We start from the raw sequence: 117,274 nt of genomic DNA on the forward strand, positions 1-117,274 counted from the left end.
TTCTAAAGGCATCTAAGTCAGATGCCATCACCACATTCTGTGGCAAGGAGTTCCATAGATTAATTACATGCTGGGTAAGGAGATATTTCCAATTGTCTATTCTGACTCTCCTGCCAGTCAGTTTTAGTGGATGCCCCCTAGTTCTGATGTTGTGCAGGAGGAAAAAGAAATTCCCTCGACTCACTCTATCCATCCCATGAACAGCTGTGTACATCTCAGGGCCCAGCCCTAGGGGCAACTAGTGTTCCATAAGCTGAAGGCCACCAGCACTGCAGATGCAGCCACAACACTTGCAGTGGGCGCCCCAAACAGAAAAGCTGCCCATCCATGTGCACGCACCACCGGAGCATTCAGCCACCACCTGAAGAGGTATGTTGGTGGTGGGGGTGGGCAGTAGTTGTGGAGGGGAGTGACAGGAACTTTGGTGGAGGTACTGGGAGCATGCCAGGGGAGGGAGGGGTTGGATCCAGTGGCAGTTGTGCATGCCAGATCTTTTCTCCATTTTTTGACCCATCCCACCCCCAGCTCTCTTCATTCTTATGCCAGCAACGTGGCTGGCACAGGTTTGAGAAGACCCACAGGCCATCAGGGGGCCAATGCAGAGGTAGGGGAAAATATTTTCCCTTACCTCTCACAGGCTTCCTGATTGCTCCCTGCTCCCATAGCATGCAGCACACTCCTCCATGTGAATGTTTCAGTATGGAGGGGAACAGGATCAGTCAGGTGCACCAAAGAGCCCCAAACACTGCTCCTGCAGCCATTCCTTGAAAGGGAGGTGCCCCAGCCCAGTCCTCTTCCACACCTTCTCCAGTTCCACTCATTGAGATGTGGCAACCAGAACTGGAGGCAATGCTCCAGATGGCCACCTTGCTGCTTGACCCCAACTCCAGCTCATGTATGAACAGGCTGAAAAGCCCAGAGCAGGCCCTTGGGACCCTCTGCTTCTCACCTCTGTCCATGGGAAAACTGCCCACTGACATCCACCTGGATCCATCAAGGGACCTGCCTTCTCATTTCCTGACTGTGCAGTTTCCTCTGGAGCCCTTGGGGAGGGAGGGGGCAGAAAGGACCCTGCTGGGACGGCCAGGACCCTCGAGGGGGGGTCCTGCGGGGGGACGCCCGGCCGCTGACCTCGAGGCTGGGATCCGGCGCCACCAGCCCTCTGGGGTGGGGCCCGGGCCGCCAGCGTCCGGCATGCGGAGCGGGCCACGTCTCGGAGAGCAGCCCTCTGGAGCGGGATGTGCTGCGGTCAGGCCGTGAAGGCTGGAGGGGAGCGGGAGCCTGCCATGCCAGGACGCAGCCGGCCTCCTCGGGGTGCCTGGGGCTCTGCCGCGCCGGGCTGGCGCCGGGGGGGCGTCGCAGGGAGGCAGCGGCGCCGGGCCCGCCCGGCCGAGGGTCCCCCCGCCGCAGAATTTGCCGCAGTGTGCGTGGCGGAGGTGCGGGTGCGCGCGCAGCACCTCCCGCGCCCGCTGCGCAGCGCTCCGCCGCCGAGCCCCCACCCGCCGGAGAAGGGGAGCTGCTCGAGCCCCTCGCCTGCTGCCCCGCTCCACGAGGCACGTGCAGCCCCAGGCCGGACCAGTCCGGCTGCGCGCGGGGCGGGGGCTGCGTCCCTCGGGCGCCGCTCACGGGACAAAGCCGCCGCCGCCGCATCTCTCCCCCCAAAGCCCGGACGGGGGGGCGCGTAGCAGCAGCAGCCCGTGCCCAGGGCGTGGCCGAGGCCCGGGCAGACCGCGGGAGGGCAGGCAGAGACCAGGCCAGCCGACCCCCGCACGCAGGACAGCGCGGCGCCCCGGCCGCGGCGGGGTCTGCTGCCCGCAAGCCCGCTCTGCCCGCGCCAGTCCTCCATCGCCGGTGCTCGGGCAGCCCTCTCCCCATCCCGCGCACTTACCAGGGGCTCCCCGTGCCGGTGCTGCCCTCCGGTGCCCACGCAGACGATGCCGGCTGGGCCTGAGCTGCGCCAGGCAGCTGCTGTCAGTGCGGAGAGGCGGGGAGGAGCCGCCTCCCTCCCCCGCCCAGGCAGGCTTAACCCCTCGCGAGCCAGCTGCGGCCCCTCGGCCTGCGGGCCCGACGGACCCAGGAGGGTCCTCTCACGGAGCCCCCCGCCGGCAGTGTGCGAGCTCTGCAGTGGGATCGGGAGGGGGGCACGGAAAGGGGAGAAGAGGGCGGGGCAGCTGGGGCCGGAGGCGACCCCAAAGCCCCCACCCCGCGCTGTCTGTTTTGGAGCGGTCTTCCCTGCACTTCGCCTCCCTTTGCTAGGCCGGAAGGGCGCGCGGGACACTGCGGGCACCCGCGGGGCTGGGTGCTCAACGATCCGAGGGCCCAGTCCCGTCATCGGGTCGCCCAGCCGGAGCGCCTCTCCCAGCCGCGACCTTCGACGCCCGGCGCCTGGCCTGGCTGCGCAGACGCGGCCCTCCTGGATCCTGCCTGGTGCCGGGGACAGGGCACCTCTGAGAGGCTCGGCGTTTCTTTTGGGCCCCTTCCCAAAGGGGGAGAGGCGGAAGGGCAGGAGAGGGGATGGGCAGGAGGCAGAACAGGGTGGCAACAGCCAGAACAGTCTTTGGAGCCCAGGTCTACTGGGCCTTCTGATGGGGAGCCAGATCCACTTGCCTGCTACCACAACCACAGGCAAACTCTGCAGCAGCTGTAGCTGCACAGCTGTGTCCCTGAGCTCCTTCCTCTCCTTCACAGGTAGCAGATCACAAGCCAGAGCTACTGGCGCAGGCCACTTTCCTCCCAGATGTGACACTTGTGAAGAAGTGTCATGCATGCAATCCTGGCCCGGTGCTCCCACCACCTTGGTAGTGCCTCCAGCATCCCAGGCAGGCTGCGAGTCCAAGTGAGATCAGAAAATAACTGATCCCAGGACATTTCTGAGCCACCTCCTTTGGTTCCTGGACCTCCTTTTGACTCTGGTACAAATGACCCCTCTCATGGGTCTGAAGAGGAGAAACAGAACGTTTTGAGGGAGGAACTGGGGGCAGGGAGGGCTGGATGAGGCAGCAGTTGCACACAGTTCCCTCCTTGGACATATGCCTCCAAAATGCGTGGCGTAGGACTGAGGAAACCCAGAGACAGCTGGAGGGCTTATAGCAGGGTGAGTAAACCTGCTTTTTACTTACCTCTCTTTCACTGGCTAGGGGGTACGGGCCGCACCGGGTGATGCGTGGAGGGGTGACGTGCCCTGGGGGGAGGACACGCTAACATCGCGGGGTTAGGAGCTACCACATCATGCCATACACCATTGGATGCGGAATGGCCAGTGGACTGCAGTGCAAAAAACAATTGGATGGGTTCAGATGCATCTCAGCAATCACTGCAGAAGATCAAGCAATTATTGGCCACATTCTCATCTCCAGATATTTAGCAGGAGTCAGGCTATGGCAGTGGTTTGCAAACTGGGGTGTCATGATGCCCCAACCTGAAGGCCCTGGTCTCTGCCCCCTTAAGGGGCGGGGCCAGGGAGGAGGCAGTAACGCGATCCCCAGGATTGTGTTGCTAATGGAGCTGCAGGGACTGGGATGCACTCACCAGTCCCTGCAGCAGCCGTCCTGGGGTGCGGGGAGCCCTGCATGAGCGTCGGCAGGGCTCTCCAGCTCGTCAGAAGTGAAAGTGGAGCGATCACGCTCTGCTTCCGGTTTTGTGGAAGTGGAGCATGATTTTTCATCCATTTTCACTTTTGACGAGCTGGGGAGCCCTGCAGATGCTCGTGCAGGGCTCCCCACACCCCCTACAGGCTGCTGCAGGGACTGGTGACTGCATCCCAGTCCCTGCAGCCCCCCCTTAGCGGTGCAATCCTGGGGATCATGTCCCTGCCTTCCCCCCGCCCCCACCAAGACTTACTATAGCTCAAACTCTCCCCAAGAGTTTGAATACCGTTGGGCTATGGTATTTTGCACTAACGGAAGCAAGGGAAGCCAAACACAGAACACATTACAGTAATCAAGTTTGGAAGTTCCAAGCATTGCTCAAAATGGCAGGCTCTCTGGCCTCCAAATGGGTACACAGCCAATAGAATTGGCAAAAGTGGCTCTAGAAATCACAGCAATTTGCTTTTCAAAAGGCAAGGCAGACTCCAGAATGACACCGAGTCTGTTCGACTGCATCAACAGTTGGTCTTGTTAGGGCAACCAGAGGCTGGCCAAGGGGGAGTGCTCGAAGCACCCCTTGCAGCTCGCAGTCAAATGCGGGGAGGACATGGAGTAGACTTTTCCATTATCACTGCTGCCCTTGAAACCACAAAGGCAGGCTGAGGAAAGGGGCCATCTGAGGGGCAAGCACCCCTCCCAGGAGAGCACAGAACCCCATGGCTCTTGTTCAAAGTCAATCTGTAGCAGTGAGCCCAGGTGTTCTTGAGCCAGAACAACCCACTGAACATGGACTAGGCAGGTAAGGAGTCAAAAATATAACCCGTTTATTAGAAGCTCAGGGGAAAAAAAGAATTAAACAGAATGGGTAAAGGGGTGGAGAGAAGTACAGCAAGCAGGCTGGTGAAAAAATCTTGTGTTTGGCTACAAAGAAATGTACAGTATCTTGATAAAACTGGGTACAGTAACTAGTGATGCCCAGCCCCGGGGGGGGGGCAAGAAGCTACTTAAGAGCAAAGAATACAAAACCCAGTCCTCGATACACCAAAGGAGCAAGCACAACAAAATTAGTTCCCTAACTGCATCTAACTAGGAATAATATCCCTTCCTTGCCAGCTACTTCTGTTGTCTACTTCCTTGCCAGCCTTCTGCACTGACTGGAAAAGAAGCGAACATACCTTTGGTAAACCAACTGCTGGTTCCAGTGGAAGGCTTGGTAAAACACATCCCAGCATTCCTGTGCTGGAACGCAAGTAGCCTAGAGGTGATGAGGCCATCATGTTCCCCAGCCAGGTGAGCTCACTTGGTCTCTCTAGTCTACCTTTTTACAGGTACTGAAAAGGGGCAAGACCTACCAGCCAGCAGGGCCAGAGGCCACTGCAGGAGGCACAGCACCAGCATGGAAGCCTCTGGAACACTGATTCTCAAACTGTAATTGCCTCAAGCCCTGAAGCAATTCAAAAATCAAATACTGTAGCTGCTAATTACCCTGCAAAGAGCTCAGCTCCTGCAGTTTGCAAGCATGTGTAAATATATTATAGGGAGATAAATGTTTGAGCGTCTTTTTTCTGGTGAATATTTTATTTTATAAGAAATATATCCTTATAGATCTTCTTTTTAAAAGTCTGATAATCCTAGGTAGGTGCTGATACAGTGTCATTTAAGAAAGTGGGTCCCAGTGCTAAAAAGTTTGGGAACCACTTCTCTGGAGGATTAGAAGGGTGCAAACATAAAAACAGGGGAAAAACAGGGCACTTGGCATGGACATGGTTAACCCTTCCAGAGCACCAATTTTACCACCAGCATCGCTTCTGACTTGTCTTGATTTGGTCTGTTCAGAGGAGACTAGAGATGGCAGCTCCTCCCTGCTTCTTGAATGAGCTGGACCTCGTCAGCAGCATGTTGATTGCTCTTGCCTCCAAAGTTCCAGTTAAGACTAAGAGCTTATGCTTATAAAAGTGGTGATGACAGAGGGCCATGTGTGCTTGCATGAACCCTGATGTGTGTGCTGATAAGATGGTGCCTCCTGTGGAGAAAGAGCAGCTAGAAGCTCTTCTCCCTCTCCTCCCAACACTAAAGCCAGGCAGGGTCATCCAATGAAATTGATTGGTAGGAAATTTGGGAAAGACAAAAGGAGCCACACAGCACCTAATTAGCCTGTGGAATTTACTGCCAAAAGATTTGGTGATGGCCACTTGTTTGAATGGGAACTAGTCAGGCCCATAGTTATGCTAGTGACATCCAGGCTCAGCAGCAGCTCGCTACAAATGCCTGCGGCAGGGAGCCATGGTGAGAAAGTGCCACTCACCTCGCTTGCTTGCTTGCTTGCTTGGGGGCTTCCCATTGGAGCAGTTGGTGGGCACTGTGGGGAAAAAGAATGCTGGTCGAGATGGACTCCCTTGGGCCTGATCTAGCTGCAGTGCTCTCTTGTTGCTTTTATATCTGAGCAGGCTGAGACAGTGGTTCCAAGCTGTGGAGGGCTTTCACATTTAACACACTACCAGCCCAATTCTGTGTTGCCTCAGCCCCAGCAATGAGTATTGCAAAAGTGCCATACGACATGTTTGCGCCACCCAACAAGTAAGCAGCACCAGTGGGGAAGCTTGTGCTGCCTCATCGATGCTGCTGCAGAAACTCTGGTCACCAGCAGTGAGGAGGTAAAACGCTGAGTGGTGTGGGGGGCTTGGGGAGGGTGGAAGGAGGGCATGGGGGAGGTGTCCCGGGGTGGTGGGAGGGCAGAGAGAGGGCGGATTGGGGGAGGGACAGCCTAGGAGAGGGTAGAACTGGCAGAGGCTTCCTCCACCTCTTCCTATAACCCCTCCTGGGCTTGGAAGTCCAACAGGGGGCTTGTTGAGTCTTGCACCTGCTAAACAGCAGGCACAGACCCAAGAAGCCCCATTGAGCAGGGTCGGAATTTACTCTGGGCAAGGAGACTGATGTCCCCTTCCCCCAAGGAGACCTTCAGCCTGCTTGTATCCCACACAGGATACAGGGGCAGATATTTAGTGCCTGCTGCTCCAAAGTGGACAGGATTGGACTCCAAATGTTTTGCATGGTGCTTGGAAACGAGCTGGGAGCCAATGGAGCTGTTTCAGCACCTGCATGATTCTGGCCCAGTGCCTGGTCCCAGTAGGTAGCCTAGTAACAGAATTCTGGGCAAGCTGCAGTTTCCAAACTGCCTGTGGGGATCCAGATATCCACCTTGCCCAGATATGCCTGGTGCTGGCTGCCCACTGGAGTCCCTGTCTGGAAAGGGAATATTTGCAGTCAACTGCTCAGAGTTTGGGCAATCCTCTTGACTGCATTTTAATGCTTCTCGGAAGTGAAAGTTTCATTTTTTCCATCATGGAATTTCCTTGGGCTCTGAACTGACAACTGGCAGCTCCATTTCACTGGAATCTCTGAGGAAGCTTCAGTGGATACACTGTGGGTTTCAAGATCCTTAAAGCTTTCTTCACAGAGACTACTTTTACTTCCGTCTCATAAAGCAAGCTGCTCTGATTAGTCCCTCCATGCTTGTTATCCCGTTGTTTGTCATCCTAGTTTGTCCAGTGGTTCAAGAAACAATGGTTATCTCCATATTGCCTCAAGGTGGGGCAGGGATGAAGCCAGAGAGGCTTACACCAATCCTGAAATATCATTTCCCTGTACATCTATGCATCCCAGAGGCAAGCTGTTGAGAGCAGGCAGGCTGGGTCTGGCTATCTTTTCCCATTGACCAACATTCAAACACAGCAGCACTCCAGACCCGCAGTCTTGCCCCCTCGCCCCCGCAGGTGCTGTCCCTCCACAACTGCCAATCTTTTCTGTCTGGCAGCAGCCATTGTTCTTGGTTAAAGAGGCTCCACCTCGGAAACTGCAGACCTGCAATGAGCACCGGCAAAATAACTTTGCCTTACTTCAAATATATCAATGGGACCCTGACAACTTTGCAAATACACATGAACCTGAGACCCTGGCAAGATCCTTGAATTTTTGACAGAATCTGAACTGGCAGAAGGACAACTGAAGGTATGTTTTAGGTGGCTGTGCTGGTCCAGCCATCCAGTGGCTCCACCTCCTATGCAGCTCCTTCTATGTGCAGTAAGGTGAAGTAAAGTAAGGGGTGGAGCCAGGCAAAAGAAGTGGGCTGCTGATGCACGTGCAGTTGTTTCAGGCTCAGGCAACTGCAGTTGGCTTCCTTGCCCATTCATCCTGTGCCTTCCTTGCACTGTCCCTTCTAGTTTAATCTGCTGCTCCCCCCAGCTCTGCCAATCTCCTAACTCCCATTTTGTCCCCGACACACTGCTCCTTTGCTCTACTGGAACTTGCATCAGCTAAATAGCTGGCACAGGTTCAAGTAGACCCAATGGAGACCATGTGGGAGCAGAGGAGAGTAAACCATTCTTTTTCTTTTCTCTCTGCTCCTGCATGGTCTCTGGCTGCCAGCAGGGTGCAAAAGAGAGCGACTAAGATGATTAGTGGGCTGGGGCACCTTCCTTATGAGGAAAGGCTACGGCATTTGGGCCTCTTCAGCCTAGAAAAGAGACACCTGAGGGGGGACGCGATTGAGACATACAAAATTATGCAGGGGATGGACAGAGTGGATAGGGAGATGCTCCTTACACTCTCACACAACACCAAAACCAGGGAACATCCACTAAAATTGAGTGTTGGGAGAGTTAGGAGAGACAAAAGAAAATATTTCTTTACTCAGCGTGTGGTCAGTCTGTGGAACTTCTTGCCACAGGATGTGGTGATGGCATCTGGCCTGGATGCCTTTAAAAGGGGATTGGACAAGTTTCTGGAGGAAAAATCCATTAGGGGTTACAAGCCATGATGTGTATGTGCAACCTCCTGATTGTAGAAATGGGCTATAAGCCCATGTCAGTGCCATTGCACATAGTCAGGATTGGACTGTTGAGAAAGATGATGTCTGAAAACAAAAAAGGAACCAAACCAGGCAGTGGCAGTTCGGGCCACTGTAGCAGCCAGGGACCGGCCTGGAGGTACTGCCCCCCTTCTAAAGCCTCTGGGGAGCCTTAAAATGGCACATCCCGTTTTTGGCTGAAAACTGGAATTAATGTTTTAAAGCCTCCTGGAGGCCACGTGTGCCCTCTTCAGCCCTCATAACGCCTCCGGGGGAGGCAGCATGCACAGGTGACCCGCGAGGTGGCACAGCTAGGGTGGCGGTGTTGCCCCTGCAGCTGTGCCACCTGGGGTGACTTGCACCCATGGACCCCTCTCCTAAATACACCACTGAAGCAAGGAGACGTCCTGGTTCAGTGATGGCTTCACTTTCCAAGTGCCATCTCTCCCCATGGGTGCCCAGCAGGGCTGAGAGAGGTTGTCCTGAGCCCTATCACCATACTGGCGAGTGTCTCAGTAACTTCACAGTAATTGGAGCTCAGCAACAGGGAACCAAGTGAGGCAGGGGAAAATCACCAGCTCTGAATTATTCACCCCCAGGGAACACGGATCCAACTGCAAGTGCAACCAGCTCCACTGCTGGGAGGGAGCTTGCCAGAGACTTGTGAGGCTGGGCTCTGCTGCTGCTTTGGGCTGTCTTTAGGAGGCTGAGGGTCAGTATAGCCAAGTTCCTGATCTGGAGGCCACACAGCTTGTCGAGACTACCTGCTCACCATTCTCACCAAACAGGCACCCAGGGAAGAATGGCTGCCCCTGAGAGAGAGTCCTGGACTGGGGCTTCATGAAGTTGCTAAGAAGAGACACAAGGGAAAAGCCTCCCTCGCTGCATGTTCAGAGAGGCAACCTCCACTCAGAATGCTGTGTTGCTGACTTTGCTGCGGGCACAGCATTGTCTCCAGGGCTTTTGACTGCTGTGTTTTCAAGGGTCACATGTGCCTTCCCTTGGCCTGGGAACTTTTGGGCTGAGAAACAGGGTCTTGTGATCAACTCCCAGATCTTTAGACCTGCGGGCTTTAAGACCAGTCCCAAGTATTCCCAACCTTTCTGGCAGGCACACACCAACTTTTGCCCTCCTTGGGTGCAAGAATCCACTACGAAGGAATGAAGTTCCCTGTCCTGGACATGGGGTTTGTTGTTCTAGCAGGAGGAGCCAGAGGAGCCTGAAGGCCAAACACACTGGCAAGTGAGGAGGGAAGGCCTTTCCCCTCCCAGTGGGAGCCCCTCCAAGCCACTGTTCCACCTGCACATGTGCACCATCTTCCCAAACTTCATTGTGGACACTCAAAATTAAGACAGAGATGATGGTCACTCACCTTTGACCTCTGACGAAAAGTGTGCAAGATGGCGTGTGACAAAGAGTTTCAGCTGCAGATTCAGGTCACAAGACTGAAGGTTGATGTCCCATGAGCAAATTCCTGTGGAAAGAAAGGGTCAGGAGTGATTGTGTGGCAGTGGCAGTGAACTGGAAGAGGCCCAAGGCCGCCTTTGAGCTTTGCATGTGAGAGATCACAGAGACTTTTTGCATCAGTACTGGTAGGGAGCAGGTTTTGCCAGTCAAGAGCAGTGTGGCCCCTGCTCTGTGCCCTATTCCAGCTGCAGCTTTAATTGCCTGATCACCTTTCCAAAGCCCTTGATCTTCCTAATACCTTTGGAGTTGGCACTTTCACAGCTCATCAAGGTGCAATTTCTCCTCCAACTTTAAATTCAGCCTCAGATGGGATAGAGGTGTGGGAGGGATGTAGGCAGAATGGAGAGGAGTCAGCTTTTGCCATGCCTTAAACCCTTGCAGCTGACAGACACACATGCTGATGTCAGAACAGGCCAGGGTAAGAGCCTAGTGGAAATGATGGGGAGGAAGACAACACATCTCAACTCTGAACAAAGACCAGTGCAATTCTATATGCAAATGGAGCTGGGATCACTGCTGTACTAGTGCCACATTCAAGTCATACCCTGAGCCTGTCCACCACAAAGGGAGGGGGGAGGTCTGAGAGTGAGGATGCTGCAGACTCTGAGCCCTGGTTGGAGTCCCACCCTGAGGCCAGCTGAGGTATGAAAAGGATCAGTAGGGTCTAGTTGTGCGTGTTACTTCAGTGTCTGTCATGGAGTATGCAAAACCATGAGGGCTTTTCTGGAACTAGCAGGTCAGCAGTCACACGCTGGGCACTGCTACTAGCATCCCCTATGGTCTGCATGACTGACCATGTGGTGGGTCCCATGGCATCTTCTTTTGAACAGCAGAGAGCAAGAGAAACATGGAGAGCTTAGCAAGACAGAGACAGTAGCACATGGACTTGGCACCATGAGGGGGTGCTGCTTCCTTCCTGTGGCAAGGAGTTCCACAGACTAATTACCGCTGTGTAAAAAAATATTTTCTTTTGTCTGTCCTAATTCTCCCAACACTTAGTTTTAGTGGATAACCCCTGGTTCTGGTGTTATGTGAGAAAAAAAAGAGCATCTCTATTCACTCCATCCATTCCCTGCATAATTTATATGTCTCAATCATGTCCCCCCTCACGCACCTCTTTTCTAGACGGAAAACCCCAAAATGCTGTAGCCTTTCCTCGTAGGGAAGGTGCCCCAGCCCAGTAATCATTTTGGTTGCTCTCTTCTGCACCTTTTCCATTTCCACTATACAGGTTGAGACTCATTATTTGTGTGGGTTCCATTCCAAGCACTCATGTGGATGGCAAAAAAAGCACTATAGCAAATCAATGTAAAGAACAAAGTTTCTTTGCTCTGGTGATTTAAAAACAGCCTTGATGACCTTTGTCATGCACACAGAGGCCATCAGTCTCTCTCCAGAAACTTCTGCTTCACTAGGAGGCAGCAATCCCTCCCTTCACCTGAAGCCTCAGCCAGGGGGAAGGGAGAAGCCTGCAGAGAGAAGGACTGATGGATTGTCAGCAGGCTGCCCTCTCTGGCATTATTAAATGACGGTTTTCCTTTAATTTCTCTTCTCTTCTCATCAGCTTTGAGATAGAAAAGCCTGTGGATACTTAGGTTATACCTGTAACACTTGTATGACTGTTTCTCTGCAATAGTAAAAAGTCGTTTTTTAAACTGTGATTTTAAAGGGGTGCATTTTTCCCCTTCTCCAGGGATCAGCACGTTCCTTCTCATTTGCAAGGGCTATTCGTGTTGAGTCAAATCCATGTATAAAAAATCCATGTATAACAAGGCTGGACCTGTATTCTTTTTGAGATGTGGCGACCAGAACTGGACCCAATATTCCAGGTGTAGCCTTACCATGGATTTGTACAACGGCATTGTAATACTTTTTGTAATGATCCCAAGCATGGAATTAGCCTTCTTTACTGCCGCTGCATACTGGGTCGACACTTTCATCGACCTGTCCACCACCACCCCAAGATCTCTCTCCTGATCTGTCACAGACAGCTCAGAACCCATTAGCGTATATGTGAAGTTTTGATTTTTTGCCCCAATGTGCATGACTTTACACTTAACATTGAAACACATCTGCCATTTTGCTGCCCATTCTGCCAGTTTGAAGAGATCCTTTTGGAGCTCCTCACAATCACTTCTGGTCACCACTTGGAAAAGTTTGGCGTCGTCTACAAACTTAGCCACCTCACTGCTCAACCCTGTCTCCAGGTCATTTATGAAGAGGTTGAAGAGCACCGGTCTCAGGACAGATCCTTGGGGCACACCACTTTTCACCTCTCTCCATTGTGAAAATTGCCCATTGACACCCACTCTCTGTTTCCTGGTCTTCAACCAGTTCTCAATCCATGGGAGGACCTGTCCTCTAATTCCCTGACTGTGGAGTTTTTTCAGTTGCCTTTGGTGAGGGACCGTGTCAAACGCCTTCTGAAAGTCCAGATATATAATGTCCACGGGTTCTCCCGCATCCACATGCCTGTTGACCTTTTCAAAAAATTCTAAAAGGTTTGTGAGGCAAGACTTACCCTTTCAGAAGCCATGCTGATTCTCTCTCAGCAAGGCTTGTTCAGCTATGTGATTTGAGATTCTGATGAGGCATTCCACCATCTTACCTGGTATAGATATTGGGCTGACCGGCCTATAGTTTCCCGGGTCTCCCCCCCCCTTTTTAAAAATTGGTGTGACATTTGCTATGTTCCAATCCTCTGGCGCTGTGGCCATTTTGAGGGACAAATTGCATATTTTAGTCAAGTTGCATATTTTAGGTCCTTCTGAAGCTCTTCATAATCTCTTCTAGTCTTCACCACTTGGATAAGTTTGTCCACCTCGCTGCTTAGCCCTGTCTCCAGGTCATTTATGAATAGGTTGAAAAGCACCGGTCCCAGGACAGATCCTTGGGGCACTCTGCTTTTCACCTCTCTCAATTGTGAAAATTGCCCATTGGCACCCACTCTCAGTTTTCTGGTCCTCAACCAGTTTTGACACTGTGTCCTGGTCCTCCCAGATTTGACACTGTTAATGAGTGTCATGTATGCATTCCTAAGCCTGGTGCATAAGGCTTGTAGCAACAGTTGCCACAGCGCAACCCATAGTAGTGCCCCCAGCATGCCTTGTGGGAGGCCAGATCAGAGCTGGCACAGTGCTGGAGGCCACACAGCGAGGGCTGCAGCGATCCCACGCAGGCAGGAAATCTGGGTGAGATAGGAAAATATAAGATCCCAGGAAATTTCTGGACCCCCTCTGTTGGCTCCTGGGCCTGGATATAGCACTCCCTGCTATATCTGCTTCCTCCTCTCATGGGCCCCAGTCTTGGGGCTGCCTTGATGTGTTATCTGCAAATCTGATTTGCATCCCATCAACTTCCTCATCCAGATCATTTATAAAAATATTAAACAGCACAGGACCCAAAACAGCCCTGTGGATGCCTCTCAATACTTCCAGGTAGCCAATGAATAGCCCTCACTGGGCCTGGTCGCCCAACCTACTTTGGATTCGCCTAGCAGTAAGACCACCTAGTTCACGTTTTTCTATTTCACCTACAAGGGTCTCATGGGAGCCTTTGCAAAATCCTTTGCTATCTATGCACACTATGCCCTATGGTGCTCCCAAGGTCTGCCTGACTCATCACTCTATCAGAGGAAGTGACTTGCATCTGGTGTGACTTGTACTTGATACACCTGTGCTAGTTTCCACTACAGAAATGTTCTAACTAACACTTCAGTGAAAACTACCCTAGTAGTAAGCCAGGGAAAAAAATTAAGGAATTCTAACAACTAGGTAGTACTAGGGGCAGGGACATCAGAGAAAAGATCTCCAAAGAATATCTGGACAGGCAGGGCCCTTGGGGGAAGAGTCCTTCCTATCTCACAGTCCCAGGCTACTTAGGGATCAACAGCCCAATCCTGCCTAGCTCCCTGTGTGTCAATACCGCTGGGCCAAGAGGGTTTGCACTGCATCCTGTGGGGGAGTTTCAAGCTGCAAAGGGGTCAAGGGAACATTTTCCCCCAGAATACACACTGGCAGCCCTGCTTGGACCTGCATTAGGAGCCCAGCTGTGCTGTAGGGTGCACTGACTCTTGTGACAGCTACAAAGCAGCTGTATTGTTAGTAGGTGGGAAGCTGGAGCAGCCAACACGGTGTAGGCAGTAGCTGAGAGCCCAACTGTGACTCAGGCCTTCCCTGATCCAACCCTCATCCCTGTCTCGCGCTCAGGAAACCCAGTCTGAGCAGCATAGGTGCTCAGCATAGCAGCTGAGGCGCAGGCCTCAGGCCCAGCACAAAGACCACCTCCTGCTGCAGCCTCAGTTCCACCAATGAACAGCCACAGACGCCGATATGGAGCCCCCAGGTGCGTCTGCCGCCCTGGCTGGCGAAGACCTCCAGGGGGTGGCGATGGGGGCAGTTTTGCACGACGTTTCCTGAACCCTTTCGGACAACAGGCACCCCCAGATGCAGCTGTCCCCCAGAAAGCCTGAATGCCTAGCGCCTCCGCCAGCCCGACACAGACCGCGCTCTGCAACCAGCCCAGCATCGGAGGCTCTGCTGCGACAGGGCGGCTTGCGCCTCCGGGGCGGTCCGGCGACTGCAGGCGCCACAGTCCAGCGGAGCCTCCACTGCAGGGCGACAGCGCACCAGCCGGTGCAGACCGGCGGACAATCTGCCGCGGCCCCACTCGCTTCGCAGCAGGCGGCAACCGTTCTGGCCGCGGGCGGCTGGGGGAGCCCGCCCACCCCTCCAGGGACGAGAACCCGCGCCTTCGCAGACAGGGCACCGGGAGGGACGCGCTCCTTGGCCGAGCGAGCCCTGCCCGGCGCGCATCGCGGACAGCCGCACTGCAGAGAGCCGGCAGGCCGCTCGCCCGCCGCGGACGAAGAGGGAGTACGACCCCCGCGGGCGCCGGAGAAGCGCTCCCCGACGCTCTCCAGGGTGCTGAAGGATTCCCTCCCGACCGACGCTCACCGCGCTGGAGGGTCCCGCGCAGCGCCTGCCGCTCCGCCTCCGAGCCGACCTCGCCGACGAGGGCCAGGAGCGCGTGCCGGCGCCGACCCCGCCGCAGCTGCCAGCCTGGAGCACCCCCGGCAGGCGAACCGGGCGTCTCCATGGCGACTGACCCGGGCGGCGTCTCCATGGCGACCGCAGAGGCTGCAGCGCGGGGCCGCGGCGCGCGCCTCTTAAGGAGTCCCAGGTCGCGCGCCCATTGGCTCGCGAAGGCACGTGATCCGGGAGCCGTCAGCCAAGCCCGCCCGCCCGGGGGCCGCTAGCCGTCAGGGCGCCCTGCCGCTCCACCCCGGGACTGCGGCGCGCAGGCGCCTGCGCGGCGGGGGGCGGGGCTCTGCCGCGTCCTGCGCTGCAGTGCGGGCGGAGGCGGGGCGTCTTCCCCTCCCTCCCGCGGGCCGCAGCGGCGCCCGCGCTCTCTGGCCAGGGAGGGGCGCTCCGGAGGAAGGAAGGCCTCCCGCGCCCTAGGGCGCCACGTGGGGAGCGCCGCCGACTCCGCTCCGCCACGAGCGGTGGCGCGTGAGCCCCGCGGGCGCCCTGACGTCGCGCCAGGGGGACGAGCCCCCGGCGCGGGGCGCCGAGAATGCGGGACGCGGGAGGCAGAAGCCCGCCTCGCACGCCCCTTTCCTGGCCGGCGGGGACGCGTGTTCGCCGCCCTCGTCGAAGCCCGGGGCCCCGGCTGGAGGCGGGCGAGGCAGAGCCTCCCCTCGAAGATCCGCCTCGCCTCACGCCTGCCGGGGCCGCGCAGAAAGGACGGGGCGGGGGCGGTGCAGAGGAGCGAGTGATGCTTCCCGGGCGGGCAGCACCCTACGAGGAAGGTGCGGCGTCCAGGTCTCCAAGCCCGAAAAAGCGCGGGGGCCGCGCAGAAAGGACGGGGCGGAGACGCTGCTGTCCTAGCGCGCCGGCACCGGGGAGCCCGCGAAGGCTGACGGGCCGGAGGACGCACTCCCGAATCTGGGGAACCCCCCGCAGGCAGCGCAGAGGGCGTCTGCGGGCTGCCTCGGAGAAGTCCCTCTCGGGTGACCGCGGCCGCCCGAGTGCAGCCGCGCTGTCTGTGCGCCCGGGGCGCTGGTGAGCCACGGCCTGGCCGGCGGCTCCGCCTCCCCGCCGCACGTGCCTGTCGAACGCGCACAGCGCCTCCGTGCGGCAGGCGCGGCAGCCGTCGAATGCTGCAAGCGCGGCGGAGCGCGCTTCCAGCAAAGCCCGCCCGCCTGTTAAGTCCCGCGCGGCGGCCACGCCCCTCGGCGCCGGGCACGTCGCCCTGGCAACCGCGCCCGCCGCGAGCGTGCGACGCAGGGGCGGGGCCTGCGGCTGGGCGGGGCGTTCCGGCGCGCCTGCTCTCCTCGCGGGCCGCCGAGATGGAGCTTTGCGGGAGCCCCCCGGAGGGAGGCCTCTCGCCCCCGCGCCTCATCGTGGAGGACTCGCAGCCGCCGCCGGGCCCCAATGGTGAGTGGGCCCCGCGCCCTCCCTCGAGCGGCGGGCAGCGCCCCCGCCCCGTCCCTGACGCTCCTCTCCCGCGCCCGCAGCCGGGCCTCGGCGCCCTGGAGTTCGCGCGCGCGGAGCAGCACGGCACCGGCCGGGGGGGCGGCACCCGGAAGCGTCCCCCGCGCGGCCGGCGCACGCATGCCCCGCGGAAGGCGGCAAGTGCGGCCCCTCCCCGAAGGCCTGCTGGCGCCGGGCCCGCCCTCGGAGCGGCGCTCATCGGGCAGGACCGTTCGGAGACCCCTGCGGCGGGGGCTGGCCGGGCTCTCCTGCCCTCTCCAGGCTGCTGCAGGGGAAGCCTTTCGAGCCCGGGGCAAGCGGGAGGGCTTGGGGGCCGGCCCCAGTCGGACGCTGCTCTCCCGTCGTCTCGTCTGGCCCGCGGAGTGAGGGGCGGCCCTGCGCTCCCCGCGCACTGGCCGGGCTCTGTGGCCGGCTGGAGTCCGGCTGATCCTGCAGGGCCTGGCCTCCCTTGCGGGCAGCGTCCTCCCGTTTCCCCAGCGCGGGGCCTCTGGATGGTGGAGCTGGGAGGTGGCGCTCTTGCCCTGCACCGGGGCGCTCTCTGGGTCTTCAGAGGCTTCAGAGGCTCCTCCAAGGCCTGCGATTGGAAGCGCTTCTTGACGCTCCTGAAGCGTGGGAAACACCAGCACAGCTTTGGAGCTGCTGCTGCTCTGCTTCTGATCACCAAAGCGTTTGCTGCTGCACACTCGCCCTGCCAGAGGACAGCCTCCTGGCGGCCAGGCCCAGCCCTTCTCTCGGGGAGGACGCCTGCAGGCAGAGTCTGTCCTGGTAAAGCTTAGCAGCTGGACTGAAGTAGGGGTTGGTCGTGCAGTGCAGGGTATTCGGGCCAGCCAGCTGTGTTTTGAAGCCATTCTGGAGAAACTGACTCACAGAGCACCAGTCCCTGTTTTCTTGTTGCCTTCCGTAGATCAAGATGGAGCCACCGTCGACACGGCAGCGCAGCCTGAGAGCGAGAGTCTTGAGAGGTGAGCATCTGCTTTCAATTATCTTTGGGGCTCTTCGATCAAAGGAGAGAAATAGGGAGCTCTTCTCCACCTGACACGAGGGCGTCACTTGTCCCTTTCCTTTGCCCTTTTATGGGTTGAGACAAATGCCCATTTTTTCCTCAGGCGGCATGCATCTCTCACAGAATTTGGGGAAGGGGTGGAAGTTGGAATGGGGCTAGCAAGGCAGAGCAGACGCCAGCGCTGAGGTCTTCCCCGTTAGTAAATCTGGCGCATGGCCTGTATTCTAGCTTTGCGGTGGTTTGGGACTTTATGCTGTATTACAATAAAAGTTGATTTCATGCTCACACGTTGTGCCCAGCAGCACCGCTGGAAAGCTCCACCTTCCTAAAGAAGTTGGCAGGAGGTGCAGTCTGCCTGAGGGAGGGCCAGAAGCACAGGATGCTACTGGCTGGGACTCACGGGATACGGAGATCTCTTCTACTCAGGAGGATATGTTTGGCCAGAGCGACAAAACAGGTGAAAATGGACTGCCCGGTCTGTCTTGGCACTGGAAACCTCTCTGTCTGTAGGGTGGGGACTGAAGGAAGGGCTACACCTCCGTTGTCCAGGGGATGCTCTCCGTTCTTTGGCTTTTCGGTGGTACTGAGATACCAATCACCTGTACTGGGGATCTTGGCAGAGGAAATGGCAGGAGCATGAATAGGGCTTACAGGAACGGTTGCAACAGTAACAGAGCTGTCTCTTGGAGCACTGTGGTGCTGAGGGGTTGGGGCAGCCCGCCTGGCTGATTCCCTTGTGGCTGCCCAAGTTGGTTGGCAATGGGCTGGCACTGGCCCAGCTGCGTGCTGGTAGGAAGACCTGCCTTGTGCGCACTTGGGCATGAGCAATGGTGCTTCCCTCTCGTGCCCGTGTTCTGGACTCAAGAGCTTTTTCCCAAACATTTCTGCAGTGCTGTGGTGCGTACTGGGGGAGGTGGGATGGACTGGGCAATAGCCCCTTGGCCCAGTGTCCGCGCAGCCCTTTTGACACCCACCCACTGGGTGCTTTATTTTCAAAACGGTTTACTGTGCCAGGCAATTTGACATTCTCCTCTGAGCACAGACTGCCCAAACTTCTGGAACTGACAGGTGACGCAGGGCTCTGGGGTACTGCCTTGGGGTCCTCAGATTGTCGCTTGTCCATCTCAGTTCCAGATTGAAGGCAAATGTGCTCCTTTGCGACTGAATTAAGACAGTGGTAGGTAACGGCTGTGGCTTTGGAGCAGACCCAGTTTCTCTGCTGGGTGGTGATTGAAGCTTGCTGGGTCTCCTCTCTGAGTCTTTGGCTCGTCGCCAACCAGGCACTCAGGAGGTTTGTGCATCTGGACACCAAGAGGCACCGTCAGGAGGGCAACTGGATAGCTGTTTTTGAGTGGCGAGTGTGTGTGAGGCTGTCGAGGTTATGTAGGAGTTTCCTTATCAGCTTACTCGCAGCGGAATGTGGGTGTTCGCAAAAACAGTCCACACGCAGAGTGCATTCAATAGTAGAAAGAAACTTTAGTGCGGCCAGCAATACATGATAACAGAAAATAAGTTCAGAGTAACATCAAACAAAAATCCGATATAACTTTGCCCTATACAAATAATAAATCAGCCTTCCCTGCAGTTACATACTCTCCGTCCTTCCATCCATCCTGCCTGACCCTTGCCTGACTGGATATGAGGGCTCTTGCAGCCCTTTTAAAGTGCTAGGCGTGAATTCACTCAGGGTGGTCTCTCTCTCTCTCTCATGACTCTGACTCAGCACCTTTCTAATTAGCAAGCCTGTTCACCTGTTACTTGCACGCTCACAGAGCAGAGGGTCTGCCTTATCCAAGGACAAATTCCTGGGGTTGTGTTCCTAACCCTGACATCAACGTGTGTGATGGCCTCAGAATGATTTGGTGTTGATTTCAGTGGCTTTTTGTTCGGAATAGCTCCTGATGGCGACTGTGCCCTGCGCAGGGTGGAAGAGGTGGGTTCTCCAGCGCGCACTCCGGCAGATTCTCTGCACGTCCTCCATCTCTCTGGACAGGGGCCTCTTTCCACGTAAGCAACGAGCGAGTCCCCCTGGATTGTTTTGGCTGCTTTTGGAGTTATTGATTTGTTGATTCTTTTCCCTGTATGTGCAAATGGGGAGACAATTGTACAGCTACTCCCTCCTTGTGCTGACTGACCTTTTGATGGGGTTTGTCTGTCTTGCTTTCTTGGCTGGTTTGTTTCTTTTGGGTATTGTGTGTTCTCCTTCGGTTCTTCTCTGAGGTTTGCTTGTATGTTGATGGTGCTGCCATGCTCTGGACCACTCCCAAGGGCTCCCTTACTCTTTGGTTTTTGTAGGCTCTTCAGGGGTGGTGAACTCATTGGAGTTGGGTTCTTGGGGCTTTACCGCTTTGCTTGGGTGTCTTGGCTGGGAGCCAGAAGTGCTCTGGAGCAAGTGAGACCTTTTTTTCTGTAGTTGTGCTTCAGGTCCTGCCCTGGCATCTCCTGAGGTCTTTCAACCTGTGCCTGTCCTCCTTCCCAGAAGCCCAACTGAACAGAGAGTGGAAGGTCTGTATCCTTTCTTTTTGGGAGTTTTGATTGTCTGTTTGAGGTTAGTTAAGTTATAGTCTTTATAGCGAGAGCTCAACCACAGAGATGCCGTAGCTTGAGATTCCTTCATCTATTTGGGGATCAAGATCAGGAGGCTTACTTCTACTTTCCTGCTCTCTTGAGCCAAGAAGATGATCTTCTCTTCCATGCTCTTTAGCCGCAACAGAGTACCGGGAGAAGGACTTGATTGCAGTACCAGCGCTTCCCCAGGCCTCTACGCCCGTCTCTCACAGTGCACCGGCATTTGCTCTGGGATTGGTCCCCATCCCGTCCCAGCCAGAGTTTTCCCATGTGAGTGCTTGGATGCCCCAATGCAGAGCGTAGCCTCTTCTGAGGGTGGCAGTAAACTGTGATAGAGAGCTCCCACATGTCTTCTGCCTTGGGTCACAGAAGGATTCAAATACTCAAAGCAAGTCAGGCCAGCTGTGCGGGTGTTCAGCTAGCCATGAATTCATAAGGCTGAAGGTTTGCTGCCTTGGTTGTGAAAAGTGGGCACCCTGATTGCTGCACAGAAGACACTGCTCGCACTTCGACTTTCTGTTGAGTTGGGGTGGGGCTTGCTTACTTGAGCACCTTCTGAGCTACACGAGGAGGGTCAGGTGTGCCCGACCAGCAAATTCGACCGAGGAGGGTTGTAGGCCTGGCAGCTTGTTCTGTGAGCAGCTGCTCTGGCCGTTGTTGTTGGTTGAGCCCTCCACTGTGTCCAGTTGGTCTGAGGCGGCAGGTGGTAGCCTGGAGCTCTTGTGTGATCTTGGGCTGATTTATGTTTTCAGCAGTTTCTCCCTTTTTTGTAGGATACCTTCCTTCCAACTCAGAGCATGGAGACAGGGCCTGAGGAGCCAGCAGAGGAGGGAGGCAGCTCCAGCACCTGCTTGCCAGCAGGTGGTTCCAGAGTGGCCGAGGCATCAACAGCGACTGCATTTTCCACGGAGGTCAACCTGTTGCCCTGCTCTGGCGAGGCCTGTCCCCTGGCGCTCTCTGCCAGTGAGTGCAGCCAGTCCCTCGAGGTGCAGGAAGGCAGGGAGATGCAGGTGGAGGAGGAAGCGGCCATTGCCCCTCATGGGGCTCTGGTGGCACCACGTGGCTTGGTTGAGAGTTGCAGCAGCATGCAGAGGAGCCTTGCCAAGGACAGCCCACCCCCGCTTGCGCAGGTTGCAGGAAGCACACCTGCTGTCCCCACTGGAACTGGAGGGTGCCTGTGTGCAGGGGAGCTCTTGAGTCAAGTCTCTGTGCCACTGGAGTGTGAGTCGAGTGTTCCAGAGACGCCCCGTGAGGAGCCAGAGGAACTCCAGTCCCTGCATGAGGAAGGCTCTTCCCTCCACTTGATACTGTCTCAGGATTTTGCCCAGGAGGACCAGGGCAAGCCCCCAGCAGTGTTTGCTGCAGTCAGTGATCCTCCTCTGAATCTGCCCCAGGCACCACCAGCTCCAGGAAGCCTCCAAGGAGACGCTGCAGAGGACTCTGCTGAGGCTTTGGGAGATGTGCAGAGCACTTGCCAAGGGGCTTGTCCTGAGCTTTCTGATTTCCAGCCCCAGCCTGACAAGTCAACCCCCCAAATGATCTTGTCTGCCGGTGTCTCTGTAGGCAAAAGTGGAGAGGAGCAGTGCGCTGATAGGGAAAAGAGTTTGTTACTGATGTTGCCGCCCCTGCAGGGAGGGGTGTGCATGCCAAGGATTGGCCAGGATGAAGCGCCAGGGAGCCAGTCAGCAGCTGGGCATGAGGAACCAGCCAGCACTTCAGAGAGCCATCTGTCTGCTGGCAGGGAGGCGGCAGTGCTGAGGAGCCAACTGCTTCCTGGGGAGGGAGAACATACAGTGGCCTCGGTGCAGACACTTCGCCTAGCGGACTCGGAGGGTCCCAAGAAGCCTCCTGGGGTGCAGAGGGAGGAGCTACTGCTGCAGGGCACCCTGCCCAGCATGTCTAGTGGTACGTATGTGGGTGGTGGCTGAGACAGGCCATGCCTTGGCAGTGAAAGCAGCATGTGTCATTCTGGGGGACTCTCTGTGAATGGCAGCACACGCACGGCTCCAGGGTTGAGCCAGGAAGGGCCTTTGGGTGTCGCAGCTGCTCTTTTGTCGACAAGTGGGGGATTGATGTGGTTCTGAGTCACTTCCTTGAAGTGGCTTGGTGCTGTGCAGCAGTTGCAAGAACGTGGGGTGGGGGGAGAAGGTTGTGCAGCCAGTGCTTTTCGGCACCGCACCCTGGCTAGTCAGGGTTGCGGAGAGGGTCTTATTTTCTCCTGCAGTTCTCATTGGCTTAGTCCCATCCCCCACTTTGTAGATGTCTTCCCAAGGAAGACTGGAAACTTGCTGAGTTCGTGGACTGGGTTGGGAAGCATCCTGTGTGGCTGGCTAATGGGCATTCAACTCTTTCTTCTTGCACTGCCTTTGTGAACCTTCGTCTCTGTGGAAGTGTGCTGGGTGTTGGGCCAGTGATGGAGCTGCTGCATGAGTGGTGGGGGGAGGGGCTCCTGGATACAGGAGCCTGTGTGGTGGTGGGGTGTGTGGATGGCTTCTTGATTAGGTCTGCATGGTGGCATTTGTCAGGGCTTACTCTGTGCCTAGGACGGTGAGCACAGGGCTTGTGCTGGAATCCCCACTGTTCCTGTGTGGACAGCCTGGTCTTGAGCTGGTGGGGGAGAGATTCCTCTGAGATGTGCAGAAAGCAGCAGCTGCTCTTTCTCCTTGTGTGCTGTGTTCTAGAAGCCCCCGTGCAGGGCACCTTGTTGCAGGAGGGAGATGTCTTCGTGCCACCCCTGACGAACGTGACCCCATCTCTTATTGGCCAACTCAGGAAAGGTCCCAGGCGGCACAGCACCCCTATTGGTGAGTGAGAGAAGTGACTGTGCAGTAGCGCCCCCCCCCCCCCCGGCTTTTCCTGGGCAGGGATCAGAGGGTGAATGTGTCCTCCTGGAGTGGTGCAGGTAGTAGCCTGATGGGCTCAGCCTTTTTTCTCTTATCTCTTTTTGCAGAAAGGGGGGGGATCTGCTTGAGTGTGTTCCCTTTCACCGTGTAGCAAAAATCTGACTGGGAAAATGGCAGTGTGTGGGGAGGGGATTTTTGAGACCTGGCTCAGGCCTGGTGCAGTTCCACTCTTCGGTCCCTGCTTCCTCACACAGTTGCCTTGGGAAGGGCCTGGGTTGTGGGGAGGCAACTTCTTGCCTCAAAGGAATGCTGGTCTTTGGGCAGTTGTGGGGCAGAAGTGGACTTGGACCTTGGATTTGGGCTCTGAAGGGATGGGAGAGAGAAACTGTTGTGGAAAACAGTTGCCATGTTGCATTTTTCCAGGGGTGGGGAGCTGCCCAGAACGCCCCCTTGTGAGCAGCGATGGTGCAGCTGAGGGAACCAGTGAGGTTGCGGCAGAGAGTGCCAAGGAGCTGAATGAGGGTCGCGGAGGAGGCGTGGAAGGGGGGCTCTCATCGCAGATGGATCTGGCAACCCCCGTGATGGAGGAGGAAAGCGATGGGTCACTGCCCTTCAGCCTGGAGAGTAAGAGTGTAGGAGCAGTGGGGTGTTTGCCCTTTGCTCCGCTTGGGTATGCTGGCTTGTTCTTGGCTTGGCACTTGCTTCCATTTCTCCTGTCTGAGTTGGCAGGGGCAGCCTTGTGCTGTTGCAGGAATCACAGCCCAGATGATGATGCCGCTTCTTCTCCAGGAAGGCAGGAAGCTACCCAGGGCCTTCTGCAGTGTCTCCTCTCACCCCCCCCCCACGCACATCAGGGCTCCCTGCACACAATGCGCTGCTTGGTCACTGGGCTGCAGGCCCTTGCCTAACTGGAAGAGAGCTGGGCAGGTTGCCCCTTGCCCTGGTGCAGCAGCCTGGAGCAGGGCGGTTCTGACGCAACTACCTTGTTTCTCTACCACTTTGTTCCTCAGAGCCTGCAGCCAGTGAAAGGAGGAAGAATGGGTCTGTCGCTGCCGGTGTGGTTCCTAGGTAACCAGCGGGGTGCATTGCTATCTGGGAGGGGAGACTGAAAAGAGGGAGTGGAGCAGGGTTGGACTCCCCCACTGGGTTGGCCTCTCAGTGTCCAGAGAAAGTGGTTCTGGTTTAGGATGGGGCGAGCAGCCTTAGAGAGGTGCTCTGTGCTTGTATGCGCTCTTCTCTCCTCCCCTTTTTCTTTTCTCCTACATTTGTTATGGCCCGTTTATGTGATGCCTTGTGTAGGAACTTGTGGGGAAGAGCAGGTGCTTGGCAGCTGCCGGTTGGGGTTGGTGCAGAATTGACCTTGCACATGGCCTGAGCTCCTTTGTGTGGTCTTCTGCAGTGGGCTGTGTTCCTTGCCTTTGGGGGCAACCTCTGATACCACAGGGAGCTTGCATGTCCTGGCTAAGCCACTGGGTGACAGCAAGCTCCTGATTGCAATGGTCTCTTTGGGAGAAGCTCTTCAGCCCTCCTTCTCTCCCACCTGCCTAGTTCTCTGAAGACGCCATCGGTGTTCACTCGTGTCTGTGGTGGAGTCCAGCAAGAAGCTGAGGGGGGTGACCCCAAGCTGCTTTGCTCTCCGTTCAGGCAAGTCTGTGGAAGAATTCAGGGTGGGGGGGCTTTTGGCGGTGCAAGAGTTACCTGCAGTCCCCTGCCTGCATGAATGAGCCACCTGTCCCAACTCCTGTGGGGTGTTCTTGCTTGACTGCCTAAGGATGGATCCTGTCCCAGCGGAATTGCCTGCGGGCACTCCTGAGCGACCTTGTCTCCGACTTGCGCTGGTGCTGGGCCTTCTTCAGGTGAGACGCAGACGAGGGCGGAGGTCAGCGCACCGGAGAGCCAGGCTACATTGTGCAGCCTTACTTGTGCCTGCCTTGTGTCTGCCGTGCCCTTAAGGACATAAGAACAGCCCCACTGGATCAGGCCATAGGCCTATGTGTCCAGCTTCTTGTATCTCACAGTGGCCCACCAAATGCCCCAGGGAGCACACAAGACAACAAAAGCCCTGCATTCTGGTGCGCTTCCTTGCATCTGGCATTCTGACACAGTCCATTTCTAAAATCAGGAGGTTGCACATACACATCATATGTGCTTCTCTAATCAGTGTGCTCAGCAGGCTCCCTTTGCTCTTGAGAACCACAAGGTAGTGACAGAGTAGGAATCGGGAGTGGAAGCATTTTGGGATGTGATAGCTGTTTCAGGAGAATGAGAGGCTGCGGGGATAAAGGAGCAAATAAGCAGCCCTTCTTGGGGGACTTTGTGTACGAGTGCTTTTATGCAAGTGTCTGAAGTCTTTGAGCAAAGATGGGAGCACTGGAATACATTTGGGGGCTAAGGAAAAAATTGATGTAGTGGACATAAAGGAAACTTGGTGGAATGCGGAGAATCAGTGGGATACCACAATCTCAGGCTATAAACTCTACAGTAGGAACAGGGAGGGGCATATTGGAGGTGGGGTGGCCATATATGCTAAATCCAGCAAAGTAGAGATTGAAGGTGGGTCTGACTCCAAATGACTGGGTTGAATTACTAGACTTGAGGAGTGATGTAATATTGGGGGCTCAGTATTGTTCTCCAGACCAAAAACCTGAAAGGGACCTTGAAATAAGGAAACTGATCAGGGAGGTGTTGAGGAGAAACAGGGTTGTAATCGTGGGAGATTTCAATTATCCTCATTGGCTAGGTCAATTTGTGCTCTGATCATGAAAGAAAGACCAAATTTCTTGACATGCTAAATGACTGTGCTGTAGAGGAAGGGTCTCCAAACCCCAGTCCGGGGACCAGATGTGACCCATGGCGAGCCTCTGTCCAGCCCGCGGCCAGTCTCTGGTCCCCTGAGAGCCTCTGGCCCACTTGACTGAACACGACCAGAGTTGTGCTTTGGTTGCAACCGGAAGGTGTTCTGAGGGCAGCCTCCCCAGATCGTAGAACACCTTCTAAAAGCTAGAAACATCACTTCCTGGTTTTTCCGAAACTGGAAGTAACTTTTTTGTGCCCTCTGAAGGTCTTAGAAGGCTTTCTAAAGGTCAGGAGATCGCCATTTGGGGGCCCATTTGAGCATGTACTTTATTTTGTGGTGTGTGTTGGTGCTTGGAAAAATCCTTGAAATTTGAGCCGCTTTATTCATTCGTCTTAAGTTCCATTGCTAATGTATTTATTTAAATTTTATATTTAAATTTTTTTCCGGCCCTTGACACCATGCCAGATATTTGATGCGGCCCTCTGGCTGAAAAGTTTGGAGACTCCTACCTTAGAGCATCTAGTCATGGAGCCCACCAGAGGACAGGTGACTTTGGGTTTAATATTGTGTGGTACTCAGGACCTGGCCAGAAATGTAAATGTTACGGAGACATTGGGGTACAGTGACCATGCTGTGATCTGTTTTGCCACGCATGTCGGGGCAAGAGTGCCAAACAAATCTGACCCGAAAACCCTTGACTTCTCTGAAATGGGGTGATTCTTTAGAAAGATGTTGAAGGGGAAGGAGATTAGAGTCCAATCTCTCCAGATTGCATGGAGGTTGCTTAGAACAACAGAGGCCCAGCGGAAGTGTTTACTGCAAAGGAAGAAGGGCTCAGATAAGTCCAGGAGGGTACCCGTATGGTTAGCAAGCAAAGTTAGAGAGGCTGTACAGGGCAAGGAAGCTTCATTCCATAAATGGAAGTCTTGCCCTAATGAGAATAAAAACAAACATAAACTGTGGCAAAAAGAAATGTAAGAAGATGATTCAGGAAGCCAAGAAAGACATTGAGGAATACATGGCCAGCAACGTTAAGGGGAATAATAAAAGTTTCCTCAAATATGTTAGAAGCAGGGAACCTGCCACTGGATGGTGAGGAAGGGAAAGAGGAAATAAAAGAAGACTTGGAGATGGCTAAGAAATTAAATGAGTTTTTTGCATCTGTCTTCATGGTAGATGACTTTGGGCAGATACTGCTGCCTGAACAGGCTCTTCTGACTAAGGAGTTCAGACCCAAATCCCAATCAGTTTTCCAGCACTAGCATAGCTGTGCCATTGGGATGTATGCTGCATCCTGCAGTTGGGTGGCACTCACGGAAGCCTTCTCAAAGGAAGGGAATGTTTGTTTCCTTACCTAGGAGCTGCATTGCCCTTATGTTGGTACTGGAAAGTGGGTTTGGGTTGCGTCCCAAGTCAGAGGTTAAAACAGAAGACATTTTGGACCTAGTGAACAAATTAAAGATCAGTAAGTCACTGGGTCCAAGTGGCATCCACCCAAGAATTATTAAGGAACTGAAGAATGAAATTGCTGTTCTCTTGACTAAAATATGCAACTTGTCCCTTAAAACTGCCACAGTTCCAGAAGTTTGGAGGACAGCAAATGTCACACCAGTCTTTAAAAAAAGGAGAGGGAACACAGGAAACTATAGGCAGGTCAGCCTAATGTCTGTTCTGGGTAAGATGGTGGAGTGCCTCATCAAAGATAGATTCTTTAAAATATATAGATCTGCTGTTCATAGCTCTGTTAAAAAGATCCAGACAACCTTGCTTTACAGTGTATTTGCTGTACCACATTGTGTACCTTATGCTACCTTATGTTTAGAAGCAGGAGTTATCAGACTAGAGACAGTGGCATGGCTTCATTCTTTCAGGTTTTGGATTCGGATCTGTTATATATCAAACAACGATCCCTTTCTTAAGGGCATGTTAACAGATCGTTTTTCGCTTTTTGAATTCAAACTATTTTTACAGAAAATTAAAACCATGGGTATTGCTCTGGACTCTTTGGGAGTTCTTCAACCATCCCAGGCATTTAAGCTCCTCAAAGGAAGACTACTAGATATTGAGCAACAAATATTACATGATGCAGCACGAAAAACCTGTTCTCCTTTATACATTGGTATATTACCAACTGTGCTGAGAATGGGTAGCTATCTTTCTTTCCTTAAGAATCCACAGGATCGACGTGCCCTCACCCTAGCAAGGTGCAACACACTCCCCTCTAACATCTTAAAAGGAAGATTCAGTGCAGTCCCTTACAAAGCACGACTTTGCCCATGTAACAGCAAGATAGCAGAGTGCCTGACCCACACATTATTGTATTGCAATTTATATAAGGATATCCGTTTACTCCTTAGACCTGATTCAAAATTTCCAGGACATCCTGATAAATTTATTCTACAACATTTCTGAATGGAGTTGATGAATCGCTTATTACCCAATTAGCAACCTTTATTAAACTGGTTATACAGCACTGCAGAGCTCTCCATCCATTTAATCAGTTGGTATAAACTAATGTAAGTCCGGTGTTGTAAGAGCTGTTAACGTAGATAATACAAACTTATGATAATGCTTTTGTCAACTATAAAAATTTTATTCTTTGACTTTCTGACCTCCAATGTTAAAGTGGGCATAATGCTCATGTAACTTTTTGTACTATTTATTGCTACTTTTTGTATGTTTCTTATGCCTATAAAAGTAAATGAATGAACGAATGAGAATACATAGATGAACAAGCCTTGCTGAGGGAGAATCAGCATGGCTTCTGTCAGGATAAGTCTTGCCTCACAAACCTTTTGGAATTTTTTGAAAAGGTCAACAGGCACGTGGTTGTGGGAGAACCTGTAGATATTATTTAACTGGATTTTCAGAAGGCATTTCATGTGGTCTCTCACCAAAGGCTGCTGAGGAAACTCCACAGCCAGGGAATTAGAGGGCAGGTCCTCATTGATTGGGAAACTGGGCGAGGACCGGGAAACAGAGTGGGATGTCAATGGGCAACTTTCACAATGGAGAGAAGTGAAAAGCTGTGTGCCTCAAGGATCTGTCCTGCGACAGGTGTTTTTCAACCTGTTCGTAAATGATCTGGAGAAAGGGTTAAAAAGTGAGGTGGCCTAGTTTGCAGATGACACTAAACTTTTCCAAGTGGTGAAAACCAGATTGTAAAGAGCTCCAGAAGGATCTCTCCAAACTGGGAGACTGGGCATCAAAATGGCAGATGCGTTTTTGTGTAAGTAAGTGTAAAGTAAGGCACTTTGGGGCAAAAAAAATCAAAACTTCACATACAGGCTAATGGGTGCTGAGCTGTTTGTGACAGATCACGAGAGAGATCTTAGGGTGCCAGTGGACAGCTAAATGAGAGTGTCAACCTAATTTGTGGCGGCAGTGAAGAAGACGAATTCTATGCTTGAGATCATTAGAAAAGGTATTGAGAATAAAACGGGTAATATTATAATGTTGTTGTACAAATTGATGGTAAGGCCACACCTGAAGTATTGTGTCCAGTTCTGGTTGTCACATCTCAAAAAGGACACGGTGGAAATGGAAAAGGTGCAAAAGAGAGCGACTAAGATGATTACTGGGCTGGGGCACCTTCCTTATGAGGAAAGGCTACGGCATTTGGGCTTCTTCAGCCTAGAAAAGAGACGCCTGAGGGGGGACATGATTGAGACATACAAAATTATGCATGGGAAGGATAGAGTGGATAGAGAGATGCTCTGTTCCGTCTCACACAACACCAGAACCAGGGGGCATCCACTAAAATTGAGTGTTGGGAGGGTTAGGACAGACAAAAGAAAATATTTCTTTACTCAGTGTGTGATTTTTCTGTGAAACTCCTTGCCACAGGACCTGGATGCCTTTAAGAGGGGATTGGGCATATTTCTGGAGGAAAAGTTCATCACCGGTTACAGGCCATGATGTGTATGTGCAACCTCCTGATTTTAGAAGTAGGCTACCTCAGAATGCGAGATGCAAGGGAGTGCATCAGGATGCAAGTCCCTTGTCTTGTGTGCTCCCTGAATCACCTGGTGGGCTGGTGTGAGATACAGGAAGCTGGACTATCTGGGTCTTTGGCCTGATCCAGCAGAGCTGTGATGTTTGTGGGGGCTGGTCCCACAGGGTTACTTTGCAAAACGAATAGGCCATGTTGGAAGTTGACTCCTGCTCATGCAACTGGTGGGTGGCACAAATGAATGCAGCACCACAAAGTCATTTGGTGTTTGTGGGGCTCGCTGTGTGTGGGCACTGGCTTATGGAATGAGACCCTGTGTGCAAGTGCTAGGAGGTTTTCCTACAAACAGGACAGAGTAAGATGGCACAACCCTGTCGCCTGTCTGTCAGCCTGCAGAACCCGAAGCAAACAGCATGGAAAGAGGCTGGCACCTCTTCACTCATGCAGGATCACATGGAAATAAGTGGTTATGTGCAAAACTGAAATTTAACAGGAAGCCGATGGATTCATTTCCAGTTAAACAAGTTCCTTGTTGAAGAACAAGAAGAATTTTGGGGTTCTTCCAAATATGGGCTCTGCTGAGCAGAAAGGTGACAGTTTTGAAATGAGTCCTTTCTGAGAGGATATCTAAAACCCCAATGTGAGTGACCAAAAATTGGGGCCCAAGACATTGCACAGATTTCTCTGCAGAGTAACCAGGGGACTGGTCCTTGTGCTTTGGACCTGGTATCCTTGGTCTGGGTCCCTGATGGAGATGCAGAAACGAGGACAGTGGTTAGTTGAGAGGCACAGGAACCTCTGTCTTTGAGAGGTTGATGCTGCTGTTCCTGGCAGGACTGGAGCTGTTCTTGGCTGCTCCCGTTCTGGGGAGGGTGTAGCATCAAGGCCACTTTGGTGGGGGGAGGTAATTGTGGCTTGCCTGTGGCCTTGGATTTCTTGAGGCAATTGTGGGAATGTGATGATTTTCAGAGGAGGCAAGGCAGATGCTTGACTCAGGACCTGTGACAGTTGTCTTCCTCTCCTTGCTAGGTGGGGGAGGGGCAGGGCAGGCCTGTCTGTAGCCCTCGTTCTGCTGGGGACATCTTGGCCGCTGTGGGAAATGGAATATTTGACCAGGTGGACTTTGGCCTAACTCACCAGCACTGCTCCAGTGTTCTTGCACTTGGTTTTCAGGGGAGACCTCTTCAATTTTCCAAGTAAGGAGGAGGAGGAGCTGCTGCCTGAAGGTAATCGGAGCCAGCGGAGGTGGGCACCTCTTGGTTGTGGCCGAGTCCAGGATTCTGGACCGAGTGCTAAACTGTCAGCAGGCTCTCTGGAGGAGGGCGAAGCCATGGAGGTTGATATGCCAGGCACTCGGGAGGAGGAAGGAAGGCAGGTCCCAAAGATGCCTGCTTTGGCTCTGCCTGCAGAAGGGGAGGGTCTTGGTTGGGTGCCACGGCCTGGCACCAGCAGCCAAGGTGTCCAAACGCCAGGGAAATTCGTCCGAGGCTCCGTGGATGTCACGTCTGCAGCCACACAGACGACAGCGTGCAGCCGGGTGGACGCAGGCACCAGCATGGCCGACCTGCGCCCTGAGCTCCAGGATGCGAATGTGCAGACGGACAGGGCGGCCTGTGGGTGGGGGCCTGGGCGTAGTCCCGGGAGTGAGCCAGAGCCACCCGCACCGCACCAGGTGAGAGGGGCAGGGTCCCAGGTTGCTCGATAGCAAAAGGCGGTGGGGGGGGCTTGTTCTTTCTCAGTGTGGCTTGAGCACTGCTTTGCTAAGGCAGATCTGGAGAACACCCCGGGCTTCCTCCCTCTCAGGTCGCCTATACCTTGGTGGTCCAGAAGCTGGGGTGGGTTCCCCTCCCCTGCTTACTTACTCTCACTGTCTGCTGAGAAGATTGATCCTGACTCTGATCCAAACAGGGTGGGTACTTGTTCTTCAGTCTGGCTCTGTATAGTTGCAAGTCCAGCTGTACAAGAAATGCATGCGCAGTGATTCTTATGTAGGCTTGCACAGGAGAATGCCTTGCCTTGGAGAATGCCTTGGCTTGCATGCACAGAAAATGAATGCACAAAATCTGTTTGTGTTTAAAGTAACAGTTGCAAGGGCAGGGGAAGAGCAGAGCCTCATGGTCGCTACATATAGTCGGATGTGGTGTCTAGAGCATCAGGGAGCATAAGGAAAGTCCTGCTGGATCAGGCCCCATGCCGCCACAGATTCTGGCATCATTCTGGCATCCTAACTCTTAAGGCTCCCAGTATTCAATGGAAGATCCCAAAGTGGGGGAGAAACCTCCTTTCCTCTTGTGACTAGGCTTCAGAGGCAGCAAGTGGCCATCCCTGGCTTCCATTGCATTGTCCAGATGCTTTCACAAGCTGTGAAGCTTGGGGGCCTGTGACTGTTTCCACATCTTGTGGCAACAAGTTTCACAGGATAATAGTAGGCTGTGTAAAGAAGCCTTCCTTTTTGCCCCCCCCCCCCAAATTTGCTGCTGATGAGTTTCAGGTGTCAGAGAACAATCTCTCGCCCTGCCCAGCACTTTGTAGGCTTCTGCTATGCCCCTCTGCAGTCACCACTTTTCAAAACAACAGCGCCCCAAGTACTGGAGCTTTGACTGGGAAGGAGGATGCTCTGAGGCCTTTCTGCTTCCTTTGGTTGCTCTTCCACCTTTTCTGACTATTGCAGGGGTGCCCAAACACCGGCCCGGGGGCCACGTGTGGCCCTCAGGGACTCTCAATCCGGCCTGCAGGGAGCCCCCAGTCTCCATTGAGCCTCTGGCCCTCCGGAGACTTGCTGAAGCCCATGCTGGCCCAATGCAACTGCTCTCAACATGAGGACAACTGTTTGACCTCTTGCATGAGCTGTGGGACGAGAGCTCCCTCCACTGCTTGCTGTTCCACATCTGTGATGCAGCAGCAGCAGCAAAGGAAAGGCTGGTCTTACTTTTTGCAAGGCCTTTTATAGGCCTTGAGCTATTGCAAAACCTTCATTCATTCATATAAGCTCCATCTCTAATATATTCATTTATGTAAATTTATTCAAATTTGAAATGTAAATTCTTTTTTTCCTGGCCCCCGACACAGTGTCAAAGAGATGATGTGGCCCTCCTGCCAAAAAGTTTGGACACCCCTGGACTATTGAATCCTCCTTGGAATGTGGAAACTGGTGCTAGGTGGCTATGTTTCCATTAGTGTGGGGGGGGGCAGGGTCCTACCAGGGGGTGTCTGAGTGGCTTCTTGTCCATGTGCCATGCCAGTCAGCATACTGCAAGGGCAGAGAGCAAGACCAGCGAGGTGCATTTTGTCTGCTTGTAGTGCATAGCTTGTGTCTAGAAGGTACCTGCACTTTTGTAAACTGCCTTGAGTCGCAGTGGGAAGGCGGGGCAAAAATCCCTTAAGTACATAAATAAATATTCTGTATATCTTCTAATGGCATTTGCTGAAAACCAACTCATTCAGCCTGGGTGTTGGTTTTGAGAGGAGCAGACAGTGCCCCTGCTGGCCTCAGCCCCCACTGGTGCTTCCTGAGCAGCAGCTGGGAAATTCTCCTTTCTGTCCAGAGAAGAGGGCTAGTGAGGAAGAAGAACAACTCTGTGCTTGCCTGAGAGAGGATGTTCTGGGCTCTGTGTTTTCTCTAGAGTGAGGAGGAGTTTGACTTGCCTCGCCCGCTCCCGGGCAGAGTCCTGCAGCGCCACGTCCGAACGGTCCGTGAAGTGCGCACTGTGGTCACAAGGCTCATCACGGACGTCTACTACAAGGATGGGGCTGAAGTGGACCGCAGTGTGGTCGAGGTGAGATTCAGGCGAGCAACCCCTTTCACTTTGGCTAGGGTTTTGCCCCCGTCGCCCCTCCTAGACTGTTCCAGTGGAACATGCTGCTGCCACCACAAGCTCAATTTGACTGTCTGGGGCTGATCTTGGTGGTCTGAGTGTGAAGTGACACTTTGGCCTTTCAGCTGGGTGTGTGAGCCGTGCCTGGTCTTTCCTGTCTTGGTCAGGGGTGGCCAAAGTTGCCTCCCGTGCCTCACCTCTCACTTTAGGCTGTTGAAACATACCCTTCATTGGGCTGCCTTTCAAGGCTTCAGCTGGCACAGCTGCAAGCGTTTTGACCAGGTGAGGCTTTAGGATTCTGCTGTGCCCCTATGCTGGCTGCCCTACTTGCCCATTGCTTTTGGGCACAGTTCAAAATGCCTTGAGAGCTCTGGACATCTTGGGACTGACCAGAATATGTTAAATGACCACATGAATCCCTGTTCTCTGAACTCTTCTCTCCAGCGAGCACCTGCTCCTGAGAAGAGGGCCTTCTTGATGGTGGGCCCTAGACTGTGGAGCTGTCTGCACTTGGAAGTGTGGCTGGAGCCTTTCTTAGTGAATCTTTTTGTTGCCAGTTGAGGTCTGACTTCTTCGTCAGGTCTTCACAGACTTTCTCTCTGTGTTTTTCTGTGGTGCTTTGTTTTTCCCTGCACAGGAACACAGGTGCAGCCATTGTTGGGTTTTTGTCTTACCCCTCTCCCAGCAAGAAATTTGGAGCCATCTGATCCAGGCTGGCTTGTATTCTGGAAAAGGGCTTGTGTGCACCCTCTTCCACAAGGGGGCTCTGGAAGAGGGGGCCTCTCAGGGGAAACCGCCTCCATCCTCCAGGGATGGATCACCATCAATCTGTTTCTGCAGGTGGTCCTGCATGGGTAGTCCAGAGTGTTGTGGTGATCTTTGTTTGAACTTGGCAGATGGAGGAGTGCAAGGCAACAGGAGTCTTTCGGGGAGTTGGTTGGTTTGCTGGGCTCAGGTCTCAGTCGGGAAGATGGCAGCAACCCATAAGATCATAAGACCAGCCCCACTGGATCAGGCCATAGGCCCATCTAGTCCAGCTTCCTGTATCTCACAGCGGCCCACCAAATGCCCCAGGGAGCACACCAGATAACAGGAGACCTGCATCCTGGTGCCCTCCCTTGCATCTGGCATTCTGATGTAGCCCATTTCTAAATGGTTTCTGGGTCAGGGAGGTGTGTTGACCCTTTGTGAGGTTAGATAGGCCATAGGCCCATCTAGTCCAGCTTCCCGTATCTCAAAGCGGCCCACCAAATGCCCCAGGGAGCACACCAGATAACAGGAGACCTGCATCCTGGTGCCCTCCCTTGCATCTGACATAGCCCATTTCTAAAATCAGGAGGTTGCACATACACATCATGGCTTGTAACTCATAATGGATTTTTCCTCCAGAAACTTGTCCAATCCCCTTTTAAAGGCGTCCAGGCCAGATGCCATCACCACATCCTGTGGCAAGGAGTTCCACAGACCAACCACATGCTGAGTAAAGAAATATTTTCTTTTGTCTGTTCTAACTCTCCCAACACTCAATTTTAGTGGATGTCCCCTGGTTCTGGTGTTATCTGAGAGTGTAAAGAGCATTACTCTATCCACTCTGTCCATTCCCTGCATAATTTTGTATGTCTCAATCATGTCCCCCCTGAAGCGCCTCTTTTCTAGGCTGAAGAAGCCCAAATGCCGTAGCCTTTCCTCATAAGGAAGGTGTCCCAGCCCAGTAATCATCTTAGTCACTCTCTTTTGCACCTTTTCCGTTTCCACTATGTTTTTTTTGAGATGCGGCAACCAGAACTGGACACAATACTCCAGGTATGGCCTTAGCATCGATTTGTACAATGGCATTATAATATTAGCCAACTGGAGTGTCAGCCAGTTGCTTGGCTTCGGGAGCACTCAGGGCTCCATCCACCTGCAGTACCTCTCTAGGGGTGTGGTGACGTACCTGGATGGACATGTGGGGTGACGATGCCATCCTGGGAGTTATTTGAGAATGTTGGTTCCACGTGCCTCTCCCCTTGGGTTCTACTGGCAGTGCCTGGGAGGCCTGCCCTCCTTCTGCGCCCCCCACCCCCGTCTTGACCTGCCCTTTTCTTCCAGGAAACTGAGGAGCCTGTGGTGGAGTGGCAGGAGAACGAGACGGCTGTGTCCCCCTCCTCCCATGCAGGGGGCTCTTCACTGGCCTCCGGGGACCTTGGCGACATCAGCTCCTTTTCGTCAAGGGCCTCTGGCCTCCAGCACACGTCAAGCGGGGGAAGCAGTGCCTTGTCGATTACACAGAGTGGGCGAGGGCCTGCACCTCTCCGAGGGGGGGCCTGCCGAGGGGCAGAGCCTGGAGCCTCGTCTGGGACCAGGAAGCTGAGGTGTGTACAGGGATGCTGGGTGGGCAGGGAGGGAAACAGAGTCTTGAGCTCCCACCCTGCAGGCCAGTGAGTGCCCGCATTCCACTCCTGGGGCATTCCATGCATGTTTGCAGGAGGTGCTGCTCTGTCTGCTTCATGGCTTGTGCCTGGCTGAACATAAGAACAGCCCCACTGGATCAGGCCATAGGCCCATCTAGTCTAGCTTCCTGTATCTCACAGTGGCCCACCAAATGCCTCAGGGAGCACACAAGACAACGAGAGACCTGCATCCTGGTGCCCTCCCTTGCATCTAGCATTCTGACGTAGCCCATTTCTAAATGGTTTCTGGGTCAGGGAGGTGTGTGGACCCTTTTTGAGGTTATCTGCTTTGAAGGTCTCCCACTCATCTGGCACTTAAAGGGCCCATGCTTTCAAATCCTGAAGAGAACATGAAGTGGGATTTTTCCATCCGTGGGGCAGGTCAGTGTTTTTTCACAGCAGGAGAAGGCAGTGTGGCTGTTCGTGTTTGCTTTGCCATAGAACTTCCTGATGCTTGCTTCAGCTTCCTTGACCGTTATTGTCCACACAGCTCTGTGGGTCTGCTTCAAATGTTGGGTTGATGTTAATGGCTGTATGCACAGAACAAAGGGACTGGACAGAAGCTAAGAAGCTTTTCTTTTCCTAGCCCTAAAAAGGGGGGCAGTCAGACCCGCTCTCCAGCCCAGCTTGATCACGTCACTGCCTTGGTGTGTGGGGAGGAGGAGGAAGAGGAATTGTGTCTTCAAAACCAGCAGAGTGCGGTAGTGTACCCCATTCCCCGTGGGCGAGGAAGAAGGGGCCGGACCACTGCACGATCGCCAGGAAGCAGGTAGCGTAGTGAGGCTCAGTGGCAAGAGGATTAGGGGCTGGGAGGCCAAGTCTGGGGGAAAGGCTCTTTTCTTGGGTGCTGCCCAGCAGTTGCTGTCTGTCTTCCATGATCCTGCAGGGGGGGACTGCGTGGGGCAGAGGACCTTCCAGCCACAGCCTTGCCTGAGGAGCGGCAGCACCCTTCACGTGTCGTGGCCCGCCCTCTGGAGGAGCAGCAGGCAGGGGCCCCCCTGCGCAGGAGCAACTCTCCGGAGATCCCTTTGCAGGCGCAGCTGGGCCTGTCTGGGCATGACCTGGCAGGGCTTTCGCCCTTCCCCTCCCCCTTGATGGGGAGCAGCTTTGTGGGCCTCCGTGTGGTTGCCAAGTGGTCTTCCAATGGCTACTTCTATTCTGGGACGATCACGCAGGATGTGGGGGGGGCCAAGTACAAGCTGCTGTTTGACGACGGCTATGAGTGCGATGTACCTGGCAGGGACATCCTCCTGTGTGACCCCCTCCCGCTGGAGACAGAGGTGACAGCCCTCTCAGAAGATGAGTACTTCAGCGCAGGTAATGGAGGAGAGAAGGCGGCCTGGAGGAGGAAGGGGAGCCCCTTTCTGGCCTCCCCCCCTGAGGCTTCTGGCTTCTGCTGCAGGGGTGGTGAAGGGCCACCGGCAGGAGTCTGGAGAACTGTTCTACTGCATCGAGAAGGACGGGCAGAGGAAATGGTATCGGCGGACGGCTGTTATCCTCTCCCTGGAACAGGGAAAGCGGCTCCGGGAGCAGTTTGGGCTAAGCCCCTATGAGCCCGCCATGCCGCTCACGAAGGCAGCTGATATCAGCCTCGGTAAGGAGCAAGGGGGAGGGCGGGGTGACTCGGGTGCCCTTGGAGCTCTGGGACTGTGCGGAGGTGGCTAGGGTGGCTGGCTCGTTAAGAACAGTCCAATAACAGCTGCCTTCAACAGAGCCAGCCCTCTGTGTCCACATAGGTCAGTATTTTCTGCAAAGGCCTGTGGTGGCTTGTTAGGATCTTGCTAGGCCTGTCTGGAGATGCTGAGCAGAGATAGTTGACATCCCTACCCGAGGCGGACCAGTTGGTGGGGAGTACGGGTGGTCCCTTGTGAAGAATTGGTGGGGAGTACGGGTGGTCCCTTGTGCGGGTGGGGCCTGACCAATCTGTGATGCATCCAGATAACCTCGTGGAGGGGAAGCGGAAGAGGCGTGGCCACCCTGGCTCCCCCAGCACCAACACGCCCACCCGCAAGGGCCCTGAGAGTCCCCACAGGCTGCTGTCTGGAAAGAGGAAACTGATGGCTGCTGAGGAGGAGCGATCCCCGGCCAAGCGAGGGCGCCGCTGCTCCGCTCTGAAAGCAGGTATGTGGTACTCAGAGCAGGGGCCTGGCGGTGGCGCCTCCCAGGCCCCAAGCTCACCCCTGGTCTCTCTAATTTTTCTGTTGGTCTGCTGGAGGCACTGCACGGACGACTCCCAAGGTGCCTGTTGAGCTTCGATGACCCTGCCGGGGGGGGGGGGGCCTGCTGGTGCCTGTGAATGGCCACTCCCCTTGGGAGCAGCACATCACCAGAAGGCACTCCCTCCCTATTGTAAGCACCTTTCCCTACCCTAGACCCAGACTGCCTGCCCACTGAAGGAGGTGGGTAGGGAGATGGAGGGCAGGCGAGAAGGCGTCTTCCCACAGCTCATAAGTGGTCTGTGGAATGGGGTGCCACAAGGTGTGGGGATGGACTGTGCACATTTGTGAAGGGCCAGGGGTCTCTTGCTGGTGGTGGGTTGCAGGGACCTTGTGTGGCTGCCATCAGCTGCCAGTGGCATGCTGGATCAGGCCCAGGGCCCATCTAGTCCATCTTCCTGTATCTCACAGCGGCCCACCAGATGCCTCCAGGCGCATAAAACCACAAGTTACTTGCATCTTACTGCCACTCCCTTGCATCTGGCATTCCATTTTCCCCTGCACCTCCAATGAAGACACCAGCCTGTGACTTGAGCCACTTAGTTAAACACAATTGACCAGTTTTTAAAACATGAAAACTACTGAACACACCGTCCCTCCCTTGCCAGTCTGGTGTAGGTGAAAAAGCTGCCATCCATAGCCAGTTTGGATGACAGAAAAATATTTTGACCTGGCCCTCATGATGAATGATCAGCTAATCTCAGACTGTACATACCCGTCACGGCTTGTAACCTGTGATGGAGTTTTCCTCCAGAAATCTGTCCTGTCCCCTTTCAAAGGCATCTGGGCCAGACACCCACATCCTGCTGTAAGGAGTTTCACAGACTAATTACATGCTGTTGTTTTCTTTTGTCTGTTCTAACTCTCCCGACACTCAACTTTAGAGGATGTCGCCTGGTTCTGTTGTTGTGTGAGAGGGAAAAGAACATCCTTTTATACGCTCAATCCATCCCCTGCATAATTCTGTTTATCTCAATCATGTCTGCCCTCAGGTGCCTTTTTTTCTAGACTGAAGAGCCCTAAATGCTGTAGCCTTTTCTCATAAGGGAGGTGCCTTAATCATTTTGGTCACTCTCTTCTGCACATTTTCCAGTTCCACTATGTGATGTGGAACTGAAATGTGGTAACTAGAACTGAATGCAATACTCCACGTTTTTACCAGTGTTTTGTACAGTAGCAGTATAATATTGGCCGTTCTATTTTTCAATCCCCTTTTTAATGATCCTGAGCATGGAATTGGCCTTCTTCACCACTGCTGCATGCTGGGTTGACATTTTCATCCAGCTGTCCACCAGCACCCCAAGATCTCTCTCCTGGGCTGTCACAGACAGCTCAGAACCCTTTATTAGGCTATATGTGAAGTTTTGATTTTTTGCCCCAATGTGCATTACTTTACACTTACCTGCATTGAAATGCCCCTCTCCATGGCAGGGAAGGGGGTGTCTCTTCGTCCTGCTTCATGGTGGACGTCCTCCTGGAGACCCCCATATGAAATGGGTGCTGGGCTCGGTGGGAACCCTGGGGCCTGCTCCAGCTACCTGAACCTTTGCTATGTTCTTTCTTCTTAGGGGCTGTGTGTGCTGGGGAGGAAGTGAAGCTGTCCAGAAGTGGAGGGGCCATGGGGGATCCTTTAGTGCCTGACGAACGATGGGGGCCTCTGCCTCACAACAAGTCCCTCTTTTTGGGCTATGCATTTCTCCTCACAATGGCAAACCCTGCAGATCAGCTCTCCAGGGGCCCAAAGCTTCCATCGAGCAGTGAAGAGGAGGAAGGTGAGGAGTCCATAATTTGGGGCAGGACAGAAGTGCATGGGGTGGGTGGGGCCGGTGTTCATAGAGAACTTGATGTGGCTTCTGGACCTGACTCTGGCTCAGTCTCTCTGGGTGCTGATTGATTGAGCTGGCAGTAATGGCTTAGAACCTCAAAGCATGCTTAGTGGCCAACCTTCTGCGGGAGGAGAGAGAGGTGGCATGCTTAGCATGGATTGCAGCTTCCTGCAGGCAAGTCGTGGCCTGAATGGGGTGACAGGTGAGAGAGAAGCTGATGGAGGTAGAGAACTGAGGGAAAGATGGGCTCCCTTCCTCATGCTTCCACTCAGGAACTGGGCTCTGTGGGCAGGAGGGAGGAAAGTGGGGAGGGGGATCAGCCAAAGGAAAGCCAAAGGAAGGGACAGTGTGTCCTGAGGAAACAGTGAGTGGGGGAGACTTGGAGGCAAGAAAGCACTGTGGGAACAGGCCATGACCACATGTGGACACTCTTGGCTGGTCAGGGGAGGTGGGCCCATGGCTTGGTCCTTGGCAGAAAGCCCTGCCCTCGGTGGCTTCCACCGCTGCAATGTGGGGTAACCTTGCAGCCCTGAGGTGTCTGTGAGGGCCAGTGACAGGGCCACGGACCCACTCGCGACTCCTTTGACTGCAGGCTTCCTGTGTCATCTTGTACAGTGAATCCGTCTGTTTGTTTCCTTTAGCTCAGTTGGTTGAATTGAGTCTTAAAACCTGGAATGATTGAGTTCGTCCCTTTGGGGACACAACAGGTTGTTATCCATCGAAGGTTGTTTGAATTGTGAATTGTTTTTATGAATTGTTCAGGTCTCATCACTGAAACAAAAGGAACAGCAACCAGACTTCTCACTGGGTTGTATCTGCCTCAAGCTGCCAGCGCTTAACAGTGGCATCAGGTGTTGGTTGTGCAGTTCTGGTCATGGTCTGGCTCTATCCAGGGCAATGACAACACAGGGAGCCTCCGTTGCTGACACTGATAATCTATAGATCAGTGGTTCTCAAACTTCCCGGGAGATTTACTCCCGGGGTAAGTGTTAGCAGGGGCAGGGGGGCTATTTTTTAAGTACCCATACGTGCTCCCAGGGTCCAGGGGGTACGGGGAGCCCAGTGCAGCGCTTGCAGAGCTCTCCACAGCTTTTAAACAGTGGAAGTTCCAAGTGCGACGAAACCAGAAGTTCCACTTTCTCAACGAGGCTAAGATATTCCCCCCCCCCCGCAACTCTTGCTCTCCCTGTCGACCACCAGTCCTTTGTTTGCCTGCAGGTGACTGGGATGAGCAGCCCTTCTGGCTGAAGGCTGCATGGCACATTTTGTCTGCTTACAGAATTGTCCCTGTGTATGGAACACTTTTAAGGCTAGTCATAGACACGGCCTTGGTGCATCGAAACAGAGGAGGAGACGGATGTTCAGTATTACTTGTAACGGTGACCGCTCTTCTCATATTGCTCACCAAAGGGCATCTTTCTATGCCTGAGTACCCTGCCCGGAGCTTCCACTAATCAAGGAGCCAGTTGATCCCTTGGTTCCTTATCGGACACAACCCTCAGACCCCTTTGGTCTGGGTGTTTTTGTCCGCTTCAAGGCAGCCGTATGACTCCTGCCCTCTTGTGGCTGAATGGGAACATCCTGTGGGTGAGTATCTTGCACTGCAGCCTCCGGGACAGGACAAAATGAAGACAAGGCAGATATCAGGCAGCTGGGTGGACGGGTTCAGTTGTGTATATGGAACCCTAAACATGGAGACATGCTCTCCTGCTCTCCTGATGCTTGCCTTCAAATGAAGTGTGTTGGTTTCTTTGTTCCCAGCTGAGCCAACCCCTTCCTTGATTTATCTCCTTCCTCACATAACCTTATTCTTAGGAAGACTGAAGTCTTCTCCTTGGTTCTCTTGTCATCAAGCAAATCTGACTCTTTTCTTGCTACTAATGGTTGTGAAAGTCCTGAGTAATCCACTTTATGCGTTTTTCTTAGTTTTCGGGTCCTTCTCAGTAGTTCCTCTCTAGCATGTCACTGCTTATTTTAAATATAGTTAGAGGGGGCCAGCCCAAGACCCCTTGAGGCAGCCTGCCAAGTGCTGCCCCCCCGATGACGTGCCAACCTCTTCTGTACCACCTCCACTCCACATTTCCTTTTCCAATTGAGGAAAGGGAGGAGCACTAGAGACAAATAGGCTTACAGAGATATCTGCCGGGGTGTGTGTGTGTCCGTCCTGGAATTGATCCCAGCTGATTCTAAGGGCCCTCAGTCTCTACAGTGGATATGACCAAGATAAATCTTGACCTTGACACAAAATTATTTGATGCTTCAGTGGTAATACTTTGGCAACAGGGGAAGGATAGACTCTTCGGTTTGAAAGGCCAGAAATATAGTCAATAGGACTAGAGACACGCCATTGTTTTCTTAATTCAAATTCTTTAGAAAACATAACTGCAACTTGGGAGTTTTGAAAACATTTATTACAAAGATAATGGCTTCATAGTAGGTATGTGCAAGCTCCAGGTTTTAAAGGTAGGCTGCCTTTGATTGCCAGATGCAGGGGAGGGCACCAGGATACAGGTTGTGTCTGTTGTGTGCTCCCTGAAGCATTTGGTGAGCCACTGTTAGATACAGGAAGCTGGACTAGATGGGCCTTTGGCCTGATCCAGTGGGGCTCTTCCTCTTATGTTCTTTGAGTAGGGCTGGCCCATGTATGAAGCCCTCTGAAGCAGTTATCTCAGGCAGCAGATTGGTGGAGGGGATGGGATGTGCCGGGTAACTGGAAGAGCCTTCTAGTCACATTGGGAGGCCTTCTCTAAGGCGGGAGGAGACTCCAGGGTCCCATCCTGGCTAGTCCCTGAATAGTGTGGCACTTGTGGCCTTTTCTCCCATCCTCTGCAGCACTGGAGGAAGAGGAGATGGGGGCTGGCAAAAGTGCAGATTCAGAGCAGGACACCTGGCTTCAGCCCCCTGTTCTCTTCCAGCACCCTTGGAGGCGACTCCATACAACAAGCACTACATCGAACAGCAGCTGGCAGCTGGAGGTGGCTTCATTCTGGAAGACTTCAATGAAAGCCAGGTTAGAATTTGGAGGGGAGAGCTGGGCTGTGGGTGAAGCCTATGTTAGAGGCACACATTGGCATGGCTGAGCAGATGTTGCTGTTGTCTTCATGCCGCTTTTTTTCCTGAAGTTCTAAATGTACTTGTTTGTATTTATAGGCGGTCCTCCCCCCTGACTAGATCCTGAAAGCAGCTTTCAGTTTAAAATCTAACAAAACATTCCTTAATTACAACAGAGCAAAACTAAAGTAGCCAGAGGGATGGGAGAGTGTGGCAGCCTGTTTGGCAAATGCTGAAAATTCTGTCAAAACAAAGAAGTCTTGGTGGTCCGGGGACTAAGGACTATGGAATGGAGATGGGGCAGGCCTGTTGCGAGGAGGTGCACCTCATTGCTCTTGGCATTAGTCTTGCTCTTAAAGGTGCAATTCATGTTTGGGATGCTGTACAAGAAATGGGCGAACAGGTCCCTGCCCTTAGGAGTCTAGATAAAAGCAGCAGGGGCAAAAATGTTGGCTGGATGGTTATTAGAGTGCAGGGAAAGCGTGCCAAGTCCTGGTGCCGAAGGGTTCCTGGCAAAGGAGCATTTTGAGAGCAGGTTCAAATTCTTTGAGGGAAGGGAGGAGAGAGAGAGCTGGGACTTTTGGGCGGCTGAGGGTGGGAAGGTCTTGTGCCAAAACCTGAATCCCCTGCTTCTCTCTCTGCCTTCAGTGTAGTGCAGCCTATCAGTGCCTGCTAATAGCAGACCAACACTGCCGCACCCGCAAATACTTCCTGTGCCTTGCGCGAGGAATTCCCTGTGTCTCCCACATCTGGGTCCATGACAGTTGCCATGCCAACCAGCTTCAGAACTACCGGAATTACCTGTTGCCAGCTGGTTATAGCCTGCAGGAGCAGCGGCTACTGGAATGGTGAATGCGTGGAACTGGGGGAGAGGAATGATTGTGGTCCAGGTCTGCCCAGAGGGAGGAGGGTGGGGCAAGGCCCTGGGCACATGTGCCTCAGGTGTCCTGGCTGCAGCAGAGCCTGTGACCTTTGTGTTGTCACCCCACTCCCTTCCTAGGCACCCTCGAGAGAACCCATTCCATCAGCTGAAGGTGCTTCTTGTGTCGGATGAGCAGAAGGACTTCCTGGAACTCTGGGCTGAGATTCTCATGATGGGAGGAGCAGCTTCTGTTAAGCAGCACAGATCAGCCACTTGGAGCAAAGGTAGAAGTTTCTGGAATAAGACTTCATGTAAATGTGGAACTTTCAGAATTTTCAAAGCCCTTCCTCTGTTCTACCTGGTAGGATGTGAACAAGGATTTTAGCATGATAATCCAGTTTATTAAGTCCATATTGCAAAGGGCAGGACTGAGGCCAAGAGCCTAACCAGAAGGCCCCACCTAATACTTCAGGGTAGATGTGAGATGGGAAGGCCTGCATTACAATTTGCCCTCCTGACTACTTTGCCAACTGCCTTCAGAGCTGCCCTGGGGAGGGGGCTGGATGGTAGATACATCATTGTTTGTTTGCCGAGGATTGGTGGGGTGGGGGGAAGACTTGAGACCCCTTCCTTTTTTTGCCTGGTGTCATCTTTATATCAACTAACAACAATAAAACATATATGGCAGGCCAGATGAGAAACAGGCAAAACATTTGACTGGATTTAAAACAGGCAAAGTGGAGATCTGGCAAATATTCTGTTATGGGGGGAGAGTTCTGGAGCCGCAGTGCCCCTATTCCAGCCAGGCTGCGGCAGCAAGCAGAGCTTGAGGCAGGCTGGTGGGTGAAGGCAGTTCTTCAGGGAGCAGAAACAGTGTTTTAAGGTTGGGAGGATAACTTCTGTGTTTGCATGAGTTTTGGCCTAAGGGCATGCAGGAAATGGATGGGGGCAGGTGGCCTGCTCTTATGACTGGTTTAGGACAGGTTCCTTGCCTGGAACTGCAATCTTGTTGGGAGTCAGCAGAAGGGGGTTGTTGCTGTCAGTTTTGTGCCGTTTTTGAGCCTTCCTGAGGCATCTGGCTGGGGTTAGCTCCACAAGATGGCCATTTTCTTTTGTTCTGCAGATGTCGGCTTGGGTGTATTTGATGTAGTTGTGACAGATGTGTCCTGCCCAGAGGCCATCTTGAAGTGTGCAGAAGCATTGCAGCTGCCAGTGGTCTCCCAGGAGTGGGTCATTCAAAGCCTCATTGCTGGAGAACGAGCCGGATTCAAGCACCCCAAGTATCAACCTTGCTTTGTCCCATGCTAAGAAGGCCTTTCCGTCCTAGTCCCTGATTTTAAATGGTTGTTGGCTTAACTTGTGCATGGAGTGCTGTATATAGTTTTAACTGCTGGACTTTTATGATAATAAATGTTGCTTTTCTTGTTGTGGTACCTGGGATTTCTCTTCTTGCCACCTCTTATCGAGGTGTACAGGCCTGGTTCCTTGAACTCCCTGCCAACAGGTTGGCCCCTGAGCAGGCTTCTTTACAAAGGCAAGCAGGTGTGTTTTGATGGGGGGGGCAGCATTAAAGACTTGGAACTGTTGTCATGATGGCAGATGGATGCTGACCTTTTCACCTAAAAGCAACACCCTTTGCCAGGTCTGAGGTAATTTGCCTTCCCTTGGTCTGTCCTTTTCCAATCCAGCCTGGAGAAAAGCTTATGAACGGGATGTACCATGGAGCTCTATTTGCATTGGGCCAAATGAGATCAGATTCCTTTTCATCTCTTCCCCCCCCCCATTTGAGAGAGAGCCTCAAAGGCAAGTTGGTGGGTTAAGGCCAGCCTTGGCTAGGCCCATGAGACCCTGCCCGAGTGTGTTGTCACTCACTTTATGCAGTGTATAGCGGCACTGCTGAGCTCTTACGTTCCCTAGTCTGAGAGATGCAAGGCAGCCACCTGGTATTCTCTTAGCCTTTTGTATTGCTCTGCATGCCTTTTCAGGAGCTGCACATGTACCTCCTGAGAGCCAGTGGGAGAAAGTGCCAAGGTAATAGAAGACACAGCGAGTTAAGCATCTGTGTGAGGGAGCCAGGCCCCAAACTGCCCTTCAAGAAGAGGAGGCAACACATTACTTTAAGCTTTCTTTACAAAACCAAAACACACAAAGCCATAGTCAGCAACAGTGTAGGGTTATATCCACTGCTTTGCACCAAGCCTTGGCTGTGGACCAGGAGCAGCAGTTAAGCCGAGGGGAGAACCACAGTGAGAATTCAGCCATCATCCCACCCTAAGGGACTGGAGGACATCGTTCTGGAGCAGAGGGAAACAATCTCCTAATGGGGACCCCCTTCAGGGGACATGCATGTATCCTGTTGCACTGAACAGGCAGCCAAGTTGCTGACGACTAGGGCCTGGGATTGCCACCCAGTGGAAGCAACACCTTGCTGCCCTGTGAAGGGCAAAGCAGCACCTGTTTCCCTACAAGTGGCACCAGAGGCATTTAATGTATCAACATGAGGGGGGAGAAGAGGCCTCAGCAGCTACAAATGCAAAGGCGCAAAGTGGGCCCCTTGTCTTTTTTCCACCTCCACTGGGCAGAGGACTTGCTGCTCCAAGTTGCTGGAATAGTTCCATTGAAACTTGATTCAAGTCCATGTGATGGAGACGCCTGGTCTACTCCAACCCCACGCTGCCAGGAAAGAGAACAATTACAGGAAGAACTATGGTGATGCCACAATATTGCAGAATTCAACTTCAACAGTTTCTAACCCACCATGTTGAGAGAAACCTATGGCTGGAAGTAAAGGAACAACACCTGCCAAAGTCACAAAAGACAGCTAAATGAGACTGTCGATGTCAAATTAACAAGAAGTTTTTCAGCAAAGTCTCATAGCAGCAGAAAAGGAAGCTTATTCATTTCAGCATAAAATTTCGTAAGATGCATGAACTGAAATCTTGAGACACATGCGTGGGCACAACTGTGCTGCCTCAGGCCATCCGGTTTCCCCACCAGAAATAAAGGGAAAGACAAATCTCTCTCTCCAACAATGGGTACGGACAGGTAGACTGCCACTGACCCTGGAGGCAGTACCCAGCCAAGACTAGTAGCGAAATCCTACCAGCTAGTGGGCCTCACCACATCCTGTGGTTGCAATTACTGCAAGCTAGTGGAGCACAACTTCCTTGTGTGCGATCTGAAGTGCTCGCCAATCAGTTTAGGTGCACAACCCCACAACCACTGTTGGGAGAAGGAGAAAGACGTTTCTCAACTCTGCACATTGTTATCCCATATACCCAAATTGCTATAACACCCCCCCCCACCTATAAAGCCCAGAAAACAATAGCCTTAATGCACCAGGAAGCCCCTCCAGTTGAGTTTTGACTGCTCTTTTACACGTTTTCAGCCCCACAATATCCTCCTTGCAGTGTGGTGACCAAAACCATACACTGTATTCCAAATGTGGCCATGCCACAGATGGGGAACAAAGTTAATATATACCAGAATAGATATGGAGAAATACAATGTCATCAGTCTTATTCTCAATTCCTTTCCTAATAATCCCAGCACAGTTTGCTTTCTTCACTACCACCATGCACTGGGGCAGCCTGCCCATCCAGCTCGCCACCATGAGGCAGATACTCTTGGGGCCACCTGTGTGGTCTTGCTTCCATTTTTGTGCAACCCACCCTATTTACAGAAAAACTCCATGTTATGAACCTGATGCAGCACCTGCAGTCCATGAAAACCAATGTCGAAATGGACGGGTTCACCTGGCAAGTGCTGTGGTTTGCGCCCTTCTGTTTGTTGCCATAGGCAACTAGGACTGCTGCCACTCCTCGGGCAAAGGAGGAGTGTGCCAACATAATGCAAAGACTCCACAACCCAGTTCTCCCTGTTGTATAACTCAACATAGAAAGAACCCAAGGGCTGGAACAGGCCTAAGGGGGCCCACCTCGTCCAGCATCCTGTTCCCCACAGTGCCTCCACTAGGAAGCCTGCCAGCAGGAGCAGAGGCAGCACCCTTCCTCCTTGGTCCCTGCTCCCCTGTAGCAAGAGGCACCTTGTCTTTTGGTCACTCAGCTTTGCCACCAATCCGTGGCCAATTCCTGCCATGTGGCGAGAGGTTTTAGGTACCACTGAAGCCATACCTGCCCAAGGTGCCTCCGGCCTGGGTGTAATACTTGTTGTAGTCCAGGCGTAGCAGCAGCTGTGCCAAATCGGAGTTTATCTGGTGGTTGTGCACACTGGAGAGTATCTTGAACAGAAGGGAAGACTGGCAGCTGAAGCCCTGCAAAGACACCACCATGTGAGACCCACCGCCACCATCCAGTCCACTCTCAAGGGAGGATAGGGTGGAGAGACCAGGTCTCCTGCTCTGCCCAGGAACAAGCAGCATCCTGTATTGCTGCCAAGGAGCAGACCCAAGAGAAGGTGCAATCAACTCCCACCACATCCCTGTCTCCTGTGTGCACTGTGCAATACATCCACGAAAGGACCCTTGGCTATTAGAGTGTGACCCCAGAAGGAAGGTCCCAAGAACCTGGCTGTGCCATACCACCTGCCTGGGGGGGGGGAGGGGGGCAGCTCGCAGGTAAAGAGACAGAGACACAGACACACACACCTTGGCCAAGATGCTCAGCTGTGCGGTTCCCCGCTCATCCAGGGGCCCAAAGTTCTGGCTCACCAGTGAGCAGAAGCTATGGCAAAGATCCAGAATTTCATTGAGACAATGGAAGGCCTGCAAAGCAAAGCAGAAAAGATGGACAAAGAACAGGCCAAGCATGTAGTTTTCTCACAGAAGCAGAGGGCATCCTTGGACACCCTTCGCCCCCCATTGGCTCTAGGGACAGTACCAGGCAGACAGCACACCTTCAAATTGTGGGAGGAAGGCGCAGCCCCCAGTTGTGGCCTGTATCCCTCCAAAATCCCACATATCTCTTTCTCCTGGCTCTGCTTTTTGCAGGTCTCTGTACAATCAGGGTCTTCTCTGTGATGGAAGGAGAGAGCTTCTACCAATGCCTGGACCCGTTTCCTCATGCAGTACAACCCTGCCAAGAACTAGGGCAAAAGTTTGAGTGTACTCCTGAACTGCACAGCTGTGACCTCAGTGCAGGTCCAGATGTGCTCCTCACACAGCTCTCTCCCCTTTGGCTGAAGGACTGCCTTTCTGAGACTGCCTTTCTCGGCAGGTGCCCGCACCACTGCTGAGCACCACAACTGGGCTCAGTCCTGTGCTGGTTCAGAGGTGGCTCGCTTTTGAGTGATTTTGTCTTCTGCTGGTTCTCTCATTGTTTGGACTGCTTTGAATTTTTACAAGTCTTGTGCTGTAAGATGCCCTGAGTGTCTGGACAGGAATGGGGCATTCTTCAAAGAGGCACGGCATGAAGCCAGTGAAAGCAGCAAGCGGGTCCAAAGGAGACTCTTCATGCCCACCTGCAGGTGCTTCAGGCAAGGAGGGAAACATCGCAACTCGCCCTGACCAGTGCTGAACCAGCAGCAAGGAAAAGTGGGCCCTCTATTGACTGAAGGCAAAGAGCTGGACTTGCACTGTGATGCCAGGAGCATCACCAGGGGGTCTGTGCTTGACAAAGTTCTGGCCAAGTGGGCAGGCGAGATGAAAATCCATGATTTTGGGGGGGGGGGGAGAACTGGATTTTTAATGTTAAAACGCCTTTTGCTTTAAAAAGCTCTGCACGTAGTTCCAGAAGTGTGCTAAAGCAGAACTCTCACTATGAAATAAAGATAATCCATTCCAGTGTGAAGCCGTGATATTCAGAGAGCCTTTTTAAATAGTGTTGCTGGACTGGGGCCTCAATGTGACAGACTTCGCTTCCACAGGCTTCTCCCATCTCTCCACCTGCATACTTCATCTCATACTCAGCCCAGTCCTCAAAGATACCACCAGAAAATGTGACTGCTCTCAAACTGGGTGTGTGTCTCCAGAGACCTCAGCATCTCAGTCTGAGATGAGACATAGCAGACCTGAGCAGTCCCAGTTCAGTCTGAAGTTATTCCTGGGGGCTTACCACTCCCACATGATATATGTTGGCCATTCTTGGGTTGGCTTAATTAAGACTTCCAAGACTGTGTTCAGCATTCCCCTTGAGTGAGGCATATTTCTGCGGAGTGGCAACTGTACCATTCTTCTGCAGTGTTGTCAACATTAGCGGTTCTCAACCTGTGGGTCTAGGACCCCCCAGTGGGTCATTACCCACTTTCTGGTGGTTTGTGGAACTGGCAGATTAAGGGCGCAATCCTAACCCCTTATGTCAGTGCTTTCCAGCACTGACATACATAAGGGCAATGCAGCTCCAAGATAAGGGAACAAACATTCCCTTACTTCAAGGAGGACTCTGTGAGTGACACCCAACTACAGGATGCAGCACATGTCCCATTTGCACCGCTATACCAGTGCTGGAAAGCACTGACGTAAGGGGTAAGGATTGCGCCCTAGGCTACATCAGTGTTTCTCAATGTTTGTCCTCCTCTGCACCACTTCGCATGGTCCACCTATTTGAAGTAGCACTGGAAGTAACTGGCAATTACATCATTTCCAGATACTTCTGAGTTGGGAGACCAGAGTCAATGCAACAAACACCAGAAAGCGGGTCAGGGTGGACGGGTTTTTTTGAGCATGGAAAAGCATGCTTTGGAGCTCTGCCCACTGATACGAGTCTCCTACTGCTGTTTGTTGCATCACATTCCCGGTCTCCCTGCCAGGCAGCAAGCATCCAGAGGTCCTGCAAGTACCACCAAATACCTCCTCAGGCACCACTAGTGTTACCCGTACCACTGGTTGAGAAACACTGGCTACATGCATCAAGGGTTAAACAAGGTGCTACTTCTGGGGGCACTGCTGCCCAATCACCACTATAGCCACACCCTTTAGCATTTACTGATTTTGAAACCACTAGTCTACACAAAGTCAACCTATACCTCACTTCAAAAGTGCATGTTTTCAAGAAGGCCAAGAGACAGAGGATCGGAAATGGAATCATTTTACATAAAATAATTTTAAGGATTCTGTTGTTCTAACAGAGTAAGATAAGAAAACTATGAAATATTCATGATTAACCTGTTGAACTGGAGATTGCTCACCTAAGACTTTCACAAATAACCATTTCAATCAGCTTCGGTAACTGAAAACCATTTTCTAACATACCTACACAACTAATCTGAAACCTTTTCAAAATAAATTACTAAAATGCACAGTATAGGTGATCTAAAATGAACTGTCTTATCTGGCTAGTACAGGGGTGCTCAATAGGTGGATCGCGATCTACCGGTAGATCGTGAGGCAAAATGAGTAGATTGCGGAGTGCCGACCCCCCCTTCAGGTGCCTCTGGGAGGAAATGCCGGGAGTAAGACCCATTGTACTCAATGGGGCTTACTCCCAGGTAAGTGTGGCTAGGATTGCAGCCTCACAGCCTAATCCTAGGCATGTCTACTCAGGAGTAAGTCCTGTTATACTCAGTGGGGCTCAAGGTACACCAACATACATTGTACACATAAATGTTATATGTTATGATGGCGCGAACATTGTAAAAAAAACTCTGGTAGATCTCCGGGCCTTGCTGGGTTTCAAAGTAGCTCTTGAGCCAAAAAAGTGTGAGCACCCCGGGCTAGTATAAAGAACTTTGTATTAAGACTACAGTAACTAAGTGTACAATTTTATAAAAAATCAAGTGATTAAATCAAGTAGGAGGAGTGATTTGAACAAATTCGACTGAACTCTAATCTAATGAGCAAGCAAGCCACACACAGGGCAACGCGGGGGAGGGGGGGCAACAGTGGTGTGGAATTCTGACAATTCCAGCCAGAATGAACTGCTGTTTGTTAATAGTCAGCTTCCCTTTCTTCTAACCCCTGGGCTGCTCCATTACAACCACTGCAGCAGGGCAGACAGCTGACAGCAGGGCTGACCACAAGTTCCACCTCTACAACTCCGTGGGTTGCAGAAACAGGAGGCACTTACTGGTTTCAGCAGAATGAAGGACTGGGCTAGGAGATTGCTCAAGAAGTGGTCATGTGCCAGCCGGATGCTCTCAAAGTCACGTGTGGAGTTTATCTGCTGCAGCAGCTGAGAGAACTGAGACTCCAGGACATCCACCTGAGATGGCAAGAAACTCAAAAAACTGCCTTCCAGAAGCCTGTCAGAGGCCTTTTGGCTGGAAAGGTGCAGGAATGCCCCCAGGAGCAAAGGGAAAGAGCAAATACTGCCTTGTGATTGCCCATCACTTCAATGGGCAGGTCCTGGCAGGAGATTTTTTAAGTGTACCAAGATAAGGAACAACATCTCTCCCCCTCCCCCCCATGATGACGAACAGTTTAGCCTCCAGACGGCCCCCTTCCTCAGTTCTGCTCTGCTACTCCAAACTCCATCCCAAAACAATTCTCAGCCAGGCACTCTCCCCCCCTGCAATGTACAGCGCAGTCCCCTCCCCATACCTGAAGGTAGTACTGTAAATTGTCCACCAGGAAGGTCATGTGATGCCGCAGCCGCCACTTGACAGCATCCGTCCTGCTGTACTCCAGGCGCTTGCACTGCATCTGCAGGGCCCAGCAGTGCTGCAGCTCTGCCTGGACCCGCCGGACGCTGAGAAGATACTTAAATACCACATTGTACCTGCAGCCAAGACATACGTGAGCAATAGCACGAAACCCCAGAAGGGTGTGCTGAGCCCAGGCAGCCTGCCCTAGCTTCTACCATTCCTGCCCGCTGCTGGCCTAGAACCAGCCACACTCACTTCTCCAGAACTGCTGGAGTGAAGAGGATGTGCAGTGGCCACTGGACTTTGTAGGAGAGCCCCAGAGCTGCCCAGCCCGAGGTGGGGGATTCGTGGGGAGACAGTTCTCGGGAAGGTGCTTCACGACCCTGAGCTGCATCTAGAAAGGAGAGTTCGGAGACAGGTAGGCTACATTTGCAAAGTGGCCGGGCCCTGGGAAGATGGCCGGCAGCAGCCAGAAGCAGCAATGATTGCTGGGCTATGCTGCGCACACGCGCCTCTCGCCTGCTCCACTGCCCTCTCCTGCCACTACTCAAGCAGGACACGAAGACCTGTGGCATGGAGAGAGGCACCTGGGGAGTCTGCACAGCGGAGGGAAGGTTCAGACTTCAGCCTCATCGACCAGACCCGTTGCGCTGCCCCTGAAAGTAGAGGGTTGGGCAGGAACCGAGGCAGGAGTTGACACTTCCTGCCCAACACCCAGACCCACCTCTGTGCTCTTTCCCATGGTAATGGATGCTCAGGTGGAGAAGAGGGAGAAGATTGTCATCGTCCAACAGCACTTTATGGGCCGACTGCTGGAAAGCCACGTTCACATCTGAGAATCAGAGGAGCAGGTTGAGGAGCAGGCTCTGGCCCCTCCCTGCCCTCCTCGGGCACAAGATACGGTCCCCCAGCACCAATTGACCAGTGCCCAGGGGGCAGGCTGGTCTTCCCACCCACCCCCAAGGCTCACCATGCTCAGTCACAGCAGTGGGAGGTGTCTTCAGCATCTGCTGGGCCACGTCGATAAACGCTTGGAAGAGCTCCCCTCTCCCCAAGAGATAGAAATCTTTGATGATCTGGAAGGCAGACCAGAGAACTTGCTAAAAGACATCTGGACACCCTCTGTCCAAGGGACTCCGGCCAGCTTGCTGCCTGCCTCTAAGGAGACTGAGGCCACAAGCAGCACTGCCTTTACCTTCAGCTGGCCGATTAAGTCCGATTCTTCCACCATCAACTTCCATAAATGCTGCGGAACAGTAGAAAACAGCCCATCAGCACCCAGAGCTCGGAGCTGCGGTTGCTTGCCTGGCCACCTCCACTGCCCCCTAAGAGGCAAGTCCCTCATGCACCACCTGACTGCCCTGCTGCTGCCACCGACTGTCAGACTCTCTTGCCTGCAGAGAGACTGTCACAGCAGGACTCCCAGAACTGACCTCGGCTACCGTGCTGCGGATCCAGTCCACCACCGACTCAAAGTTCACCAGACTGAAGAGGGGCTGCTGCTTGAGGCGATGCAACTCAGTAGCAAACGTGTCCTCCTGATTCTTCAGAACGGAACCTGCAAAACGAGAGAGGCAGCCTCAAGGGAGGGACACCTTGCTGGTGCGGGGCAGGGCAGGCAACCCCTACAGCAGACAAAGAAAGCCACTGGGACAGACCGCAAGCCCTCCTTCCTGGGCGTCCCTGGAACTGCAGAAAAAGGTTGTCACTCTTCCAAGCACCCTCCTTGCAGCTTTATCAGCCACAGGGCCCTTTCAGGCGCAGGTGCACTCTGGCCTCCAGGTCCTTCCTACCAGGACCTGTTTCAAAGTACCGAGAGCCATGGGTGCAGTGAGCAAGAACGCTACTTTAGACAGGAAGAGGGCAAAAAAGTTTTCTCAGACTTTAACCTTCCTACCTCCCAAAAGTATATAGAAAAAGCACTGAAACTCAAGAGTAGCTGAATACAGTAGCTGAACCTGGTCTTGTTTCAGAGCAGTGCCTCGCAAGTAGAACCCCGATAAAGAACACAGGGAGAGAACCTCCAACATTCTTTGCTCCCGCTGAGTGGGATTAGAGGGAGAGGCCATCATGGGCAGGACTGTGATTGGGCCTCCCCGGCAGGGCGCAGCTCACCAGCAGACTCGCATGCACCGCCAAACAGTGAGTCAGGCCACAAAGCTTGGCCATCGGCACCAGAATCCTCACAGCACCACTCGGACCACAACTGATGACCCCAGCGCCCTACCTTTCTTGGAAAGGCTCACGTTCTGACACTCAAACATCTGGACAGATTCGCCCACAAAGAGGATTTTCTCAGCAACGCGCACAGGGATATAGGAAGGCAACATTTCTATCCGCAGAGAGAACTGTTTTGGGGAGGGAGCCAGCATGTTCTCCTCTTCAATCAGCCTCTGAGGAAACAAGAGAGTGGGATGACTGACAAAAAGTCTGAAAGGAAAACAAAGGACTTGTGACCCCCAAGCAGACCACTTGAATCTCACCATATCCTGCAACTCTCGCAGCTGCTTCCCTGTCAGACCTCCAATGCCCAAGTCATCCTCATCCTCCTCAGGCTGGGCTGGGACCATCCCTGAAGAGGGGCCCTGCTTGATGAAGAACTCCTCATGCTGGTCCAGAAGCAGCCCGTGCAGCATCCAGGCTGAGAGCTGCTTGTACAGCACGGCATGGCACATGGCCAGAACTCTGGAGGTATGGGAAGAGAGGAGGAGTAGGGAAGAGATGAACAGCCCAAGGAGAGGCCTGCAGCCCCCTTAAGCACTGGTTTCCCAGGAGTAAGAAGGGCAGTCCTCTTGGCCACAGAGACACTACACAATGTGGGCCTGGCAGGGGGGCACTGGCTCCAATGCACGCCTCTCCCAGCCCTGAGGCTCTCCTGCCCAGGAAGCCTCATAAAATGGGCCCTTGGCAGAAACTGCTCACTTTTCCAGAGCAGCCCGCACAGGGGGCAGGCCACCTCGGCTGTGCCTGTAGACAATCTCCAGGATTTGACAGCCATGGATCTGCAAAGAAAAGAAAGAAAGACATTTCTTTACTCAGCATGCGGTTGGTCTGTGGAACTCCTTACCACAGGATGCGGTGACGGCTTCTGGCCTAGATGCCTTTAAAAGGGGATTGAACAAGTTTGGAGGAAAAATCCATCATGCGTTACAAGCCATGAAACGTATGTGCAACCTCCTGATTTTAGAGATGGGTTATATCAGAATACCAGATGCAGGGTAGGGCACCAGAATGTAGGTCTCTTGTTGTCTCACGTGCTCCCTGGGGCATTTGGTGGGCTGCTATGGGATACAGGAAGCTGGACTAGATGGACGTATTGCCTGATCCAGCCGGCTCTTATGTTCTTGTGTAAAGTAAGCGAAGCCAGAGGCATAAAAACATAAGAAGCACCCCGCTAGGTCAGGCCCAGGCCCATCTAACCCAGCTTCCAGCATGTTACACTGGCCTACTAAATGCCTCCAGGAGCATGCAAGACTACAAGATATCTGCATCCTGTTGCCATCTACTCACACCCTGCATTCAGAGATTATTTCTAAAACAAGGAAGCTACAGGCATGCACCATAAACTTGCAACCCACAAGAGAGTTTTCCTCTCTCACTCAGTAGAACCCCCATTCATAGGTACCTATACCAGCTACAATCATCTGGTAGCAAGGAGTCCAGCAGATTAATTACACGCTGGGGAAGCAAACATTTTTTTCTCTGTTCTAACCCTCCTGCTGCTCTGTTTTAGTGGATGCCCCGCTCTGGCATTGCGTGAGGAAAAAGAACCTTCTGGCACCCTCTCTCCTACGCCTTCATTGCTTTCTCCTACCTGCCCCTCCCTGACCGCCAGCAGCCCAGCTCTCCCAGGCCCTTTGGTTGCCCGTCCAGGGGCATCAAGCTTCCACAAAGCACAAGCAGGTCTGTGCTGCCTTCTGCAGCCCGGATGGGCCTGGAGAAGAGGCAGCTTCTGCCCTTGTGCCTGCGCCTGGACTGAGGCGAAAGAGCAGGAGGGGGAAAGCATGGGAAGCTGCCCTGCTGCACTGTACCTTCTGAGTCTTGATCTGCTCCACCACAACCATCAGCGAGGGAAAGAGGAGCTGGAACTGCAAGACAAGTGGGCTCAGGCACAGGATAGGCTGCGGGGCAGGGCAGAAGCAGCCTCCCCCCAGCTGGGCCCAGCAGCTCCAGAGCGAGGGCTGTGGGGCCTCGGTGCGGCTGCCCAGGAGCCCCAACTCACCTGGTCCAGGGAGTGGTTCACGTGCGAGACGGTGAGGTGCGGGTCGGCCAGGAACTGCGAGAGGAGGGAGAGCAGAGCCCTGAAGCAGGCCGCCCGTGGCGGACCCCCGCCCGCTGCCCCAGGCCTCCGAGGGCGGCAAAGGGGCACGGGGGAAAGAAGCTCACCTCCTGCTCCAGGCCCAGCAGCGCCTGGCGGTAGGGCCTCAGGACGGCGTCCAGCCCCGCGCAGAAGGCCTGCAGGTACACGCCCCCCGGCGGCGGCGGCTCCTGCGGGCAGAGCGGGTCGGTCAGCGGCCGCCGGGGCGCTCCGCTCCCCCCTCCCCACGGGCCGAGCCCGGCCCACCTGCGGGGGCTGCTGCGCGGGCGGGCCGGGGGCGGCGGGCGGCGGCACGTGCTCGGCGAACTGCTCGACGAACTCGCTGAGGCGGAGGTAGAAGCTGCCCAGGCGGCAGATGCGGGCCAGCAGGCCGGCCTCGCTCGGGTGCAGCAGCGGCGGCGGCTCCGGGCAGACCTGGGGAGGAAAGGGGAGTGAGGGGCGCCCGGACCCCGCGCCCCCCGCCCGCTCCCGCCGCCGCCGCCGCCCCCCACCTGCAGGGCGCCGCCCCCGACCACGAACATTCCCCCTGTGTAGCCGCGCAGCGCCAGCAGCAGCTCGTGGATCATCGCGCCGCAGGACTGGCGGGCAGCGAGAGGCGCGCCCAGAGCGGCCGGGCGCCCCCTGCGGAGCGGCGGCAACGGAGCCCGGCGAGTGCGGAGCGCGCCTCTCCGGTGCCGCTACGGCCAGCCGGCCGCGCCCCGTGGGCTTCCCGCCGAGCAGAACCCGGAGGGCGCGGCCTGCCCGCCGGAGGAGAGAGAGGCTGGCAGCGGAGGAAGCCCGCCCCGCCCCAGCAGGCGCTGCTCCGCCCCTGCCGCCCTCCTTCCTTCCTTCCGTCGCCGCCGCAGCCGCCGCCCAGACGAGCCGCCGCCGCACCGCGCCCTGATGTCGGCCCCGGAGGAGAGCGACGGGCTGGCGGGCCCGGCCCGGCCCCACTATGGCTGTGAGTCCGCCCGCTGGCAGGCAGGGCTGATGGAGGCGCCGCGGCCGCCGTGCTGGGGAGGGGCCGCTGGACGGCTCCGGGGGGAGCGCGCCCGGGAGGAGCGCCGAGCGGGGAGCCTTCTTTGGGCGCGGACGCCTGCCTTTCTCCGGGCTTGCCGACGGCCGCCCTCCACCCTGGGTCGCGGGGCGGGGCGCGGCGGGCCTGGCCGTCCGGGGCGCGGCGGGCGGACGGGCTGGGGCTGGAGCCGGGACGGCTCCTCGGGCGGGGCGGCCGGCGACTGCCGCGGGCGGGCTTGCCGGGCGCCGGCTCGAGGCCGAACGTGGACTGATCCTCTGCGGGCCGGCCGAGTGCCTCTGCCTGCCCGGAGCAACGGGGTCCTCCGGCCTGCCTCCCCGCGCCGGGGGTGCCGGCGCCCGGCTTCGGGCCTGCTGCGGATGCATTCGGAAGGAGGCTGCGCCGCCGAGCTCGGGCCGGCCGGGTGCCCGGCGCCCGCCTCTGCCAGACCGGGTGGCCGCAGCTGTGGCCTGCGCGCCTGGAGTGGGAGGGTTGCGCCCATCTGGGAACGAGCAGTGCGCAGGACGCGGGCCGGACGGGCGCGTTGGTGGCCCTGAGGACGGGGAGGGGCAGGAGCAGCTGCGCCCTCCCAGGATCAGCCTCGGAGTTCAGCGTCTTGCGGGCTGGAGTCCTGCAGGGGCCCTGGGGGCTCTTCGCAGCCCAAGGCGGGCAGGGCCTGAGGGAAGCCTGGCTTCCTCTCCGCCTCTGGCAGGGCGCAGTGTGGAAGGCGCGAGAGTTTGAGCAGCGCTGGCCTGCTGGGTGCACACTGCCCTCCTGCGCAGCCTCGGCTTGTGGCTGGGCCTGTGGTGCTGAGCGGTGGCTGGTCGGCCAGTGGAGGAAGGCTGTGTCCGTCAGGAGGGCCTGTTGGGGGTGTGGATGGAGCAGAGTTTAGGCCATTTCCCTGCAGCTTTCTCTGACGGAGGAGGTATTTGGCACCAGCTTCTCATGGGACTTTGACCAAAAGCGGGTTTTACCATGCCAGGTAGACTGGCAGGTGGGGGAAGAGAAGTGGAATGGTTGTTCTGGGGACTTGGAGTGGGATGCTTCTCTCTTTCTTGGGGCTGACCAGGTGCCTCTTTCCCTACAGCTGTTCTGGACAACGAGAGGATGACTGCGGAAGAGATGGATGAGCGGAGGCGGCAGAACGTGGCCTATGAATATCTTTGCCACCTCGAGGAAGCCAAAAGGTAAGGTCGTGGTGGAGGAGACACCCTTCTCCGGCCCTTCAGGGCTCCCGGCAGGGTCTTTTGCCGGTCTTCTGCTTGGAGACACTTCTGCACATGAAGCAGGACTGGCACCGTGGCTGAGCTGCAGCCCCCTCCCGAGATGGCCAAACCTGTGCTGCTGCGCTTGGGAGCGAGGGGAGCAGCTCTGTATAGCTCCAGAAGAAGCAGGGCTTGTGTGCCTCAGTGCTGAGCCTTTGTGTGATACTTGGGCTTTTGCTGGTGCCCAGAAGCTTTTCGCGTATGCAAGCAGAACAAGGGTCCAAGTCAGGGGAAGGCAGCTTTCTGTCCTCCTGAACGAGTCTGATGTTCTGATCACACCTGGACTGCCTTTTTTTTTGTTGGTTGCATTATTTATGCCAGTGTGAGACGTGGACTCTGCAGGTAAAGAGAAGCTTGGTGGGAGGTCGGTCGGCTGAAAGTCAGAATTTGGAAGTATGTATGTTGTCATTACAAGTTCTCATACCACTGGTTTTTGCGTTAGTGTTGCCTTCCCTTGCCTACAAAGGCAGCAGATTGGGGCTGTGTGAGAATGAAGCGAGGTGGTCTGTAGCATGTGGCTTTATACGTGCTTACTGGAGCGTAAGTTCCACCAAATGGCACAGAGCTTGTTTCTGAGGACATATGCATAGTATAGCGTGCTGTAAATGCAGTATGTCCATGTTGTTTTTCAAGCAGGAAAGAATTTGTAAGGAGTTTGTTTTTGCTGCGACATTGGAGTCTTCTTGAACTCAGCATTGTTGGTGATGCTAGTGTTTACTTCTTGGGCCTGTCTTCACAGGAGCAGCTGCGCTTAGTTCTGTGTTGTGGTGGCTGGTCTTTAAAGGTTGCTTGTTGCTCAAGCACGTTTTTCTGAGTGCTCACCAGTGCTTGCTGGTGGCCTGGCTTGCTGCAGCAGCCTGGCTCTGCCCTCCGTGTCTGAGGGGGGGTTCTTGTTCCTCTCCCGTGCTTTGTTTCATTTAAGTTTGCATAGGTTCTTTAGGTAGCATGCGAGAGTAGTACTGGGCCAAGTCAGTGCGTCCTCGGGTCCCACTCTGAAGCAGGCTCTGTGGTGGCACTGCTTTGCTCACAAGTCTGAGCTGATTCTGACCTGCCAATTTTCTGCTGGGATCCCATGTACTGCTGGCGCTACAGGATCCCAGACCAGTCCCAGTAGCTGCAATGTAAATTGGGGAAGAAATGGCAAGTGCTCTGGGTACACTGTTGACTGCAGGCAGCATTCTGGCAGGAAGACCCCAAATCTCTCTCCGTGTGCAGGGCAAGTCTTTTGTGGGATCATGCCGGGGGGGGGGGGAGGTGTGCCTCTTGCTCTGCTGAGCGAGCACCAGGAATATTGAGAAGTGCTTCTGACAAGAGGTGATGACCAAGGCCTGAAAGGCCACCCAGAGCAGCGGTCCCTGAACTGGACCTGGAAAGGGGTCCAGCTCCATGCCCTGCTCCAGCCTAGCCTGGATGCTGCATCTCCCAAGCAGTGCGTGGCTTTGGATGTCTATCTTGCTCCTGGGCTTTCCGATGTCTACCCTGTCAGCAGTAGTTGTGGCCTAAATCTGTGCCCATCTCTTTCACGTGCCTGGGCTGCTGCCAGCTGCTTTGCGCTGTCTTGGTTCCAAATGCAACAGGAAGCCTTGACCGAGAAGCAGCAGAGGAAGTGACTCACGCTCTACTTCCGCCTTTACCTCTTTTGCTCTTCTTCTTGGGCCAGGGAGCACAGCAGCACCCCCTTGCGAGCACCCCCGTAGTTCTGTTGTTGGTGGCAGGAGGATGGCTTCCCTCCAGGAAAAGGGGGGGGTCTGCTTTTGGTGACCCAATCTTGGTCCGCTTCAGCACAATTTCTTTTTCTGTGCTCGTTGCTGTCTATGGCAAGCAATAGAGACAGTTGCCTAGGAGCTAGGCTGGTCTGAGGGCTTGGAGGGCTGTGAGAGATGACTCCGAAAGCAAAGCCGTCACTCCTTCTCTTGTGTGGTTTTGCAGTGCGTGATCTTAGGCTGAGCAGACCACAGGACTTCTTTGCCTATTGCACAGTAGGAATCCTGGCAAGGTCGGCACACACAGTAGAATTGAGAGCAAGCGAATGCGCTGGTTCCCTTGCTGTCGTTCTGGGACAGGGTGCCTCTGTTGCCCGCAGCATGCAGGTGCTTGACTGTGGTGTGTGCAGCGCACTGCTTTTTCTGCTGCTCCAGGACCCTTGTGCCACCTGGCAAGAGGTTAGTTCCTGTGCCACTGGGTTGACATGACAGTGCCAGAAGAATGGTTTGTAGTGAAGGTCTTTTTTCCTTTGTACTGGGAATGCTCAACTTCTCTCTTCTTGGTGGTTGCTGACTTGTCGAAAATGCTGTGCAGGCTACAATTTAGGAAACATTCATCTGTTGCTTGATGGGCCCAGCTCTTGACAGCGTGGCCTTTTCCTGCTTCTACAAGAGTCTGGGCTGCACCTGAGAATGGCCCAGTGTGCCTGGCGATGGAGGGGTGTACCTCGTTACCATGCTGGAAGAAGTGTGCAGGGCTAGGAGGAGAGGCGTGTTGCTGCGGATTCGTGCTTCCCAGCGTGCAAGCAGCGCAGGCCCCAGTAGTTGTCCTTCCGGGGCTGGCAGCCCATGCGCTGCGTCATCTGCTCACCATGACTGCTTGCTCTGACTTCTCTTTTCCAGTTTGGGAACTTCTGGGGAACTCCCTCCACATCTCCAGGAAGGTGTGTCCAATGGCAGCAGAATGCTTGTCCTCTCTTGGCCAAGCATCGCTTCTCTGGCTCCCACTGGGGAGGGCCCACTGCCAGGGAGAGGGACCAGCCCATCTCTAGGGGCTCTGAATTTCTTCGGGGTGGCTACAAGGCACTTCACTTCCACCATCTGCTCTTGCCACAGCCACCTCTTGCTTTTCTTACAACCAGGGGGTTCTGAAGTCCCACTGACAGTGCTGGATGACTGCTGGCAGAGATTGGGGAGGGGGAGATACCTGCAGGACCCAGCTGGCTTTCTGCTCTGCCCTCCTTCCCCTGGGACAACCCCTGAAACATGATTCTGCTCTGTGTTTTCCAGCTCTAATTGCCAACCTTGGGAGCGTTTGGAACTGCTGGAGGGAAGAGCCTCTCTCTCTCCCAGCCTGCTGCTCCAGTGGTGGCATGTTCTGGAGGCGGGGCTTGTAGCTGCTGGAAAGGCAGGGGAGTTATTAGGTGTCTGGGCTTGTTGTTCTTGGGAGCAGAGCCTGGGTTGTGGTAGCGCACAGGGGCTGGGTGCTTGGTGAAGGCACAGCGCAGGAATCCACAGCATGCCCAGACACGTACCCCTCCTCCCACTGCTGAGCACTTGTGCCAGGTTCCAACTCCCCCCCCCCCAATTCGTGAGATTTGAGCGGCTGCTGAAGAGTTGGGTCCCAGCACCAGCAGGTGCTTGGCCAGTCACTTCTGGGTATGCTGCTGATGGGCACCGTATAGTGGCGCCTGGCTGACATGCAGTGCTGACTCGTTGATGGTGAGGATATGAAGGTCCAGTAGCCGATGCCTTGGCTGGTTGTGTCCAGGATTTTCAAGCTGACTAACGAGCAGTTTGTGCCAGGCGTTGAGGGAGGCAGGTCCTCATGGACTTGGGGCAGCTGCTGCTTGTAGTGGCAATCTTCTGGTAGTGTCCTGAAAGAAGCCCCCCCTTGCCGTGTGCATGTTGGTGCGCAGGGAGTAGAGAGGGTGCTGTGGTGAGGAGTGTCTGCGGTGTTGTGGCCGTTTTAGGCACCGGTCTGCCAGCCTGGTCTCTTCTCACTGTGGCATCTCGAAGGTCTATGGTGAGTGGAGAGGAGCCTGGAAGACCCCTCAGAAGAGGAAGTGTTGCTTTCCTGCCCAGTTGCATCTCCCTTCGCTCAGGCCTGGAGTGCCCAGGAGGCTTCTGCCACTTTTATGCAGGGAGCCAGTGTGTGGATTAGAACAGGGCTATAAAGGATGTTGGGGTACCCCCAAGCAAATGCTATATGGCAAGGTCTGCGCCATCCTCCTACTGAAAATAAAGACTGATTGTCGCAGGTGGCGAGTGGAGTCGGGCAGTCCTGCTGCCCATGGGGGAGAGTGATGGGCTGGTTCAGGTGGTGTGTTGCTCGCAAAGACTCCTGGAACGTTCCAGTGGGGAAATGCACAGGAACAAGGCGGCGGTTGTTTAGGGTGAACCCAGCAGGCTTGGTGGGGACTGCTGTCCAGCTGCGTAGAAGCCTCGGTTCAAGGGTTCTTCAGGACCTGGAGAAAGAACTAGAGCAGGTGGGAAGGCAAGTGGAAAAGCCTTGCTACAGATGTGGAACCTGTTTTCAGGCCTGTGTGATGGCAGCGGAGGTCTCCTGGATGCACCTCTGGTGGCAGCAGAGCCTGGAGTGGGGCTTTCTCTGCAGATTAAGGGGATGGGCTAGTTTTTGGGGGAGCAGATACTCCTTTGGGTGTCCTGGTCCAGGTGCTTGGGGGTGTTTTGCCAGTTTCCCAGTTCAAGCTTCACTTAAGAGAATTACGCCTACTTTAAGCCAATTAGTTCCCTTTTTTCACCCCCAACAATGGTCCTATTATTGCCCTGTAGCTGGACCCCACAACCAGGGTAGCTCACCTGTTTAACCTGCAGAAGTCCTCCTTCCCTCTCCTGCCAGCAGCTCCTCCCAACATTACAGCAGCACCTTGGTCCACTGCAGGTCTTAGGCGTGGCAGCCAAATACCAATTTTGGTGTCTCCAGCAGTCTGTTCCAGCAGTCTCCAAAGTCCGTTCACCAATTAGTCATCAGCAGTTCCAGTAGTCCGTTAGCCATTAATCCAGGTTTTTCAATTTTTCCTCCTACTACTACCCACACCAAACTCTCTGTTTCTCAGCTGCTTTTATGCCTGAGGGCCCTATTGCCTTCAAGTGGCTGCAGCTGTAGAGCACACTCCCTGCTGAACACCCAGGCCTTTATCCTTAAAGGGGCCACTGCTGACACCACATCCTATCTCCTCGAGGTATCTTGCGCATTTCCATTACAGGGGACTTGGAGATGCTGTGAGCCTTAGGGTTAGGGTAGGTTAGTTGAAAGAAACAGCCAACCATGGTGCAGTGAAGCTGCGTGAGACTCTGAGCCAGGTAGAGAAGGCTTCCAGGAATGGACAGTCTTGGAGTACCATCTGTTCGCCTGCGCACAGTGGCCATCTGACTCTGCCCGGCTACTTTGAGGCCAGGTCCTGGAGCAGGCTCTGAGTGCAGACTTGACTTGTTGGTCTCCTTCGGCCAGCGTGGGAAGTGAAGTGGAGGAACCTAAAAGGTGGGCAGGCGGGCATCTGTCCAGTAAGAGAGCGGAGCTGCTTTGGCCACTTTGTGGGATCTTGTTTTGGGTAGTAAGGTGGTCTGCTTGTGGGAGCCTGCAGTCCTTGGCACACTTTACTAGACCAGAAGCGAGCCTGTGGTGAATGTGAAGAGTACAGGGAGGGGAGGAGTCCCCATGTGCTCTGGAATCCCAATACCTGGGCGGGGGAGGAGAGACTGGGGGGTCTTGGCTTCTGGCATGGGGATCTAGGAACTCCCCCGCTGCCAGTCTTCCAAGTCTTCTGTGTCTGTTGCCTGAAATGGGGAAGTTGTTGAGAGGAGGCGGCAAAACCCGTTGGGCAGGTTGGTGTGTAGGGGCCGTGTGCAGGGGCCGCGCCTTCCGCTCCTCCTTCTCTGTCCCTGTAGTATGGCTGAGCCGGGGCTCCTCTCCCTCCCACTCCACCCGCTGGGCTTCCTGATGAAGAAACTCTGGACTGGCTCATTCTACATTTTCTGGGACAGCACGTTTCAGTTGGGCACGTCGCCTTGCCTCTCCTGGGGCAGGTGCTTGTTGCGAGTGGGCCAGCTGGCTGCCTGCCTCTTCCTGGGCCTTGTGAGAGGAGGTGGTGATGGGGCTGCGGACTCCCCTCCCTCTCCAGCATGGGAGTGCCAGGCTTTTGGTGGTTCCCAAGGAATCCATTGGCCGTCTAGCAGGCTTCCCCTGCTTTCCTTTGAGCCCCCATCCTTCCCTCCTGGCGGCTGTTCCTTCTTTCCTGGGGGGGTTCCGGTCTGGAAGTGGGGCTCCTTCAGCTTCTGGACTTGAAGTCTCCATGGTTCTGGTCCATGCTGTCGGGAACTTGTATGCCGTCTTCCCTGCCGCCAAGAGTTTTCTTCTTCTGTGGAATTTTATGAGCTGTGCCGTCTCCCCACCCTGCCCCCACTGCCCTCCTTTTGTGTGTCCATGAAGCGTTTCATACTGCGCTCTCCTTCTTGCTGCCATATTGTCTTGCGCTTGCTGAACGCAGAAAGTTCTTTGTTCGCAAGGACTGTGTCAAGGCAATGCAACAGACCTGACCCCCTTTTTCAGTTGGGGAAGATGGAGGTTAAGGAAGAGGGGCTTGCCTGAGATTCCTGAGTGACAATTCATGAGAGGGGCAGAGGAAGTCCTGATTCACAACTCGGTCTCGGCCACTAGCACCAGCCCCTTGGCTGGCTGCTTTGTGCTAATCTGCTTCTGGCTCTGGGTGAAGGCTTGCTTGCTCTCCTGCCCTCCATGGCCAAGTGCCCCCCACCCCACAGCTGCGGTTGGACTGTCATGCCACCCTGGAGAAGCAGGGTGTGCTTGGAGCTTTGGAGGGGGGCGTCCTGAGGGGCTGCCTGCTATGAATACAGGTGGCTGGTAGGGCCCCTGCAACTTGCGCGTGTCTGGAGGGGCCCACCAGTGAGACCTGAGTCTTTGCTGCAGTCCCTGCATTCCTGGAGTGGTGAATGCCTAGGGCCAAATGCTGCTCTGGAGCTTTCTCCTGCCAAGCGCTGTGTTGTCCTTGGCAAAGAGCTGCCCTCGGAGGTTTCTGGTCTCCTGGTTCTGGGTTTTTCTGCCCTCACTCTTTCAGGGGTGTTTACAGTGCATGTGATGAGAAAGGAAATATGGCCATGGTTGGCAGAGTTGCCACAAAAGTTTGTGTTATCTGGTGTGAGAACTCACTGCATCACCTCCATATTGGACCTCCATGTCGCAAACTTAGGGGGGTTTGGGGTGCTCAGAGTTATTGGTTCTCGAACCCTAAAGCTCTCAAGGCCCTCCTGTTCAGTAGTACTGCCACCACCCTGTATGTGCCAGTGTCTCAGTCCAGGGACACTGAGACCCTCTAGGCTTAATTCTATCTGTTGCAGGCACTGAGCGCTTTCTCCAATTAAAGCTTCAGTCTTCAAGTTACTAGATCTCAATGAGCACTTGGTAGCTTGTTGAACGGCTAGGCAGGATTCTGAACCTTTGTCCCCAACAGACAATGAAACAACTTGGTAAAAGAGATTTTAGTTTATTAAGTACATCCACGTTGGCATCCTTCAGTCTCAGAAGACTATGGTATTGCGCTCTGAACGGTGGTTCTGGAACAGAGTGTCCTCTCCAGTGCGCAAAGCCTGGGTAAAGTAGATATGGAGGATAGACTGTTTCCCATGCAGCAGATCCCCCCCTCTCCACGTCGCTGAAATGGTCCAATGGAAAGGCAGAGGCCAATACGGTTGGTTCCAGCAGCGTCGCAGGACGTGCCAGAACGCAGCATCGCAGCAGTTGCCAGAACGTGACTGTGTTCAACCATGAACTGCCTCAGGGACTCCAGCTTTGGATTTTGCCTCGAGGTTGACTCCTGAAGCTTTTTCCATAACTGGATGTAGCCACAAGGCAGTGGAGGTTTGGGATCAGAGTTTTCCTTTTCTCAGATGAGCTGCCTTCCCAGGCTTTAGTCCCATCTACCCGTGGCTGTTTAGTCACCTCTTACGACAAGTGCAGCCAAACTAAGGGCCTATTCTTATCCCCAGCCCCCAGGGGAATTAAGTACATACGGTTACATAAAATTACAGTAAGGCAGCAAATGCTGGAGGCATAAACATCTAGGAAACGTATCAGCAATAAAATAAAGCTAACTGGCTATCTCTATTAATCCCTATTTCTCACCTGGGTCAGCTTCTCTTGTAGATCTTTTAGCTCCAGGCTACCTATGAGGCCAGGTGCCCATGATGGACAGTGGAGCTCACACGCGTGCAGGATGTTGCATCCAAAACTCTGTTCAAGAAGGCCCCTTCACACCCCCTGGGCACTCATTATTATACTTCTTATCTTAATAGTACTGAGGTGACTTCATACTTATTTAGACTGTCCAATCAGGAACTTTTGAGGACAGAACCTTCTCGAAGTGGGTCTGGTTGCTAGCCTTCCTAGTTCTTACCCCTCCCAATTGGAGATCCATAGCTGCATTCCATTCCGGGGCCCCTCAGTCAACCGAGGTGTTAAATATACCAATGGGTTGTAATTCTTGTTGTCTGTCCTTTCTGGCCAGCAAAAGAGAAACAACAATCTTTTTGTTTGTTTACTCACATTCTTGCAGCTAGGAACTGCGAGCCACTTCTCCGTTACTGACTTAGTTTGGTTCAGGCTTCACATGCTAACCTAGGCCTAAACTGTACATGTTCATGACACTGTCCCAGACCGCACAGAAGGCATTACGCTATTCATGCCCTCAGGCTAAGTATAGCGGCATCATGGGTTGGTGCCACGTTCATTCACTTTATTTATTTTAACATATAGCAGTGCAGGTCACCTAACAAATCACTAACCAACCAGAAACCAGTGGCCAACTTGATGACAATCACACCACTGAATATTAATATAACGTTCTAATGTTTGCTCTGATCCATGGAAATAAGAGCTGACTCGGACGAACGCCTTCTTGCTATCCTGCAGTGTCATTATAACGTTGGCTCTCAGAACAGTTGGACTCTTTGGTCAGTTTTGAGTTAAAGAAATCCACTCTTTGTTACGTAAGATAGTTGTTTTTTCCTTTCCTGGTGAACTAGCCATGTGTTTTTGATAGAATATGGATAATTCCAACCAGTTTGTTTCATGATAATCCGCATGAAATCATTTTTCGATTGATCTCTAACACAATGGTGGAATTCATGAATTTTGCAAAAGTGGTTGCTAGTGATGTCACCTCCTCCAAGGGTGTCACCCAGTGTGGTCCACACCCCCCGCTCCTCCCCACCCAATGATGCAGCTGATGGTTGGTTTTCCTTTGGCTGTTGACTAGACTAGCCAGAGAGGTTGGAATGTGGTTGCTGCCCTCTCACTTGGCTGGTTTGAGTGTGGAGCACAAATGGTGGATGGGCTTCAGTTTATACTTTATGGATGGGGTGTTCACCCCCCCCCCACTCGTTGAAGTAGCAGCAGGTCAGCAGCTGCTGAAACCTCCCATTTACATGTGGTGCTAGCCACGTTGGCCAGTCTCTGTGTATGGATGGGAATTGAATGGCCAGCTCACACTCAGTCCAGCCCTTGGCTGCCTTCTCCCTCTCTGTTTTCCGCCTGGGTCAGAGGTGGGTGGACAGTGCAGAAGGCCCGCCTGCGATTATACGGCTCCAAGGCATGAGCAGGAGGGTTTTGCCTGTGGAGGAGACAGTGGCAGAAGGCCCTGTTTCCTTCCCTGCTTTGGACCCAGCTGTTTATCCTGTACCATGGCTACCTTGCCTTTCTTTTCTCTGTCGCTGGCAGGTTTCCTCAGCCCTGCTCCCGGAGGTTGCAGTAGGGAAGGGCAGGCAGGCAGGCAAGGCTGGGTCTTCTTTCCCTGTCCCAGGAGAGGTGGAAGGTTCTGGGCTGCAGCACCCAAAGGCCGTCTGGACAGCTCCTCCTAGAGGAGACCCCATGTGGACGGCCCCTGGAGTTGGAACCCCTTCCCTGCAACAAAGTGCTCTCTTTTCTGGCTCATTTGTGGCCAGCCTTTTCTTGGCAAAGAGCTTCTGGGCCATGGAAGGGCATCCATGGCAAGCAACTGGGGCTAGAGCTGAGTTCCTCACCAAGCTGCACGGGGATCTGCAGCCCTGGAGTTCAAGCTCATTGCTTGCTTGCAAACGCCAGGGGTCGGGGGAGGTCCACAGTTGTTCACGCTTTTCCTGTTGCCACATTGCTACTTCTCCTGTGTGTTTTCTCCAGTCAGTCCTTTTTGTAACCCAGTTGTGATCCTTGCCAGTCTGGTCTGCTCTTCCTTGGGTCTTGTGCCAGGCTTGGCTATGAGTTCCCCCCCCCCCCGGACCCTTTCAGGAAGTGGCCACGCCCCCACAGTGCAGACACGGAGGGTCTCTTCCTCGCCTTGGAGTTGGTGTGGGGTACCTCTTCCTCCTGTGCCAGCAGCATGGATTGACCCGGTGGTCTTGTGGGCGAGGGTTTGCCACTGCACATGGTGATTGGCTTGGTGACTGATGCTAAGCACAGCCTGGAAAGCAGCTACCTCCTTCCCAAGTCTTTCTCTGGGCCAGGTCTCTTTGTGTCCTGAATGCTCAAGGAATCTCCCACCATGGTTGTCGTGGGTGCAGCCACCAGGAAGGCCTGTTTGCTCAGAATGTTGTTGGTGGACACAAAAGGGAGAAAGATCCGCATCTGGCTTTGGGAGAAGAAGTGTCATTCCCCCCCGCCCCGCCCCGCCCCCTGGTGAGAAAGAAGCATCTGTGGCTCCAAGTGCTGGTACAGGGGCAGGGATTTCTTGTGCTTTTAGGGGATACAGGTGCCTACCACTCTGGCTGTTCTCTCTTCTTAGGTGGATGGAGGCCTGCCTTAATGAAGACCTCCCCCCAACCACAGAGCTGGAGGAAGGGCTCAGGAATGGGGTCTATCTGGCCAAACTGGGGAATTTTTTCTCTCCTAAAGTGGTGTCTCTCAAGAAGATCTACGACCGGGAGCAGACCAGGTACAAGGTGAGCCTCTTCCACTTGTCAGATCAGGGTTTTGTTGGCTAATCAGGACACTATGGTTGAATGAAGGAGAACCTATGAAGCTGTGGTGGGCCGCATTCTGCTTCATGCAGTACCTGGCACAGAATCCCACCGTGGAGCAGGAAGGCAGCACCCTTCCCCTCCCCGCTGCGTCTGCAGTGACTAGCCATCAATGGCACAGACCGCCTCAGTATAGAGGCTGCGGGAACAAGTTGCAAGGGTGGGGGTTCTGAAGGGGCTGCTGGTGGAGGTGCTTCAGCACCAAACTCCCCTCTCCAAGCTTTGCAGCCTGCTGGAGCCCCTTCACCCCTCATCCTCCTCTTTTTGCCTTGCAGGCGACAGGCCTCCACTTCCGGCACACAGACAATGTGATCCAGTGGCTGAACGCCATGGCAGAGATCGGCCTTCCCAAGGTGGTGTTGGCATTGCATTGGGGTGGGCGGGGGGCCTGGCCAGGCATTTCCCAGGCTTCGCAGCTGCTTCTGGGTTTCTCAGCAGTGCTGGTGGAAAAAGCTCGGTGGGGTTTGTGCCCTGGGAGTGCCTTGAGTGCAAGGAAACTGGTTCCTTCTCCATCTGAGCTGCAGGAGGGTCAGATCTGTGAGCTGTTCCTGGCTTGCTGGAGAATTGGGGCAGGACAAGGCCCTGAGTCCTCCCACCCAGTTTCTCCATAGAGAGCCAGGCTCACCTTTTCCAGTTTCTTGTTTTTCTTTCCTTGTGGCTTCTTTGGTGTGCCACCAAATGTCCCCCAAAGACTCTGTTATGCCCTTGGCAGGGCAGGTGAGTGGGAACAGGGGAAGTTCTGTTTTGCTTGACTGCTCTCTTTGTTCTGCAAAAGTCTAGCACAAGGATTCTTGATGGGTATGGACCTCAATCTCTGAACGTTTTAAAAAGTGTTTAGATTAGAGGTTGTGCCTTTTTATCCACTGGAGTTCCGTTCCCGAAGAATAAAAAAAATAACTGGATCCCAAATCAGTGGAAAAATAGTTTTAAAGACCCACTTCCAGGTTTCTTGCTCCTCCATTCTTGCCCCAGAATTCATTGGTATAGATGCTATACTGCATTCAGGCACTACATGGGGTGAATAATAGAATCTAATGGAATTAAATTATAAGTATTTAACAGTGTAAAGGTAGGAAATGGGATTTTGTTGCTTTTCCTTGTTACAAGGCATTTAAAGGTGGACCTTGGTATCAGTGGTAAGTCAAATCAGTGTGTACCAAATCAATGGATACTGAGGTCCCATCTGTATTAATAGAGGGGTGTGTTTTTGCTGAATGAGATAGGATTACAGCTTACTTTTTACTGAATATAATAGACTCACTTTTGAATAAAATAAGCACAGGTTTCAGACACCTCTGATTATTAAATATCACCATTATCAATATGGATTAAGGTGTTCTGTTTTTTGGTATTCATATGTAAAGTTTAACAGTGGCAAAGGGGGTCTGGGGACACGTTGAGTACTTGGGGGTCTGTAATCATAAAAAAGATTAAGAAGCTCTGCTGTTGCAGGTCATAGTAGAGCATTTTATTCATTTTAATTTCTTGGGTGGTGCTTTCAGATTTTTTACCCAGAAACCACAGACATCTATGATCGGAAGAACATGCCACGTTGCATCTACTGCATTCACGCACTCAGGTAATGATGTCCAGGCTGATGATGAGGTCAGCCAATGGCATTTTTGGCTTGAAAGGAAGAACTGTCTGCTCAGGAGCCAAACCTGGGGTGGGTCTTTCCTTGGAATCAATGAGCGGTTAATTCTCATTCGAGTTTTTAATGCTTTCCCTCAACTGGACCTAAAGGTGGGTGTGTTGTTACATTATAACATAAATTAAATTAGACACATATGTTTCCTACCTTGTAATTATCACCACGAATCCTGTGTTAGCTCAGTGTTGCAGAAGGCTACAGAATAAGGTTTTTGTGTGCCTGCAGAATTCTGGGCTCTGTTCAGGGCTTTTTCAGTAGTTGGGCAAGCCAAGCCAGGTGGCATAGAGGGCTGGGCGCTTGTGTAGAGCTGTTGTCCTCCTCCAGCTTTGCCAGTCTTCAGAGGGAAGGCCTGGGCAGCTGTCCAAGTCTTGGGCAGCCCCAAGGAATAGAGCGGCAGCTTTATTGTCTTGCCTTTAGTGAGAGGTAAAGTGTATCTGGTTTCAGGTGACTCACTATACTGTGACACAGAGACTTCCAGGGATGTGGCTGTTTGGCCATGGGGGTGAGACTGCAGACACCCAGCCAGCCAGGGAAGGGGAGGCCTCACAGCCCCTCGATTGCAGTGCAGTGACTTGTGCCATCTGGAGCCACCTGTTTCAGTTCAGGTGCTCCCAGTCCCCTCTTACCAGGAGCGCCTCCTGGAGGAGTCCATTGTTACAGGCCTGGGCTCAACCCTGCAGTTCTTTCTCCTGCCTCTGGAGTCTCCTGCTGTCCAGAATAAACTTGGAACAGGACATGCCTGGGTTGCAGAGACCTGCAGTTGAGCAGAACAGTTAGCAGTTGTGTTCGGTGGGGGCAGGCTGCCTGCATTCTGATCCCAACGTGCCCTCGGATATTGGCAGAGGGTTGCTGTGAGGAACTAGGTAGGGAGCGACCCTTAGCCCTCTGAAAGGCACTGCTGGTGAGACAGTGACTTCCCCCCCAGACAGCGGCCATTGCCAAGGGACTTTCGGGACTTGACTGGCAGGTGCAGCGCCTTTCCTGCCTTGGGCCCCTCCAGCTTTGTGGAAAGTGGCAGTGAGCCAGGTGTTCATTCCTTTGTCTTCTAGCAATAGATCTGAGACTGATGGCTGCAGGAGTGACCTCCCACGATTCTCACACCTAGTTCACGCACCTCACTGGTTGAACTGGCACAGGGCTTGCCTTCCTAGGCTGCCTTTCTCAGACAAGGAGAATCTAGGGTTCCCTGGCAGAAGAGGGTGGACTGTTCTGTGGGACCCACTCTGGGTGCAGAAGAGGGTGGACTGTAACTGTGCAAGGGTCAGCAGGAGTTGATTGACCCAGTGGGAAGCCGATTGGAGGCCACCTCGGTCAGGATTGCTGCTCAGGGGTGTCCTTTCCTCCTCCTCTTCCTGGGAGGGGTATTGTTGGCGTTGGAACAGTGCACTAGGTTGTGCATCTTCTCCACTTTCCCTTGGGGGGTCCAGCCTGAACAACTTGAGTGTCCCTTCCTGCTTAACTTGTGTGTGAGTGTTGCAGCTGTGCCAGAAGCATTGTCCCCCCACCCCCAATTCTGCAAGCTGACTCAAGCTCTGCAAGCTCAACGTTTCTCTCCTGCAAATGTTGCGATTGCAGAGCCTTGGTTTGTTCTCCTTTCTGCCCTTCCCTGCAGCATGCCGGGGCTCCCTTGTCCAGGCAACTCTGGCTAGTCGCCTTTCAGGAGGTCTCCTGGTGGTGGGCTCTGTTGACACAATGGCCCCTGCCTTCCTTGCTGAGACCCACTGCCAGGGTTGTCAGCTTGAGCTATGGGCCAGGGCAATAATGGAGCCGAGGCCAGTTCTCTGATGGAGTGAGACCGAAAGATGGGAGTTTTCTGGCTGGCTGGCTGATGTTGCAAGATGGTTATTGCCTTGCCTGAAAGACATTCAACTTGCCTCTCTATCCTCCCCCAGTCTATACCTGTTCAAGCTGGGCCTGGCCCCCCAGATTCAGGACTTGTATGGCAAAGTGGACTTCACAGGCAAGTGGACCGTCTTGTCTCCCTCCTTCCCTTGTTTTGTGGAAGGGTCACGGGGAAGGTAGCTCCAGAGGCTTCAGGAAGGGTATTGCTGGAGCGAGCCTAGATGGCTGTGCATATCTCATCTGCCTGCTGGAGGAGGAGCCTCCTCAGGGCTTACTTGCTCCCACCAGTGTGCTTGGCTACCACCCCTTCGGGTGGGACAGGTGAAGTCAAAGCCCCTCTGTCTGGGACCTCATCATCCACATGGTGGAGGGCCAGGGTCAGATCTTCGGGAAGGGGTGGTTTGGGGCATTACAACTTGCCTACTGCCCTTCTTCCCCTTCTGTGTTGCAGAGGAGGAAATCAGCAACATGAGAAGTGAGCTGGAGAAGTACGGGATTCAGATGCCAGCCTTTAGCAAGATTGGTGGGATTCTGGCCAATGAGCTATCCGTAGACGAAGCTGCCTGTAAGAGAAAGGGGGTCTTATTCTTTTCCCATTGGGTCTTCTGAACTGTGCAGGAAGTGAGGATGGAGCTGTTCCCTCTTTCACATTGGCAAAATGAAAGAGAGGGGAAGGTGGCTGGCTGGCTGGCTGGCTGCTTGCTGCGGACAGACAAGGGTGATCTGGGGCTTGTTGGTTTGTTGTCCTGCTTTGCGAGTGCCGCGGAAGCAGATCCCTTGTGAGTGTTCTCAGGTTTGTGGCTGACATAGAGGCTGTGCCATCTGTTCCTTCCAGTACATGCAGCAGTGATTGCTATTAACGACGCCATCGACCACCAGGTTGCTGCTGAAACCTTTGCTGCATTGAAGAACCCAAATGCCATGTTGGTGAATCTGGAAGAGCCGTTGGCACCTGTTTATCAGGACACTTTGTACCAGGCCAAGCACAGCAAAATGAGAAACGCACGCAGCAGGGTGAGTGGAGGCTCAGCTCCTTCTCCGGCTTCATGGCAGTGCAGAGAACTACAACATCCTATTTGTGTCTGAGAGGGGGGCGTGTTGCCACAGGGTGATGGGCTGGGCAACCCTCCTGCCTTGGTCAGAGGGCTAGGTGTGCTTTACGCCCTCAGGCAAGCAGGCAGCTGCTCCCCTCCCCACAGCTTGGATGCATTGGGGTGCACAGAGGACGTTCCCACAGTGCCGCTGGCAGCCATGATAAGCACAGTTGCTTTTTCCAGAATTGAGTACGGCCCAGGAAGGACCGCGGTCCGAGCTTGACTTTTTTCCAGAGTGTGTTTTAGGGTATTGACACAACATGGTCCTCCCCGTAAAATTCAGAGCAGTTATGGAAGTGGGACCAAACATGCTGCGCAGCGTCCTTGTTAGGGGGTCCTGGTGGTGGCTACGCAGCAGGCGAGTGAGGCAATGTGCTCAGCGGTGGGGGGCGCTCCATTCCAACTGGCAGGGAGAGCCCAGCTGGCAGCTGGTTGTCTCCAGGAGGTGCCATGCTTTGGCCCACTTGTGCTAGTGGTTGGGGGTCCTGGGCATGGCCCTCTGTCCCACTGCAGGGGTGGCCTTGGAGCTTTGCTGTGCAGCACCCCGTCTCTTCTAGGTGGCCCCTGAGGATGCAGACAGAGAGAGGGATGTGTACGAGGAGCTGCTGACCCAAGCAGAGATCCAGGGCAATGTCAACAAAGTCAATGGTAGGTTGGGGAGGTGGCAGGGCTCTCCCGGCTCCCTGTGACACCCTTCCACTCTCTCCCGTCTTACTCTTTCTGTCCAAGTGGTTTCTTTCCCCCACCTTGTGAGTGTGATTCAGTAACTGACTTAGCGGTTGAATTGGTGTGAACAGCAGGGCTACAGAGCTGGAGGCCCCCAGGCTGTGACCCATTAATTGCCCAAGAGCGGATCTGTGGTTGTTGCCTCTTCCCCCCCCCCCCCAAATTCTGGCAGCTGCTGATGCACACCCTAAAATCTAAGTTGTGGACTGTGGGCTTGTGCTTCTGGCCTGCTGACTCACTTGCTCTCTGGGGTAGTGGGAAAAAGGGTCAGCAGTCCTGGTATGGCGCCCCTGGAGCCTGGATCCAGCGGGGCTGTTTTTATGAGCGTGACTTCCTCAAGTTAGCCCTCCTCCTCCTTTTTTCAGCACACTCAGCCTTATCCAGAATTGACCTGGCTCTGGACCAAGGAGACGCTGCAGCCTTGTATGAAGCCTTGTCATCTGCAGCTCTGGGGCTCCGTGGACTCCGGCCCGAAAACACCGAGTGGTACTTCAAGCAGCTCCTGCGAGAGAAGCAACAGAAGCAGGAGGTATGGGGAGGCTTCTGGGCTCTGGGAACGGTTTCCCCTTCCGGAGGACAGTTTCTTTCGGAGAACAGACAGACCCTTCTGCAGCTCGCCATGGCACTGCTGCTGTGGAGGCAGCACCTGGCATGCCCTCTTTGCCACAAGCAGAGGAGAGGGTACTCAAGTGGGTGACCCCTCCCACCCGCCCCAGCAGAGGATGTGCCACACACCTCCAGCCTGGGGGGACAGCATCCCAGCACTTCCTGCTGCTGTGGTCCTTGCAGCATGTGCCATCGCAGCAATGCTCCAGCCCCACAGTTCCTTGGTGATTGCATGGAAGGGGCTGCATGGAAGCCGGGTGATCCTTCACGGGCAGGACAAAAAGCCAGAGCATGCAGCGTGGTTCCTTGCAGAGGCAGAACAGCCACATCATGTGGTGGCAGCACCTCATGTGGCTTAGAAAAGCCGGCTGTCGTGATTTGGGCAAGTGAGACCTTTTGGGCAGCAGGTCATGCTTCTAATGAAGCAGACTGGTCTGAAAGCTGCACGGACACCAGTGGGGGAGCCTTTTAAAGTACACTGTTGCTCCTGGCGGGTTCCCTGGATAGGACAGTTAAGAGAAGTCTCCCTTTTCTCCTCAGGCTGGTGGAGATGGCCCCCTGCAGAAGGAGGAGTTGCAGGCTGGGGTGAACCAGGCCAACAGCACTGCCCAGCAGTACCAGCAGAGTAAGTGGAACTGAGGTGCCTCTCAGCAGCCATGCCTTTCTCATTAGGTCGTAGTTTTTCTGCCAGTCAGAAACCTTCTCTTTTTCTGCTCCCCCTCCTTGGTTGCGTTTTGACCAAGTGTGTACACAACCTGGCCCCCCAGTTTCCCCCTTCCCTTTGCCCTAAGACTTTGGGTGATGCAGGGCACATCCAGAAAGGGCAGAGAGGTCAGGCCCACATCTGGCAGGCGTAAGTATGGTGTCTCTTTCTTGGTTGATGAGCACCACTGGGGGAATTGTCTTTGTGGCCAAAAATTAAGCTTGTCACCCTGACGAAACCACAGCTCTTCTTTTTGTTCTGGGGGGGCAGGGTGGGCGGGCAGCACTGTTCTTCCTGCTTCTTCAGGCAGAACCTCGAACCAAGTTCACCTCCTGCAACCAAGCAGTCTTTGGGCCTTGCCTGGCAGGCTGGAGAGAGCTGCCATTGTGGAGCCAGTGACCAGCCTGCCTTCCCCCAGTGCCAAGACGCCCCTGGCTTTTGTCATCTGTCCTGCAGAGAGAGAAGCCAGAGAGGCCTGATTGCAGGGAAGGGGGGGGCGGCAGAGTTGTGTGACTGAAATATGCAACTTGTCCCTTAAAACGGTCATGGTCCCAGAGGTTTGGAGAATAGAAAACTTCACTCCAATCTTTAAAAAAAATGAGAGGGGACCCAGGAAACTATAGGCCAGTCAGCCTAATGTCTGTTCCAAGTAAGATGGTGGAATGCCTCATCAAAGATCTTAAAGCACATAGGCAAACAAGCCTTGCTGAGGGAGAACCAGCATGGCTTCTGTAAGGGCAAGTTGTGCCTCACAAACCTTTTAGAATTCTTTGACAGGCATGTGGATGTGGGAGAACCTGTGGATATTATTTATCTGGACTTTCAGAAGGCGTTTGACGTGGTCGCACATCAAAGGCTGCTGAGAAAATATCACAGCCAGAGAATTAGAAGGGGCAGGTCCTCTCATGGATTGGGAAACTGGTTGAGGACCAGGAAACAAAGAGTAGGTGTTAGTGGGTAATTTTCACAGTGGAGAGAGGTGAAAAGCAGTGTACCCCAAGGTTCTATTCTTTGGCTGGTGCTTTTCAACCTGTTCGTAAATGACCTGGAGATAGAGTTAAGCAGTGAGGTGGCCAAGTTTGCAAATGACACTAAACTTTACTGAGTGGTAAAGACCAGAAGAGATTATGAAGAGAAGGATCTCTCCAAACTGGGTCAACGGACAGCAAAATGGTAGGTGCGTTTCAGTGTAAGTAAGTGTAAAGTAATGCACATTGGGGCAAAAAGCTGAAACTTCACATACAGGCTAATAAATTCTGAGCTGTCTATGGCAGATCAGGAGAGGGATCTTGGGGTACTGATGGACAGCTTGATGAAAGTGTTGACCCAGTGTGTGGCAGCAGTGAAAAAGTCCAATTCCATGCTCGGGATCGTTAGAAAAGGTATTGAGAATAAAATAGTTAACATTATTATGCCATTGTTCAAATCGATGGTAATGCCACACCTGGGGTATTTCGTCCCACTCTTGTCATCAGATCTCAAAAAGGACATAGAGAAATTGGCGAAAGTACAGAAGAAAATAACTGGGCTTGGGTACCTTCAGTCTAGAAGAAAGATGCCTGAGGGGGAGCATGATTGAGACGTTCAAAATTATGCAGGGGATGGACAAAATTATGCAGTGGATAGAGAGATGCTCTTTACCTTCTCATACAACACCAGAACCAGGGGACATCCACTAAAATTGAGTGTTGGGAGAGTTAGGACAGACAAAAGAAAATATTTCTTTACTCAACGTGTAGTTGGTCTGTGGAACTCCTTGCCACAGACTGCGGTGATGGCATCTGGCCTGAATGCCTTTAAAAGGTGATTGGACAAATATATGGGGGAAAAGTCCATTACAGGTTACAAGCTGTGATGTGTATGTGCAACCTCCTGATTCTCTGGAAGGGGAAGGGGGGCATTCTCCACTGTATGGGTATGCTCCTCCTGCCACACGAGACAAGAAGGGACTTGCTTGGTGCTTCCTCTTCCGGTGGAGGGGGCATCCCAACCCAGTCCGGTTCTGGCTCCCATAGGGACAGGTCAGGTTTTGCAGAACTCCAAAGAGCTCCGCTGGAACAATGCTTTTTTTTCCTCTTCCTTCTCTTTCCTGGCCTTCCTCTTTCAGCCTCCCCCCTCCTCTACCCGTCCCCCCTTGCAGCCAGCAGTGAGGGAAGCAGTGAGGCAGGGAGTTTGCAGCCTCCGGCCCATCTGGTTCAATCAGGAAAACAGATTCCTTATTTGTGTCCTTTTCTGAAGCGAATCCAGGCAAGAGGGCATCTGCCGCATCTCTTCCAAGATGGCTGAAGTCGGCCATACCGGAGGCCTACAGGGCCTCTTAGAGGGAACCCCTTCTGGGCATCACGGCACACTCAAGGGGGGTAGCTACCTCGGCAACCAATTCCTTATTTGTGTCCTTTTCTGAAGCGAATCCAGGCAAGAGGGCATCTGCCACGTCTCTTCCAAGGTGGCTGAAGTCGGCCATACCGGAGGCCTACAGGGCCTCTTAGAAGGGCTTCTCCCAACTTGTTCACCAGGCACTGTAAAATTGATGTGGCGGCCTTGGTGGAGGCCACATTTGGGAGAAGGGTCCTTCAGAGGGTGGTGCTGCAGTGAAGGAAGCCATGATCTTCCCATCTGGGTCGATATGTCGCTCTGGCATATCCCATACAGTGGAGAATTCCCCCTTCCCCTTCCAGAGAAAAATGGTATTCCTTACCTGTGAATATCCTGTTCTCGGAAGGGGAAGGGGGGCATTCTGCCCACCCTCTGGGATTACAGCAGCTTTTCACTGTTGGATCCTGCGTCTTCGGGTTCGTCAGTCAGGGTTTCCTGAGGCCAGAACTTCCGCCTTCCCGTTCTTACAGGACTTCATTCCTTCCTTCCCCTTTTGTTGGGCCTGTGATTCTTTTGCTGTTACCTTCTTTCTCCTGCCTGGGCCTTGTGTCCAGTCGCTTTTCTTGTGTTCAGCCTCTCTGAGTGGTGAGGTCGAGTCGGCAGGACAACGTAGGAGGATCTCAACCATTGCTCTTCAGTTTGCAGACTGGGTTGGGATGCCCCTCCAGCGGAAGAGGAAGCACCAAGCAAGGCCGGTCCTGTCTTGTGTGGTGGGAGGGGTATACCCATACAGTGGAGAATGGCCCCCTTCCAAGAATAGGATATTCACAGGTAAGGAATCCCATTTTTTTAGAAGTCTATCTCAGAATGCCAAAGGAGGGCACCAAGATGCAGGCATTTTGTGGTCTCGTGTTCTCCCTGAAGCATTTGGTGGACCACTGTGAGATGCAGGAAGCTGAACTAGATGGACCTTTGACCTGATCCAACAGGGCTCTTCTTATGTTCTTATGACTGCAGCCCCTGAGTTCTTTGGGAAAGGAGGCCTGAAGGAGGCTCTCTTTGCAGGGCAGGTTTTCGCTTGATAAGCAGAGGCCGCCAAGCAGGGCTCTTGGCTTTGGGTCCCTCTCCTCCCTGGCAAGAAGCTGCACTCAGCTTTGTGTTCTATGGAAACTCAGGGAAGCCAGTGGGGGCAGTGCAGACCTGGCTGCAGGCGTGTAAAGGGTGTGGGAGTCATTTCCGCAGCAGATCAAAAGTGTTTTTGTCTGCAGGACTGGCAGCTGTTGGAAGGATCAACGTGGCCATTCGAAATGGTGTCTCTGAGAAGACTGTGGTGGAACTGATGAATCCTGAGGCGCAGCTGCCCCCAGTCTACCCTTTTGCCGCTGAGCTGTACCAGAGGGAGCTGGCCACCTTGCAGCAGCAGAGCCCTGATGTGAGTCCAAGTAGGCGCTCTCCCTGGGGGTGGTGCCACCGACACCACTCCCAAGACGCACCTGTTCAACATGTCATGGGTGTATCACCGCATGTAGGGCATTTGTGTTCATATATGATAAACTTGCTGGCACTCATCGGTCTAGGGGCCGCTACTGCCTGCTGCTCTCTGCAGTGGACCATGTGACCTCGGCTAGTGACCTTGAGGAAGGAGCTCTTTCCCCTACCCGAGCATAGGCCAGTATGTGGTGCTTTGTCCTGGGTCAGAGCCAAACCTGGGTTAAATGAGGAGTGGGAAGTTCCATCCTTGGCTGTGTCTGGTGACAGGCCTTTTGGCTGGCTTGCTGGAGGGTTTCTGTCCTGTACGTTCAAGGGCAGGCACTGCTGCGTGGTCTTTGTAGGTAGGTTGCCAGATTCGTGCACCTTCTGATGGGTCCTGCATGCATCGCCTGCGGAAGGGACGTCCCCCGAGTGGGTCCCTGGCCAGCCCTGCAGTGGGAGGTGTGCTTCTTCTTTCCCCCTCCAGAGATGAACTGGTCCCTTCCCACTGTGGGCCGGACCAAAGCTCTGTCTAGCCCAGCCATCCCTCAGCTATGCCTCAGCTTCCAGCAGTGGGTAGCCAGAGGCCTCTGGACACCCACAGGCAAGAGAGAGCGTTGCGGTCCACCCTCACACCTGGGGCTCAGAGGGATAGCATAGCCACCGCCAACTGTGGAAAAAGTGAAGAGCTGGAGTGAGGCAGCCACATTTGGGGGTGGGAAGGAGGGCTGTTTTGTTGGGGGCACCTTTTAGTGGCTTCAGGTGCCGCAGTGTCTTGGAAAGGGATGAGGCCCTATGTGTCAGCAAGTTGGGAGTGGGGGGAATCCTTTCAGCCACTGCCTCCCCTTTCAGTGAGAATCGGAGCTGAAGGTTCTTCTGGACTCCTTGCACACACATCGGCTTTCTCGTTGGTGGTGGTGCCCCTGCTACCATTGCACACTGCCCTTGCCTGCACCTTTTATTTCTTTGCCCACCTGGCTTGACACCCTCTGTGTGTGCGGCAGGAGGGTTCTTCCTCACCGCCCTCTCTCTGTACAGGGAAGCCTCACACACCCAGAGCTGTCAGTGGCTGTGGAGATGCTGTCTTCAGTAGCCCTTATCAACCGTGCCCTGGATTCACGGGACGTCAGCATGGTCTGGAAGCAGCTGAGCAGCCCTGTGACCGGTCTGACCAACGTTGAGGACGAAAACTCCCAGAGGTCTGTTTCTGCTGTGTGGCCAGCCCTCCTGTCCCCTCCTCCTGCCTGCGGGCACCTTGAGAAGTCCTGGCTGTTTGCGGAGGGATTCAGGGTGACAGAAGCACAAGGAGGCATCTCAGATGGATTCGGAGGTGGGGTGCCCATGATGTGCTTCCAGGAAGCAGCTCCCTTAAGCATGTAGGGAAGGGCGCAGGTCTCATCAGCAGTCCTGAGTGCATGCTGTGCATGTGTCTGAGACTGGGCAGTCTCTTTCGGGTTGCTGTCTTGGGGCCAGCCCAGGTCACAGCCTCTGTCGTGCTTTTCTGCTAGCAACCCAGTTCCGTGGCTGGGTGCTACGTGGCAAACTGGTTTGCCTTGTTCCCGGCTACACCAGTGTTGCTGTTTCTGGTGGCTGCTGGAGCTGTTGTGCTGTCTCTTGGCCACGGCAGGTACGTTGAGGACTTGCTGAAGCTGAAGGCTCGGGTGCAGGACGAGGGGGCTGAGTTTGTCACCTGGAATGACATCCAGTCATGCGTGGACAGTGTGAACACTGCAGTGCACGAAGAGCATGAGAGTAAGTAGGCATCAGAGCAGCAAGGGAAGCCGGCGTGGTCAGCACCAGCCTGGTGGCCGGGGTGGGCTAAGCTCCGGCTGGGCTGGCTCTGGGAGTTTGCTGAGTGGCTGGTCCCTTTGCTCCCACAGTGGCACAGGCCGTTTTCCTCATGGGCCCCTGGGGAAGGGGCACACCTCTGGGAGGAGTTTGAGGCAATTGTTGTCTCCTCCACTGATGCTCCAGGTTGAGGTGCAGGAGGTGGTTCTGCATTTTGCCTAGGAAAGTGGGCGTTTGCAAGAAGGGTTGGACCCATCATGGTTGCTGTCAGACCTGCTGTGGGGATTAGGGCAGAGGGGAATCCTGAAGCCAGGCCCCCCCCCCCCGGTTTGCCCCAATTCCAGAGTCAGTAGACACCTGTGCCACCAGGAAGACAAAGCTGGGCAAATGGCCGTCCTTGGAAGCTGCCCTCCTAGCTGCACGGAGAATCCTGCTATCTGGCAAAGCGTCACCAGAACACAGGCAGGCAGGTCTAGAGGCAAAATATTTCTGTAGCTTGGCTTCCACACTGTTGGCGCTCCAGTGTCTGCTTGATGGGTCCTTTATACCTTTCTAATTGGCGGAGGAGGTGAGGGGCTTTTTTGGAGGAAGCCAAATGTGTGTGGGGGTCTTAGGCGTGACCTTGAGGTGCCTCAGTTTGATGTCACTGTCATCTCCCCCTTTGGCTGTTGTGCAGCTTTTTGCCCTCTGACCCAACCAGACAGGCTCAGTTGCCCAGTCAGTTGGTACCCGCCCTTCACAAGCTGTGGGCTGGGTTGGAGCTGCTGGCTTGGAGATGCCAGGCAGAAGTGATCTTTCTGCCTGGCCAAGTAGTCTGTCTGCAGGGAGGCAGATTCCAGAGTCTCGCAGGAAAGCTCTTTGACCCTTGCGCCGAGGCTTTGACATCTGGAGGACGGGGAGTGAGGGGAACTCGGGCATCACGTCTTGCTGCCCCCACAGTGCCCCCTTTGGTTTTGCTTTCAGGGCACTGGAGTTGGGGCCTGCCTGTCTACCTGGTCCTGCAGTCCCCATCCTGCCCCCTTCTGACAGGAACGTACAACAGCTTAGCTTGCTGAGATCCAGCACTCCTTCTTCCAGCCACTGCTGGTCCCTCTTCCACCCTCCAGGGCTTCTTTTCGCCTGCTGCAGGCCAGGAGGCAGCTGTGTGAGCCCTGCTTCTTCTCGCTCCTCCTTTCTTGCCTTCCCCCTTGTCATGAGACTGTTCTTTCGTGTGGGTTTTTGTTTTCCCCGTGTTGGTGTTAGAGTAGCTGGGGCTCTGTGGGTGTAACAGATTCAGATACAAATGGTTGGGTTCACTGGGGAAGAGGATAAAAACCCTTGGAGATGGTAACCTTGTGGATGAGATCCAAGCGAGAGTTAGCCTCATTCTGGTGTTGTGAGTAACTAAAAGAAGCTAAACTAGTTCTGACTAGTCAGAAAAAGAGTTGGAACTATGTTAAGGTCTTATCTGTTCTTTGTAGTTTTCAGCAAGCTCACATGAAGGTTTCTGCCTTGGGGGAGTCCTGCAGGTTTGGGAGCCTCCTGTTAGCTCTGGTGCTTTCAGCCAACTGCATATTTGAATTGTGTAGAAGCCTCTTTTGTTGTCTGGTAATAGTTAATAGGCCTGGATAAACTGTTTCTTATTCCTTTCTGTTTGGGTCTCTTTGAGGTATCTGGGAAGTGCTACTCTTTTCCCAGAAAAATAAAAGAGAGAAACTAAAAAGAACGTGTTAAACGGCTTATGTTGCAAGGAAGGGGGATTTAGCCCAGGGGATTCCTCTAGCAATCCTGGTTCTTGAGCTGGTGGCGGAGTAGTTCCCTAGGAGCATCTAGGGGAAGAGGGACTCCTCTTCCTAGTGTACGCTTTTCTACAAGAACTGACCGGATGGAGGGGTGAGGCAGCACTGGCAGTCCTGGGGGTATCAGGAGAGGCAAAAGTTCCAGGGCACCATACCTGTTGGGGTGGCACCACTGTGCCCACCCCCCCACCCCACCTTCTGGAGTGCTTATGAGGGCCAGGGAGGCCCTGCACATAGACCCTTGGTCCTCCAAAAGCTTTCTGAGGCTTCTGGAGGAAAATGGGAAGTAGTGTTTAATGGCTCTCTGGAGGACCAGGGGGTACTGCTCGAGGCTGCATAACACTGCATAAGTCTCCTCTCCGGGGTGGGGGGCCGCATTGCGGTCCCGTGCTCCTGGGTGGCACGGGCCAGGTCCGCAATTGCAGGGCAGTGGTGGTAACCTGTGAGCCTGGAGTTCCTGGGGTGCAGGCAGGGGTGGAGCCTGTGGCCAGGCTGTGAGTCTCTTTTGATCAGAGCAGGTTATGGCAAGGCCTTCAGTGCCTGCGGGGTGGTGTGGGTGCAGCCAGATCTGAACGGAGGCCGTATGGGAGCACCTTCGCTGGCAGAGAGCCACCTTTTTAGAACACTTCACATTCCAACCCTGTCCCACTTTCTGGGGCCCGGCGACCTTCCTTGCCCTGCCCTTTCCCCTTGGAAAAGGTCTCAGAAGTGGGGGGGTCTTACAGATCTCCAGTGCACGGCATGTCCCACAGGACTCCCTCAACAGACTGAACAGTTGCGGTGCGGTGCCTGGCTCCTGGGGCTTAGCCTGCCGGGTGCTGCGTCCATGGCCTGCTGAAGAGTGGCTGGCTTAGGTGTGCTTTTTCTCTCAGGAATCTTGGCCATTGGGCTCATCAACGAAGCTCTGGACGAGGGCGATGCTCAGAAGACGCTGCAGGCCCTGCAGACTCCGGCTGCCAAACTGGAGGGAGTGACCCCAAGGGTCGCCCAGCATTACCAAGATGTCCTGCTCCGCGCTAAAAGGGAAAAAGCGCAGGTGAGTGTGGGGAGGGGGCTGCCAGGTCCTGCCTGACCCCCCATCCCACCATGTGCTTCTGAAATGGCACCCCTAGGAGGTGGGGGCTCTAAAATCCTGCCTACTGCTGTTCTAGGCGGTTAGCCTTTCCCTCTGTAACTGGGTCAGGCGGAGGCATGGGAGGGTCCTGTAGGGCAGCCTGACAGCAAACCAGTAGAAGCAGACCTCCTTGTGGACCCCCATCATGGCCAGGGTGCTGCATCTGCTGGGAGGCTTTGGTGTGAGGAAGACTGCTCCCCATACCAGCTCCTCGATTGGTCTGGGGACCCCTTCAGTCTCCCAAGCAGCTTATAGAGCCAGCGAGCCCTACCTGAGTCCAGCCAGTCATACTTGCAGGCTGAAGATCCTGCAAGCTCCTCTTTCCAGTTCTCCCATCAAAGGTCTTGGAACACCAGCGCCCCGTGAAATGGCTGCTGAGGGGCCAGCTCCTGGCACCTGAAGTTCCACCTTCCTGTATCGGGTTCCTTCTTTTGTCCATCCCCAACCCCCCCCCCTTGCTTGTACTACCCCTTTTGCCCTGCCCTCAGCCTCTGCCCACTCCTGAGTCACGGACACCCAGAGCAGTTGCCCGCTGGGGTTCCCAGTCAGTAGCTCACAAAAACACTTGGAAGGACTCTGGGGTTGCCACTGCGACCAGCAGAACTCAGCCTCCTGCTGCCTCCACCGAGCCAGTCAGCATGCAGGGGCCCCCAACACTGCTGCACTTCATAGGTGCCACATGCTCCACGTGTATCTCTCACCTGAGCTGCCATTTCCACCCCAAGGTTCCCATGTATTTGCTTCTTTGCACTGCTTGTCAGGCTGGAGTGCTTTGAACCCATTTATCCTGTTCTTCCTCCAAGGGTTCTTTCCTCCCCCAATCTCTTTTATCCTCAACACAACTCTGTGAGGTGGACTGGGATGAGAGCTGCACTCCAGGTCATCTAATGAACTCCATGGCAGCTCTGGGATTTGAACCAAGGGCTCTGTGGTCCTAGTCACACCAGTGACCTTGCAAAGGCTCACACACTCACGGCAACCTGGGTGCCTCCTCAGGCTTGGGGAGAGGCAGGCAAAGAGGGCCCAGGCCTTCCCTTCTCTCCCCTGCTTTGCTGTGGGTGTCACCCCCACATCATACTTGGTGCAGAGAGGGGACCGAAGGGGCTGCTGGTCAGAACACAAGGGAGGAGACCACCAAGGGTGGGTGGGAGGTCCAGAGAGCAGGTGCCTCTGTTCCAGGCAGGTGTGCGAGAGTGGGGAAGAACATGGGGACAAAGAAGAAAGCCTGTGATGCTGGGAGCTTTCCCGGAGTGAGCGGGAAGGCAGGCAGGGCTGGCTGTGTCCATGGTGGTGGGCCTGTGACCCGGGCTCTGTTTCCTCTGCCCTACCTAGGACCTGCTGCAGGGGAAGCAGGAGCAGCTCTGCCCCTCCCTGCCAGGGGACAACGAGAGGGAGTTCTCTCCACGTTTGGGGTTCTTACGTGGGCCTCCCAGCGGGCCCCCCCCACGCACTAGCCAGTTCTGCGTAACAGAATCTTCTTAGGCTGTCCAGTGGTCTATGAAGTTTGTGTTTCTGCCAGATGATTTTGTTGGTGCCTGTGCTATCCTGAACACTTCCTGAGATTTCTCTCCCCCGTTTGACCCATGAAAGAATCTCGGCCATTCTGACTGGAAATGCCGCTCTTAGCACCACGCTCAACCACAGCAGAGGCCGTGGTGCTCAAGCCAGTCAGAGGCTTTCTGGAGAGCTGGAGCCCAGAGGGCAAGCAGTGTCTCATCAGATTGGCTGGGGCCCCTTCTCTGGCCCAGGGCATGTGTCTCTCTCTAGCTTTGTGCTGTTGCCCTGGCTGTGGCAGCAACAGGGGCTCCAAGGAAGGAGGTGGGGGAGGCTCTTAGCCCCGAGAGGTAGGCAGGAGAGGCCTAGGGAGCAGAGGCTCCCCTGCCTGTGGGTGGCACCAGTGTTGTAACTAATGCATGTTTAGCCCAGTGCGGAGCTCATATTGATGCCCTGGAAGTGATGTCACAACAGGAAGTGACATCATGCCCAGGCTTTTTAAAAAGTGCAAATTGAGGGGAAACCTGCCTCCTCCCTCCCCAGCAGTTCACCACCCACTTGATCTGCCACCTCCCCCAAGCCAGTGACATAGCTAAGGCATCTAACTGCTACCTGGGATTAAGGAACGTTTTGTAGCTCCCCCCCCATGACAAAATAAAATGTAATTAAATAAATAAATACATTAGTTAAATAAGAAGTGTTCCCCTTATTGTTTAGAGTCACTGAACTGGAGCGAAGGGGACTGTTATTCTCTCCCTGCTAAATATAAGAGGATCACCACTTGAAAAAGTGGCTCTTTACCAGTTAGCAGGAGTAGCTGTATTATGATGCACGGAAATGAGAGCTGTCTCATATTAATGCCTTATTGGTTCCATGCTGTATCATAATAACATCTCATTGGCTCTCAGAACAATCAACCACATAGGTCAGTTTTTAGTTAAAGAAATCCACTTTTTGTTCCTTAAGGCAGTTTTCATATTTTGCTTATTTGGCCATAACCTTTGATGGAATACAGATATTCCAATGTGGCTTGTTTCACTGCATTCTGCATTAAATTACCTTTCCAATAATATGTAACATGATGGTATTATTCATACCTACCAAGATTTTCACAATTTTGGCCACTAGTGTCAAGCTCAGCTTGTTGCTCCCCTAAAGATTGTTGCCTGGTGCACCCCTGCACCCCCTTAGCTACGCCACTGGGTGGCACTGTACAGTTGCGGCTGCTGCTGTCATGGTTGGACAAGGCTTTTGCAGCGCTTCTGGGCTTCATGCCATGAGGCAGCTGCTTGGCCTCTGCCTGCCCTGAAGCTCCTTTCCAGACCTTTGCAGACTGCCTCTCTGGTGCCTCCCCAGAACTGACACTGGCATTTCCTGGTTTGGGGAATAGGCTCCAGTAGGTCTCCTGCTGCCCCAGCTGAGCTTCTGGTCCCTGTGTGGGCAAGGGCTGCTGAGACTCCCTTTGCTGTCTTTTGGACTGGTTTTGTTCTGCAGCCCTTCTCCATCCCCATATGCCCTTGAGCTGTGTATAGCTCCTCCCCACCACTGCTGCTGCTGAGAAGGGCCAGAGCAGCCCTTGGCATTAGTGCTCTAGTGCCCTCTGCTGGTCATGGGCTCGAAGGTTGTCCTGCTTCTGCAGATGGGAAACAGGCTGGACAATCTCCCAGACCAGACTCTGTGACTTGCCTTCCCTCCTTGTCAAGGAGGCTGTTCGTCCATTTTACAGTTGGAGTCGAATGTTTCTTACTTTGCCTTCAGGAAACTCGGGATGAAACTGCTGTCCTCTGGTTGGATGAAATCCAGGATGGGATTCATCAGTCTAACAAGGACACAGAGGAAGCGCAGAGGTGTAAGTTTCTTTCTGTGCTTTGGGTGACTAGGAGAGAGGCTTTGTCCATACTTCTTGAGCTGATGCTGGTTGGCTCTGCTTGGCAAAGTGGGTGTTTCTGGCTAGTCTTGCAGCTTTTTTCAATGTGGCTTCTACTCTTACCTATAATTGATCCTGAGTCCTCATATCTACTTCATAGTAGGACCACTTTGGCCCAGAGGGTCATCATTCTTTGACCTTTGGAGCTGTGTGCTTGTCCAAAGTCAGTCACCTTAAATGGCCTTGTGAATTGAGGTGGCCCCACATCTCCTTTAGAGATAGAGGTTATCCAGAAACCTATGCCTCTTTCCACTAACCCTTGGGCTTGGCATCCTTCAGCGGGAGGCACTTTCCCTGGCTCGAGGTCTGCCTGGCTGCTGGTGGAGTTCCCAGCAGCTGGGTGCAGCATTGGCTTCTCTGACCCTGAAGAGGAAAACTTTTGTTGTGTGGGGCAAGTCTGTAGAGCCACTTCTGCTATGTGTATAGAAGGTCCCCAAGTCCGGTCCCCAGCAGCATCTCCTGGTAGGGTTGGGACAGCTCCTGCTCTGCCTGAAGCCCTGGAGAACTGCTCCCATCTACGTGTTGGCAGTCCTGGGGTGGCTGGACCAGTGGGCTGACTCAGCTTCACGTGTCCTGTGCCCCATGAAGGAGAAAGCCAAGACAAGCTGCAAAAGATTGCAGAGCCCCTGAGTCTTGCCTCTGTCAAGGAAGGTAGCATCCCAGGCAGGGAGTATCCTCTCTGTGACAGATAGTGGACCTGACACTCCTGTGGAGAGGAGAAACTGGGCTGGGCAGATTGGGCTGCCAAGCGAGGCAGGGAGGCTCCCAGGTTAGTTTTGACAAGGAGGCTGTCAGGGAACATGGAAGGAACGAGACCCAGAATAAGACAGGCTGACAGGGGAATCATGGCTAGCTATTAGTGGGCCTGCACCCTTCTGTTTCCCCATGTTCCATTTACTGGACCAGCTTTCCGTTCACAGGAAAGCCTTGGTAGTTTCTGTCTGCTGCCACCATCCCAGGATACAAAGACGAGACAGAGGTGGGCCATCTGGGGAACACCCCATCCCAAGAGAGCGGGGGGGGGGGGTCTGAATTAAAAATCAAACCCACAGAGGCATTTGCAGGGCAAAGAACTGTGGCAACCCACTGAATTGCTCATGAATGTGGACCTGGCAAACAAAGGATCAAAATGTAACTGGTTGACTACAAATTACAATGGAAAAAAGATTAACCCATTTCTGCCCAGCCCACAGCTGTACACATTTGGTCCCTGTTACATATATATGCAATATTAAATGGAAATCGCTTAAACAGTACAAGGGATAGAAAGGTGGGTAATAGCACGAGTAGCTTGATGGAAAGTTCCTGAGCTTGACTGGAAAGCACAAAGATGGTTGCAGTGACCAATAACACCCAGCAGATGGTGCTGGGGTGCTACTCGGAACTGTAAACCCACCACCCCAGTTGGCAGACGAAGCAAAAAGAGGCACTGGAGGCACTTGTCTAGCTAGATGGTCCCTTGCGGTGCTCTAGGAAGCTCCAGTTTTTGCATGTGCCAGTGAGCAAGTGGGTCCCCCTCCTGGGCTCTGGACAAGTGGGTCACTTGGATGGCTGACAGAGAACAGCAGAGACCTCTTTGGGCTGGGGTCTGCATAACAGTGCGTGGTCAATGTCATCACGTTATCTTATTGGAGGAGCAGAACCCCCTCCCTGGTTGCTCCTAATAATAATAGGCTGTATTATTACCTCCTGTATTATAACCCCTGTATTATTACCACAGAACCCCCTCCCTGGTTGCTCATAATAATAATACAGGTATTTATATACCGCCTTTCTTGGTCGTCAGATTTCTCCTCAGACTTTAATTCAGGGCGGTTTACGTGGGCAGGCTGTTCTAAACCCCCGTAGGGATTTTTACAATTGAAGAAAGGTTCTGTCTTTCAAGAACCACAACATTTCAGATGGATCTTTTCTGATCTGGTATCACATTCTGGCCTCCAGTTCCTCCCACGCAGGCTGAGAAGCAGCTCCTTTATCTCTCACTTGAAGGGCGGCCAAGACGCTTCTTTGCTCACACCAAGAGCAGGTGGAATAACTCAGCTCGGCTTGTCAGCTGCTTCAAGGTCTCGCCATTCAAGGTGCCGGTGGCCTCGAATTGGCGACCTTTGGATGTTATCTTCAGGCAAACGGAAGCTCTACCCTCTAGACCAGACCTCCTGCCTTATCACACCTTATCCCACCCCTTGAGCCTAGACCTGGGTTGCTGCCCAGTAGACAAGGAACCTCTGTTACTAGGCAGTAGAGCTGGCCTGAACAGGAAGATGGGCCCTGAGTCCATGTCCAGCTCATGGCCAGGGAGCAGTGGAGGTTCCAGACCAAGAACAGAGTGCTGCAGGTAGAAGAACAGCCATTTTCAGCCACTGTGCCATGGCACACTGGTGTGCCGCCGATGGTCCACAGGAGTTTGGGGAGGGTCATTTATTAGTAGGGCTATTGGCGGGTTTGAGCCCCTTACCAGGAGCATGGCGTGCCTTGTCAATGGTCAAAATACTGATGGTGTGCCTTGGCAATTCTGGCGCCTTGTCAGTGTAACATGAGATGAAAAAGGTTGAAAATCGCTGTAGTAGAAGCTTGTGCCAGTACACCTCTCCCCCCCCCCCGTGTCCCCTTTGTACAATAAAAGAAAAAACAGCAGCCATGCTCCTCGTGCCATTGCTTCAGTTGGTGAAGTGCAGGACTTCTGTGTTTAACGTAATGGCTGGGGAGTGGTGGTGCCCACTTCCACCGCACACCTGCTAGGGAGTGCCCTGATTCAGACAGACAGAGGAGGCCCTGGGAAAGGCACACGCTAGCAATCGGAGGTGGGAGTGGCCTGTGTTCCGGGAAGGCTGGCGACTTCCCTGTGGTCTTGAACGGAGGCTATAGCAAGAGGCTCCCAGCAGGTGAGAGCTGCAGCCGAAAGAGCCTTTGTGGAACCTCTGGCCTCTCTTGCTCTGCTCAGCGAGTTTGGCCATTGTGCCAAGGGCAACAATTCTGTGCTCTCCTTGGGTTTTTCCACCCAGCGTTTCTCTCCAGTATCTTTAAAAAAATTGGGGTGGAGACAGCAGCTGTCAGCCTCATGGAAGATGTGGTTTGCAGCTCTTGTGTTCTTGTTGCCTGAACTTGGCTGGACCTGACCTTATGCCATCAGGCCCCTGCTGCCTCCAGACTCTGCCTGGCTCAGCCATGCTGCTTGGAGACAGGGAGCACAGCTCTTTGACGAGGCCCGGGGAAGAAGTGCTCATTCTCCTGTCTTCCAGACAGGGATTGTCCAGTGGGGTCTGCAAGTTCAGATGACAGGGATTCTGTCCTTGGGGAATGTTGAGTTGATCGTAGCCTGTCCTCGCCTAGATCTAGAGAGAGCTGTTTTGATGCTGGGGAAAAGTGTGGGAGGTGACTGAGTTGTAAGCTTATCTAGTTCTGGCATTCTTTTTCACCTTCTGTCCTGCCTTCCTTTCCTGCTTTGCCTGGGTCTCTCCACTGAAGTCACAAGCACTTGTCTGGTATTTTATCCAAGTTGCCTTAGGAATTTTGGCCATTAATGGAGCAGTGGACCAAGGTGACGTTGGAACAACCCTCAGCTGCTTGCGTTCGGCCGACGTAGGATTATACGGTGTAACTCCAGAATGTGCCGGGACTTACCAGCAGGAACTGGCAGGAGTCAAGCGAACAAAACTGGCAGCAGGTGAAGGGGGGCTGAATCTGGGAGTGCCATTGGCAGAAGAGCTAGAACAGACAAAAGGAAATATTTATTTACTTGCCATATAATTAATCTGTGGAACCCCTTGCCTCAGGTCATTGCGAGGGCACCTGGCCTATGAGCCTTTAATAAGGGACTTGACAGATTTGTGAAGGAAAAGTCTGTGATAGTCCATGATGACGTTATGCAACCTCTGGGTCTTAGAGTTAACCTATCTCTGGATGCCAGTGACCACAGGACAGAAGTGTCTGGGGTGCTCCCTGAGGCATCTGGTGGGCTCCTGTGAGTACAGGAAGTGGGACTAGATGGCAAGGCTCTTCTTAACGGTCTTAGGAGAGAGGGGCGGGCTTGACCCCCCCAGGTTGCAGCAGTAGCGCTTTTGTTGCTTTTTGGGTTGAGAGGCATGCAGGAATAGATGTGTGACGCAGATGAGCTGCAGAAGCTGAGCTGAGTCCAGCACCCAGGTAACACTCTGCTTCTTGTAGGAGACAATGGCAGTAAGTGGGTGAAGCACTGGGTGAAGGGAGGCTTCCATTATTACCATAATCTGCAAACGCAAGAAGGAGGCTGGGATGAGCCCCATGGATTTGTGCAGAATAACACACAGCTCTCACGTGAGGATATCCAGGTAGGTGTGGCGGGGGTTGGCAGACCCACAACTGGCCCCAGGGAATGAGGAGGAGTGCTGCTGCAGTGCCTTGGTGCTTTGTTCAGGGCGCCCTTTGGCCACACTCCTGCCTGTTTCTGCCTTTGGGCATCTCCCCACCCCTCCCGTTCTTTCATAGCAGTTGGGTTTCTCTTATTCCAGAGGGCCTAGTCTTTGTTGTGGCATTTGCACGAAGCTGTAGGCGCTTTGATTGCAGCAAGTGCACCACTGAAGTCTTGGCAGCAAAGCAAGACTTGTGACAAGCTAGCACTCCTGCCCCATTTAACACTAGAGGCAGGCCCAGCAGGGCCTTGAAGGTCAGCCTTGGGTGCTGGGCTGACATGGGGCTTATGTTCCTTCCCTGGGCTCCAGAGTGCTATCTCCGCAGTCACTGCCGCGTACAACCGAGAACAGCTCTGGCTGGCCAACGAGAGCCTGATCACCAGGCTGCAGGCTTGCTGCCGTGGCTACCTCGTTCGTCAGGAATTCAATGCCAGGATGCGCTTCCTGAAAAAACAAGTTCCTGCCATCACTTGCATCCAGGTGAGGACGCTGAAGGCTACCCACAGCAGGGGAGGACCCGGCAGGTGTGATGGAAGGCCCCTGGGCTACCATACTATTGCAGAGGGCTGTTTTGTTTTGGGAGAGCCAACCCCAGTTGAGGGGGGCGGCAGGGGCTTGTTCCACAGTGTTCCTGCCTTTGTGCTTGTTGGCTGGTTGGTAGTGGACTGGCCACGCCTTTGGACCTGACCCTGACTCATTGACACAAACATAGAGCACTGGTTCTGATACTGGTGTGCCAGTTTCCCCTAGCAGAGATGGCTTTCGTAGCACAAGAGCAGACCTGCAGCCTCCTTCCTCCCAGGCAGCCCTGCAGGGAAATGACTTGCTGGTGCTACCCAACCTGGCTCCTTTAGAAGGGCCGTTTTTGGGCCCCTTCATGAGTATGCTCTTGGCACCCTTGGTGCCAGTTTGGCTCCATCTCTGTCTTTTGGGTTGAAGTGACCCTCAAAACAAGGGCAGCTGAGTTGGAGGCCACCTTAGATTTTGCAGACAAAGAGAGAAAAGCTGTTGGAGCTTCTGTCTGCACATGGTTTTGGGTTGGGGGGAGGGGGGAATAGAGCTGCAGAGAAGTGTGGGGGGACTCACGCCAGATCATCAGGTGCTATGTCCAGCGAGACAGGGAAGTGCCTAATTGGCTCTCTTTTGGTTTCAGTCCCAGTGGCGTGGCTATAAGCAGCGGAAAGCGTACCAAGATCGCTTGAAGTTCTTGCACGAGCACAAGGCCGAGGCGGTGAAGGTAACTCTCCTTCCAAGAGGGGCTTTGTGAGCAGGGCTCCTTCCAACTCTGGCCGGCCACTTAGTGCCCAGAAAGCCCTCCCCTGGGGGGCGGGATTGCTGCCTCCTGGACCTCCTTGCCTCAGCCCAGTTCTTTGGGAGGTCCAAGGCAGACAGGAGTGTGAGCACATTAGCCATATGGCATCTCCCCCGCCCCTGGGTGTTCACGCTGGCTTCCTGTTCTCATGCAGCCCTGCTTTGTGTGCTCTTCAGCCATAAATGTTCCTCTCAAATGGTGAAGGGTGTCCACTGATGAAGGGGGAGTCCACATAATCAGTACTGTTGTGGTTCTAAAATACTTATACAGGTTGAGTCTCATTATTCATGAGCTCCCAGAACTCAAGTGGATGGCAAAAATCGCATTAAAGCAAATCCATTTAGAAAACGTTGGCTATAATCCTAACCACGCTTTCCTGAGAGTAAGCCCCATTGAACAAAGTAGGCCTTACTTCTGAGTAGACCTGGTTAGGATTGTGCCCACTGTCCCTTTGCTAAGTGGTTAAAAAAAAGCCTTAATGACCTTTGTGATGTAAGACAGAATCATTAAGCAGACAATCCATCAATCAGTCTCTCTCTCCAGGAGCTTAGAAAGGCTTCACCCTGAGCAAAGTGATTATCTTTCTTTCACGTGCTCAAGGGGAAGAAGGGAGGGGTCACTTGCCTTAGAGCAGTGGTTCTCCTTTAGCCCCGGGACCCATTTTTTAGAATGAGAATCTGTCAGGACCTATCGGAAGTGATGTCATGACCGGAAGTGACATCATCAAGCAGGAAATTTTTAGCAATCCTAGGCTACTGTCCTTACCCAGGAATAAGTCCCAATTACTATCATTGTTAAAAGCATCTTCACAGTAGCCTGTTAAAAGTACAGATCTGTGACATTTTCCCAAATGTAGTCACATACCTTGGTAGCATTAAGTCTAATATATTAAAAATAAAATGTTGAAATGAATGGGGACCACCTGAAATTGGCTCACAACCCACCTAGTGGGTCCCGATCCACAGTTTCAGAAACACTGCCTTAGACTGAAGCTGTTCTAAGTGCCTGGAGAGAGAATGACTGACTCCTACTCCACTCCTGACAAATTGTAACTTATTGAAGCCTGTCTCACTTTTTTTTGGAGAAGGACCCTTCACAGTAAATCCAGTGTTCTGTTTCTAATGCCACCTGCCATCCTTGCCTTGCCTCACCTCTCCTAGATAAGGCAGCAGGGATGCCCCTTCCGTTTACCCCCTTCTGGTATGTGTCTGCACTATGCAAGGGTCTGAACTAGATTACCTCTCAATGTACCTTTCTTCTCAAGCATTCTGTACTTTTATGATCCTTCATCTGGAGAAACAAGCCCCGCCTCTCCTTCTTTCCCATGTATTTTGCACATGCTCCCTTCCTTCTCCTGTTCCTGTGTCCAGGCTCAGCTGTTCTCCAACAGCCCATGAGTTCTGGTGTGCCTGGAAAAGTTCACAGCCTTTCTTGCTTCCTGGCTTGGGTTGGGTCCAAAGTCACTTGCTGGCCACTGAGAATCAGCTGGTGAAAGCCTCTACCAGTCCCATTGCCGGTCCTGGTTGTGTCCCAGAGGTTTTCTTTGCTTTTGTTCAATGATTCTTTGCCACCTCAATGATTTTGGCTCAAAGGAAAATCTTCACCTTGCACCAAATGTGTGTATGACTCCAGCTCTACTGTCCAGCTCTACGTAACTTTGTGGCTGCCTTCTTTTTCCAGTCCTAGTAAGCACTTTCCTGTTCTCCTCAGATTCAGGCAGCGACCAGGATGTATCAGGCTCGAAAGCGGTACCGGAACCGTTTGCAGTACTTTCGGGACCACGTAAGGCTCTTAACCCTGCGAGAAAGCATTATTGTGTTCCTGCAGTGGGAGATGCGTCCAGAGTGTCAACTCTTGTCTTTTGCTTAGATAAATGACATTGTGAAAATCCAGGCTTTCATCCGTGCCAATAAAGCTCGTGATGACTACAAGACCCTGAGTGAGTACTGCAAGGGACTGGGGCTGGCATGGCTGCGGTGCCAGATGTGTGTTTGAAGGACCTCTGTGTGGCATGCAGGAAAGTGCGACCTTGGGTGCTGTGCTCCTGGTGTTGGTGCTGTTGGGGGGAAGGTCCCAGGAAGCACAGTCCGTTGCATAGAAAGGAAACGCCCCACTGTGGTGGTGCATGACGTGGGTTTGAACCTGGTGTGGTGTTGGTGGATAGCAGCCTTTTGGCCTGCTAGTCTTACGAATGGCGCAGATGTCACAGTGCCTGTGATCCATTCCAAAGGCATAAGTGAACTCCGCAGTGGGGCATCTCGGCCTGGGAACTCCTTGACCTTTATATCATGGGCAAAGTGAGTATTTGAGGGGTGCCTCCACCACCCCCAAAGTGTGGCTTCCATCGCTGAGCTGGGCAGTTCCTCCTCAGATGTTGCCTCTGCTTGCAGTCAGTGCCGAAGACCCCCCCATGGCTGTTGTCCGGAAGTTTGTCCATTTGCTGGATCAGAGTGACCAAGACTTCCAGGAGGAACTTGATGTGATGAAGCTGCGTGAAGAGGTGGTGACCCTGATCAGGTCCAATCAGCAACTGGAAAATGACCTCAACCTCATGGACATTAAAATTGGGCTGCTGGTGAAGAACAAAATCACTCTGCAGGTACAGCCCACTCTTCCTTGGGTCTTGCCAAGCAGCCTTGGACATGGTGGGTGCCAGAGGGACTTTCCTCACTAGTAGTGATGGATTTCCAAGAAGGAAACCACCCTGTCAGGTCAGGTCAAAGTGACTCCACATAAGAGCCCTGCTGGATCAGGCCTAAGGTCCATCTCATGCAGCTTCCTGTATCTCACAGTGGTCCACCAGATGCCTCAGGGAGCACAGGACTACAAGATACCCGTATCCTGTTGCCAGTCCCTGGCACCTGGCATTCAGAGATAGGTTACAAGCCATGGGAGGTAGGCTGTGATGGACTTTTCCTCCATAAATCTGTCCAATCCCCCTCTTGAAAGCATCTAGACTAGACACCATCACCACATCCTGTGGCAGGTAGATCCAGTGTCCAGTAACGCAGGTGCCATCCTGTGTGGCTCGTCCACACTACCTGGCACCTCAAGTACCCTGCTTCCATGTGAGTCGCTAGTTGCTGTGATGGCTAGGGAGAGACCTTCCTCTCAACAATTCATGAGGCACCCAAAGCTGGAAATGGAGACAGATCCATCATTTGACTATGCCTCAGACCTGCCCTCAAGTGGTGCTCGGCCACCTTTCCTGCCAACATTGCCCACAGGAGCCTCGGCAGGTGGGAAGGACTGGCCCAGACATGCGACGTCTCCTTTTTCCAGGACGTCGTGTCTCATAGTAAGAAGCTCACCAAGAAGAACAAGGAGCAGCTGTCAGACATGATGATGCTGAGCAAGCAGAGGGGCGGCCTGAAGGCCTTGAGCAAGGAGAAGCGGGAGAAGCTGGAGGCGTACCAGCACCTCTTCTACTTGCTGCAGGTGAGAGGGTGGGAGTGGCCTCTGGGGCTTCCCCACTGCAGCCGGTGCCCCCTCCATGCCCCTGTTCTGGCTGGCCTCCTCCACGAACCGGGTCTGCTTCCTGTTTTGCTGCAGACCAATCCCACCTACCTGGCGAAGCTGATTTTCCAGATGCCTCAGAACAAATCCACCAAGTTCATGGACTCGGTGATCTTCACGCTGTACAACTACGCGTCCAACCAGAGGGAGGAGTACCTGCTGCTGCGCCTCTTCCAGACGGCTCTGCAGGAAGAGATCAAGTAGGGGTTGACTGACGGGCGGCTCCTGCTTGGCCTCGAGCTGTGCCTTCCATTTCCGCTCTCCTGGGCGGCATTTGGACGCCTGTTTCCTGGCTGCAGCGGAGGCGGCTGCCTGTCAAAGAGCCGCCTGGGAGAGCAGAAGGGCCTGATCCTGCAGGCTCACAGGCCCAGGGAGCAGCAGCAGCTGCGGTCGCTGTTGGCTTCCTGCTCTTGCAAAGCTTGCTTGATTTCTGCGGTGACTCTGGACAATGTAGTGAAAAGCACAGAGGGCCGTGTGCCTGTTTGTGGGGTGGGGGTTTTGGCAGCAACGCTGTGTAGGAAATTCCTTCTCCTGACAGCGCTGGAGTGCGGCTGCCTTTGGGAACAGGCCTCCTCTTGGTTTGCCTGTAAGAGGCAAGGGCAGGGTTTTCTCTGCAGTATTGCGAGACTGGAAGCAAAGGTTTTGGGCAAGTGGGAAGTGGAAACGCAAGCTGGTTCCTGGCTCCTGGGGCCAGCAGCAGCATTGCAGTTGCTGTCAGTAGAGGAGACGTGGGTGCAGGAGGGAAACATTAGAGGACTTCCAGGCATGGAACACCCCAAAGTTTCTGAGAGCCCCCCAGGGGGTGTCTTCACACCCCATTCTCTGTTCCATGGGGCAGCCTGTCTATCAGACGAGCCTCAGTGCCAGGCAGGGGAGGCTCTTTGAAAAGTAGCACACCTTGGAAATTGTGGGGAGGGGAAGGCAACCCCCCATGACGGGTCCCTGTATGAGATATTCCCCTAATTTCCAGGGGTCACCCCTTTTTAGTTCAGCATTGTTCAGTTCTGCCATGACGCTAAGATTGAGCTGAACTCCAGTGTAGGGTTATCCTCCCCCCACCACCTCCACACAGCCTTGGCATGTGTTCCAGCGGAGTCTGAACTCAGCCCCTGGGTGCCCCAGTCTGATGGAGGGGGGGGAATTAAGTGTCCCTTCCTGCTTGCTAAGAGAGGAGGGGTTGCTGTTGGGGCTCTGTGCAGAGTGGCTGTGGCTTGCCTCTGGGGCCCAACCGAGGGTGCTGGGCCCACTGCCCAGGGAGGGAGGGCATCTGTGTGGCCCCGTCATGCGGCAAGAGGCTCACTCTGCTCCTCTTCCAGGTCCAAAGTGGATCAGCTTCATGAGATTGTGACCGGTAACCCCACCGTGATCAAGATGGTGGTCAGCTTCAACCGGGGTGCTCGTGGACAAAATGCCCTGCGGCAGATCTTGGCCCCTGTTGTGAAGGAGATCATGGAGGACAAATCCCTCAACATCAAGACGGACCCGGTGGACATCTACAAGTCATGGGTCAACCAGATGGAGTCGCAGACCGGAGAGGCCAGGTGGGGGGAGTGTTTTCCCTCCTCACGGGGTTGGTGGGGCCAGCCTTGTGCCTGGAAGTGCCCAGAGCTCACTGTGTGAGCAGGGCCGTCTGGGTGGCTACTGGTCAGCCTGGCTCCTTTCGATCCTTTCGGCATTGTGTAGTTGTCATTTCACTAAATGTTGCAGTGGGTAGAGAGAGATCTCTTGGGAGGAACTGAGTGGTTGTTCCAGAAAACATGCAGATGAGATGAAAATGCCTCACCTGCTGTGGTCATGTAGAGGCTGTAGCTTTGGCAGCTTCTGGATCCATGACAGGACCAAGGGCTTCTGAAGCTCTGCAGCCTCCCTTTTCTCAGGCGGGAAGGAGCGGCTTCCTCTTCCTCCCCCCCCACCTGTGGGTTACTTTCAGGTCATGGACTCAGCATGAAGGCTGCTGTCTCCTTAGTGTGTGTGTGTGTGGGGGGGGGTGTTCAGCAGAATGCTGGCGGGGCTCAGCTGATGCCCACGGCTTCTCCACCTGACAGCAAACTCCCCTACGACGTGACCCCAGAGCAAGCACTGGCCCACGAGGAGGTGAAGACCCGTCTGGACGCCTCCATCAAGAACATGCGAACCGTGACAGACAAGTTCCTGCTGGCAATCATTGGCTCCCTGGAGAAGATCCCGTAAGCGCCTCCTTGTGCTGCACCTTAGGCAGAGGGTAGGGGCCATTTGCGCCCCCCCCCCGAGATGAGCACATAGCTGATGTCCCGGTCCCTTCCGCAGGTACGGCATGCGTTTCATCGCCAAGGTCCTGAAGGACTCACTGCACGAGAAGTTTCCTGATGCCAGCGAGGATGAACTGCTGAAGGTGGGGACTGAGGGCTGCCTGGGCTTTCCTGTGGCCTTGCTGGAGAACCTGGCGTGAGCAAGGCAGGGGGTGCCAAGAGGGGGCTGACGGGGGGGCACTCCTGCTTCTGTTGCCTGCTTCTCTCGCCCCTGCTCTTTTCGCTCTCGTGCTCACTCCCTGTTCCTGCTGGGCTTCCTCTCTGCAGGCGCTTCTGGGCCAGGGTGTTGGCCTCTGCCGCGAAAGAAACAAGAAGGGCTCAGATGGCGCCATCTGGCAGACTGTGGCATTGGCACAGGGTGGGCAGGCAGTGGCTCACCTGTCTGCCCTGCAGCTGAGTTGGAAGTCACCCCAGGTAGCCTGGAGCCTGCCTGGTAGGGTGCCAGCTCGGTGGTCTTGTGCACCAAGGAGGGAGCCTCTCAGAGACCTGCCAGGGGCACATCCTCTCCTGCAAAGGGGCCTGAACCCGCTTTCTTCTCTCTCTCCTAGTTCTGTGCTTTCCCACCGAGGCGGCGCACCTAGGCTTTCTCTGCAGGTGAATTCTTTTTTTGACGTGTACTTGGTAGTGGCCAGCCAACGCATAGATTTGGGCTCCCTCCCATGCCACCGCAGCTGGGCACCGACCTGAATGCGGCAGCATGCTCTGCCAGGCCCCACCCCCATGCCGTCATGGGTATGAGCCTGCTATGGGTCTTCCAGGGCCCTTGCTTAGAAGGGCCTGGGGGCTCACGGCATCCTTTCCCCCTCCCAGTTGTGCAGGGTTCCCACCTGCCCCTTTGGGAAACCGCTTCAGTGGAGAAAGTGTTTGGCAGCCCTTTCACTGTGGCAGCTCACTCCTAGCTCGGCAGAGCAGCTCCCCATGGCCATGGCTGTGACTGGCCAAAGAGCAGATCCCCAGTGGCCCAGTTAGTGGTCAGTTGGCCAAGTCGCCACCTCATTTCTGCTTTTCTTGTTCTTCCTGCATCTTCGGAAAATGCTTCTCCACTCGCCTGATAGGTTTCGGAAGGCAGACAAAAAGGCAGCTGGTCTTTCTGCTGCTGCTTCTCTTTCTGTTCCTTCACCCTCTCCTCTGCCTCTGTGTGTGAATGTGGAGGGGTGGGACTGGAGTCACCCACAGTGAGCGGGCCAGGACCACTCATGTTCGAGTCCTCCTGGGGCTGCCTCCTCTCATCCTCCAGATCGTGGGCAACCTTTTGTACTATCGCTACATGAACCCAGCTATCGTGGCTCCTGATGCCTTTGACATCATTGACTTGTCTGCCGGAGGACAGCTGACCACAGACCAACGGCGCAACCTTGGCTCCATTGCGAAAATGCTGCAGCATGCAGCTTCAAACAAGATGTTCCTAGGGGACAATGCCCACCTGGCCATCATCAATGAGTATCTGTCCCAGTCCTATCAGAAATTCAGGTAGGGAATTGCGAGTCACAGCTGAGATGATGAAGCCGGGATGGGGTTGGGGGAGGACACATCCTGGGCGAGGTGCAGTGAAGTGCTTAGGGCCTTCTGAGAGGGTTGTGTCACATCTTCTTCTGGTGAGCTGGTGGGGTTGTTGCAGGGATGGTGATCTGCTCAGGACAAACCCCCCACCACTCCACCTGCTTCCAGCAGAGACCTGGAGGCTTGCCTGGCATACTGCAGCTCTGGAATGCTCTGTGCTTTTTTCCTTTGGAAACTTCTTGAAGCCTTGTATGATGCAACTAGAACAAGAAAAACTAGAAAATATTGTATGTACAAATGGCAGACTTGCAGATCAAGCAATACGGGGCCACCCCAACACATGGTGGTATGGTTTCTGCAGATTCTGGGTAGGTGGCAGATTGCTTAGGTATGCAGGAATTACAAGCATTTGTACACTAGAGCAGGGGTGTCCAAAGTTTTTGGCCAGAGGGCCAAATCGTCTTTCTGGCACTGTGTCGGGGGCCAGTGGAAAAAAAAGAATTAATTTACATTTAAAATTTGAATATATTTACATCAGTTTACATAAATGAATATATTAAAGATAAACTAATATGAATGAATGAAGGTCTTGCAATAGCTGAAGGCCTATAAAAGGCCTTGCACAAAGCAAGGCTGGCCTTTCCTTTGCTGCCGCTACTGCATCACAGATGTGAAACAACAAGCAGTTGAGGGAGCCCTCACTCCACAGCTCACGCGAGAGGTCAAACAGTCGCCCTCATGCTGAGAGCAGTTGTGTCGGGCCAGTGTGGGCTCCAACAAATCTTCGGAGGGCCAGAGACTCATTGGAGACTGGGGGCTACCTGAGGGCCGCATTGGGAGTCCTCAAGGGCCGCAAGTGGCCCCAGGGTCAGGGTTTGGGCACCCATGCACTAGAGGAAGAAGTTGAGCCTCCCCCTCCATGATGTGAACTGAGGTCAGTGGACCCCAAGAACGTTGAGGTGGCATCGTAAAGGCCATCCGAATCCTTTCCCCACATGCTGGCGTGCCTGCAGCACAAACTGGGTGGACTTGCTGCTACCAGAAAGGGTGTTGTCTCCCCTCCAAGGTGGAGGGGGGGGGTGGAGGTGCCTTTTTTACCCCACATTTACCTGGGGTCCAGTTGAGCCGAGTTGCCTCTGCAAGGAAGTTGGTGACAGAGAAGTGTTTCAAGAGGCCAGTGGACCTGGCTGGCTCCAGCTCCTGAGTCCCCTTAGTCAGCCTACTTAGTGCCAGCCCTTAGAGGCAGCTGGCTTGGTGGGTGGGTGGTGAAATCTCTCTTACCACTGGGTAAGTTCTGTGAAGAAAATAACAAGAGTTATAATAAATTATTATATATTATATAAATAAATTGGTAAGTTAATAAAAGCTAGAAGTAGATGAGTATGTGATATGATATGATTAATTAGTAATGGTATATGGTATTTAGCACTCCTAAACGTATGTTATTTGTTAGTATGTCTGTGTGTGTGTGTGTGTGTGTGTGTGTGTGTGTGTGTGTGTCAGTTAAAATAAATAAAAAATTTTTTAAAAAAGAAAATAATGAGAATTTATGTAGAGAAAAAAAGAGCAATGAGTAATGGTGAAAACAAGCACTTGCGATGTGGTAAAATTTGTGCTAAAATGGGAGATTCAGGATTGAGGCAGCCTGAAAATAACTCCACCCCCCATCTTTCAGTTCCCCACTCTTCTCCAAGGGGAGCCAGAGGGGCAGTTGGCAATGGACATGTTGTCCCATTTGTTCAGAGCTGGAGCAAAGGCCTAGCAATTCCTGGCTCTGACTGTACTGTCCTGATTTGGTTGCTGAGCATTGGGAGACCTTAGCTCATCCCTCTGGACCTTTCCTTGGCTGTCTGAACCAATCGGAAGGCAGGAGCCAGTCTCTGCAAGGTGCCTACTGCTTCCCTCGTGGCCGGGCCCATTGCTCTCTGGCATCCCCAGGCTGCCCAAGCTCAGCTTTTCTCCTGCACGCATGCAGACGCCTGAGGTCAGAAAGAAGTGCCTCTAGTTGCATATAGATTCCAGAGGCCACACCCAGTGTGGCTGGCAGGAGGCCTTTCTGCTTTTGCACGAGACAGACCAAAGGATGGTCCTCTGGCTGAGACTCGCCCCGGTGCCTTGGAGCTGATGGGCCGCTTTCTCAGGATTGTGTCGCTCTGTTGCTGGTCTTGAAGTAATAATTAGATCTTCATGCAAATATGTATGTCTGCATCTAGGTCCATGTGTCCTGGTGTGGTCAGTCATTTAAAAAATCTCCTGGGCTACTGTGTTCCAGGAGCCATGGATGCCTAGCTGGGCATCTGGGGTGCCAGTGTGCATTTGAGATGTTCAGTTTTTCATGGGTTGACATTGGCGTTGGGTGCCACTCGTGTTTCAGCGCTGAGGCTGTGGTGCAGTGGACCAGTTCCCGCAATGCCAAATTGTGTCTGCACTAAGAACAAACACTTTGCCCTCTTCCTCTCATCTGCTCTGCTTCGTTCGTAAGCTAGTGGGGGCTAGCAGTTGCTCTTCAAACAAGGACTGTTGACCAGTGTTTGATCCTGGTGGTTTGCTGCAAGTTAGGAACTAAGCAAGCAGAGTGCACAAGGGGATGTGGGAATGTGTGGACGTGCTAGGCCTGTTCCGTTGTGTCACACTGGAGTTTGGTGTTCCATGTGAACAAGATTCCCTGGTCCACATGCTGGCTTGTGGGAGAAAGGTGCTGACACTGGGTGCCCCAATTCTGTAGATCCCATTGAAGGATCAGCTTGTGCATTACAAAGCATGGGACTTGTGGAGAGCCCTTTTGGACCGATTCTCTTGGTCTTTCTGAAGGCGCTTTTTCCAGGCTGCGTGCGAAGTCCCGGAGCTGCAAGATAAGTTCAACGTTGATGAGTACTCCGACCTGGTGACACTCACAAAGCCGGTGATCTATATTTCCATTGGAGAAATCATCAATACGCACACAGTAAGTCTCACGTCTGGTCATCTTCCCCACTGGTGGCTGAGCCCACGAGCCCCATGCAGCACCAGCCCCAGGGCCAGGTGTTCGAGGAGGAGCCTCAGCTCAGTGATGGAGCCCCCCTGCTTTATATGTAGCAGTCTTCTCTTGCCTGAAGTGGCCCTGGAGAGCCGCTGTCAGCTGGTGGAAGAGATCTGAAGCCGGCCAGGGCAAAGGTCTGAGATGGGGTGGCTGCTTCTTTTGTCCTCTGCCCAAGGAAGGCATTTGGAGGGTTTTCCCAAAAATACTGCAGTCCAGGTGAAGTGCTAACAACTCAGCATTCTTTGTTTCTCCTCAAACCAGCTGCTCTTGGATCACCAAGATGCCATTGCCCCCGAGCACAATGACCCCATCCATGAGCTTCTTGATGACCTGGGGGAAGTGTCCACCATTGAGTCCCTGATAGGTGAGTCTTTTTTGGTATTGCAGTTGGAATTTGCCTGGTGGCTGAAGGGCTGTTCCTGAATGCCAAAATGCCAGCTACAAGCAACGCCTACCCTCAGGGGTTTAGACTGTACATCAGAAGAGCCACACTGGATCAGGGCCCACCTTGTCCAGCTTCCTGCATCTCACAGGTGGTCCCACCAGATACCTCAGGGAGATATTGTGAAAATATTGTTTTGTTAACCTGATCATGTGATGTTTTTTGGTAGTTTGTTCCACGATCTCAACTCCTTCCACAGAACTGTTGCCCTGGAACCCACAAAGGCAGCATGACATTTGTTACCCGAATCTCAATTTAACACTCTGAGGGAAGGTATAGCACAAAACAGCTTGTTTATTGCTGGTACCAAAGCACGGCAGCAAGGAGGCCGTTACCTCAGATCATGCGCAAGTGTAGCTAGACGCAGCTAGCTTTTTATATTCGTTTCAGCTCATAGGCACAGCTAGCAGAACTAAGGGGACAAGGGTCCAGTAACTTTCACTGCCCAGTCCCCCACCCACTGGCCTATCCCTCCACCCTTTGCCATAGTGAGCTTGCTCATACTGGAGAGATAAAAGAGACCACAGGCACATTGACGTAGGTTGCCCCTGCTCTGAAGTATTGCTGTTGCAGACTGACTCGGCCCCGCTATCTCTAGGACAAGACACTGGGTGAGGGGTGGCTTGCAGCTTCTTACTAACAAGCATCTTTACGGCCAGGAGCAGAGTTTGAACTGATGTTAAAATGGTGTTCCTTTGCCTAGAATTTAGTGAGGGCTCTTGGCTCACAGCATCAAAACTCTTCCATTGATGCACATACAGCCACAATGCTGCTAAGGGGCCCTTGTTGTGTTTTTAAAGCGTTCCTGCTGGTGCTGAAGTGTGACTTCCTTTACACGGAAGGAAGGCTTTGCCTTCTGTCTCTCCTTCCCTCAGGTTCTCCCACATCCATGTGCCTTTTGACTTTTTCTAAGAGATTCGTAAGGGCCAGAGTTACCCTTGCTAAAGCCATGCTGAGTCTCCAGTAGCAAAGCTGCTTGTTCTGTATGTCCCAAGATTTTCCCCTTGATTCATCTCTCCACCATCTTACCTGGAATAGATGTTAGGCTGACCTGCCTGCAATTTCTCGGGTCCCCTCTCCCTCATTTTTTCAAGACTGGTTGCATTAGCTCTCCATCAGTCCTCTGATACATTGGATGTTTTAAAGTTGCATATTTTAGAGCAGCGCTTCTTGAACTTTAGCACTGGGACCCAATTTTTAGAATGAGAAGCTGTCAGGTTCCACCGGAAATGATGTCATAACTGGGAGTGACATGATTTAGCTTTTGTCTCAGTTCAGTCCCAGCTTGTCCCAAAACGTGCCCCCAGTGCCTGACGTATCTAAATCTCTCTTGCTGACACCACCACTCTCATCCACTCATTAAGATCCCTGAGCTCTGCCTGCCTAGCTGGTCCTGTGCGTGGAACGAGCCCCCTTCCTCAGAGGTGCTCCCTTAGTGTTCTGTGTTCTCCAGAGCAATGTCCTCCATCCTGGAGACTACCTTCCATGGTAGCTGAGGAAGGCATGGCAGGACAGGATCTTCATGTCCCTGGGAGTCTTAGAATCCCTTTCGGGCAGATATCTGCCCTGTTTGCTCTGGCAGAGCGTTAAATAACAATGGTAACGGCAGCAAATGGCTGGTGGGACCCTCCTTCTCATGAGTTACGTATTTTAGGAGTGAATCTGTCTGTCTTGCTGAGCAGGAAGTTTGGAGAGAGCGGGTGGGCGGGCAGGCAGACTCGGAGAATCTGGCAGTTCTTTTTGATCTGACCAGTATTTCTCTCCCTCCCTAGTTGGGCAGTTAGTGAGGCTTTTTTTTTCCAAACACAGTCTTTAAGGGTGATAGTTTTCAAAGCTAAAAGCAGTGGAACATAAGAACAGCCCCACTGGATCAGGCCAATCTAGTCCAGCTTCCTGTATCTCACAGTGGCCCACCAAATGCCTCAGGGAACACACAAGACAGCAAGAGACCTGTATCCTGGTGCCCTCCCTTGCTTCTGGCATTCTGATGTAGCCCATTTCGAAATCAGGAGGTTGCACATACCCATTACGGCTTGTAACCCGTAATGGATTTTTCCTCCAGAAATTTGTCCAGTTCCCTTTTAAAGGCATTTAGGCCAGATGCCATCACCACAGCCTGCAGCAAGGAGTTCCACAGACCAACTATATGTTGAGTAAAGAAATATTTTTTTTCTGTCCTAACTCTCCCAACACTCAATATTAGTGGATGTCCCCTGGTTCTGGTGTTGTATGAGAGGGTAAAGAGCATCTCTCTATCTACTCTGTCCATCCCCTGCATAATTTTGTATTTCCAAATCATGTCCCCCCTCAGGCACCTCTTTTCTAGGCTGAAGAGGCCCAAACGCTGTAGCCTTCCCTCATAAGGAAGGTGCCCCAGCCCAAAAAACTTCTTCGTCACTCTGTTTTGCACCTTTTCCATTTCCAATATGTCCTTTTTGAGATGTGGATGCAATACTCCAGGTGTGGCCTTACCATAAATTTGTACAACGGCATTACAATATTAGCTGTTTTGTTCTCAATACCTTTTCTAATGATCCCAAGCATAGAATTGGCCTCCTTCACTGCTGCCGCACATTGGGTCTCATCGAGCTGTCCACCACCACCCCAAGATCCCTCTCCTGATCTGTCACAGACAGCTCAGAACCAATGAGCCTATATGTGAAGTTTTGATTCTTTGCCCCAATGTGCTGGACTTTACACTTAATTACATTGAAACTGCCATTTTGCTGCCCAGTTTGGAGAGATCCTTCTGGAGCTCCTCACAATCGCTTCTGGTCTTCACCACTCGGAAAAGCTTACTGAACTGCAGCCAGCAGGCTCCCTCACTGCTGTTTTCTCTCTCTGCTTGCATCCCAGGGGAAGGGCCTGGCCCCATCAATGACCCTGGTAAGGAGATGCTGGCCAAGACTGAGGTTTCTCTCACTTTAACCAACAAGTTTGATGTTCCCGGGGACGAGAACGCCGAGATGGATGCCAAGACCATTCTCCTGAAGTAAGTGACACTGTGGGGGTGGGCAACCCTTCCTGTGCTCCTCGACTGATTGCATTTGCATCTGGTCCCCATTCCAAACATGTGGAGCTACCCCCTTTCCATGCAGCCTTCATCTGGCTGTGACTTCAGCCTGCCAGGGATTCCCCTGCTGCCTCGTTTCTGCGAGCCCCTTCACTATATGGGTGGGGGGTGTGCTTCAGGACAGCCTGGAGGCTGCTAATGCTTTGCCAGCTCTGGAGAGACCACAAACAATGAGCTTGCTCCGCAAGGGTGAGGAGGTGACCACCTGAAGTCTGGTGACTCTGCTGTTGTGGTTCTGTGACAACCTGCTGCAGAAGAGAAGTGCTGCTATTCCAGTAAACTGCAGTGGCCATTCAGGGGTGTCTGTGGGCTTTCCCAAGGACCTGCAGTGCTGACTTCCATGTGTGGAGACAGGATCTCCCAGAGTTTCAAGTCCTGCGCAGAGAATGGATGTCCTCTGGTTATGAGCTCCAGGAGGCAGCAGGCTGGCGTGTGAGGAGGAACATGCCACCACTGGACCTTGATCTGATCCAGGACATACAAGGAAACATTGGGCCAGTGCAGCCCAATGGCATAACCTCTTAACATGGCATAACCTCTTTAGTGAATGGTTCAAGCAGCTTCCTCATGAGGAAGCTGCTTGAACCAATTCACTAATGAGGCTATACTAGATCTCCAAAACTAGACGTGATAGGGCAAAACGGATGCCATTTTTGATTCGGCACCCCAAATTCATATCAAACCACCATAAAGTTTGGAAAAAATTTTCTGACCCTCAATTTTGTAGGCCTGTGTTATTACATCTTTATTAAAGAAGATACAAAAATAGATAGCCAAAAGAATTAATAAAGGACTATTGTAATGCCTTAACCAGAGTGCCCTATAGTGGTGAGTGCAGTGTTGTGCAAGTGTATTTGGTGCATCTGAAGAAATCAGAAAAAGAGGGGTTGTAGGGAAAGATTTCAGGAGTCCTTGCCTTACCAACCCCAGCTACTAGCTAAAGAAGGGGAGAGAAGTGAAAATTGGGGGGGGGGCATTTAGAGAAGTGAGAGAGTTCAAAGCTCAACCTCTACCTACCTGTCTTGGTGTCTGGTCTGTGAGCAGCGTGTTTGGACACCCTGGAGAGTGACCCCTTGCTAATCAAACCTCCTTGGTATTTAAGAGTATTGAAAAGTTGCTTACATGTAAGCAAAATGTGTGGGGATAAATGTGTGACTTGGGGTATTTGCTTTTAATTGTCAGTGGGTATGAACAAAGGGAATTCCCCTTAATCAAACAGGATCAGCTAAAGTACAGATTAGCCTTGGTGCCAGATGATGTCCAGCAACTTAAAATGAGGTTTCCCTAAGTCAGTGGTTCTCAAACTTTGAGGGAGCTTTACTCCCTCAGTAAGTCTTTGCTGGGGAGGAGCAAGGGATTGCGTCCCTAAGAGGGAGAAGGGGGTGCTTTCACTTTAATGTTGGTAGGGCTGCTAAAGACTGCAGGAGGTGCGGGGAGCCCAGCACAGACCTCTGCAGGGCACCCCAAGGCTTGGAATCCTGAAATGGAGCAATCACAAAGGGCTTCCTGTTTGCAGGAAGAACATTGCAATTGCTACATTTCAAGATTCTAAACCTCGGGGAGGGCTGCGTTGGGCACCTCCTGCAGTCTCCAGCAGCCCTATCAATGCTAAAGTAAGTGAAAGCACCCCCCTTTGCCCCCTTTAGGGACGCAATCTTGGTGATTGTTTCCCTCCCTCTCTTCTTCCTCCGCCCCTTAAAGGGATGGCTGAAGTGTTACACGAACTGGTGAGTCGCGACCCACCAGTCTGAGAACCGCTGACCTAAATTAATGCATAATCCAGGTATAATCCGCTGTTTTGGTACAAAATACAGAAGTTACTGGAATTGCATTCAGGAAAGCAAACACAAACTGTAGATACAATGGAAAGAATGTCTGACAGGATTACTAAATTGCATTCAGCTAGTAAGATTATTGTTTCTTCCAGGATGTGTGATTGTGGTGGGGATGGGAGGAAGAACGCAAACCAACAAGCTAGAGCCCGAGCCTGACCAAAGTGGAAATGAGGCTTGTAGGCCAGTAAACGTTTCTGGGAGAACAGTTCATCTTTCATGCTGGCATCCACATATGAAGGCCTGTGAAATAATAATAATAATAATAATAATAATAATAATAATAATAATAATAATAATAATAATAAATATTAACAGGTATTTATATACCGCCTTTCTTGGTCTTTATTCAAGTCTTTATTCAAGGCGGTTTACATAGGCAGGCTTTATCTAAATCCCTATTTAAATAGGAATTTTTACAATTTCAAAGAAGGTTCTTTCTTTCAAGAACTACTACATTCAAGGTGTTTCATTCCGATCTGGCTTCACATTCTGGCCTTCATCCTCCCATGCTCCGAGCAGATGGAATTGCTCGGCTTCAGCTTGTCAGCTGCTTCAAGGTCGCATGGTGCCGGTGGCCTCGAACTGGTGACCTTGTGGATGTTATCTTCAGGCAGACGGAGGCTCTACCCTCTAGACCAGACCTCCTGCCTGATATTTCTTGATATCAAAGTAGCATAACCAGAAATACAATAAAATGGGGGGGGGGGTATTTTCTCGTAACAGGCCCTCTGCTGTCCCCCTCGGTTTTAAGGCATCTTGGAGGAAAGGCAGTGCAGGCTAGTTGCCAGAAAGAGTCAGGGTTTGCTGAGACGCCAAAGCTGGAGGCAGTGGCAAGGGTGGCTGCCCTCCTTTCACAATTCAAAGTCCAGCAGCAGCCAGCTCTCGTTGCAGCACATGGTTTCCAGCAAAGACTGTGCCAGACTATGGCTTTTTAATGTTGGTTTTAAAAATCTGTGTGCAGTTGCACAGAGTATGGCAGTCAGAGCAGCCCTTTAGCAGGTGAGCTGTCCACTCAGGGCCGTCTGAGTGGGCAGCTCCCTGGCAAAGCTTGGCTGCAGACAGTGATACCGTTGGTTGTCCAGAAAGAAGGTCGACAGGCAGGACCGGCAGATCTCCTTCCCGCTGCCAGTCCGCACAGACCTTGTGGTTTGGCTCAGGTGATGCTGCTTCCTGTGTCTGTCGGGCCAACAGTGTCCGTGTCTCCTTTCTCCTTCCACTCTTCTTTCCAGTACAAAGCGTCTGATCGTGGATGTGATCCGCTTCCAGCCAGGGGAGACACTGACTGAGATCCTGGACACGCCAGCTGCTGCTGAGCAGGTACGGGCAGGGCCAGTAGGTCACCTGGCCAGTGGCCACCTTGTGTCAGTGCAGTGGTGGCCCCACATGGCACAGGTGGGAGTTGGTGTGCCCATTGCTCTTCTCTTGTGCTCAACACAGCTGGGCAGTGACAGGTGTGTGTGTGTCAGGGTACCCCTGGACATGACCCTTCTCCCACCCTTACAGGAAGCTGAGCATCAGAGAGCAATGCAGAGACGAGCTATTCGAGATGCCAAGACCCCGGACAAGATGAAGAAATCAAAAGCTGTCAGGGAGGACAGTAACCTGAGTCTTCAAGAGAAGAAGGACAAAATCCGATCAGGACTGAAGAGGCTGACCGAGCTGGGAATGGTGAACCCCAAGAACAGATACCAGGACCTGATCAATGATGTGGCAAAGGTTAGTGCCTGGGGTCTGCTTGGTCTCTCTGCCAGGGCTTTGCCCAGGAGGAGGTGTGGGCACAGTTGGGGGGGGGGCTGGTGCTTGCCTCTGCCCCGGCTGTGTGTGGCCAGCGGGACTCCAGAGAGCCCCCCCCCCAAATGCTTCTGTGTGTGCAACTGGCATAACTGAGAAGGCACCTGGCGCATTTTCCCTGGGCACATCTCTGCCTGGATCAGTCTTCTCTCACCTTGTCTGCAGTACTGGTACTTTCCCAGTTCTCTGACAGAGTTGATGTTGAGCACATTTTTCGTTTACTTGCCTGATGTAGGATATCCGGAACCAGCGGCGATATCGCCAGAGGAGAAAAGCCGAGTTGGTGAAGCTGCAACAGACCTACAACGCACTCAACTCCAAGGCCACGTTCTATGAGGAGCAGGTGGATTATTACAAGAGCTACATCAAAACCTGTTTGGATAACTTGGCCAGCAAGGGCAAGTGAGTGGCACCTCCCGAGCGGGTCTGGTCCGAATCCGGAAGTCCTGAGAACTGTCAGTGGGCAGAGGAGGCGGAAGCCTCGCAGGAGCAGGGTGGGGAAGAGCCTGCTGGCTTCCTCGTCCACACCAGGGGCATTGAGCAGGAGCATGGGGATGTTGGGGAGGAACAGAGGTTCATTGCTGCCAGGGGCAGAGCTGTAGCACGACTGTGCACTGCTGTTGCTGGGCTCCTCTGGCTCCAGCTCACCAGCCCTCCACCATACAGCTCAGTGGGACACACTTCCTGCCTTTCCTCAGGGTCTCAAAGAAACCCCGGGAGATGAAAGGAAAGAAGAGCAAGAAGATCTTCCTGAAATATACAGCAGCCCGACTCCACGAGAAGGGGGTCCTGCTCGAGATCGAAGATCTGCAAGTCAGCCAGTGAGTGTTACATGCGGGGGGGGGGGGAGGGAAAGCATCCTTCAAGTATGTGGTCTCCTCCCACTTGGTTGCTCTTTGGGCTTTGAGGCTCCAGCAGGTCAGTAGATGCTCAGCCCTCTGGCCTTCATTGGCCTGGTTCTGACCAGGAAGCTTTGTCCTCTCTAGCAGCCTGTGCCGTGGTGAGAGTGCGCAAAAGGCATTTCCACGGTTCCAAAGAAATGCATGTGCAGGAGCTCCCCACCCCCCAGGCTCAGGTAGGGAAAGCTCCCTGTTGAGCCTTGCTCTGCCCACTGAGGGCACTGAGCCGCCAGGCAGTGCTGGGCAGGCATTTTACTGCTCTTCGCTCCCCCAGCCCTGTAACAATATAGGCATGAGGCTCACCTGCCTTACAGAACTGGCAGAGACTGCCGAATGTCAGTTATTCTGCCAAACCAAGTAGTGAGCTGTTCACAGCACGGAGCTGCCCAATGGTGCCTCTGGAAGCAGGTGTAGCACTTGGGAAGTCGTTCCACCAAGTGCATAACTCATACAGTGGGCAGGGGAGTTTTAGCTGAGCTCTCTCTACTGTTTTCTGCATTGGGCAGCACAGAAAAATGCCCTGCTGTCTGAGTGGGGCCACCCCCTGAGGTCTGTGCAGAAGCTGGTGGTGAGTCCCGTGCTCTGGGAACAGCCATAGGCCCTGTCCCCTGAAGGCGTGCCACCTGGCTGGTGGGTGCCTTGAGCCTGTGGAGGCTGGCTTTGGAAAGGCTAGCAGCACTCGCAGTTTGGCTGCGCTTCCGGTTGGGTCACCCTCACCCACCTGGTTGTGTGCCCGATTCAGCCCATCATCTTGCTCTGCTTGGATGGTCCTGTGAAGTGGCCGCTGGGGGCTTGTGAAGGCACTGAGGACAAGACCAGTTCCAGAAACGGTCTCTTGTGCCGCGATGGCCATGAGAGCAGGAACCTAGCTTCCTCTGCCCACTTTTTGCTTTCCAAGAGTGTTGCAGTCAGTTTTGGGGGGGAGGGGGGCAGTCTCTGCAAGCCGCTTGTCTTGCTTTTGTCCCACCTTGAAAGGCTAAGGAGAACCACCACTGTGTGGCCCCAATCCCTGCCAAGCCCCCTTGTTCTTCCCCACCATCACTTGGAGTCATTCTGTTTGTCATTCTGGCATCGCGCTTGTCTGGGCTCCAGCTGCATGTTGAAATAATGCAATAACCATGCAATAACCATGGCTGTTTTTGTCTCCATGTAGATTCAAAAATGTGATATTTGAAATTGGTCCAACGGAAGAAGTTGGAGACTTTGAGGTCAAAGCAAAGTTTATGGGGGTTCAGATGGAGACCTTCATGCTGCATTACCAGGTGTGGATCTTTGCTGCTGTCATCCTGGATGGAGTTGCTAGTTGGTCCTCCCTTCAGCTTGTGATATGGGCTGGGATGGTGTTGGGGCTTGTGAGGATGTGAGTGCTGGATAGAAACCTGCCCGGCCTCTTGTTCTCCTGACCAGCTTTCAGGGAGAACTGCAGGACCCTAATTTCAGCCCAGGTTTGTCTACATTAGCCAGTCGATCCCTGTGGTCATTCTTAAGGGAGAGACAGTGGCCATGGGCCACTGAGATGCAGAATAAGCGAGACCTCACAGCTGGAGTTGCCACATGAGTTGTTAGGAGGGAATTGTGGGGCCCTGTGAAGAGCAGCAGCCATGGAGACTGCCACAGAGTAGCTTGCTTGCCATCGATGCTTGCTTCCTGCCAGATGGATGAGAACTGCCACCAGCATTGCTCTTCTCACTGCTTGCATCTCTTTGCAGGCGGGGGGCGGGCAGATGAGTTCTTCAAGGGAAAGGCAGATCTGGTCTATTAGTTCCTACCTCAGGATCTCATCCTGAACTGCTCTGGGTGGAGGGAAGTCTCTGTTGATGCCTCTGTTTTCTTTGCAGGACCTGTTGCAGCTGCAGTATGAAGGGGTGGCTGTCATGAAGTTATTTGACCGAGCAAAAGTCAATGTTAATCTCCTCATCTTTCTCTTGAACAAGAAGTTTTATGGGAAATAACTCCCACGCCCTGAAAGTCTGCCATTCCTTCTTGTGCGCTTTTTTCACCCCATGGATTTGTGACCAGATAGATCTCTGTGCAGCACAGACAGGTCCCCCTGCTGCTCAGAGGCTTCAGGAATAGCCTGTGATCCAGCCCCGGGTCTCCTGCTTTGTGTCTGCCTGCCTGTCCCCAACCTGGCTCCTGTGCACTGTTTCCCATGTACTCAAATAGCTGCACTGCAAATTAAACCATTATTCGCTCCTCTACTCAAGGCTTAGTTGTATTCTTTTCCTCAGAGGCCGGGGGGGGGGGATTTGTCCTGCTCCAGCTGCCATTTGTACTTGTTTGGGCTGCCTGGCCTAAGGCCTTCTCCCCAAGTCACAGAAGAGCCAGCCAGGAGGGTGTTCACCCTGGAGAGGTCTGTGCTACTGACCTGGCTGCTGGAAGCAGAGCCTCAGAGAGCCCCTTAGAGTAGCTTTATGTGTTGTGTGGAGGCCTTGGTATCTGGACCAGCCTCCCCTGGCCTCTGTATGGCAGTGGCTGCTGCTTTTCCCTCCTGAAACCTAACCATGAAGGGAGCAAGAGACCCAGAATACATCTCCATGTTTGAGTGCCCCTAAGTTATTGCAGCTCTCCCAGCAGTGGGCATTACGTGGTGGGTCTCGTCCCAGTTTCCTGCACTTAGCCTCCCTGTCTCCACTCCTGACTGCCTTGCACTTTGTTGCAGAAAAAGTGCTTTCTGTGGCTCAGAGGTCCTGTTCAGCAGATTGACTGTGCCCAGCTCCCCTGGGATCAGTGGTTGTTCTGGACCTCCCTCTCTCCTTCCCCTGCCTAGAATGTGCAGCATGAGTAATTGTGGTCAGTTAATTGAGAATTAACATTTCTGGGCTAATTATGGAGGCTGCTGAGTTTGGACCCATTCCATGATAATTTCTGCTCTCACCTATGGCAGTCCAGTCCCTATGATGATGTCATGACAGTTTCTGCTGGAAAAGCTGCTGGTGTGGAGAGGACAAGAATGGCAATGAGGAATGGAGCGGAGCTGCAGCTCTGGCCTCCTAGAGTTTCTTTATAGGAGGAGGATGTACCCTGAGGTGGATGCAGCCAATTGTGTCAGCAGTGACAGAGCCTGAAATGTTTTCAGTGTGCCCACCTGCACTGTGTGTGTTTCAGGTATCAGGTTTGCACAGGGTCTCCCTCTGGGTTTTAGGCTCTAGTCTCCATATACTGTCTTTCTTCATCAGGTGGAAATGTCTAATTACACCATAATTACAGTTGGTCCTTGGTATCCACATGGAGCCAGGGTCCACCGCTGCAAACACTCACCTGGGAGGCTGCACTGGTCTCCCTGTCTCTTCAGAAAACGTGGCACAACTGGAAGTCATCTGTGGCTTCAGTTGTGTCCAGGAGGTGTTCTGGGGCCAGGGGCCTTCCCCAACTTCAGAACCCCTCCCAGACACAACCGGAAGTGGCATCCTGTTGTGTCTGTGAAGGCCTCTGAGCTGCGGGTGCTCTCTCAGGATGTTTACCCTGTAAACAAAGTGACAACGTTGCAAAACAGCCCAGTGGGACTTGCTGCCAAATACACTGCTAAAGCTGCATATTTTGGAAGAAAAAAGAAAGGTTTTTGTAAAGAATCCTTTTTTGGACTATGCTCTTGGAGAGAGAGAAAAAAAAGCAGACCCTGTGCTTCTTCCTGGGCAGGTCCTCTGCCTGCTCTCTGTCTTCACAAGAAGTGCAGTTCCAGGATTCCAGTAGCAGCAGACTTCTGGGGAGTCTATTTGCACAGGGCCAGAGGAAATGCCTTCTTCCTAAAATGCTTTATTTCTCCCTTTGAAGGGAAGAACCTGGAAACAGCCTGTGCTGATTACACCTTTGTGAGGCTTAGGAAAATAAATTTTTTATTTGGTTAAAACTGCCATCCTTGGGGTTAGGGTTAGGAAAATAAATTTTTTTTTTTAAGGAAAATAAATTTTTTATTTGCTTAAAACCGCCATCCTACCACATGTTGTTTGGGGATGCCTGTTACACACTCATGAGGAGAGCTCTGCCATACAGAGAACTTGGCACGTAGTACTTCATACGGGTACAGGCTTACAGGTTCAGTGAAAACAGGACAAAGTTACATACCCCCAAGTGATTTGCCCTCCCCCTAACAAAGTCCCTCCAGGTACAAAACACAAATGCCCATCCAAGGTCTAAAACAGTTACAACTATTTATACACGTTTACAGATATTTACACGGGTACAGGGGCAGATGGTTACAGGTAGGACTCTTTAGGTGATGGGCGGGTGCACCCCCTGCAGCCAGCCCCACCTCCTCTGCCACCTGTCCCAGGCCATCCTGCCCTTCTCGTAGCTGGCCTGGTTCTGGAGTCTGGACATGACAAAGTGTGTCCAGGCCATCATGTCCGTGGGTTTCCTGCCCTGCAGCTCCTTCCCCCACTGGATGAAAAGCGCCAGGCTGACATACAAGTTGACCAGCCTCACCACTGCCCACGGGACCGCGGTAAAAGTCACTTGGGCCCGTATGGTGGTCGATACCGGCTTTGGGCCCTCTCCACATCCCCGCCACGGGCTCTGCCCCCGAGACTATAGTCTCCCAGCCTTGGTCTGCTAGGCTCGGCCAATCCAGGGCCTCCGCCACTCCCCGCCACAAGCACTCTTTCACAAAGTGCACAACGGTCTCCCTCTGCTGAGGCCCGTCGCAGGCCAGCCGCTTGCAGAGCTTCCACAACTCCACCAGCCAGGGGGTCGTGGTGCCCACCTGCAGCACCTGGTGGAATGCCCGGCACCGCAGCTCCCAGAGGCTGTAGAGGATCAGCTGGTCCCCGAAGGTGCTCTTGACCACCCCCTCCTCCAGCAGGTACCCTGAGATCTGGGCCTTCTTGAGGCGCTTGTACGCCCAAGCCATCTCTAGGATTCCCTCCATGAGGGTGCTGTAGATTTTACGCTTGAAGGCCTTCTTCCCCATGTCCGGCCCCTTGCACTGCTGTGCAGCGACCACATATTCCTGGGTCCGGCCCGCCACCTCCTGCCAGTAGTCAGGGAGGCCCAGCTTGAGGCGGAAGCCCGTCTCCTCCCCCATCCACCACAGTCTACCCCAGGCCGTGTAGACATCCAAGACATCCCGCAGCCTGGCCCACACCGTCCCGCCTTTCCACCAGGCCGGGGGAATGCCCGACTCTGCCTCCTCCCACGCTCACTGCCAGTGGACAAC

At 53.5% G+C, this 117,274-nt stretch overlaps 3 protein-coding genes across 3 annotated transcripts; 2 read left to right on the forward strand and 1 right to left on the reverse strand.

Annotated features, from left to right (window-relative positions):
* Positions 1-17,742: 17,742 nt before the first annotated feature.
* On the forward strand, positions 17,743-45,193 carry TP53BP1 (tumor protein p53 binding protein 1). Its single transcript, XM_066635086.1, has 21 exons — positions 17,743-17,854; positions 19,293-19,404; positions 19,811-19,902; positions 20,102-20,235; positions 20,739-21,870; positions 22,647-22,769; positions 23,232-23,432; positions 23,819-23,876; positions 24,357-24,452; positions 30,731-31,229; positions 33,181-33,333; positions 35,464-35,726; positions 36,391-36,573; positions 36,691-37,121; positions 37,207-37,398; positions 37,743-37,925; positions 39,589-39,792; positions 42,762-42,856; positions 43,546-43,745; positions 43,898-44,043; positions 44,883-45,193. Exons 1-21 carry the CDS (start codon positions 17,830-17,832, stop codon positions 45,065-45,067), a joined length of 4,707 nt encoding a protein of 1,568 aa, XP_066491183.1. The 5' UTR covers positions 17,743-17,829; the 3' UTR covers positions 45,068-45,193.
* An 800-nt stretch (positions 45,194-45,993) lies between these two features.
* Positions 45,994-57,205, reverse strand: TUBGCP4 (tubulin gamma complex component 4). Its single transcript, XM_066635087.1, has 18 exons — positions 57,047-57,205; positions 56,802-56,969; positions 56,624-56,725; positions 56,460-56,513; positions 56,269-56,325; positions 55,160-55,239; positions 54,721-54,922; positions 54,465-54,630; positions 53,671-53,795; positions 53,433-53,483; positions 53,208-53,313; positions 52,962-53,069; positions 52,493-52,631; positions 52,194-52,371; positions 51,721-51,855; positions 48,366-48,482; positions 47,893-48,032; positions 45,994-46,432 (listed from the first exon to the last, which is right to left on the reverse strand). Exons 1-18 carry the CDS (start codon positions 57,119-57,121, stop codon positions 46,417-46,419), a joined length of 2,019 nt encoding a protein of 672 aa, XP_066491184.1. The 5' UTR covers positions 57,122-57,205; the 3' UTR covers positions 45,994-46,416.
* Positions 57,206-57,367: 162 nt separating this feature from the next.
* Positions 57,368-114,320, forward strand: IQGAP1 (IQ motif containing GTPase activating protein 1). The gene is made up of 38 exons (XM_066635085.1): positions 57,368-57,495; positions 58,637-58,736; positions 69,313-69,469; positions 69,823-69,900; positions 71,050-71,126; positions 73,091-73,158; positions 73,492-73,605; positions 73,876-74,054; positions 74,692-74,782; positions 75,226-75,389; positions 76,007-76,091; positions 79,754-79,917; positions 80,994-81,154; positions 81,583-81,707; positions 84,394-84,557; positions 87,888-87,978; positions 91,553-91,720; positions 92,221-92,363; positions 92,754-92,924; positions 93,598-93,681; positions 95,467-95,538; positions 95,626-95,695; positions 96,147-96,355; positions 97,039-97,194; positions 97,309-97,472; positions 98,589-98,813; positions 99,318-99,458; positions 99,559-99,643; positions 100,798-101,030; positions 103,872-104,004; positions 104,341-104,443; positions 107,378-107,513; positions 110,659-110,746; positions 110,933-111,145; positions 111,456-111,622; positions 111,919-112,041; positions 113,273-113,381; positions 113,958-114,320. The coding sequence occupies exons 1-38, from the start codon at positions 57,438-57,440 to the stop codon at positions 114,069-114,071; spliced, it is 4,983 nt and encodes a 1,660-aa protein (XP_066491182.1). The 5' UTR covers positions 57,368-57,437; the 3' UTR covers positions 114,072-114,320.
* The last annotated feature ends 2,954 nt before the right edge of the window (positions 114,321-117,274 follow it).

The sequence above is a fragment of the Tiliqua scincoides genome, chromosome 8 (assembly GCF_035046505.1).
Source record: "Tiliqua scincoides isolate rTilSci1 chromosome 8, rTilSci1.hap2, whole genome shotgun sequence".
In the NCBI taxonomy this organism is placed as follows: domain Eukaryota; kingdom Metazoa; phylum Chordata; class Lepidosauria; order Squamata; family Scincidae; genus Tiliqua; species Tiliqua scincoides.

Bases quoted from the DNA above. Each gene is read 5' to 3' on its own strand.
- TP53BP1 (XM_066635086.1), top strand. From the start codon at position 17,830: ATGTTTGGCCAGAGCGACAAAACAG. The intron at 42,857-43,545 runs GTTAGAATTTGG...CTCTGCCTTCAG, and splicing joins AAGACTTCAATGAAAGCCAG to TGTAGTGCAGCCTATCAGTG. The intron at 44,044-44,882 runs GTAGAAGTTTCT...TTTGTTCTGCAG, and splicing joins ATCAGCCACTTGGAGCAAAG to ATGTCGGCTTGGGTGTATTT.
- TUBGCP4 (XM_066635087.1), bottom strand. From the start codon at position 57,121: ATGATCCACGAGCTGCTGCTGGCGCTGCGCGGCTACACAGGGGGAATG. The intron at 56,726-56,801 runs GTGGGCCGGGCT...CTCTGCCCGCAG, and splicing joins CCGCGCAGCAGCCCCCGCAG to GAGCCGCCGCCGCCGGGGGG. The intron at 56,514-56,623 runs GTGAGCTTCTTT...CTCCTCTCGCAG, and splicing joins TGCTGGGCCTGGAGCAGGAG to TTCCTGGCCGACCCGCACCT.
- IQGAP1 (XM_066635085.1), top strand. From the start codon at position 57,438: ATGTCGGCCCCGGAGGAGAGCGACGGGCTGGCGGGCCCGGCCCGGCCC. The intron at 73,159-73,491 runs GCAAGTGGACCG...TCTGTGTTGCAG, and splicing joins TGGCAAAGTGGACTTCACAG to AGGAGGAAATCAGCAACATG. The intron at 87,979-91,552 runs GTAAGTTTCTTT...ATTTTATCCAAG, and splicing joins CACAGAGGAAGCGCAGAGGT to TTGCCTTAGGAATTTTGGCC.